The following is a 128272-nucleotide window of genomic DNA, read 5'->3' as shown; positions in this document are numbered from 1 at the left end:
GATCGAAAACTGCATTTACCTCAACTTTAAAGCAGACATAAAATAAAATTATAAATCAAAAGTACAAATTTTAGTAAAAACTTGTGCAAAAATAAGGCCTTTAAAGAACCCTGTTCTTTTTTAGAAATAAAGTATGTATTGAATATATAGGGCAAATAATATGGGTGGACTGTGTAACAATTTTGATAAACACATTGGCTGAAGGAGAGAGAATGAATTAGTACAGATAGCTCATGTAAGAGAAATTATCTCAAGAATAAATATGCCACAACTAAAAATGTAAGTGCATATTTACTGCTGTAACTCGTTTTCAACATATTGAGGAAAAGGGGATTTTCTTCTTCATTAAAAAGCACTGTTTTGGCAAATCTATTGATATAACATCAATATTCAATGCAAGTAGGACTATTAACACTACCACAAACGCTAGGAGATCTGTTGAATGATTGCCATTGACCGAAAGAGATATTTCTCCACTTGAGACAGTTAAATTTCAATATTTAAAGCGCGAGACTTGCTGATCTTTTTATATGATTAAAATTTAACTGTCGAGAGTGAAGAAATATCGTACTACACAAGTTATAGTGCTGGAATCTGTTTCTCTAATGATTTTTATCCTTCCTTTTCAAAGATTTGCAGAAATTGTGTTTTTAATATGTGATGTCATCGGGCACGGTCTCCTTTTTTTCATGACGTCACAATAGGAAGTTCAGAAGAAACCAAGAAAATTTGACATCATAATTAATTTTCGACCAATCATATGCAGAGAAGTGTTATTTCACTAGTGAGGAGAACATTTTTTTCACAATCAGTTGGAAAATGTGAAAAAAGTGAAATAATTAAGAGAAATCAAATATTTTCACAGCTGAAACAATGTATGCCTTATTTCACACAACATTATTTGCTTTTTTGAAAAGGTTTTTCCATAGTTGTGTAGAAAATCAAAAAGCTGTAAATCATTAAAATGTAACTTGTCCAATGTCATTTTTATCAAAAGGCAATACCTATAAAAGGCAGAGAAAATGACGTATGGATAAATCTTTCTTGAAACATGTTTGTCAGAGGCAGTTCCTTTGCCGTTTTGAACATACTGCAAAAAATTACCCATTGTCTGAGCAGAAAGTTGATGAACCAGGGTTATGTCAAAGAATATCTCATCCTTTTTCTAAAAAAGTTCAATGGAAGATACCAAGAGCTTGTTGATAAATATTCCGTATCAACTTCACAAATAATACACAATGGTATTTTTTTTTATATAGATTAGACCATTGGTTTACCTGTTAGAATGGTTTTACACTAGTCATTTTTGGGGCCCTTTACAGCTTGCTGTTCAGTGTGAGCCAAGGCTCCGTGTTGAAGGCCGTACTGTGACCTATAATGGTTTACTTTTACAAATTGTGACTTGGATGGAGAATGTCTCAATGGCACTCATACCACATCTTCTTATATCTATTAAAGTATAGATTCTAGATACTGATGTTGTTTATCATCTTAATTACGTGTTATAGTGTTCTTCTATTTGTCATTGTAAATTATTTTACTGTTTAGTCCATTTTTGGTAATATCTCTTGACCTGGCTCTGTATTTATACATGTACATCCTGCCATTGTGTTATTGTGCTATCGTCATTTTTTTTTTATTCTTGTCTTTCATTTTTGCTTATGTGCTTTGTCTATATGCCATTTTGTTTTTCTTTGTTGACATATGTATATATTTGTTTGTTTTTATAGTTATTAAGATTATAACACAATGTTGACTGCTATACCCCTATTTTTGACATTTTTACATACATTGTATTATGTGTGTGTTTTGTTCACACAGTGTTTTCAAATTAAGGAATTTTAAGTGACTGTCATACAAGTGAGAGTTTTAGCTAGCTATAAACCAGGTTTAATATAGTTTACATTGGCACTAATATTGATTTTGTCATCAGCAAATTAAAACATAACTAAATTTGTATTTTTTTCAAGTGGGATGTATAAAGACACACCCACGTACGTTTAGATCTATAAAGAGGTTAAACTCCTAACTATCCTACTGTCTGTCAATACATTTATTTTTGGCATTGCACTAGTCATGTCTTCTTTGACTGTCCATGACGTTAAAATACTAAATCCCTGGGATGTGTTTTAGTTGAATTTAGTCTCTGATGCATGATTTTTCATTATTAATTGTTTTGGCTTTTAACTAGCTGTCAGTAACTGTGAGTACTCTCAAATCGTACTTTCTTGTTTATTTGACCTGTTGATACTAATTGTAATGCTTTTTTGTTATTTAATGTTTACTTATTCAGGGTTAATTATATCTGGTCTATATGTCAGCTTTGATAAGTGTTTGGTATTACTATAAATTTTCACCTCTTCGTACTATGAACATCAAAATTATTTATTTTGTAATAATATTTCCTTTCTCTATTGGTACTGTACACCTATACCTGACAACAAAATTATTTTCATTTACCTGTGTTTAAAGTTATTGCAAATGGATGGTATTTTTGTTCGAGCATATTGTTTTTCTTCAATTGTTTAACATTTCTTACCTATATTACATGTTACTTTTATTAGTCTTCCCTTAGTTTATTTATTTTGTATTTACATTGTGTCATAGGTCAAATTTATTTGTTCAGTGTATGTTCAATGGTGTTAATATGTCCTTTGATTGAGTTAAGCTATTTCAGTTGATATTTTATAGTGTGTCTTTCTATGTTGTGATGTTACACTATTGTTTCAGAAAAAGGGTGAAGGTTTGGTACCATTAAAACGTTTAAACCCGCTGCATTTGTTTGCACCTGTCCTAAGTCAGGAATCTGATGTTCAGTAGTTGTCGTTTGTTGATGTGGTTCATAAGTGTTTCTCGTTTCTCGTTTTTTATATAGATTAGACCGTTGGTTTTCCCGTTTGAATGGTTTCACACTAGTAATTTTTTGGGGCCCTTTATAGCTTACTGTTCGGTGTGAGCCAAGGCTCCGTGTTGAAGACCGTACTGTGACCTATGATGGTTTACTTTTATAAATTTTTACTTGGATGGAGAGTTGTCTCATTGGCACTCATACCACATCTTCTTATATCTAATTAATCCACCATTTTCTACATAAGGAAATGCCTGTACCAAGTAAGGAATATAAGGCCAAAGAAAAATATTTGTCTGTTTAAGGTTACATACTTTAAAAAAAATAGGGTAGGTAGGTTGGTATTTCCATTTTATTTTATTTATTCATTTTATTTTTTGTGACATGATTTTGAGTCATGCAGTTTCGTCTTGTCGTGGTCAGAGTTGATAATGGGCCGATTTTACCAGTTATTTTAATGATTGGATTATTTCCCTTGGTTATTGGTTGGAAAAATGGCAGCAAAATGTTTATTTCATCACACGAGTCGCGAATTTCCTTAAAACAGCTGTCATATTCACAATTGTGAACATTGGGATGTATCAGGCAATTGATTTATATTATTGGCAACACTAACTTTGCTTTTGACAAGAGTTCAGTTTATTTTTCACTTTACGACGGAAATAAAATGATTTAGGGTCGGCGCTCAAAAGTAGGGTCGGTCAGGTAACCGTAAACAGACATATATTTTTTTTTGGCCTAACAGTTGTTTTCCATTCGTTTGATGTGTTTGAGCTTTTAATTTTGCCATTTGAAAAGGACATTATGTTTTGAATTTTCCTTGGAGTTCGGTATTTTTGTTATGTTACTTTTCATATGTATGTTTTCAATTTAAGGCAAATATGAGGTGTGTAGCCTTTAATGTTTAATGCAAACTTTGTCTACCACTCCTTTTCAACAACATTCCTTCATAGTAATTTTAACAACACCAAAATATATTTACTCAGAGTGATGTATTAACTAACATCACCCTGCTTAAATTATGCTTAATCATCTCTATATGTATGTTAGTTTTTATGGTGCTCACTAAAAATATATAAATCAAAACATACTTCTCTCATTGCTTCACTCTGCTTTCACTTCAAGTTGTTCCGAAATCACTGTTGTACATCTTTTCTGTTAGTGTGACAGCTAATGAGAATTATTGTATTGTACAAAGGACACTGTTTTGGGGGGTTTCACTTTTCTCTCACCTAAAATATCGACAATTAAATCACAATGGTCACAATAACAATAAACAAAATAACCTCAATCCTTATCAAAACCGGAAGTGAGGAAAGGAAAGCACGTAAGTTTAATTTTCCTGAAATTTAAAATATTATCAACATCTACAGTAATTTTGTCAAAAATACATAAATAACAAACAGTCTATGATATAAGAAGACTTTTCTGAAAGTTTAACACATTCAATCATTTGATTTATATGATTTACCAACTGACATACTTTTTTAATGGCACGGATCTATTTCAGTCAAGTTACCAACCAATCAGACAAAGAACACGCTTGCAATGATGATTCACTACGAATACTTCCGGTTGGGGGGTTTTAACTTAGTTCTGATACTTGTGCACCTCTTTTACATAAGTACATTATCCGATGCTTAATAAAGAAACAGAATATATCAAAAACGAAGCACAAGGTAAATACTAACGAGAAGATATTCTTCAAACTTCATGAAATGACAACTTCCGGTTTACGATTTTCGGAACCTTTTAAAATGTCCATTGCGTATTGAGAAAAATCAAAAGAAGTTGCAAAACTACGAACGATATGGTAGTGGCTACTGGTTCGAATAAATTGTATCATATCATTCATATTACTATTGCCAGAGACATATAATACAAGAGATTCGCAACTCGGCGAAATCCCGTAATAACACGCGGCCACTAGTTAAACCTCGCGAGATCTCCTTAGGTAATAAAGTCATCAATAAAAGTATTAAAAGTACTCGAAGTAAGGACGAATGTTTAAGCATAACATAAACTGTTTCAGTGTTAAATTTATCATAATTAATTAAATAATTTGAGTACATATATAATTATTTATTTGAATGTAATTTTGATTTTAGATTTGTATTATTGAAAAAGAGACATAATTTGATATTGTATTAAAAAAACTGATATCAAATAATTAACACTTGATAAATTGTGTCAGAGTTCATTTTATTTGATAGTTACATAATGGGTTTCTATTAAATATACACCTGTCTCGGAGACATAATTTCACAGTGTGACATGTATATTAGGTTTGAATTATTCGATGACCAGGTAAATCACGAACATGTAATAGATAATGAGTTTTAATTGACACCTTGTAAACAAGAAGTTGTTACACACAGGTGTCCACACACTTTCCAAAAATACAATTCACAAAATGTAAAATTAATTAATGTGGAAAAAAACTTAATTTATTTGTTAATTAATTGTTAATTATGATAGGCTTTGTTTTTTATTCTTGATATTTATAAATTATTAAAATTTTATTTATTTTCATATTCATCATTTATTGGGCTTGTATAGAGTTTTTTCTGTAGGATTGTCGGTAAATGTTTGATTTCTAAGTGTTGTTTGACAGTTTCATCATAGGCTTGCATTGAGTTGTTTTTTAAATGATTGTCGGTAAATTTATGGTTTCTTCATGTTCGAAGTGTGTATTAAGAATTAATATTTAAGAAAATTACAATTAATTTCTCATTTGAAAAAAGCTTCATTCATGTGCACGCAATATGGAAAATTCCGATTTTATTTCGTGTGATGACCATCTTAATCGTTACGACTTAGATATACTCCTATTCGAATAAACTGATAACGAACTCTTTGTTGATAGTGAAAAGGACGAAAACACAAGCGAGAGACCCACCAACAAAAACAATTGACAATACTGCATACATAGATGGATATGTGTGTCCTCGAAGCAACAAAAAATCTATAAAAACACAACATTGAAGTGGGAGCCGAGGTCATACATCAAAGCAACATGGAAGACACTATTTGAAAAGTATTTTATAACCTTATTTCCACGAGACAATCATTTGTAGTGGTTTTTGTCTTTTGGTCATTTGTAGTGGTTTTTGTCTTTTTATTCTGGGGTAAAGAGATGGCAGTTTAAAAGTAAGATTGTTTATGTGTATACATATACAAATCCTTGGTGTAAATAAAATCTTTTATTATCAAATATATATATATATATATATCTTTTGCAGTCACCATTGAAATGTCCTCAATACGATTTTAATTTTAAAATGAATTAGGTTCATGTTTTGAATGAGAAGCGTAGTCTGAAACGACAACAGATGCATGAAGCTCATTCACAATATTACGACCAGCAGAAGGTTTCCTTTACTAGGAAAATTTTACTCCTTTTGTAAATTTACTCCATTCGTTCATCTTTGGCACCCTAAAAAGAAGAAAAAAATAATGACTTCAGAATAGGAGAAAATAAACAACTTTGCCATAAACAGAATGAAAAATGAATAAATTGTCTAACAAAATGCAGGCTATAAATTTTATAGTGCACAAAAATGAAGGACTGATTTAAGGAAATTTGTCCATGAACAATTTCAATATTTAGCCAGTTTAATAAAAAAAAAAAGAAAAGAAAAGAAAAAAAAATTGGGAGTAATATATATCCCCATAATATGACATATTTGTTTGTAAATTTCTAGTTTTGACGAAACAGATTGATAAAATTGGCATAGCTGGCTTTGTGTATAAATAACAAAATAATAGTCACCTTTGTTGATATTTTTAGAAATAACTGTTGGAACAAATTTTACGAAACTGGTCTTATTTTCACGACATAACATCTGAGAGTAATATAGCCCCATACAATTGAATATTTATTCGCAAATTTCCAAGTTTTACGATATAAAATGCTAGTACCAGCACAGCTGGCTTCGGGTATCAATCAGAAAAAATCGCCACATTTGTTGATAATTTTGAAAAAAAAAAACACAATTGGATCAAATTTGACGAAAATAGTCTTATTTTCACGAAACAACATTTGGGAGTATTATTGCCCCATAAAATTATATATTTTTATTAGCATATTTCCAAGTTTTAAGAAAAAAATTGGGAGATCAAATGGTTTCTACGGCAATAGGTGAAGTAAAATGGGCCGAGTTTTAACTTTGTTTGTATTTGATTAATCTCATCATTAGAACACATTTTATCAATAACAAATTATTAGAATTAGTTTTTTGTAACTTTTAAATATACTTGCATGCTTTAGCTGTGAAAGGTATCGGCATTATCCATTAGAAATATCGTGAGGCGGAGAAACTTTTTCACAACAATAGCTGGTTTTTACCCATAAATCCATCGGATTAATCGGCTTTCCGGTGGCCACGTCATTTCATTGGCTGTTATATAGACTCTACTAGAGTTGCGAATCTCTTGTATTATATGTCTCTGCTATTGCCAAGGTTTCAAACAAATTTATATCAATTTATGTAATCAGCAGTGGACTGGTTGAAAATTGCCTATATTCTTAATTTCTCTGATTTCATCGAGTTCCCATCCCGGCTTTTTGTAATTGCATATAGATCTAAATAACTTGACAAACTTGAATACACCTTATCGCTAATCCCGCTTGACCCGAGAATCAGTCCCGCTCGAACTTTTGACGTCATACAACAATCACTTTTCCATTGTGGCGTCAGATATTTTCTATTATGACGTCAAAATTTTACGGGAACTTGTGTGATGTCCAGTAATGGCGCACAAATAGCGATAAGGTGTATACATATCACGACATGCATATATTTATTTCAAGTTACATAAAAAATACCTACGGCTATGCTGTTCACGCTATTTCACGGAGACATAATAGATTTGAAAAATATCTGATGCATGTTCTACGTACCAGTGGCGGATCCAGAACTTTTCATAAGGGGGGCCCGCTGACTGACCTAAGGGGGGTCCGCTCCAGTCATGCTTCAATGATTCCCTATATAATCAACCAAATTTTTCCCACAAAAGGGGCCCCCCCTGGATCCGCCTATGCGTACTACTAGTTTAAATCGCATAAGTGAGGGAAAAAAACGACATCTGATTAGTTTCATTTACTTATGATTCAACCAGGATTGAATCAGCAACCATAGGCGGATCCAGGGGGGCCCTGGGGGCCGGAAAAATTTGGTTGATTATATAGGGAATCACTGAAGCATGACTGGAGCGGCCCGCCTTACAAAAATTTCTGGATCCGCCACTGGCAACATTGTTATATATTTCATTTCATCTTAAATGCACGACTTTATCACATATCATGAAGCTGGGAAAAAACTACCTATACCCTTGAGCGGCTAATACCTTAGTACCACACATTACATAGTGAGCCCACCTGGAGGGGGGACAGGAAATTTTTTTTTTGCCGTCCCCTTTTTCCAAAATCCGTTATTTTTTTGTTTTACATTAATTTCAATTATTTTCGCGTTTTTCTGTACTACATGAACATTAATATAATAGAAGTAACTTGTATTTGCTATTTACTATCAATTCCAAGTTTACTATCAACAGCAGTCACTGATATATTACCGGGTCAATCTCTGCTGTGGATATTAAACTTGGAATTGAAAGTAAATAGCAAATACAAATTATTTCTAGTATATTTATGTTCAAATGATACAGAAAAACGCGAAATTAATTGAAATTACTAGAAAACAAAAAAATAACGGGTTTTGAAAAAAAGGGGGAGGAATAAAAAAAAATTGTCCTTTCCCCGAATACCTATGGATCCGAGGCTAAGACATTTTGATTTCTTACTATTATAAAACTAAGGCATGAGAGTGCTTAATCCTCATATTATATTTATTTTCAAAATTTTGTCTAGCCCAATAAGCCTTGAATGTCACTCAGTATTCCATTTTAACATTTTAATCTCATGCTGATAATTTTCTTCGGTTGAAAAAATTACAAAATTAGTAGTCGCAAAAAAGATATTTAGTAAAAAGAAAATAATAGGAATTACCCCTCGAAGTCGTATCATATAGGACGACTACAGCATGGAGTTTCTGGTTTTTGTTGATTGTTGCTTGTCGGTTTTTAGCATGTCTATCTGACCATGATGATTGTCTTTCGACTTATGATGTGATCTTTGTATGTACTTAACTAAAAACTGACTTTTATCATGTTTATTGTCCCTTGGTATTTGATGTTTTCGGCATCACTGTATGGACAACTCCCTGATGGTAAGGGGGAAAGCCTGACTGGACTGAAGGTTGCCAAGTTGCTGTTGTCTAATTACGGAGTGCAGTCACCGACAGTTATCATAAAACATGTAAACTGATTACATTTTAGCATCCGTTTACTCTTTGTAGTTAACAAATACTCCAGTCAGGTTAACCGTATCTGAACTCCGAAGTTTACATCTTTGGCTTTTTTCATATCAAATTGTGTTTTTTGCCTTATAAAAATAAAAAAAGTTTTAAATCATTACTAAAATACGTTGCACAATATTTTCGTCGGGTAAGAGAGAAGGGATGCTTCGCCCAACATTATTCTCTCCTCGAGATAGTCTAGCTACAGCCGTGTTTTGGGGGCTATTTTTTTATATTTCATTTAAGGTTAATGTCTGTTTTTTCCCGTATGTTTTGTCAAGTAAAATATTTCAAATCTATACCAGTCAGCCAATAGGAAATGCAAACTGAGTGAGTGACAAAAACGAAAACATACCTAATATCTATATACTTTATTTGTCAAAAGTAATGCATTGTTGATAAATCTAAACCATTTTTGTTTAATAAGTTTATCTAGCAAGCTATATCACTGTGTATCATCGCCACCGGAAATTGGGTACTAACGAAGCGGAGAGAAATGGAAAAAAAAAGTAAACAAGGTAAGAATTCATTCAATTTAAAGCATTTCTACTGATTTGACGAGGGTACCGCTTAAGAAATGATTTTATGATATATAATTCTTTAAATTATTAGGCCGATAAGTACAAAATTAAGACAAGATTTTGTGTTATACTCAAGAACTTGTCACTTAGTACCTGGAAATTTCGAGGTCGATCGTCCTCTGTCGCCCCATTTTCAAGATATTCAATTGTTTTTCATTATTTTTCCAGACACTTTTTTAGATTATTATAGTGTGGCATCATATTTACTGAAATTTGTTGTCAAAATGAACGTTTTTAAAGAATATAGACCATAAAAAATAAAGTCTAGGGTAGGGCAACTTGCTCATGTTGACAAATTTACTGTATGGCAACTTGTTTTCAACTGTATGGCAACTTGCTAATTTCAAAATATTTATTTGCCGTCTTTTTAAAGAAAATAAAGTATTAGGTTCAAATATCTAATTATGCATTTGATAAAAAATACAATTCGCTTGACACCATTTAAGATGTATACACAATATAAGGCTTGAACACAGTCCTATTACATCTTTTACATACCTGATGTATACAATATGAATACGGCATATACAAAAGCTGGCAAATGTTGTAACTTTCGGAAAGGCATGTCACTGTTTTACTGACCTGTTGTTCTGCCCTGACGTAGCGTTAAATGTTACCCATGTCCGTCCGACCCGTCTTTCCCGTCCGTCCAGAAAGTCCCAATATTTGGTTTCCGTTCTCTAACTTTAGTATGCCTTAACCAAATGTTTTAAAACTTACACGAAATGCTTATCACCACAAAACACAGATCAAGTTATAAATTGGGTAGCGTCACTGTTACCGTTCTTGAGTTATGCCCTTTTATAAATGAAAAAAAGCTAAAGCTGTCGTTTCTGTTCTCAAACTTTAGATTGCCTCAACCAAATGTTTAACCATACAACATTAGTCAGCATTTGCATATAAGTGATGAACATTTCGGGGATGGGTTGTGGGTGGAGGGAAGGAAGGAAGTAATGGCAGTAGAATTTTTCGCATTGAATATTTAGAACCATTAAGTGAATGAATTCTCTTTCAGATAAAATGAAATATAAATGAATTATCATTCTCTGCAAAAAAAAATGTTGTATTGCTACACCACGGCACCATGTTAAGGGAGGTTTGAGTGCTCACAAACATGTTTAAGCCCGCCTCAATATATATGTGTCTGTCCCTGGTCAGGAAATGTAATATAGTGGCTGTCGTAAGTTGCTGCCTGACATATTTGTTTATGATTTTGTCATAAATCAGGCAATTTTGATACGGTATGGGTTTTGTTCATTGTGAAGTGTATAGTAACCAATAGTTGGTCAAATCTATTTCATTTGGACTTTGTTTGAAAGTCCTCTCAGTGAAAACCATTCCACGTCTCCTTTTTAAATTAATGTTATTGTCTTATTTGTAAAAGGCAGATACAGCCAATATATTAGAATAAAGAACATTAATTTTCTAAAAAAAAACTTCATCTCTATAAAGTAAGAAATGAACAAGCTCGGTGGATAACACTGTTTAAATTAAAAAAAAATATTAACCTTAGATTAATCATTTTTGGAAAGAATGAAAGAAGAATCCGATACAAGGGATACAAATCCGGCTGTGGCTACGGCATAAACTATTTATATAAACTTTCTACTTGAGAATAAAGATGACCTTGTATGAAGTTTTTTTTGGTTGTCATCTTAATATTATATACTTATTAAAATACAACTCACAAAAGCTAGCATCTTCGACTTGTAAGTTTAAAGAATTATAATGAAATAGCATCTAATAAGGACAGGTTGAAATATTTTTGAATCCTGATGGTGCATACTCGTAAATTCTTTTGGAAAAATCCACGTAAATTTAAATGTTGATTTGATAGCGTTCATTTATTTATTTGCCCTCGTAAACAGTTTTGTTAAAATACCGAAATCGGTAAATTCTTATCGTGAAAGAATAAGTCGGGTACACCTTTTTACATTCAGGCGTGCTTAAGTTGTACTTTTTTCTTCTTATTAAGAAAAATGATTTTAATTTTAGCATCTATCTAAAGATTAGATTATTTACACACACACAAAAATAGGGCTTACTGTTGATTTTGAAACTCTGTGAATTCACATTTATATTTAACCAAACAGATAGGCCGAGATCCATACCTTTATAAGTTTCAAAACAGAGAAGGTGTGTTTGAATACAAATAATCACGTCAAATCAGTAGAAATGCTTTAAATTGAATGAATTCTTACCTTGTTTACTTTTTTTACATCGCGATGACCTTGAGGTCATCCCGATGTATTGCTATCGCCTAGATTTCCATTATGTAAATTAGTTTTGGGTTTGTAACCGATCTATAAACATGATAAATACGCGCACATAAACGAGTGCAAAATAACATTCATTATCGTTTGATATAAATACATCTCTTCAATGAATACTGATAAAAATATTTTTGTTTACAACATAAATTAATAATATGAAAATGTTTTGTAGTTAGATATATATATATAAGTAAAAAATCATTGATAATATCAATGCACACGTACCGAAAAATTGTGTTAAAGCATGCGGAAGAATATCTCAAAGAACGTTTTGTGAAAATACCGTCAAGGACCGGTAACTGTGTAATTGATTTTGCGGGAAAATATGAATGCCTACTCGTATCCAATCTTAGAAAAATCGAATTTTTACAGAAAAGTGTCCACCATGCACTTGCATTGCACTATTTTTAGAATAGTAGAATAGAATGATATACAAATGGATTCGAATCATATATATATGTAACTGTTATTTTAATATAATATAAACAACAACTCAGTGTATACTGATTTGTATCACTACAATATAATAGTTATTACGGTGAAGTTGAATTTCCTGTCATTTATTCATCATCCACGCACGAACTTGTCTCAGAAAAAAATATATCTCTGTACATTAACCTCAGTTTTAGGTAAAGAGATATGTTGTTTTTTTCTGAGACAAGTGCTTTTGACCATCCTCAAGAACTTGTGGTCATCCGATGTTCAGTACTTCAGTACTTTGATTTCATTTCTCTCCGCTTCGTTAGTACCCAATTTCCGGTGGCGATGATACACAGTGTTGGCAGTTGTCGTTAATGCATGATATCTAAATATACGTTTTCAGATAGAGGGTTAGATTTATGGCAGAATTTTGATAGTCTTGTTATTTATACTGCCTTTCTATACCCGGTATTGATTTAGTTCTTGACATATTATAAAGTACTAGTATATCAGTTGATTGTTATTTACTGAACGCCCATGAGAAAACATTTCATGCATTTTGAGGACAATTAAGCAGTACCAATCATACTCATTTTCGTATCGATTTAAAATAATTCATTTGAATGCTACTCAAATATTAGGCATACTTCACTGAGGGGGTCTTCACTTACTTAATGTCATCAAGTATCGATACTTTTTACAAATTCCATTTACCCTGATTCAAATATGTCACCAAATCCTTCGAAGTTAATATAAATTATTCATTATTTTATTATGGGGCCGGATCGGTTTGGGGCCGCAACGACCTGATACTAAAGAAAACAATCTATCAAATAGGTAGGTTACGTAAAGTGGTCGTTTGGGATTGATTGATTGGTTGTTGTTGCTTAACGTACATTGGAAAATATTTAATGCATGTTCAGGACGAAAAAAAACAATAAATATATACAAAAGGTAGGTACTGTACTAGAGGCCGTCCCGAATAAAGGAAATTTGGACTGCCAGTCGAAAATGAGGGTATATTGGATAAGGACAGCAATTTTGCTTTGACGTGGCTGCGTACTTGAACATCCCGCACAGCAAAGGGTTTTACTGCGGGTCGGAAAAGACCTATGTGACAATATTTCTATTCCCCAGTCCCCCTTTGGGAGATTGGTCGCTGGGATGAATGAATGCAAATTTTGACTGCTACTGGTTAAAGGGGACAATTTTGGATTAGGGAATTAATATGTCCTTACAACGGAATACTTTGAGACCTTACAAACAGTTAATTGTTGCTTGGGGTCTTATTGTACCGAAAAATCATGACACTATCGCGTGCAATATACGTTTTGCACAGTCGAATAGATGTGTCCCTTAAGCCCTCAGCACGGGTTGGACGGAGGGAGTATAGGTAAATTTGCATACACTAGTCAAACAGGCACATGTCCCAGAGAAAAATTACCTATATATACTTAAAGTATTTTTTTCAGAGACAAGTGCCAGTGCCTAGTTACCATTGGGGTCGACGTCGTATAAAAATCTATTGGTGAATATAATATGTTGACCTCTAGATGCTCTATTTTTTGTTTTTTTTTGTTTTTGTCTTTGGGTTGCTTTCATTTTTATCTCCTCTGAACGTTTACTTTTGTACTTATCAAAAAGTATCCGGCTCTGCGTCTTACTTCACTGAGCATCATTGTTCGTATGCTGACAAGACGAAACAGTTGCAGGGATTACAATATCAATGTACCACAAAGAAAAAGCCATTCATCAAAAGTATGAGTAAGTTGAGGCAATTGTATTTAATTGAAAATTAGGTGCATATCTATTTTATTCCTTTAGCAACAATGCGTGTACTATATAGATGCATGGGAAATTAATTCGGTTAATGTAGTAGACAGCAGCAACAACAATAGCAACATATGTTCAGTGATATACCAGTAGGGGTTTTCTAAGGTATATATAGAAATAAGATTAGTTCAGGGTGTGTTATAATAAAGTGAATATGATTAGAAAAATAAAGAAAAAGTACTGCAAACTATTGTGCGAACATTTTTGAAATAACTTAAAACAATTTGTGGTAGTATTGATGTTTTTTAAAGTATTTATGTGTCCTCCCGATTATTACAAACATACACGAATTTCTTTATGAATTTGTTGTTGAACTATGAAATAATCAGCAGAAAATGAATCAGTATGGTGTCGTCAGTTAAAAATACAGAGAAAGAAGGGATTAAAAATATCATACAATTGGAGATGCTTATAATCTGTTTAATCGGCTTTATATTGATTGGCTTTTTGTTTGTTTGTTGTTTGTTGGATTTTAATTTTTATTCTTTAAAGAGTTTGTGATAATGTCAAAATGTTGGTTGTTCGATTTAGAGCTCTACATCTGTTGCATGGGCACTTGCCTATTATATTGTATGTAAGATAAGATGTCTTTTTTTTTGGATTTGTTGTGTCTTGGAGTCGATATACCCGCATCTGTTTTTATTCATAGTATTAAAGCCAATAGGTGAATAATTTTTAACCATCATTCAGCTGTATACCTCCTTATACTCATGAAAACATATAGGTCTGTATTTTTAGCACAGCTTTTCTCATCACTTGGCATCCGTCGTCCGTCGTCCGTCGTCGTCGTTAGCTTTTTACATTTTGAACTTCTTTTAGAGAACCACTGAATGGAATGAAACCAAACATCGCATGAATGTTCCTTATGAGGTGCTGACCAAGTGTTGTTAATTTGAAGCCGATCCATCATCCAATATGGCCGCCAGCGGGGGGACTTCGATTAACATAGGACCCTATGGACAATACATAAAAATGTCTTCTTTTAGAGAAACACTAAATGAAATGAAACCAAACATGGCATGACTGTTCCTTATGAGGTGCTGACAAATTGTTGTTACTTTGTAGCCGATCCATAATCGAAGATGGCCGCCATCGGGGGACTTCTTTTAACATGGGACCCTATGTACAATACATATAAATGTCTTCTTTTAGAGAACCACTGAATGGAATGAAACCAAACATGGCATGAATGTTCCTAATGAGGTGCTGACCAAGTGTTATTACTTTGTAGCCAATCAATCATCCAAGATGCATGTTGCCAGCGGGGATCTTAGTTTAACAAAGGACCCTATGTGAAATACATACAAAAGTCTTCTTTTGAAGAACCACTGAATGGAATGAAACCAAACATGACATGAATGTTCCTTATTAGGTGCTAACCAAGTGTTGTTACTTTGTAGCACATCCATCAACCAAGATGGCTGCCAACGGGGGACTTAGTTTTAACAAAGGACCCTATGGGAAATATATACAAATGTCTTCTTCTAGAAAACCGCTTAATGGACTGAAACCAAACATGGTATTAATGTTTCTGTTGACCTAGTGTTGTTACTTTGTAGCTGATTTGTCATTGTCCTTATAAAGTCATTTTCTACAATTTCAATGATTTTATTGGTAATTTCTGTAAACATTACGAAAGAGGGACGAAAGATACCAGAGGGACAGTCAAACGAAAGTCTTCTGCTTTTGATTAAATTACGGGGCCAATATATTAAACCAAATTTGGCCTCAATCATTATTAGGGTATCTGTTATGATTTTAATTTATTTTTACATGATTTCCAAAAACCAAAGTAGAATCAGGTGAGCGACACAGGATCTTTTATTCACAATAAAGCTGAAATTGTTATGTTACAAACATGTTTAACCCCGCCACATTCTTTATGTGTCTGTCCCAAGTCAGGAACCTGTAGTTAAGTGGTTTTCGTTGGTTCATGTCTGTCATATTTGTTTTTCGTAAATTGTTTTGTTATTAATTAGGCTGTTACATTTCTCAACTGAATTGTTTCATATTTTTCATGTCGGGGCCTTTTATAGACGACCATACAGTGTGGGTTGTTCTCATTGGTGAAGGCCTTACGGTTGCCTATAATTGCTTACATCCACTTCATTTGAACTTTGGTGAATAGTCTCATTGGTCAGTCTAATTAAGATATAGAACTCTGATTTCGTTATACTCATATGGAGTATACACTTACTGGAAATGTGAAGATATGATTGAAGCTTTAAATTTTCTCCTGGACAACATATATGTACGTTTCGGCGATAAAGTGTATCGACAAGTAGTAGGTATTCCTATGGACACTAACTGCGCCCCTTTAATAGCAGATTTATTCCTGTATTGCTATGAATCTCAGTTTATGACCAAACTCTGTAAACACGTCATTGTTACATTTGGTTGATATATTCAACAATACCTTCCGTTATCTGGATGATATTTTTTCGTTAAATAATCCAGAGTTTTCTAAATATACTACAGAAATTTACCCAAAAGAACTTACTTTAACTAAATCTAACATTAACAGCAGTAGTTGTCCTTTTCTAGATTTGGACATTTCAATCTCTAAAGGAAAACTCCATACTAAAATTTACGACAAAAGAGACGACTTTTCATTCCCTATTGTTAATTTTCCTTTTTTAGACGGCGATGTTCCTTTGGCTCCATCATACGGTGTTTATATATCCCAACTCATTTGTTACGCCCGTGTGTGTAGTGATGTCATAGATTTTAACGAACGTAATCAATGCATCACTGGTAAATTATTAAGTCAGGGATTTCGTTACCATAAATTTCATAGATACAAAGATTTGATTAGTAAATTTGGCTGAACCTGTAGAAAACTGATTAAAAACGGTATTTCACATCCTAAATTTTACGGTAATATTGTACTTAAAGCGCGGAAATCACTATGTCATCCGTGTAAACTCATCGAACCTTTAAACAAACTTTTTAGTAAGGCTTATCTTACCAATGTTGTAATAAGATCTTTGAATATAGTTTACATTGGCACTAATATCGATTTTGTCATCAGCAAATTAAAACATAACTTGTATTCTTTTCAAACGGGATGTATAAAGACACACCCACGTTCATTTTGATCTATAAAGAGGTTAACTCCTAACTATCCTACTGCCTGTCGATACATTTATTTTTGGCATTGCACAAGTCATGTCTTCTTTGACTGTCCATGACGTTAAAATACTAAATCCCTGGGATGTGTTTTAGTTGATTTTAGTCTCTGATGCATGATTTTTTATTATTAATTGTTTTTATACGACCGCAAAAATTGAAAATTTTTTGGTCGTATATTGGTATGACGTTGGCGTCGTCGTCGTCGTCGTCGTCGTCGTCGTCGTCTGGCGTCGTCCGGCGTCGTCCGAAGACACATTGGTTTTCGCACTCTAACTTTAGTTTAAGTGAATGGATCTCCATGAAATTTTACCATAAGGTTCAATACCACGAAAGGAAGGTGGGGATTGATTTTGGGGGTTATGGTACCAACAGTTAAGGAATTAGGGGCCAAAAAGGGGCCAAAAATAAGCATTTTTGTAACTTCCAGACAATAACTTGTGTGTAAGTGTATGGATCTCTCTGACATTGTACCACAAGGTTCCATATCACAAAGGGAAGGCTGTAATTGATTTTGGGGGTAATTGCCTCAAAATTTTAGGAATTAGGGGCCAAAAAAGGGGCAAAAAACAAGCATTTTTCTAGTTTCATGACAATAACTTGTGTGTAAGTGTTTGGATATTTCTGAAATTGTACTACAAGGTTCCATATCACAAAGGGAAAGCTGGAATTGAGTTTGGGGGTAATTGCCCGAAACGTTTAGGAATTGGGGGCCAAAAAGGGGCCAAAAATAAGCATTTTTCTAGTTTCCAGACAATAACTTGTGTTCAAGTGTATGGATCTCTCTGAAATTGTACTGCAAGGTACCATACCACAAAGGGAAGGCTGGGATTGAGTTTGGGGGTGATGAATCATAAGGGGGTTCAAAAAATTTGGGGGGGGGATTTTTTTTTTTCTTTTTTTTTCTTTTTTTCCTTTTTTTTTTCTTTTAAAATTTTCCATTTTAAGTTGGTTATTTCTGATTAATATTTAAAAGCAAATAATAATGATATGGTAGGAGATACACACCAAACAGGATGTGTAAATTATTATATAATAAGTATTGTGCAATAGCAAGAAATTTTCAATTGCACAGTATTGCACAATTGCAAGAAATCTTCAATTGCACAGTATTGCGCAATAGCAAGAAATCTTCAATTGCACAGTATTGCGCAATAGCAAGAAATATCCAATAGCACAATATTGCGCAATAGCAAGAAATTGTCAATTGTACAGTATTGCACAATAGCAAGAAATATTCAATTGCACAGTATTGTGCAAAAGAAGATACTTCGTATAAATTGCTTATTTCTTGATCAATTTCAATGGGGTTTTATTCTTGAATTCTTGGGGTTCTTTAATATGCTGAATCTAACCGTGTATTAAGTTTTTGGATTTTGGGCCCCGTTTTTAAATTGGTCCACATTGAGGTCCAAAGGGTCCAAAATTTAACTTTGTTTGATTTCATCAAAAATTGAATTATTGGGGTTCTTTGATATGCCGAATCTAACCGTGTATTTAGATTCTTAATTTTTGGTTCCGTTTTCAAATTGGTCTACATTAAGGTCAAAAGGGTCCAAAATTAAACTTAGTTTGATTTTAACAAAAATTGAATTCTTGGGGTACTTTGATATGCTGAATCTAAACATGTATTTAGATTTTTGATTATGGGCCCAGTTTTCAAGTTGGTCCAAATCGGGGTCCAAAATTAAACTTTGTTTGATTTCAACAAAAATTGAATATATGGGGTTCTTTGATATGCTGAATCTAACCATGTATTTAGATTTTTGATTTTTGGGCCCCGTTATCAACTTTGTCCACATTGAGGTCAAAAGGGTCCAAAATTAAACTTTGTTTGATTTCATCAAAAATTGAATTGTTGGGGTTCTTTGATATGCCAAATCTAACCGTGTATTTAGATTTTTAATTTTGGGTCCTGTTTTTAAATTGGTCTACATTAAGGTCCAAAGGGTCCAAAATTAAACTTAGTTTGATTTTAACAAAAATTGAATTCTTGGGGTTCTTTGATATGCTGAATCTAAACATGTGTTTAGATTTTTGATTATGGGCCCAGTTTTCAAGTTGGTCCAAGTTGGGGTCCAAAATTAAACTTTGTTTGATTTCAACAAAAATTGAATATATGGGGTTCTTTGATATGCTGAATCTAAACATGTATTTAGATTTTAGATTTTTGGCCCAGTTTTCAAGTTGGTCCAAATTGGGGTCCAAAATTAAACTTTGTTTGATTTCAACAAAAATTGAATATATGGGGTTCTTTGATATGCTGAATCTAACCATGTATTTAGATTTTTTATTTGTGGACCCCCTATCAAATTGGTTCATATTGAGGTCAAAAGGGTCCAAAATTAAACTTTGTTTGATTTCATCAAAAATTGAATTATTGGGGTTCTTTGATATGCCAAATCTAACCGTGTATTTAGATTTTTAATTTTGGGTCCTGTTTTTAAATTGGTCTACATTAAGGTCCAAAGGGTCCAAAATTAAACTTAGTTTGATTTTAACAAAAATTGAATTCTTGGGGTTCTTTGATATGCTGAATCTAAACATGTGTTTAGATTTTTGATTATGGGCCCAGTTTTCAAGTTGGTCCAAGTTGGGGTCCAAAATTAAACTTTGTTTGATTTCAACAAAAATTGAATATATGGAGTTCTTTGATATGCTGAATCTAAACATGTATTTAGATTTTAGATTTTTGGCCCAGTTTTCAAGTTGGTCCAAATTGGGGTCCAAAATTAAACTTTGTTTGATTTCAACAAAAATTGAATATATGGGGTTCTTTGATATGCTGAATCTTACCATGTATTTAGATTTTTTATTTGTGGGCCCGCTATCAAATTGGTTCATATTGAGGTCAAAAGGGTCCAAAATTAAACTTTGTTTGATTTCATCAAAAATTGAATTATTGGGGTTCTTTGATATGCCAAATCTAACCGTGTATTAAGATTTTTAATTTTGGGTCCCGTTTTTTAAATTGGTCTACATGAAGGTCCAAAGGGTCCAAAATTAAACTTAGTTTGATTTTAACAAAAATTGAATTTTTGGGGTTCTTTGATATGCTGAATCTAAACATGTGTTTAGATTTTTGATTATGGGACCAGTTTTCAAGTTGGTCCAAGTTGGGGTCCAAATTAAACTTTGTTTGATTTCAACAAAAATTGAATATATGGGGTTCTTTGATATGCTGAATCTAAACATGTATTTAGATTTTAGATTTTTGGCCCAGTTTTCAAGTTGGTCCAAATTGGGGTCCAAAATTTAACTTTGTTTGATTTCAACAAAAATTGAATATATGGGGTTCTTTGATATGCTGAATCTTACCATGTATTTAGGTTTTTTATTTTGTGGGCCCGCTATCAAATTGGTTCATATTGAGGTCAAAAGGGTCCAAAATTAAACTTTGTTTGATTTCATCAAAAATTGAATTATTGGGGTTCTTTGATATGCCAAATCTAACCGTGTATTTAGATTTTTAATTTTGGGTCCTGTTTTTAAATTGGTCTACATTAAGGTCCAAAGGGTCCAAAATTAAACTTAGTTTGATTTTAACAAAAATTGAATTCTTGGGGTTCTTTGATATGCTGAATCTAAACATGTGTTTAGATTTTTGATTATGGGCCCAGTTTTCAAGTTGGTCCAAGTTGGGGTCCAAAATTAAATTTTGTTTGATTTCAACAAAAATTGAATATATGGAGTTCTTTGATATGCTGAATCTAAACATGTATTTAGATTTTAGATTTTTGGCCCAGTTTTCAAGTTGGTCCAAATTGGGGTCCAAAATTAAACTTTGTTTGATTTCAACAAAAATTGAATATATGGGGTTCTTTGATATGCTGAATCTTACCATGTATTTAGATTTTTTATTTGTGGGCCCGCTATCAAATTGGTTCATATTGAGGTCAAAAGGGTCCAAAATTAAACTTTGTTTGATTTCAACAAAAATTGAATATATGGGGTTCTTTGATATGCTGAATCTTACCATGTATTTAGGTTTTTTATTTTGTGGGCCCGCTATCAAATTGGTTCATATTGAGGTCAAAAGGGTCCAAAATTAAACTTTGTTTGATTTCATCAAAAATTGAATTATTGGGGTTCTTTGATATGCCAAATCTAACCGTGTATTTAGATTTTTAATTTTGGGTCCTGTTTTTAAATTGGTCTACATTAAGGTCCAAAGGGTCCAAAATTAAACTTAGTTTGATTTTAACAAAAATTGAATTCTTGGGGTTCTTTGATATGCTGAATCTAAACATGTGTTTAGATTTTTGATTATGGGCCCAGTTTTCAAGTTGGTCCAAGTTGGGGTCCAAAATTAAATTTTGTTTGATTTCAACAAAAATTGAATATATGGAGTTCTTTGATATGCTGAATCTAAACATGTATTTAGATTTTAGATTTTTGGCCCAGTTTTCAAGTTGGTCCAAATTGGGGTCCAAAATTAAACTTTGTTTGATTTCAACAAAAATTGAATATATGGGGTTCTTTGATATGCTGAATCTTACCATGTATTTAGATTTTTTATTTGTGGGCCCGCTATCAAATTGGTTCATATTGAGGTCAAAAGGGTCCAAAATTAAACTTTGTTTGATTTCATCAAAAATTGAATTATTGGGGTTCTTTGATATGCCAAATCTAACCGTGTATTAAGATTTTTAATTTTGGGTCCCGTTTTTTAAATTGGTCTACATTAAGGTCCAAAGGGTCCAAAATTAAACTTAGTTTGATTTTAAAAAAAATTGAATTTTTGGGGTTCTTTGATATGCTGAATCTAAACATGTGTTTAGATTTTTGATTATGGGACCAGTTTTCAAGTTGGTCCAAGTTGGGGTCCAAATTAAACTTTGTTTGATTTCAACAAAAATTGAATATATGGGGTTCTTTGATATGCTGAATCTAAACATGTATTTAGATTTTAGATTTTTGGCCCAGTTTTCAAGTTGGTCCAAATTGGGGTCCAAAATTTAACTTTGTTTGATTTCAACAAAAATTGAATATATGGGGTTCTTTGATATGCTGAATCTTACCATGTATTTAGGTTTTTTATTTTGTGGGCCCGCTATCAAATTGGTTCATATTGAGGTCAAAAGGGTCCAAAATTAAACTTTGTTTGATTTCATCAAAAATTGAATTATTGGGGTTCTTTGATATGCCAAATCTAACCGTGTATTTAGATTTTTAATTTTGGGTCCCGTTTTTATACGACCGCAAAAAAATTTTTGTGGTCGTATATTGGTATGACGTTGGCGTCGTCGTCGTCGTCCGGCGTCGTCGTCGTCGTCGTCGTCGTCGTCGTCGTCCGGCGTCGTCCGGCGTCGTCCGAAGACACATTGGTTTTCGCACTCTAACTTTAGTTTAAGTGAATGGATCTTTATGAAATTTTACCACAAGGTTCAATATCACAAAAGGAAGGTTGGGATTGATTTTGGGGGTTATGGTAATAACAGTAAAGGAATTAGGGGCCAAAAAGGGGCCAAAAATAAGCATTTTTGTAACTTCCAGACATAACTTGTGTGTTAGTGTATGGATCTCTCTGACATTGTACCACAAGGTTCCATATCACTAAAGGAATGCTGGGATTGATTTTGGGGGTAATTGCCTCCAAATTTTAGGAATTAGGGGCCAAAAAAGGGGCAAAAAACAAGCATTTTTCTAGTTTCATGACAATAACTTGTGTGTAAGTGTATGGATCTTTCTGAAATTGAACTACAAGGTTCCATATCACAAAGGGAAAGCTTGGTTTGAGTTTGGGGGTAATTGCCCTAAACGTTTAGGAATTTGGGGCCAAAAAGGGGCCAAAAAACACATTTTTTTCTAGTTTCCAGACAATAACTTGTGTTCAAGTGTATGGATCTCTCTGAAATTGTACTGCAAGGTACCATACCACAAAGGGAAGGCTGGGATTGAGTTTGGGGGTGATGAATCATAATGGGGGTTCATAAAATTTTTGGGGGGGATTTTTTTTTTTCCTTTTTTTTCTTTTTTTCCTTTTTTGTTTCTTTTAAAATTTTCCATTTTAAGTTGGTAATTTCTGATTTATATTTAAAATCAAATAATAATGATATGGTAGGAGATACACACCAAACAGGATGTGTAAATTATTATATAATAAGTATTGTGCAATAGCAAGAAATTTTCAATTGCACAGTATTGCACAATAGCAAGAAATCTTCAATTGCACAGTATTGCGCAATAGCAAGAAATCTTCAATTGCACAGTATTGCGCAATAGCAAGAAATATCCAATAGCACAATATTGCGCAATAGCAAGAAATTGTCAATTGTACAGTATTGCGCAATAGCAAGAAATATTTAATAGCACAGGATTGTGCAAAAGAAGATACTTCCTATAAATTGCTTATTTCTTGACCAATTTCAATGGGGTTTTATTCTTGATTTCATGGGGTTCTTTAATATGCTGAATCTAACCGTGTATTAAGTTTTTGGATTTTGGGCCCCGTTTTTAAATTGGTCCACATTGAGGTCCAAAGGGTCCAAAATTAAACTTTGTTTGATTTCATCAAAAATTGAATTATTGGGGTTCTTTGATAAGCCGAATCTAACTGTGTATTTAGATTCTTAAATTTTGGTTCCGTTTTCAAATTGGTCTACATTAAGGTCCAAAGGGTCCAAAATTAAACTTAGTTTGATTTTAACAAAAATTGAATTCTTAGGGTTCTTTGATATGCTGAATCTAAACATGTATTTAGATTTTTGATTATGGGCCCAGTTTTCAAGTTGGTCCAAATCGGGGTCCAAAATTAAACTTTGTTTGATTTCAACAAAAATTTAATATATGGGGTTCTTTGATATGCTGAATCTAACCATGTATTTAGATTTTTGATTTTTGGGCCCCGTTATCAACTTTGTCCACATTGAGGTCAAAAGGGTCCAAAATTAAACTTTGTTTGATTTCATCAAAAATTGAATTATTGGGGTTCTTTGATATGCCGAATCTAACCGTGTATTTAGATTCTTAATTTTTGGTTCCGTTTTCAAATTGGTCTACATTAAGGTCCAAAGGGTCCAAAATTAAACTTAGTTTGATTTTAACAAAAATTGAATTCTTAGGGTTCTTTGATATGCTGAATCTAAACATGTATTTAGATTTTTGATTATGGGCCCAGTTTTCAAGTTGGTCCAAATCGGGGTCCAAAATTAAACTTTGTTTGATTTCAACAAAAATTGAATATATGGGGTTCTTTGATATGCTGAATCTAACCATGTATTTTGATTTTTGATTTTTGGGCCCCGTTATCAACTTTGTCCACATTGAGGTCAAAAGGGTCCAAAATTAAACTTTGTTTGATTTCATCAAAAATTGAATTCTTGGGGTTCTTTGATATGCTGAATCTAACCATGTATTTAGATTTTGGATATTGGACCATAATAGGTGAATGTCCAATTTAAAATTTTTAAGTTCTTAGACCACATTCAATCTGTGTTAGAAACCTATGCTGTGTCAAATATTTAATCACAATCCAAATCCAAAGCTGTATCAAGCTTGAATGTTGTGTCCATACTTCCCCCAACTGTTCAGGGTTCGACCTCTGCGGTCGTATCAAGCTGCGCCCTGCGGAGCATTTTATTGGCTTTTAACTAGCTGTCAGTAATTGCGAGTACTCTCAAATCGTACTTTCTTGTTTATTTGACCTGTTGATACTAATTGTAATGCTTTTTTGTTATTTAATGTTTACTTATTCAGGGTTATATCTGGTCTATATGCCAGCTTTGATAAGTGTTTGGTATTACTATAAATTTTCACCTCTCCGTACTATGAACATCAAAATTATTTATTTTGTAAATATATTTCCTTTCTCCATTTGAACTGTACACGTATACCTAACAACAAAATTATTTTCATTTACCTGTGTTTAAAGTAATTGCAAATGGCTGATATTTTTATTCAAGCATATTGGTTTTCTTAAATTGTTTAACATTTCACAGCGGTATAACATGTCACTTTAATTATTCTTCCCTTAGTTTATTTATTTTGTACATACATTGTATCAGAGATCTTTATTTGTTCAGTGTATGTTCTCTGGTGTTAATATGTCTTTTGGTTGAGTTAAGCCATTCCAATTGATATTTTGTAGTGTGTCGTTCTATGTTGTGATGTTACACTATTGTTTCAGATAAGGGTGAATGTTTGGTACCATTAAAACGTTTAAACCCGCTGCAATTGTTTGCACCTGTCCTAGTCAGAATTCTGATGTTCAGTAGTTGTCGTTTGTTGATGTGGTTCATAATTGTTTCTCGTTTCTCGTTTTTTATATAGATTAGACCGCTGGTTTTCCCGTTTGAATGGTTTTACACTAGTAATTTTTGGAGCCCTTTATAGCTTGCTGTTCGGTGTGAGCCAAGGCTCCGTGTTGAAGACCGTACTTTGACCTTTAGTGGTTTACTTTTATAAGTTTTGACTTGGATGGAGTTGTCTCATTGGCACTTATACCACAATTTCTTATATCTATATAACGAAATCAGAGTTCTATATTTTAATTAGACTGCTCATTGGCATTCATACCTCATCTTCTATTTTTATATGTTACGATTTTAATGAGGGGATATGGTACACTAGTCATGACAACTTTCGTTTAGGAAGAACATAACGTGAAATCTGTAAATGCTCTGGGTGGAAACAAAATAACAACGGTGTTTGCTTTATTTCGATCATAAAAACAGCAAAAAAAATAATTTCTCTATTGAACATTACATTTTTTCCTCATATGAACAAACATGTAACAACAAGTGAACAATACAGATATAAAGCATTCATGAAATAGATAGCATCATATATGTATAAATTGTGAAAATACCTTAATTTGATTTCGTAACGTTCCTGGAGACGCTAAACCCATAAACGCGCATCAAATAAAAGAACGTTCAATATACATAAGAGATTTCACTTTGAAATAGTACTCTAGATTGAATATATAGCATAACACTAATAAAAAAACTGTTAGAATAAACCAGTAATTAAGTAACTAAAAGAGAGGCGAAAGATACCAAAGGGACATGCAAACATATTCAAACCTATTCAGACATTCAAAGATAACATGCGTATACCGTGAAATGTAGAGACTGCTTTGTATTATTAGTTACAGAGTGTGCTAGTGACCTAATACGATATATATTGGGTCAGTAAATTCCACATAGGGTCAGAGCGTAGAAAAAACTAATCCCCATATACAATTTACTGACCCATATATATCGTATTAGGTCACTAGCACACTCTATAACGAGCTTATCTTACCGACTTTACTAACATGACTGTGTTATTTAGACTAGTGACCTATCAAAGTGACCAAGTCATTTCAATAACGTTAGTATTAAGAACCTACTTCTATTGGTCTTTACAAAAACAAATGCCAACAACATCTTGTTAGCTTTGAATAAATGTGTTTTATGAATTTATTTCAATCGTTCATCATCAATTTCTTCGTCTGTTGAAACCTCTCAGATTTTCCTCAACACTGTGTTGTTTTTATAAAGGGATGCAACACCACTACTAACCGGGTATTGAAAAAAGCCCCGCCTACTAACCCAATATCAAATATACACGGTCTCCATGTGGTTGCTTTTAACCAATCATATTCCTAGAAATGTATAAGAGGTAAGATAATAATAGATACATGTATACACATATGTATGTATGCACATATAAGTAAAAAAACATTGACAAACTGGCAACTAAAACGCTTGTCAGGGGCGGATTCAGGCGGGGGCGTGGCGGGCGTGCGCCCCCCTCCACCCCTAAAATTTGAAAAGCATGGGTTGTACTCAGCTGAATAAAGAATATTTCAAGATAATTTTACCTAAAAAAAAATTTAAGTTTGCGCCCCCTAACCTAAAATCCTGGATCCGCCCCTGCTTGTTATGAAATCAAGAGTCAATGAAAGAAAATGTAAAAGAGTCATTTATAGTGCATATTAAGATACCAAAGTTGCATTCATAACATTTTCTGCGGGAGACAGATATAATAATATTTATCAATAAACACTGAAATAAAACACATTCACAACTTTGGAACCATAATTAAATAGACAAACAGCAGCATTATTTTAAATTATATGCATTTATAGCTACAGCAAAAAGTCGAATGAATAAGAATAAGAATTCTGTATATTTGATATTCCAATTAAGGGCACTTGATGGGCAACATGCCATTCACATTAATAACAAATATAACACTATAAGATTTGATAACAGTTATACAAAAATATGAACTTCTCATATTATACTTTACTTATTTCTATATCACCTATAAATTACAAAAGATATATTCAAGACATGACCAGAACAATACAAACGGTTAAAATAACTTTTAGAGCTGATTAACATTTCGTCTTGCATCTCGATATTTATTAATATAATGACCTAAATATTTCAGTACGGACAAATTTTCATTAGTGAATTACCATATACATTTTGCCTCAATTGAGAGGCATATATTGTTAATAAATATTCTTTAAAAGAAATATAACAAGATATTTCTAAGTCCAAGAGAAAAGAAAGTATATTGGTTATCAAAAAAATACAATAGTGAAGGAACAACGCCATTATTACTGTTCTTCGTCTCAAAGTCACAATGATACATTCTAAACTAAACTTCTTTTGATAATTATATTAATAGATTAATAGATGTTGCTCTCTCTCTCTCTCTCTCTCTCTCTCTCTCTCTCTCTCTCTCTCTCTCTCTCTCTCTCTCTCTCTCTCTCTCTCTCTCTCTATATATATATATATATATGCAATACGGATAATCCTTCATTTTCCTTTTGGTTTATCATTCCATTCCCATTTCATTAACTCAAAATATCTGAAAAGAACAAGATATGGTTACTAAATTTCAAAAAATGTCATATAACTAAGGAAAGTTGTCTTGAATCAAAGATACTAGAGGTCTAAAGTGTTTCAGAGTAATTTTGTTTAATTATTTTTATTATTGTACAATTCAATCAATGACCGAATTTTTTGTTGTATCTTTGAATTATGTTTACTGGATTTACATTTAGCTCCAAAATTTTCAAGTACTGTCTTGTGGCGATATCAACGATTTAACGGTTTTACGTTTTTGATTTAAATTGTATGTATCTAAATATAACTGACATCTCAGAAAAAAGACCGACAAGTCCAAACAGTGTCTGATCAAATGTCTTCGACAAATTAATGATGCTGGCAATCAATTTTCCTTTTTCAACCGACAACAATGAATAATAATCTAAAGAAGTTAAATTTTAAGAATTGTCTCAAATAAATATTTTATGATTTGTTGTGTTTTAACTAATCAAAATAATGATGAACAAGCAATTATTAACATTATTATTCCAATAAGATTGCTGCGTATACACGACAAAGATCAAGCCTTTTCAATTTGGTCAGTTATTTAAGTATACATAATTGTTGTTCAGTAGACATTCAAAATTCTTTTTGAACCAACCTTTTAAATTCATTATCTAACCATTCCTTGTGTAAAAGTTTTGTCACCCATGGCTCTGGTAAAGCAGACATTCCAAGTTTACATCCCAGTAAACCCCCTCCAACACAAGCATTGGTATCTGCATCTCCACCCTATGCAACAATTCAAGGTATCGGTATATGAAATAACTATAAGTGAATATAATCATCCATTACTGTAAATATCTATCAAAGATACCAGCTTTACAATGCAGAGACGCGCTTTTCGTCTACACAAGACTTCAGTGGCCCTTGAATAAAAATAATGACCAGGCCAAATCAACTATCAACTAACACAAGATTTCGGCGGACCCACACCCCCGCTGTGCGATTTGTTTAGTGCACTTTTTTAAACTGAAATATACATTTTTGCTTCTTTTTTTTATACCTGAAGATTTTCTTATTGTATGCAAATTCTGTTGAGAAAAATGAATGCTTAATATACGTCTTCCGTCGGCTATAAACTATATATCAAAAATTTTAACACTACTGTGTCTACGACCATATCCAGGCGCGTAGCTGCCTTTACGCAAAAAATCATTTGCTTGCACATTTTTTTCACAAAAAAAAATAATTCTGAAATTAAATTACGAATGAGTAGGAAGACAGGTCAACCGGGCTAACTATCCAGCTGACACTCCAAGTCAATATTGGAAGCGAGCCTTGTATTTCTCCTTTCTTGACTATTTCATTGAAGAACTCACAGGACGTTTACTGGATAATTCTGATCGTTTTCAAGGCCAGAACCTTAATTTCAATTAAATACCTGCACGTTTGGAATCTTTGACAGCAGAGTGTATAGACAAAATATACGAAACATTTAGACACGACTTGACGGACAATCAAGAAACCTTCAATTCTGAGGTAAAGAGATGGCAGAGACGCTGGTCGGGTCCAGATGTTATAGAGTAGCCCAAATCTCTGATGTCGTCTCTAGCAGTGACTAAAAAGAAAGTATATCCTTCAATAGTTTGCAATCGTGTCAATCTTAGTTACAATGCCAGTAACTACATCAACTACTGAACGGTCATTTAGTGCATTACGGCGACTTAAAACTTATCCCCGTTCAACCATGGTATAGGACAGACTATCTTCGTTGGCGCTCATACATGTTCACAGAGAAATGAATATCGACACCGAGAGAGTTCTGCGATCTTTTGCCTTGGCAAAAAATAGATATATAGACTTTGGATATTAACTTTACTTTAAGTCTTACATGAGTATTAACATTTAATAATACAGGCTCAATACAATAACCTTGAAAACATCTAAGATTTATATCCCTCACTTATAAGTCAAGACTTAAAAGTTGCCGTTTGATTTCGTATTCCCATTGTCCGTTCGTCCAAAAGACTATTAATTCACCTTGGGTATCTGTGTCCCAAGTGACCTTCTACCGTTGTCGTAGAAACCTCAGGCTCCTTTGATTCGAAAATGACCTTAGTGAGAAACGGTCGGGTGTCTTGCAAGAAGCAGGACCTGCTTACCCTTCCGGAGCACTGGAGGTCGCCACATTTTTTGTCGGGGTTCGTTTTTTTTTATCTGTATTTAGTTTTCAATATTGAATGTTTTTGTTTGTTCTTTTGTGTCTTATCTGTTCCCGGGCTGGTCATGTGTCCATTGATTGCCCTTCTATTGATAAACGCTTCGGTTGACTTGTCGACTGATCTTCCCGTTTTATAAAATTTATTTTATATTTGAAAACAACCATGTTAATAAGGAGTAATGTGAATTTCATAAGCATGGCATACCTGGAAAATGACCGAAAAATTATCATTTTCTGCATAAAAAGGTCCCAAAATATTTTTCGCCTCGCTCCGCTCGGCGATACAAGATTTATGCTTGCACTTTATTTTAGGCCAGCTACGCCCCTGATATCACGTTGAAAACACCGGTTCTCGTCCGAAAGACTTTTTACTGGCCCTTGAGTAAAGATAATCACCAGGCTAAATCAACTAAGATATTATACAACATTGAAAAAGACAATTTCAAAACGTTGGGCCAAACATGGTTCAAAGCCCTCTATGCCTCAGTGTAGAACACCTAGGTGTTTTAAGTGTATTATAATTCTATGATCAGCATAATAGTGCTGACTCCTTGGCAGGTGATCTACTAGGTAAAGACGTCGACCAACATTTGCATCAAATCAATTGTTGTAAAAACTTTTCAATGATACTACAGGCTTGTTTGGTACGCATGACGGGCGTTTCCTATAAATAAGACTCATTAGTGGTAGAAGGCCAGATCAAATAACGAACTTTAACAGTATTGAAAATCAAAGATTCAAAAAGGTTATGCCAAATCTCTTAATCTAGCATGACAAACTTGCCAGTGGACGTTAAGTAATCAATCAATCAATCTTTAACATTAAACTTTAAAAAGAAGAAAAAAACCAAGAAAAAAAAAACAATCATTTATACAATATGTGTTTAATGTGTATACGGTCGTGCATGACAATGGAATTTTCTAAATTCTTAATTGTGGTTAGTACCAATGTACGAGAGGATACGCCAATTTGGTTCCATAAGTTGGTTCAACATTTTTGAAATTGTACTTCGCTGTCATTCAAAATAGAACACAAATTATTTTATTCATAAATTCATCTCGTAAGCATCTCCACTCGCACCTTTAATCCACTGAATTTTCGTGTCTCCACAAAGGTTTTACAGCAGAGAGATACATTGATCAATCACGAAGTTTTGATTAACAAAAACAACTTCATTGCATAGCCACTATTTACACTGTGCTTTGACATTTTTACAACAAGCCAAAATGGCGTTCATCCTGGCATACGACTGTACACCAAGAATCCCACTTAGATTTCATGACGCTCCTAAAATGCTTTCCGATTAACCCTCTATATTTTTTTTTAAAGATACGGTGCCTTAAAAATGAAAACAACACTTTATAAATTTCATGCGTCCGAAGCGCTTTTCTGGATTGACCTTTATTAAAACGCTTATAGCCGAATTTTGGAAAGCCAAGGATGTATAAGAACAGAAACAGTTGAAGAGCTATATTACCAAAAAGGGACATAAAATAATAGCCAAATCCGTCTAAGGTCAACTTTGCCTAAGGGAGTTGTACATTTAGTTTCTTAATAATTTCTAAATTCATAAATGGACAATTTTAGAAAGGTGTGTTATAAATCATGTCAGTATCGAAGTACTGACTACTGAGCTGATGATAGCCTGTGGAACTAATAGTACAACAGCAGCGGTATCAAGACAGTGATTTTACTAATGAAAATAACACGTTATGAATGTCATGCATCCGAAGCGCTTTTCTGGATTTACCTCCATCAGGAACGATCAAAGCCGAATATTTGTAAAGCCAAGGATGGATAAGAACCGAAACAATCGAAGAGCTATATGACCAAAAAAAGATATAAAAATAATATCCAAATCCATATGAGGTCAACTTTTGCCAGAGGGAGTTGACACCTTAGTCTCTTAATAATTTCTAAATTCATAAACAGACAATTTTAGAAAGGTTTATTAATTTAGTTCTTTTTCAAAGAGCTTATGTATTTTACACGTGTTTGGAATATGAATTTAGAAATGAAGTTTTATAATGTAATCCAAATCGTTCCTGTATTATTAACATGTTTTACCCACTCTTTTCGACATAGTTTCTTAAAATGATGGACAATACGTTTACCTGCATCATGATTTTAGTAATTGCCTTCCGGAAATCGCTCTGCTTTAATGCCCAAAATCCTGCTCCCATAGTTTTGTACGTGTAACCAATTTTCTTGGATTCATCTAAATTCAATTCCTTAATCTTTTCACATTCCAAATAAAACACTAAGTCTTTCTTTTCTTCATCAGTTTCTAAGCACTTCGATGCATGCTCATAAGCTTCGTGTATTACGTCTTTGACTTTGAAATGACCTTTCTTATCTCTGTGATTTCCTTGCAGCATTGTTGCTATAGCTACAGATACAGCCACTGATGATGCTTGACATCTAGAAAGAACACATTATAAAGTAATGAATTTCCAAACATCGGGTTTTTTAAACAGGAATAATCCGAAGCAAAGTATTGATATTTTACAACCATTTTGGCGAAAACTTTAATGAAACGAAACGACGGGTGTCAGACGTGGAGCAGGATCTGCTTACCTTTCCGGAGCACCTGAGATCACCCCCAGGTTTTGATGGGGTTCGTGTTGCCCAGTCTTTAGTTTTCTATGTTGTGTTTTTTCTGCTAATCTTTGTCTGTTTGTCTTTTTCTTTTTTTGGCCATAGCGTTGTCAGTTTATTTTCGACTTATAAGTTTGAAAGTCCCACTGGTATCTTTTCGCCTCTCCTTTTCAAGTAATGTTATATAAGGATCAGATATTTTATATCATTGGCAAGTTGAATGAACACATTGATTTCAAAGGAGAAAGATATTGAAAGTTGTCTTTGGGATTGTAATACACATCTGTAAACATGAAACTCAATATATATTCTGCCTATGTGTAGTGCTTTTAGTTTTCTTTTTCAGCTCAATTAAAGTAATCCTACCTTGGATCATAATGCGTGGTTTTTGTAAGTTCTATTGCATTCTTGACAACCTCATCCATATTCCAGTACATATGAACACCAACAATTGAGGTCCTCATCACAGCACCATTCGATGCAGTATGTTTACCCTGATGTTCCCAGACTGCACGAGCAGCCTAAAATGTATTTGTTTCAGTAAAGAAATTGGGATTGGGAACGGAATAATGTGGAAAGTTATTAATTTATTTCACCAGCACGTGACTTTTAGGTGTCCCTATCTTAATTTCTTTTTCCTATACTTTTACTCTATATAAAAATAATGAGATGTGGTATGATTGCCAATGAGACAACAATCCACCAAAGTTCAAATGAAGAGGAGGTAAGCAATTATGGGCAACCGTACGGCCTTCAACAATGAGAAAAACCCATACCGTATGATCGGCTATATATAAAAGGCCCCGACATGAAAAATATGAAACTATTCAATTGAGAAAACTAACGGCCAAATTTATAACAAAACAATTTACGAAAAAAAAATATGACAGACATATATACACGTTTTTTTTTAAGTTTCAAAACACCAAGTTTTATTAACCAAACTACAGTATGCAAGGAAAACTTAGCTGATTCAGAGACGATGAGATAAGGAAAATCTGGAATAAAGAAAGAAGAACAACAAGAGTGGAAAAGCAGGAAAGGGAAGAAGTTCGAAATACAGGTAGAAATGTACTAAACAGGTTAAATGGAAATTCGCTTCTTAAAATGGAATTTAGTTATTTATTTATTTTCAAACATCTAAAAGGTGATATTTTCCTATACATTCAAGAAATCTGACCTAATTTGTCTACGTTACCTCTTCTGGATCTTTCAGATAATCAGGATATGCTGTTACTTTTGCTGTTAAAGTACCTATACCCAATCCACACCAGTCATTCAGTTCTTTATATCCATGCTTAACCCAATTTGTTAATTTGACTGTAAAGTCACTTAGGTCCACCTAGAAACAAATATAGGCATGTATCAATTATATTCATGACTGTTTTATCAGTATATTTTGTTTATTATGTATTTTGTTATATATATCTATACAGCCTGACCAACCTTTATAAGCTACAATTTCAAACGAAGAGAACCTGCTTACAATGGAAAACTAAAGTATACATGTGTTTATGTATTAAGTTTATGTGTTACATATAGGCTGTTAACTTTCTCGTTTGAATTGTTTTACATTTGTCATTTCGGGGCCTTTTATAGATGACTATGCGGTATGAGCTTTGCTCATTGTTGAAGGCCGTACGATGACCTATACTTAATTGTTAATTTCTGTGTCATTTGGTCTCTTGTGAAGAGTTCTCTTATTGGCAATCATACCACATCTTCTTTTTTATATTGTGTGTCATCTTTCTTAATAATAGTATGTTAAATAATCGTTTGGTATCTCCCGCTTGTTTTTGTGAAACGGTATCAATTTTAATGCACCAGATACACATTTCGATCGACAATTAATGACTTAGGGCCTAAATATTGGAAAAGCCGAAACCAATACCAATGCTGCAGAGCTGATAAAAAAAAAAGACTTAAAGTATAGCAAATGCAGATACGGAATCAGAGTTTTGAACGATAGAGATGCATTCCTTTAACAGTATTTCGGATAACAGATTTATCTTGCTTTCTTACCTTTCCTCCACAGTCAACCAATGATCTCATTATGAGTACCATTTGGTCACTGTCATCTGTCCAGTCTCCTTCTTCCCATCTTATTCTGTGGTCATCGTCTACCAGACTCTTATGACTGTATTCAAGTTTTTTAGCCACTGGTCCATAATGCTTGATTTGAAAAATGAAAACATAGTTGAATATTTTGTATATGATGAATTAGAATATTGAAATGCTTTCTGCTAGCTGGCGGAACAACAAGGACAATACTAGTAATATCAAACGATACTCATTTAACAAAACAAGATTCATTTAATCTCTTCAGTGATGCTCGAAGTCAACAGTTGGAAAATGCATTTCTCTAAAATGTCAAACGATTTGCTAGCTCTAGAGAGCAAATATCTGCATTTTGATAACACCAAAATACTAAGCTTCTCGACTGGTGATGTCATCAAGGATGAACAGTCCAGCAGCTCAAGGTTATATATGTATGTTTCCTATTGGCAGTTGAATATTTCACGAAGACACAAACAATATTGAACTATTCTAAATGAAGGCATCACCCGTAATTCAAAGCCGATAACCTTTCAAGAAGCAAGTGTCAAAGCACAAAGAAATCTTTACATCTGAAGAATATATATAATGAAGAAACAGCTGGTAAAGCACAAAGCATTAAGGAATGAGTATACTAGTTGAAAGATTTGCAAATGAAGGAGCGTCAAAGAACCAAGAGATCTGTAAACAAATAGAAAATGTCTATATGATGTAGCACGTGTCAAACCACGTAGACGTAGAAATGTTAAAACAGTGGAAGAAATTTAACTTTATTAAAAGAAGTAAACTCAAAACACGTAGCAATTTTATACTTTTTTAATCCCGAACAAAGTTGTTTAAACAACGGAAGATATTCATGAGATGTAGCAGTGTCAAATTTGGAAAAAATGTCCACTTCAGCCGCAGATATTCTCTCATCATTTGTTTTGTATTAGTATTTTTACCTCAGATATTCAATCTTTCGTTTTGTTTTAGCTCAGTGGCAGATATCCTATTTTGTTCACAAGTATAATATCTCGTTCAATCGTTATTCAATTTATCAGTGAGTAGACAAGTCATACTGTATGAATGTTCGTTTGGAAATTCCAGGTTGTGGTTCAATTTGGATAAAGAGTTTCGACTTGGCAAAGATAGACCTAAACAGGTGAATCAATAAACTGTAATTCTCAAGTCTTGATAAAAATAAATGGGGAATGTGTCAATGGGACAGAGATGATGCCCCCGCTTGCAAATAACGTTATAAAGGGACATAACTCAAGAACTGTTAAAGTGACGATACCAAAATGTGTACTTGATCTGAGTTTTGTGGTAATATGCAATGTTCATAAGTTTCATAACATCTAGTTGAGGCAAACTAAAGTAAGAGAACATAAACGAATATTTCATCAATATTTCCATTTGTAAAGGGACATAACTCTAGAATGGCAAAAGTAACGCCACCAAAATTCATACTTGATCTGTTTTTTGTGGTAATAAGCATTGTGTATAAGTTTCGTAACATTTGGTTGAGGCAAACTAATTTAAAGTTAGAGAACGTAAACGAAGAATTCAGCATTATTTTCATTTGTAAAGGGGCATAACTCTAGAACGGTAAAAGTGACGCCACCAAAATTCAAACTTAATCTGTGTTTTGTGGTAATAAGCATTGTGTATAAGTTTCATAACATTAAGTTGAAGCAAACTTAAGTTAGAGAACGGAAACCAATTTTGGGACGTACGTACAGACGGACAAGGGTAAAACTTAATGCCCCTTCCCCTACGGCGGGGGCGTAAAAAATGCAATAGTTTGATACGCTTTCTGCACGCTAATGAAACATTGCAACAACTATTTTAGGGATCCGCAAAATTCTGTTCTTACAGTGTATCCAACATGCCCTCATTCTCTAGTGGTAGTCCTAAACCGCCCTTCATCTCGAGTGATCTATTTTTCTTTCCTGTCAGATTTACTGTTAATTTTGTTCTCGTCCTGAATATGGATAAAATATTTTCAACTGGACGTTTAGAAAACAATAATAGATTAACATATCTTTAACGTCACGCAACGAAAGAAAAAAAAATGAAGAGAGGAACAGACAAAAATAATCTACAAATTACACATAAAACTTTGGTTTGAACCACAAGAACTCAGCTGCCTCTTAAGCGTAACCGTGCAGTTCCTTTTCTATTGGTGGAAACCGGTGTTCTGCATTTCGAAGGTAACAAATTCAAAGTAAAGCTGTATTTAGTGCGAGATTATGGTTACGACAAATGGGATATAGCCGTGTGACAGATATTACATAACTCTCAACCAAATCATGATGGCACCCGTACAACTTTGGAAAAAAAGTAAAATAACAAAAATACCGAACTCCAAGGAAAATTCAAAACGGAAGGTCCTTTATCAAATTGCCAAATCCAAAGTCTAAAAACATCAAACGAATGGAAAACAACTGTCATATTTCTGACTTTGTACAGTGGAAGTTACGCCCTAATCTTTACCAGTACAACCACGGTTCATTACTATAGAGGTAGTATATTTCAATAATATATACCTACATGAATATTGCAGTTAGTCAACTATAAACCTAACTGTTACATACCTCTTTTGCTTCCTCCTTTGTTAAAAATTCTGACAGTATACCTATAGCATCTCCAATACATCCACCATATAAAGTACCCAATATTCTATCCATAACTTCGGGTGGCGGGTGTTCATGCTAAAAACAAAAGTCCGAGAATAAATTAATTAAACTATCAATAAACTATAAATAAGAATCGTTATTTTCTATTGTGTGTCTGATTTCTATTGCAAGATTGAATAGAACTGAATTCATTCAGAAACATTAAAAACATTGTTATTGTGGCGAGTTTTTATCAGAAAAGATATTTGCGAATTTGCGTGATTTTACGTCCCATGCAGAAAAAGATTTGGGTAATGATATAACGTATTTTTGAAGTTGGAATTCAGATATTAACGAGAATTAAGTGAAACCACCATTTTTCATGACTGATAAATAATAATTGTACTCGATGAGAGCCTGATTATGGGATGACTGATGAACGAGAAACACAGACATAACTGAGATCGTGGATCCTAGTTCGAGAAATCAGATAATGGTGTATACATTGTACAAAATGGAAATGTACGCATACACCTCAAGACATACATAAATTCATTTTATAACCTAAACTTACATGTTTATTATCGTCGGTAGCCATTCTGAATTAATGTGTGGAAGATGAACAATATCTACAAATACACTGATGACTTTAGTGTGCTGACTGACAGATCAATACGTTTAACGGCTTCAATTTGAATCTGATTTACACTTGAGCATAAATTATAGATTTATGCAAGTTGCAGTTGATTATCATTTTTTTCATTATCGTCACCAACTTTTTATCATTGCAGAAAGTGTGAAAAACAAATGGTATCATTTTATTTTCATTTTGCGTGATTCATGAAAACAAAATCATTTGGGTATTTCATTTCGAGTGAGTAGCCAGCCTACCAGATAGGAACCACCAGAAGTCGATAATGCTTTCATTCAAGAAAATCCACACACGAAAATAAGTGTCATTTGATTTGGTTATACCTATCTATTTTAATTTATATCCCTTATACAAAGCTCTGATTCCTTGCCCGGCTTTTACTAAACTTTGTGTCCTTTTTAGTTTATAAGCTGATCATTTCTTTTGATAAGTTTAGAATTTTCAAATATTTTGGCCTCAATCATCCTTGAGAAGACATTTATCGACGAAATGCGCATCTGATGTAGAAAAAACTGATACCGTTAATTTTATCACCAACATTTATGATTATGAAAGAGATGAACAAATATAAAAATGTTGCTGTCTATTGGGAATACTTTTTCAAATTAAAAAGGTGTTATAATTATCAATAACACATGCAAGATTTGCACTAAACTCTCCGTCATCTTAGAAGAGTTATGTACACATTTTTTTAAAAGTGTACACAAATTCAGAAAGCACTTATCCAATATAAGTAAGAATATCGTAAATAAGAAAGCAACAATTTGATGAATAGTTAATTTAAAATATTAAAGAATAGAATAAGCATGCAATTATTTCATTGGCAATCATATCACATCTTATAATTTTTTTTTACTATTATGGCAGTTACCCCTTTTCAATATATTTGAGGATCACCTCATCATCCTTCCTTCAAAGTTTTGTGTAAGTTTCAGATGTTAAAAATAAGGATGTTCGCTCCTCTTGTTTTTTTAATTTTTGCCAGATATTCTGAATTTTCTGGTTTTATCGATGTAGTATCATTAAATATTTTTGCCCGCTTACCCCTACTTTTCTGTTTACAATTTTATTACATACAGTTTAAAAAGCCATATTTAAAAATCCTATAAAATCCTTGTTATTTTATTATAGGTTTTCAAAGAAAAGGATGACAATGTTAAATGTATTAAAAGTTTAGAGAGAATCATTTCCCGCCAAATTTTCAATGGCATGTATCTCGAAAACGAGCACACAGACCCTACATTTTTTTTTGCTTTTTTAGTTTATTTATATACTATCAATTTATAACAGTCTTTTAAAAAGGTTGTTATTTTGAAACAGAGCTGCGAACATCCTTAAAAATGTGATTTCCCATTGTATTCTTTTAGAACCTAACTGGCATCATTGCCGCTATATTTGATCATATTTGCCTGGCACGCTCAAAGTCAGGCGTTGTAAAACACACATATAAATAAAACATTTTTAAAGCACCAGAAATGTTGATACGCTAGAAATTAAAATATTATAAAGCAAAAAAGAAAATATAAAACATGACAGAAGTTGCGGAGATGAAGTTGGTAAAAAGTCAGGTTTTGGATTAGTGTTATTAGATCGTTACTCTTACAAGGCTAGTACCTTGAAATTAAAATAAAATGAAAGAACACTTATTATTAATAAAGCTAAATGATTTTTGAATTCTTTTTACGGACGCATTTGTTATATATTACCAAGATAAATTTGGCTATTCTTTTTAATTCCCTTATATCTATATAGCTCATCGCGAATTTTGTACTTATACTTCCTTGACTTGATACTGTTTGGGTTTGAGTGTTTCTGAAGAATGTAATTCCTGAAACTTGCTTCAGGTGCACACAATTTATAAAGTGTGTTTATTTATTGCGTCTGTTAAACCACACCTTTGGTATAGTAAAATTATCCCCCATACCCATTCAAAATGTATGATAGTTAGAAGTAAAATAACAAAAATACCGAACTCCCAGGAAAATTTAAAACGGAAAGTCCGTATTCAAATGGCAAAATCAAAAGCTCAAAACACATCAAACGAAATGGATAACAACTGTGATATTCCTGACTTGGTACAGGCATTTTCTTATGTAGAAAATGGTGGATTAAACCTGGTTTTATAGCTAGCTAAGCCTCTCACTTGAAAATTAATATGAGCCCTTGATTTTAGGGAAACAATACCTTTCTTCCTTTTTTAGATACAGAAATCAATCTACATTTTGACGATTACTTTCCGGTGCATACCTGTATGAGGTTGCTTTAAAGTTAATAACTCTGTTATAACAACTATTTTCGATTTTTCTTTAGATATAATTTTTAATTAAAACTTTTTCATTTTTACATTTTTAAAATTTTGAGATAAAAACTAATCACATTTAGTTTAGGTACGATGAAGCTTTAAAGAGGACTTCGCGAGTAGGTGCACAGTCAGGATTATACTTCGCCAAAATTATCTCCCCATTACGCCAGTTCATTTGTACAATGGTATAAATGGAAGCCATTGTAGGGATGACGCGCTGCCAATTTAGCTCTTGAAAACCGATAAATGTATCCACATAGCACCATTACGATCCTTATATGCCAGTTGTATTTTAAAAGACAAATGTATCTTCTAGCTAATGAGCATCAGTTAATGTACTTGTCTGCCTTCATTCAACTTAAAACTGTTGTCTGATCGGTTGTCAGGTGGAATTTTCGAAAATTCATAAACATTTAAAAAAAATCTTATTAAATATTTCGTGGAAGGGCAGACTAAAAATATTCAGTGGTTGAAGACTATAAACCCTAATTATCACACACAAATATAAAGTTTTTTAGAAGATATGCATTTTTGAGATCCAACTTAAAAGTCTGTCGTTACGTACTTTTAGTAAAAATTCGGCTATTCGAACACACCTACTCTGTTTTTGTGATTCATTAGAAAGGTATTTCACTTGGCCCATATATTTCATTTTTTAATTCTGTGAATTTTCGATGTTATAAAGTCAACCTGTAGCTTTGATTTATAAAAATAACAGAATCTGAACCGAGATGATGTATCAAATACTCCTGCTTAATACGTTTTCAAGACAAAATATTCAACTCAAACACGCCCTAACATAAAAAGGTGCACTCGATTTTCTCTTTTCGATGCAATTGTTACCCATTTTTGGGAATTTTTTCTTGTCACATAATGGAAGGGCAGAAACGAAAATTAAGTAACAAATAGATTGATATGTTCTCCGTCCGTGGTAAATTTTTTTAAAAAATCGGAGGATATGCATTTTTAAGATCCAACTGAATAGACACCCATGTCGTCGACGCGATATCTAATTGTTCTGCTTAATAATGTATTAGATGAATTGAAAACTTATGCAAATGGTGTTTTTATGATAAAATACTTCGTAATTTAGCCGAAAACTGTCATTTTATTTGTTTCTATTAACTTTTAAAATTTTTGTTACTATAGTAAACATTACAGTAAGCATTTATCGCCTTCTCTAACAAAGAGCTTCGATTCTTTTGTTCTATTTCAACTGGGTTTCCGCCTGTGCATACCTTTTAAAAGTTGTCAGTGGAATTTTGGTTTGATATTTCAGATGGAAGTTTATTCCAATCTATGATTTCTTGGCAAATAACGAGAATTTGAAACTGATTTTATTGCATTGACGTTGTCTGTATCATTTTGCTTGTTTAAAACTGGTATTTGGTGAGTATATCTAGCGATGGTATGGAACTGTCTTGTGGTATGACTTTATTGAACATCTAAAGTTTGGTTTATAATCTGCGTTCTTGTAAGAATGGTCTGTTGAGATCATGTAACATTTCAGAATTACTGCTGGGGTTTTGATATATGTTGCAGGCATATCGTGTAGATCTTCTGGCACTTGTTTCAATACTTGTTAAAATTTTCTGGTGTGTGGATTCCAAACTCTTCTATACACAAATATAAGGTATATCATATTCACGACACAAAATCTGTTAAAGAATACATAATAAGGATATCGGGATCATAATAAATATAAGACCGAACAACAGGCCACATCAACCACTAAAACCAGATTCCTAAAACCAATTAGATGAACACACATGGACAAACTACAACGAACAACTAATGGTCCAGCTAGCCTGGCTTGGTAGAGACACAAAATGTGGTGCGACAAAAAACACAAACCGTCCCAATTACCTATCTAGACCATATGTCGTAAAAAGACCATATGTCGTAAAAGTAAAACACACATTAAAAACCAGCATTTCAACTTCTATGAGGGGCGTTAAGGGGAGGGGGGGGGGGGGGGTTTCTGCACGGAAGAACGCGAAATAAAATTGCTATTTCACGATGAACGAACAATTAGAAATTTCTAGTACGTTGATCTTTTTACCGATTTCACGAAACAAGGTGAATAACGAACCTTTTTCACGGCTGCACGTGAAATAAAAATGGCAAAACACGTTGCACGAAAATAACCCTTTACCACCCTCTTCTATTAAACAGGATTGCCACTAACTTGAATTAGGAAATAAAAGAAGACACATAAGATGAAAAGAAGGACCACAGAATCTGGGTAATGTTAACAAATAACATATAGTACTTTTATTCCTTGACAATCTTTCTGCCAAATGTAGACAGTGTAAAACTATAAGGTACACCTAGATAGATATTAGATAGCTTGGCAGGAATTGGCTGGAATAGGTTAACTAATGAGAATGGACTGTATAGCAATTTCGACAAGCATACACAAAGAGAGGGTAGCAAATATTGGAGAAGTTATTTCTAGAATAAATCCGATGTATTGGTAAAATATGAGAATACATGCAAGCACGGAAACGTCTATGTTTTGGATTTTTTTGGTCCACAACTTCGTACTTGATCTGACTTTTTAGCTTTTTTAAGAGCGTCATCAATGAGTCTTTTGTAGACGAAACGAGTGTCTTTTCTCTCTCTCACCACTTCCACATATCACGCGCACCCCCTCCACATAGCATGAAAAAAAGCTTCATCTGTTGTTCTATTAATTGGAAACATTAGATTTTCTTCCATGAAAGATTACGTTCTATCTCATGTTAATTTTAAATTTTTTTTACCTGCATTCAGGGGCGGATCCAGGATTTTGGAAAGGGTGGCGTAGTATGGAAATTTTTTTAAAACTTTTTTTGGGCTAAAAAACATAAAATAAGTGTAAATGCACATTTTTAACGATTCCTGACGTGGGGCATGTATATTTTATAGTTAAAGTGTAAGCTAGGGTTGGACATGTTTGATGCCGCATTCTCCCCATTAATTGTCTATTATAAAATGATTGAATGGATCCAAAGCTATGTACTAATACATTTGATGTGGGATTTGTCAGTAAAAAATGGACATGGACAATTCTCGTTTGTTGTATGGTTAATAAGCATAACATCACAGATTTCTTGTAAACATGATATACGGCTATTCAATGAAGTTTATAATACGACCGACACGAACAAAGACAAGCAAGCAATTTTTATCCAAATGTTTGGTTGAAATGTTTCACCCAACAAGGGAAGTGAGGGGTTAAAAAATTTTTCTCTAAAATATCTCAGACTGCCCTATCAAATCAAATGGTCCGTACCTTAGACTTTAAATCTATCTAGAGCTTACTGACTGGGGATCATTATTCAGCAATGTTATTAATTGGCTGGGGCGTGTGGGGTTACACATATTTTCGTAGGTGAATAATATTGCTTTGGAACTTTTTTTTTCATGAGAGTGTAATAGAGTATTACTTTCTGTTGAGTGGAATTGTGAAATAGAAGTCAATACGTTCTTGCTCAATCCTTTGTCGCTTTGAAGGCGTCATGCTTGTCATCTTCCGCCTAAGCAACGTGTTACTGTAATTTGAATTTCAAAGTGCATGACTGAGTGTCGTTTTTTCGACGTACTGATCAACTCCACCTTAGCGAATCACATGACTACAACATAATCAATAATATATTACAGTAAATACGAGCGAAAAATATCTTTATAAGTAAAGAATTGTCGCATAAAAATTAAATACACTGCCGGGAAATGGCAAAGTTCACTAAGTCTAGTCTGATTAATAATTTTACAAAAAAAAAAAAAAAAAGTTCAAGCAAAGGGGGGGGCGTACGCCCTCTACGCCCCCCTCTGGATCCGCCACTGGCATTAGTGGAATATCAGAACAGAACTAAAAATGCCATTACTCCAATGAATGGAGTTTAAATAGAAACATGACAGGCTTAAACCGATTTAATCATAGAACTACACAATGAAATTATAAACTGTTCATATATATATCTATACAAAATTAAGATAATTATCTGACATGCACAGAGAACACACACGTAGTATGCAAGACAGGATCAGAATAACAAAATACAATAACAACACATCTCCTTGTTACCTAGTTCCTAAATAATAAATTGCAATTCATTTTCAATCAGATTTGGAGAATATGTTGACATACATGTAGTCTATGAAGTCTTTCTTTATATTCCATGGGTACTATTTGGCATTTTTACACATGGCACTTCTCTCTATATGCTGATTGGTTTAGGAGCATTACTGGCTTATTTTAGTCAAATTATGTCTATGATTTAATATTATATATTTTAACGTTAAGTTTTCTTTTTCTTGTTCTGTCAATTTTTGTCATGTTAATTATATTCATTTGTCTTTAGGTTGGTAGTTCCATTCCCATTTCATCATTTCAAAATATCTAAAATTAAAAGGGAATAAAAAAAAACCAAATTTATAATATCTGGAATGAAAACATAATTAATTAAGAAAGAAATTTATATGAACATAATAAATATTACAGTTTACTTGCAATATATTGTCAAAGCCTTGTGACATCATACACCGTTCGAAGTTTTTAACATTGCTTATTAAAACCATGATTTGTTTGTAACATATACGTATACTTATGATTTTTTTTTAAGTCAAGAAATACATTCATTCCAAAACAAGACTAAACACCCTATCAAAACTGCAGATAAAGCATAATTGCAAATGTCCCAACACAAAAATTTCCAACAAACGGTTTAACCAAATAAATGAGGAATAATGGTTCGCTTCCGGTATGTGCAGTCATACAGTGTAAGACATATGAATATTTAAACATACTTTTTTATTTCATTATCTAACCAGTCTTTATGTAAAAGTTTCGTCAGCCACGGCTCTGGTAAGGCAGATAAGCCAAGTTTACATCCCAGTAAAGCACCTCCAACACATGCATTTGTATCTGCATCACCACCCTATATAATAATATTAATATATTAATAATTAATAATTAATATTATAATAATAAGTAAAAACGTTATAACACAGAGTTTTGCACAATAACATAGAATTGTATTATCAGTGAATTTATAACTAAATTTGTTTGAGGCAATACCCAGGTACAGGTTATACAGTTACTCGGTAAATGACATTTAACGACGATTTTAGACAGTATAACTGTTTTATCATTCAACAGTTTGTCTTATTTCAGTTTAGAGAAATTGATTGATATTTTGGGTGACTTTTTCCTGAGGTAAATTTGAGTGATCTCTACATCAAAGTATTTCTGAATCGTTAAACATTTTGTTTATTGAAACACCCTGCCCTATTGTTTGTGCTGTTTTTCACCACATATTGCATAGATTAAACGCTGACAGAACGTTTGGAATCAAAGTATATAGTCTTGAATCTGTTCAAATGTACCTTCTAAATTTTATATTTCACGCTAATGTCTTACCAGGTCTCAACCTCAAATGAACACTTTACAGTTTACATTCACAAAAGATATAGTCTTTGACTGAATTTGATACAATACGTGTTTACCTGCAGCATAACTTTAGTGATAGCTTTCCTGAAATTGTCTTGTTTCAAAGCCCAGAATCCAGTGCCCATTGACTTGTATGTGTAGCCAATTTTTAAATGTTCGTCTAATTTCAAATTTTTAATTTTTTTACATTTCAAATAAAACGTTAGTTCAATCTTTTCTTCCTCCGTTTCTAAGCATGCCGATGCATATTCATAAGCTTCAAGTATTATGTCGTTCACTCTAAAATGGCCCCTCCGGTCCTTATGCTTTCCCTGTAGCATAGATGCTATGGCAACAGATACAGCCACTGTTGAAGCCTGACACCTGAAACATAATTTGAAGAATGGTTTGTTCATTTGAAGGACTTTTTTCTATATGTTTGTTTGTTTCAAGCTAAATACAGTCTTTCTTACCTTGGATCATAATGTGTTGTTTTGGCGATCTCTCTTGCGTTCTTGGCAACGTCATCTAAACTCCAGTACATGTGAACACCAATTATAGAAGTTCTCATTACAGCACCATTAGGAGCAACTTTTTTCCCATTGCGCTCCCAAACTAAACGAGCTCTCTAAAATGTACATAGTCATATTTTTCATTCCTTATTCACACAATCATAACATTACAGTCAAATGTCTCTTTAAAAGTTTATGCAAATCATTAACATTTTGTTAAAAACATATCCAGCAAGTACCAAAAACATGTCAAATCATATTGTAAAATTCACACTATTCCACCCGAATAAACTTATCATACTGTAGAAAGTAAAATAACAAAAATACCGAACTCCAAGAAAATTCAAAACTCAAATTCCCTTGACAAAAATCAAAAGCTCAAACACATCAGACATTTCCATTCGAAGAAAATGATGGATTAAACCTGTTTTTATAGCTAGCTAAACCTCTCATATGTTTGACAGTCGCATGATATTCCATTATATTGACAACAATGTGTAACAAAACACAGATATTATAGATAAAAATGTCAAATAAAGGGTACAGCATTCAACAATCTTAATCACAACAAAAACGAACAAATGTGTCAACAAAGAAAAAAACAAAATGCTTGCATACAAAGCACATAAGGAAAAATGTAAGACAAGAATACAAAAAATTATCATAGCACAATAACACAACTGCGGGATGTATAAGTACCGAGCCACGCCATAAGGATATTACAAAACTAGACTAAACAGTAAAAGTTAATAATTTACAAAGACAAATTAAAGAACACTATAACACGCGTACGTAATATAGATGATAAACAACGTCAATACCTAGAATCGAATCTATACTTCAAGATTAATATGTATTAATTGTGAAGTTGATACGGAAAATTTATTTACAAGGTCTTGGTATCTTCCGATGAACCTTTTTAAAAAAAGGACGAGACGTTCTTTGACATAACCCTGGTTCATCAACCTCTGCTCAAACAGTGGTTACGTTTTATAAAAAGTCTGAGTAGCAGCTGCAAGCTCTTGAATACCAAATGAATTGGGTAATGTATATCCCATATGCAGGTGAAGTTGGTATATTGCTACTAAGATGAGGGAAATAGATATTTTCAAAATGAAAATCGTCTGGTTTGTCATACGTTCTTGTACTGGTATGACTGCTTATGTCAAATTCGAAGTATAAGTCTATAAATGAGGCAGAGGAAGCCGTCTCTGTTGTTTCGTTGATTTCTAGTTATGGAGGATATTTTGTAAAATTCACACCTTTTACCCGTATAACTCATCATATTGAATGAAATCATTAAAAGTCAATTTGATTTAGTGAAAATAAATGGCCTCGTCAATATCTTGAATACTAAATTTTCTTCAATTTATATGTGTCTTACTCAATTCAAAAAATGTCTTATTTGTTTAGAAAAGCAAATATGAAATACACGGATACATTCAATAAAATTGAGAATGGAAATGTGGTATGTGTCAAAGAGACAACAACCCGACTAAAGAGCAGAAAACAGCCCAAGGCCACTAATTGGTCTTCAACACAGCGAGAAAATCCCGCACCTGGAGGCGGGATTCAGCTGGCACCTAAACAAAAATGTGTACTAGTTCAGTGAAAATGGACGTCACACTAAACGTCAATACATATAAATGAACTAAAATTAAAAAAATCATACAATACTAACAAAGGCCAGATGGTCCTGACTTGGGACAGGCGCAAAAATGCGGCGGGGTTAAACATGTTTTGTGAGATCTCAACCCTACCCTATACCTCTAGCCAATAGAGAATAAACAAACACATAGCAATACGCACAGTAAAACTCAGTTTAAAAGAAGTCCGAGTCCGATGTCAGAATAGGTAACAAAAGTCTACAAAGTACATCAAAAAGATACTTCTTGTTGTTGTCATTTGTTTCGTGAAACACAAAAACAGAAAGGTTCACAACCATGAATAAAAAAATATGTTTGTAGATGCTAAGACAGATCTATGATTTTAAAAGGGATAACTATTTACAACTCTATGAACAGATTTTGGAGATTCGAACAATCGTTTTAGAATGAAAAATTAAAAAAGGAACGCTCCTTTCACATGAATCGATACACTTTTGGAAGTATTCATGGTGCCTTTATCATAAAATGAGAATTATTCATTTTATGAAGAACGCCTTTGAAGTTTAGATTATCAATTAATTGAACATTTCCCCTTAAGAATAAGTTGTATGTTACCTCATGTGGATCTTTAAGGTATTCATAATTTGACGTCACTTTTGCTGTAGTAGAACCTAAGCCTAATCCAGCATAGTCTCCTAATTCCTTGTACCCATGTTTTATCCATTCTGTAAGTTTTGCAGCGAAGTCAACATGATTCACCTGAAATTGCTGATATAGTTCAACTCTGTAATAAAATAACTCAATATTATTTTAATAAAATTCAGTACTTGTACCATATGGTTAATAAGAATGAGTTTGAAATGTTCACACATTAGGGTTCATTAATACTTGAATAGAAGGCTATATAAGAAATTGAATGAAAGGTTTCTAAATGTAATTAAAAACCAATTGTTCAGAGAACAATTGAAGGTCTTTCCACCAGTAAGGATCTATTTTGATATGAAAATATTAAAATTTTGTTTTAAATGTCAATTTCCGCGTCAAATGACAGCTTATTGTACGCTGATTCCAAAAATATATGGTTTCTATACAAAAAGATATAAATAAGGGAGATAATTTTTTATTTCCGGTTTAAATGATGTTACTTCCGGTATTGTTTGATAGTTTACTTGACCCTGATTCCAAAAATATATGGTTCTATATACTTTTACATTAATTTAGTACAAAAAATAGCTACTTCCGGTTTACAAAAGGTCACTTCCGGTTGACTTTTTCAATGTCACATTGCTTGCAACCTAATGCAAAAAGTCCCTTGGCTTTATCATGTATACATATGAGGTAAAAGCAAAGGTTAAAATCTAGAACGTTAAATTTACCTATGACCTTGAGCTCAATTTCAAGGTCATAAACCAAGGACCTCAAATCAAAAGACTCTAGGCCTCTACTTTATATTGTTAATGAGTTATATTACCATACGACTAATATTAGATATAAAAGGGGGGAAAACTCGCATCAAATGTCTACGTACCCTTTCAACTAAAATTTATGTGTTACGACATGTCGCAACTAACAATTGTGTGAAAATATTTTGTCGATATCTTATATGATTTCTGAAAATAAGCGATAACAAGCCAAAATCAAAATTTTCAACATGACATTGACCTTTGATCTTGACCTCATTTTCATTTTTTTGGACCAAGGACCTCAAATCAAAAGACCCAAGGCCTCTATCACTTATGGTTTTCCAGTTAAAAATACATTTCACTTATATCAAATACAAAAGGGGAAATAACTCTCATATGGAATCTCTATACGGCTTCGGTCAAATAAAACAGAACATCCTGAGGATATAACGAGCAATTTGGAAAAATAAATTTGTCGGTTTCTTATACGGTTGCAAAGCCTTAGAGATAACAAGAAAAACAGTGTTCGGGGAGATAACTCTTATTAGGGAAAGTATTCGGTTAAGCAGAGTTGGTTTCAAAAGCGTATAAACTGTTCGATATCATAATCCAAATATCTAAGCGACATCTTGCGAAACAAAAAAACAGCGAAGGAAAAAAATTAGGCGTAAGAAAAAAAAAAAAAATAATAATAATCAGAAGAAAACCAATAGGTCTTTCCACGGAAAAGTGGAAAGACCTAATAACAAATATGGCGAAGTACAAGGTAAATTCAAAAACGGGAAATCAATGAAACGTGACAAGATCAAATGCTCGACTTAATTAACCAACGGAACACATGTTGCGTTGGTTGACAACTTTGATGTTTTCGAGGTAAATAATAAGGTAGTATCCAGATATTTCTGAGATACACTAATATTCACCATAGACGACAGGCGAATAAGTTTGGTACGCCAGACATCTACATAAAACTCATCAATGGTGCTCGAATCAAAACAGTTGCTTCGCCAAATCGAGTAAAATGAAAAATTTGAATTGATGTGAAGGTTTCTCGAACAGTCTTGAAATCAACTAAATATATATTTTTAACCAAAAGAAAATGTCGAACATTGTTGTTTTTCGTAACGGTTGAAATATATAAATAATAAAAAAAAAACAGAAAAAAAAAAAAAAACATCGTATACCAAAAAAATGCAACATAAAGGTTTTAAGTCTAATTGTTTGCCAATGCCAATACCAATGGCAATGCCAATTGAACCATTATGCTTCTTGTATAATCTTACTTTCCCATCACAGTCAACTAAAGATCTCATAATAAGTATCATCTGGTCACTGTCGTCCGTCCAATCGCCTTCTTTCCAACTCAATCTATGTGCATCTTTGCAGCGGTCTTTATGTTTGTATTCAAGAATTTTAGCAACAGACCCATAATGCTGAAAATGATTGTAACTAATAAGAATTGTAAATCTTTTTTAAGTCACATTATCATACATTTTGACAAATCAAAAGAAAGGTTGTCACTTGTGGAGCAGGAAGTACAGATTCATAGGAAGGTTTTTGCAAAGAGTTTTGTGACTGATGTTTGCTTGTTCTGACTAGGGTGTTTTCTGTCTTTCTTTGATTGCCCTCTTTGTATCTTCATTATCCCATTCAATACAATAAATGTCAAAACCCGAACAGAGCGCATTTCTATACATAAGATCTTTCAGTAACTTTCTAGGCCACAATATTTGAGAATCAAATGTTCAAAAAAGTTAAACCTTTTCGCGTACACATGACACGTGTAAACGTATTCGGGTAGGATCTAAAACAAAATTTTGGAAGCCAGAAAAATATCTGAGAGGATAAAATAATGTGTCAAATATATACTAAGCCTGAGCAAGTTGCAACCTTTCGTTTCAGTACAATTTAAAAATTATTTCAAGCATGCCAGTAATTATTGTGAGGTACAGAAACTAGAATAATGTCACACTTAACTAATTTAATATTTAATTTTTGACTCTATTAAAATGAACAAGAGCTAACGAGATAAAGATTATGAATTACAATTAAGCAGAGAAAGACAGTAATCAACAGAATATTGGACAGCGTAATCGTGAAGTATCAGGCCACTCAAAGTAAGGTATAGCATTCATCTTATATGGTAATATCCGAAAAGAGGAATGCTCTAACCCTAATATGCCATGATAACCGGTGCATATACAGTACCAGGCAATAATCATAGTGGTTACTTTAAAATTTTGTGATATTTCAGTTTTCCAGTTGAAATTATTTGTTCAGTAGACCTTATCTTATATCATCAGCATGATTTGAAACATTTCTGTAAGAATTCCCTGTTGATGATTTTAGAAATAACTAACAAACTAGGGTTCCAAATTCCATAGGGAAAAATTCCCTAAAATAAATTTGGCCGTTATTTTAGGTCCCTTTTTGGCGTTTTTATTCATCCCTGACTTTCTTTGATTTTGGTTTGTGTGTTCTTGGTGAAGGTCCAAGTTTTCTGGAGCCATGCATGTGTGTGTTCTTGATAATATTACCAGTTCGTCCCAAGATTATTTTAGGTCTCTTTTTGTCGTTTTTATTCATCCCTGACTTTCTTTGATTTTGGTGTGTGTGTTCTTGGTGAAGATCAATCATGAAAAGCGCCTGGGATGCACGAAATGTACAAATTGTTTTTTTCGTGTAATGATCTTGTTTATATGTTTTCATATTCCGTATTCTATTCAAGTATTATCAGTAATGTAACCTTTTGGAATAATATTTTAACCAATACCTCTTTTGCCTCTTGCTTTGATAAGAATTCCGAGAGAAGTCCTATTGCATCACCAATACACTGTCCATATATAGTAGCCAATATTCTGTTTATTGTGTCTGTTGATGGTTGTTCATGCTGAAAGTATAACCACAAGATATTAATACATTATGTCAAAACTAATTGTCTGTATCATAATATGGCATTTTAATTAAGATCTTGAAATGATTTTGATCCAGGGTATAAGAGTTTAATTTGATTGTCTAAAACATTAGTGAATTTTGAAGAAAAGCATTTACGATTTCTATGTGAGTATCATGACAAATTGTGTTTCTGAAGTAAACATTACCGACGCTTAAAAGTTTAGAAAGCAAAGATTATAAATTTTGAGACAAAGTTTTCTGGAGCCATGTATGTGTGTGTTCTTGATAATATTACCAGTTCGTCCCAAGTTTAAACTGGAAATATTTTAATTTTTCTAGAACAAGAGTTAAATTTGTTATACAAAATTTTATGTAATCCATTAATACATCAATAATACAAAATAAAGTTATGTTGTAGTTGGTTTAATTGGTTTAGTAGTTCTAAACGTTTTGAAATTATAACCAATCAGAACATCTTATTTATGGCCATACTGACTAGACCGTGTTTCTTATACAATTTGAAACAATATTAATGCAACAATTTCGTCCGAACTATGCAAAACAGGTTGACCAACTTCTTATTTATTTACGACGGATATCGGGCTAACGACTGAATCCATGATCAAAATATTATAAAGACATACATATAATTGAGAATGGAAATAGGGAATATGTCAAAGAGACAACAACCCGACCAAAGAGCAGAAAACAGCCCAAGGCCATCAATGGGTCTTCAACACAGCGAGAAAATCCCGCACCCGGAGGCGGGCTTCAGCTGGCCCCTAAATAAGAATGTGTACTAGTTCAGTGAAAATGGACGTCATACTAAACTCCAAAACATATAAATGAACTAAAATTAAAAAAAACATACAAAACTAACAAAGGCCAGATACTCCTGACTTCGGACAGGCGCAAAAATGAGGCGGGATCAAACATGTTTTGTGAGATCCCAACCCTCCCCTATACCTCTAGCCAATGTAGAATAAACAAACACACAGTCTTACGCACAGTAAAACTCAGTTTAAAAGAAGTCCGAGTCCGATGTCAGAATAGGTAACAAAAGAAACTAAGCAAAATGACAATTAACAAAGGACTACTAGCAGTTACTGACATGCCAGCTCCAGACTTCAATTAAATTGATTGAAAGATTATGTCTTCATCATATGAAAATCAAGCACAAATGGCTATTCATATAAGATGCAAATGTAAAAATAGATTATCGCTGGTCAAATCTCGAATTACATTTAGAATATACAGAAAAAAATTACCCACTCGGACTGATGATCGTTTCCTTCTAAGCATGAATCACCTGCTTTGTGCATACACACTTAAGAAAATACCGAAATATTAGTGCCCTTTGTTATCTTATCATGTGTTCTTATGTTGGAACTCACTGTGCTGTATCTTTTATTCAAGTTTTATTTTTTTTATAAGAAGTAATAACATTTCCCCTTATCACGCCATTCCCTTAAAATTACAATAGTCTGTAGATAAACTTACATGCGCAGTTACAGGCCTGTCGTCACAGGAAGCCATTCATTATCATCTCATTCAATAGAATAAACTGTTAATTACAAATTTATTGTTTTTCTCACAAATCAATATACACTGTATTACACATAGCCTGGCATCCCGGCCCGATCCAGCTGCGCGTCGCAAGGTACTGACAAGATTAGCCAGGACCCCAGGCTATATTACACATACTATTGCAAATAAGAATAAGAATAAAAATAAGAATATTTATTATTCCAATCAAGGGCCCTTGATGGGTAGCATAACATGTACACATAAAACAATACATCATAATTTGTAACAGAAAAACATTTTTATATATTAAAATGAAACATTGAAAAGTTCAGACAGATGTTATTATCTTCATTCTATAAAAATCACATACATTTAATTCCAAATATATGCTCAAGGGAAATAATCCAAGGGAAATATTGACCTTGCCACAGAATATCATATATACTTGTGTAAAAATAGTTACTAAATATAGATCATCTGTTGAGGTCCATGCTTGAATACAGATATCAATTTATTTGAAAATCAATGCTAAATAATAAATGTCTGGCATACAATAAGGTTAATATAAAATTCCGTAAAAGTTAAAAAAAAAAAAAAGAAAAGATTTTTAGATTAACTATACTTAACTGACTTAAATCCATGTTCATTCATTAAAATTCAAATATCAGTTACCAATGTTATTATCAAATGCCCAAATCCTTTTCTACTTCCCATATAAAGGGAAAATACCAGCTAGAGCTGTTAAAAATGTGCTGTAAAATAATTAGGATTTGGAAGAAGTAAGAATAGATCCAGGACGACTGGTTTTTTTTCTTTTCGATATTAACAGTTTTGAACGCAAGTATTTTTTTTCTTTCTTATCATTTTTTTATTTCATCCATTTGTTTTGAAAAAAAAGGCAAACTTGCGAGACCGATAATGGCTTTATGTATTCTAAATAAGTATGCCATAAAACATACATTGTCTCAAATTTGACAAGCCTTATATCTGAAGGTGACGGCAATATACAAGTATAACTTATTTTTCCATCACATCAAACAAGAATACGCCTCAATTATATGAATATAAGTCTTTGCTCATATATGTATTTTCATTCATGTACTAAGAATCCAACTTTATTTTTGTTCTTCGATCATCCAACAAAGAGAAGTGAAAGACATTATTATAGTTTCTTGACTAATTTGGTTTTTTTTTTAAATTGGAATACGAAAAGATTTATATCTTGATTAGAATATTCCCGACCCCATAATATTTCACAAGTAGATATATATTTTGACATTAACACCACCTTCCACAGTTTTGGTATTTCATGGCGACCAATTGCAAGTGGAAGGGAACCCGAAGTGGCCAGAGAAAACCATCGACTTTCAACAAAAATACCTGGCAATCATGGTAAACATGGTAAATTAAGATCGGAACCGAATACAGCTTGCACCGAGCGGAGTTCGAACTCACAACGTTGGTGTTTACAGGCTAGTGTTAACTGTAGATGAACTACTTAGACCACCCGACCTCCTTAGCCCCTCAAAAAGTGGAAAAAGAACGAAAAATCCACAGGTATGTTATATTGACTGATTTTTTTTTGTATCGATGTCTCATTAATGGATGTTGTAGATACAAACTTGTTAAATCTTACGTAAAATATAACTTTGTGAAGAATCACACTGATCTGCCCACAAATACACTAAAATAGACAATATCATAAAAACGATGGACATTTTTTTTAACGACAACACAATTGTCGGATTTTGTTATAAATATTTCAACAAAACTTCCAATGGATTCTCATTGCGCATATCTACTGGTCGACTAGTTTTTGCATTCGTATGAATCCATGGAATCAGAATTCATTTAAAAAAAACCCGAGAAGACGAAAGAAAAAAAACCTCATCTATTCAACGTTCATATACATTGATGGTGTCATGTCACTCAATAACACAAATTTCTGCGGTGCTTGCAATATCTCGCACTTTATTGCATACTATAGGCCAGATCTTTCTTACAAAATTTACCAGGTGGTATGCCATAAAGCATATTTTGAATGATGGGTGGAGCTAAGTTATAAATATCACACACATCGTTTGTTGACAATAGCAACACATGTCATAATAGTGATATGTATAAATCCGCAGCAGGATTAGGAGCGTTATGATCAAAATGGATCCAAAAAGATAGACAAATTCATCTAAGGTCAACTTTGCCAAAGGGAGATGAAACCCAATGCATTTCTGAATTTATCAATGGAAAAATATGTTACACATCATGTCAGTATCGAAGCACTGACTACTGAGTTGATGATACCTTTGGGGACTAATAATACATCAGTAGTAGTATCGATAGTTCTAGAAATTGAAAATAAAACTTTAAACATTCCCAGCATTCGAAGCGCTCTTCATGATTTACCTTCACCAGGAACGCTTAAATCGAAGTTTGAATTATCTATGTATGCATGTCATGTATCAAAGAGATCAATCAAGAAGTAGCAATTAAAATAAGTTAATTATAGCTTTGATTTAACAAAAGCGAGAAAGAATTCACATTCATCAACTTAAGTTTTATGCAAATGATACATAGCCAAATTGTCCAGCTGTAAGGCAAATTTTTCGATTCTGATTCGTTAGATTTACATTTTTTTTTATCTTCATCGTGTCGGGCAAAAGTTTTCCTTGCAAAAACCTTTATTGCAGAACACTTTTTTTTATATTTAAACATTACCAATGTGTTTGTCATGGTCGAACTAAGGATGTTTGCTCCTCTTGTTTTTGAATTTTTGCCAGATTTTCGGAATCCTCTGATTTTATCCATGTATTACCATTAAAACAATTTGCCACCAAAGCCTACTTTTCTTTTTATAATTTTATTAGATTTAGTTTTAAAAACCATATTTGAAAATCTTATAAAATCCTTGCTATTTTTTCATAGTTTTTGATACAAAAAAAGCGGCCAATGTATAAAGTATGAAAAATCTAGAGATAATCATTTCCAGCCAAATTTTAATGGCTTATAGCTCGAACACAAGCACACGGACCCTTCTCTTTTTTCTGCTTTTTTAGTTCCTTTATTTATATACTATCATTGTAGAACAGTCGTTAAAAAGCTTGTTATTTTGAAACAGAGTAGCGAACATCCTTAAAGTATGGCCATCATTCATTTTTCAAATCTTATAAATGAACATTAATCAAGACGAGATATATAAACGGAAGCATACAGGTGCTCTCAATATATCAAACCATTACCAATGTACACTTTTCAGGCCCACACTAATGTATGGTCATTATTCATTGTTTATTTATTAGAAATCAACATTATTCAAGACGTGATATATAAACGGAAGCAGACAGGTGCTCTATATGGTATAATAGTTCGTAATTAAACACTTAGATAATTGACAGCTGGTGAATCAAATCAACACGATTGGCTATATTTCTCTTAATAAGGAAACGTTGCGCAAATGCCGTTATACATTTTTTAACACTTCAACATGAAATGGGTTTTTATTGTGGCATTGTGTATTACATTATTTGTAGTTCATGTTTTTGCAGCAGTTGCGTTAGCTAAAACCAGAGGACTAACGAAAAACAGATTTTTTCGGTTGGGTTTTTTTCTGATCATAAGTGACGCCTGTGTGATGGTTGAGTATGCATGGCATTCAATTGCAATGAACACGAACAATTATAACACTGATGGTGCACACCAAGGTCAGTGTCTAGTCCTGAAACATTTTATTCCTGCAGCGATACAATCTTCTCTCTCGATGACAATCCTTATGTGCCTGCAAAGGTTAAATGCGACACTCAGAACACCAAAAAAAATTTTGAAGGTTTTGACGAGTGATATTGCTATAGGACTTGGATTTCTGTTTCCACACATTTACTTCCTATGTCGCTGTATTTTGGAGTTTGTCGAGAAAATCCAACGTGTTCAATTTCCACCATGTGCACCAAAATATAATACACAGAAACGTTTTCTCCTCTTTGCAGATGTTCCGAATTCCTTATTTGTTGCAGTGATTGCAATCTGTTATGTCGTTGTAATTTTGAGAATAATTCGAAATCGGCGGCAGGTAAATGTAATCGGAAACTTGTCTGACTTACAACTTCAGCAGAAAAAGAAAGCAGCATTGCGAATGCGCTATAATATGATTACCCTCAGTTGCATTATCATGGTAACAGCTTGTTCAATGTTACCTCGAACTCTCTATGGTCTTTATACTAACTTGACTGGTACAACCAACGAGGAAATCGTTAGAGTGACTAACAATTTGCTGTTGCTCAATCCTTTGGTAGATCCCTTCATATATATTTTCAGTATCAAAGAAGTGCGTCGTCAATTGAAATGCAGATGTTTCCATTGATCCGAACGGTTCCTGAGACAACATCAATTCGACTAGCACATGCTTCTACATCTGTTGGTATGTCCAATGAACAACATAAAACAGCACGAACATTTTAAAGAACTACATGTATATACATAAAACTGGCGGGAGTTTATTTTATTTATATTTACATTGTAATTATGGATTTTTGAAATAAATTGACGAAATTCAGAGGACAAACATGAAGTACGATTAAAACGGATTTATTATCTTTGACAAAGTAAATTTAATTATTGATACTAGTAGCTGTGCGGTATAAATGAAAATAAAAATTGGAAATAAAAAAAATTAAGTTATCATTTTATTTACAATATAAGTAAAATATAATTGATTTCTTTTTTACCATTTACCATCACGTTTTATAGTAGAACAACCAGTAGCGTCCTAACGAGAAACATACAAAACACTGAAATGGTTCAACATGTTCTATTTCTTAAAGTTTGCAGGGGAGGTAATTTTGTGATTCTTTATTTTCCACATAAAAAGATAAGTTACAATAAGAAGACAAAACGCAGAAAACTAAATGTGAAGTAACACGCAGGGTATACGTCATTGAGACAACAGCTTAACAACACAAACAGACATTTATAATAGACGAGTGTAACGCTCTACATCGTTAACGATATTGAAGTTTTATAACTTTATAACAGAAACTTTTGAAGTTGGGCTTTTAAAACCAAATTTCCACATTAAAACATAAAGATACCACAAACAACAACATATGTCAAGATTCCTGACATAGAACAACCACCTATATCAGGTTTGTATGAGACAAAAAACAAAAAAAAATAGCCTTAATAAAACAATTTTTACTGCAATTGTACTATTTGCGCTGTCAATTTGCATTGGCCATATAATTATTTGTGATATAAAGTCATTGATCGTATATCGCCTTTTTTTGTGACGTTGATAATGTGTTTTTCGTAAAGTTTTATTCAGGACGTCAATAAAGAAAACAGGTGAGCGGAACTTTATGTCGTCCCTTCATATTGATGGTTAATATCATGATAATGCAGTATATATTTGTTCTTCGATTGAATGGTTTCTTCCTGTAATTCCTACATTTTATAAAATATATATTCCTCGAATGCCAAAAAAAAAACTAAATTGCAAAGATGTCGTGGTCAGTGAATCAATGTTACGGAAAAGTGAACGGTCAGAAATGTATTATAAGCTATATGCTTTGCTACTGACCCCCTACGGATCCATAGAGAGCAAGTGGAATCCATAGGAGGTGAGGTCGAAAGGACCTTAAATGAAACGAACAATTTTTCTATGGTTAACGTAGCCTGAGGGAGCTGGAACCCTAGTTCTTTAATCTAAATACGTACAAGGGAAGAATTAGAATAGTTTAAAATCATGTCAGTATCGAAGCAATGACTGTTAAGCTGGTGATACCATCGAGAACTAACAGTCCCCAAGCCGTGGTATCGACCCAGTCCTAGTTAATAAACGTAAAAGTTTATGAATTCCGTACGTCCGAAGAGCTTTTCTGTATCTTCCTTCATCAAGAACGCTCGAACCAAAACATTTTAAAGACAATCATGTGTAAAAACGTAGAACCGTTAGTAGCGATAATATGATCAAAACTTACCTGAAATATTGCAAAATCATCAGAGGTCAACAATTACAAATCGATGAGCAGCATTGTCTGAAGGAGTTTAAACTTTTGACACTAAAACAAAACTCATCAAATATACTAGGCTTATAATTTTGATGTTATATCAACATGAGTTAAACAATATAAACAAGATGTTTGATTTTAATTATTCAAATACAGATGCACTGACTATTGGGCAGGAGTTTACCTTCGAAGATTGATAGTGCGCGAGCAGCGGTACCGATTGAAAAATATAGTGATATGAATTTACCTTGCAAAAAATGTTTATTGAACAATAATATTTTTACATTGTTTTAAAAAACGTTATCAATGCATTTGTCATGGTCACACTAAAGAATGGCCCATCATTCATATTTGATCTCTTAGAAATCAACAATACTCAAGGTTGGATACATAATCTTGAAGAAGACCGGTGCTCTTTTTATATTTAAACATTATCATATACTTGTCGGGCCCACACGAAAGTTTGGTCATTATTCAGTTTTTATTTCTTGGAAATCAACATAGTTCAAGACGTGATGTATTAACGGAAGAAGAGAGGTGCTCTTTACTACAATAGTTCGTACATTTAGGAAAATGACAGGAAGTGAAACAGCACGATTGGCTATGTTTGTCTTAATAAAGAAACTTGGTCTTTTTAAGGGGAACAACTGTGCAAATGCAAAATACTAATTTAACTTTTAAACATGAAATGGGGTTGTGTCTGTTGTTCAGTGATTGTCGTTTGTTGGTGTGGTTCATGGGTGTTTCTCGTTTCTTATATACATTAGACCGTTGGTTTTCCTGTTTGAATTGATTTACACTAGTTATTTTGGGGCCCTTTATAGCTAGCTGTTCGGTGTGAGCCAAGGCTCCGTGTTGAAAGCCGTACTTTGACCTATAATTGGCAACTTTTTATACATTGTGTCTTGGATGGAGAGCTGTCTCATTGGCACTCATACCACATCTTCTTATCTATATTGTATTCTGGTATTATGCTTTATATTACTGTGGATTCATTTATTTTCGTGGGTACCAATTTTCGTGGTTCGAGGAAAACGTGCCTTTTCGTGGATATTTTATTTCGTTGTTTGGGCAAAGTTTGCATGCATTCCTTTAGAAAATTTGTAATTCTTTGAACATATAAATTCTTGGTTCCTCTGTACCCTGGGAATCCATGAAAATTGGTATCCAACGAATATTAATGAATCCACAGTATTTGGAGTTCATATTTATGCAGTAGTTGCTCTAGCTAAAACAAAAAACAATTTCCACCATGTGCACCAAAATATAATACACAGAAACGTTTTCTCCTCTTTGCAGATGTTCCGAATTCCTTATTTGTTGCAGTGATTGCATTCTGTTACGTCGTTGTAATTTTGATAATAATAAATAATAAATCGGCGACAAGTAAATGTAATCGGAAACTTATCTGCCTTACATCTTCAGCAGGAAAGAACAGCAGCATTGCGAATGCGCTATAACATGAGGACCCATAGTTGTATCATTATCGTAAAAGCAGTCTCAATTTTACCCAGACCTCTCTATTTATTTTCAGTAATATGAGGCAGGTGTTTCATGTGAAAGGGGACAAAATCAGAAAACTTGTAGAATACTTTACGATATCCCGTTAACTGCAGATTTATATATAGAAACATTTATTCGCAATTCCCAGCATAATTTTGAATGACAAAGTAACTGAATATAATAAAAAAAAAACATGAGTTATACATTAAAAGCAGAAACATATATTACATATTATTAGAAGTATTATACGTCTCAGTAAAGATTTAGTTCGTTAGATACAGCACCCTGGCATCACTGTTGCTGAAGCTTTCATTAGATACGCTAATCACTCTATAACCGAGGTTAACTTATAATTATAGAAGCTGGCAATACACATTTCATGGTGTGAAAAAGACAAAAAATAATAATTATATAAACATAATAAAACATCTATTTAAACTATTTTTTAAAATACATACGTAAATTGATATCTTTATCGATAGTTAAGATAATCTGATGATTTTGGTGGGAATGAACTTTCTATTAAAATGTTAAAATTAAAATATATGCCTTTTATTTATGCAGAAGTATATATCATACATTTATTAATACCTTTCAAATTCTTTTGAAGTCTCGGTAAAAACTAGCCATTTACAAAATTACGAGGTATATGATGCAATACAGTGAACCTTAAAAAGATATAATACATTTTCAATTATATTTATTATATTTTGATCGATAGATTGATTTGATACAGAAACAAAACAAAAAACAACAAAAATAGGGTTACACAGATAGGTCTTATTACGTCAGAATTACTGACTAAACTATCTACCTGCGAACTACTGGAAAAGAACAGCTTGTTACACATGACAAAAGAATGATATCTGTTTTACGACATGCATCTAGATCATCGGCAGAATACCGTGCATCAGTTCCCTTATGTACAACAACTATGAGTTTTGATATGTGCACACACACTTTGAAAGTCAAAAATGTAGGGAATATTCTCCAACTGATTGTTTACATCTGAGATTCCTATTATCACTGATATAGTAATCTCAGGTTACATGGATCATGTGGATGGTTATATGCGGTACTATTGAATCTGGATGCCTGACATGTCAGACACTCAACCACCAATACAAAAGACAACAACATTATTGAAGCTTAAGGGCTGCAACTAATTAAAACTTGAACAGTTCTGTGCTTTTTATATAGTCCGACAGTCAATCTTTTTGGTCGTCAATGAAAAGAATATACAAATAAGAAGATGTGTATGCCAATGAGACAACTCTCTAGGAGAGACCAAATGACTTAATGACATAACAGCCAACGGCTATAAGTCACAATACGCCTTCGACAATGAGCAAACCCAATACTGCATAGTAAGCTATAAAGTGCCCAGAAATGACAAATGTCAAACAATTCAAACTAAAAAAATTAACAGCCTGATGTATGTACAAAACAATAAACGAAAAACAAACATTATATACAACAACAAACAACCACTGAATTACGGGCTCCTATTTGGGACAGACACATACAAATCGTGGCTGGAAAAGAAAAACTATAAAAGTCAGTTTAAAAGAGCTTTCCGATACATACCACAAAGTAATATTAAAGTATAGTTTTCTTGACCTTGAAAACACCTGACAAGCAGGTACATTTAGTAGGTTCGATACCAGGCAAGCGAATGAAAGAGTTAAGATATGTACTAATTCAGACTGTTAATCTTCAGAAAATGTCACGAAGAGTTCAATCAAGAATTCCACCTTATTGATCTCTGCCAAGTACTCGAAAGGCAACAAGAAGTCTATACAATGTCACGAATAGCTGATAACAGTTAATATCTTCTAAAAAGGTACCGAAACAAATTAAATTACCTGACGATGTACTGCCAAAAGAAAAAAAAACAAAACAAACATGTCAGGGCCTTTTACAGCAGACTATACGGTATGGATTATTCTCATTGTTAAAGACCGTACGACAGCATATAATTGTTTACATCCACTTCATTTGAACTTTGGTGGATAATTGTCTCATTTGCAATTATACCACATCTCCTTATTTTTATAGCATCTGAGAAACGCCACACTCTAAAACAGTATAGAAATTGGCATAAGTTTTTCTGCTTCTCTCTATATATATGTATATATATACAAGTCTAAATTGAAAACAACGTCCAAACTTATGATTGCGTTGGATAAAAACCGCAATTCGTATACGTGTGTTTGCAAAACAAATTTCTTGGTAGAGGGGTCTAAATACAGCACAAACAACATTTTCAAAAACACCTAAAAAGTGAAAAAGCATATTTTAACAAAACGCATTTGACTAGCAGGTCGAACAACGGATGCTCTTAAACCCTGCTGACTGCCATTGGCGATTGCCAAATAAACGAATCACCAGATATAACAAAATCGGATCTTAACTATCAATTTAATAACAAACAGAAAACAATAAACATGCGGAAAAGATGGTATACCGCAAACAAAAGGTGCAAAAATTAGTACACCATATCCGACATTTATTTACATAAGAGTTATTGAAAAACTGATCATTATCGTGATATATGGACTGCCAACAGGATAGTGGTATTGACTGAGACGCCGATAATGACTGAGCCGTAGGAGAGGTCATTATCGCTGTCACAGTCAATACCACTGTCCTACGGGCAGTCAATATATCACGATAATGACCAGTTTTTCAATAACTATTATGTTTATTTCATTTACAAACCATGTTTTTAAAAAGATTCATAAATTCAAATTGTTCAAAGTAACCTCGAGGTAATTTACGATTTATATAGGAAAGAGTGAAGATCGGTCATAGTTTTAAATAACTATAAGTCACTGCCATTCATTTGAGTGCAATTTTTCAGTATATGAATACAAAATAAAGTTTTCTATAATTTTACAATTAACAAAAACATACAGTAAACAATTCAACAACAACTGCAATATAAAATGAAAACAGCAAAATGTTTAACTGGAAAACAATCCACATGGTTATACATGTATCAATTTAGTCTTTAGAAACATAGAAATTGAACACTCCACCCGATACATTTTGAATATTAATGCTATGGTCATTTCTGTTACACATGGACTTTTTTTTTGTGTAATTGTTTTGAACATTGTTTTGTGATGCACTAATTTCTTTCAGTACTTTATCAAAGTCTGCGGACTCACTGATAAAACTGTCATCGAGAAAATCAATGTCATCAAGTTGCATACATGTACTAGACGCATTAGTGTTTTGAACAGTTTGTGGTACTGCAACGGTTGTTGGTGCTCTAATGGCAACAGCATTTCCTGTCAAAGTAAAATGTTATTGACAGTGCTTATTGCATTGTTCTCGGTAGACGGTACATGTATCTCTGCCTTAGTATTATATAATGACGACGCAAGAGCTTTTTCTTTTGTGGGAGTGAAGAGTCCCTTGAGTAGCTTTCAATACTTTGTAGTGACTTGTGCTTAGATACAGTTTTGATTTTTCTGTCCTCGAAACCACTTTCACTCAGAGTTGTGATAGATGTAGATCGGATTGAGTGATTAGTGTATACTTTTGATATTCCCGCACAATTAGAGATTTTCACCATTAATGCACTTAAAGTATTTTTTCCAAGTGGTTTTTTCTCAAACCATGTCTCATCTTCTATATGGTAATTCGGTCGCGGATGCTGAAAAAGTACATCACAGTTAGGGTTCAATTTCCCTAAATAAAAAATATAAGATGCAACTGGACACAAGTCGTTATCCTTTTCTTCGTAAATGATCCCATCGGACGAATCCTCTACATATACATCAGTGCGATGGTTTTTTGTCCATTCTGAATATTTTTTTTTATGAATTTCTGACCCGATCCGTCACAATCAACAACATATGAAGTTTTCGAAAGTTCTCTCAGTCCTTCCCTTCCTCTACGGCAGCAAAAAATCATAAGATCAAACCAAACCTTTCGGATTAGGACTACTGGATCTGTTTTCTAAGTTTTGAAATAGTCACAGATATTTGCCATATCTTCATCGTTTATCACAGGTTTGTGGGTTACATCACCAAGACCACTTTTTTTCAAGTCTACACAAACAGCCTCAAACATATAGCCTTAATACGGGTAAAATTTTCGCCGCTGATAACGTTGATCTCTCGTCTACGTGGCGGTTCACTGTAGTACCTGAAAAATTAATGGCACATACAAATACATATTCAACTTACTATGTTTTGTACATTTATCGTGTTCATATTATATGTAAAATGTACATGAATTAAAGCTAGTTATTCAAATTGAGGTGCAGTGTACTCCCACAAATAAAAACAGGTCTACCCAGAAAATCAAATTGAACGTGCCTTAGGAACATGTAAACAAATTGATTCTGCTTCAAAATGCATTGATATTCAAAATTATAAACATACATATAATCTTTAATACACATTTTACACTTGCACAAATAAAGTTCCAGAAATATCAACCCCCATTATTATTTTGGCAAACTGTAAACATTCACAAACGATGGACGAATATGCAACTCGAGTGTACCTACCTTTGAATGCCGGCCCGTATTGACCTCAAGCTTTGAACAGCATATTTTTCTCCATTCTTGTTCCTCAGTGATGGATAAAATTTTTCGAGAAGTTGATCAAGAGCCATGTCGGGTAGCAGGTCAATGGCCACTGTCGTCTGGTAGCTCGCCGCTGTCATGCAATAATCATGAAAAGTCTTGATTGCAAATTTGGTGGATGCTTTGGTGCTTTCAGCATTCTTGTTGCTGAGAAGTATATCTCTGTCAGCTTCCGAAAGTACAGCAAAACGGTCTGTAGAGTCTGAACTAGCAGACGTGCCTTCCAATTCAGCCATACTGTACAACTGTAAAGTTCTGTTAACACGTACGTCTGAATCGCGATTGCGTTTTATTACGGGACATCACTCAAACAGAGAAACCACGCCCCACCGGTCAGTAACATGTAAAAGTCTGTTTACGACCGGTTATCCGGTCCGTTTTTTTAAGTTAAAGACCGATAGAAAATATTACCGAAGAATAAAGAATGTCAAGTTGGCCCTTGTTATCCAATAAGAGAAGCTAATTCTTAACCGATATGAAATAAATATAGATAAAAGACAAGTTTTTCTTGTTTCCGAATACCAGTATTTCTATTGTATAAATAAACTTATCATAGATACCAGGATTGAAATTTTGTATTTGCTCCAGACGCGCGTTTCGTCTACAACAGACTCATCAGTGACGCTCAAATTAAACAAAGTTGAAAAGGCCAAATAATTGCAATTTGTGCCTTTTGTATGAAATGAAATATTGTTTAAACTAACAAAATTTGACTTAAATGACTGTTAAATAGTTGTTCCAATGGAAATTAAAATCTGCCTATTTTTTTAATGAATTTGAACAAAAGAGGAATCATATTTTTCTCAGATCAATTTATTTTCGTCTTTATTACATATGTTAGGAAATTTGTTTGAATTTAACGAGAATAACCCAACAAACTCCGCAAAAATATTCTAATGAATTACTACGAACAGTACCGTCAGGCAATTTATTTGATATCGACTGACAGCAATAACTAGTTATTATAGATTTACATCAAGTGAAAATTAACATGTCCATATTTAGCAGGAGATAAAATTTCGGGGAATACCACCTGTGTATGAGGTGCGGCCAAAACTTAATCTGGCTTAATACATCTATAATTGAGGTAATGGGTTTGTAAAAAAAATTATTCTGTAACAAACTTTTGTCTTCTTTCAAACATAAAATGTTCACTGTAGCAACCATTTCATTCTATTGAATGTGTTGGAATAGCGACACATCTCTTCGTGTTCGGTAAACATCAAGATACTAAGGAAACGAATATATATTTATCGCATCTGGTGCAGAAAAATTTGTACCATTTATGTTATTTAACCGGTTAGTCATACTTTAAATATAACTAATGCTAACAATGAACAGTGCCCTTTCCTGGGTCTTGATATCTATATCTCTCACGGGAAGTTTAAATACTAAATTTACGATAAATGATATGAATTTTCCATTCCGATTGTAATAGATATTGTTTACCCTTAGCACTATCAGATGGTGTTTACATATCTCAACTTGTTTGAATCGCTCGTGTATAGAACAACGTATACGTATTTGATTTTAACGAAAGAAATCTCTGTATCATTGAAAAATTATTACACCAGGGTATTCGATATCATAAACTTGTCTAAACATTGATTAATTTTATCAAGGACATCATTCGTGAATAAATATCAACGTGCATACATCTTATATTCTAATGAATCAATACAAAGAGTTCAACCGGGCAATTGATTTTCTTGGAGTTCGGTATTTTTGCTAATTTACGGTATTCCACATCCCGTCTGTCATGGTAATGTTCTATACAAAGCACAAAAGTGTCGCCATTCACCTCAATCAAGCTAACCAAACCTTTAAACAGATTTTTTAAGAGATATAGTTACGATACTGTTTTCAAGTCATTTTTTTTTTATAAATGGCTATTTTTGGGGAAATAATATAGATTCACTCATAGTGTCATTTCATCGGAAATAAACACGTTTATTCTTATTGTTGGCATTATATGGGTTAGGTTCTTCTCGTATATATTGTGATGCATGATCAGTTAAAAAGAGGTCTGGAGCTGCATATCGGTCACTGCTAGTAGTCCTTTAATTTATGTTCATCCATGTCATTTTGATTTGTTTCTTTTGTTATTTCTTCTAACACCGAATCCGGACATCTTTTTAACCGACTTTTACAGTGATTATAGTTATGTGATTGTTTTTTCCACATTGACTAGAGGTATATGGGAGGGTTGAGATCTCACAAAACATGTTTAACCCCGCTGCATGTTTGCGCCTGTCCAGGAAGAGGTCAGAAACCTCTAGCCTATGTAAGTCTTGTTTTTTTTTAAATTTTGATTCATTTGTATGTTTCAGGGTTTAGTGTGGTGTCCATTTTGCAGAACTAGTGTACATTATTGTTTAGGGACAAGATGAAGCCCACCTCCGTGTGTTGGATTTTCTCGCTGTGTTGAAGACCCATTGGTGGCTTCGTGCTGTTTTTTTCATTGATCTTTGTTTGGGTTGTTGTCTCTTTGACACATTGCCCGTTTCCATTTTCTATTCGATGCATTATACAGTATGTCAATTGTAGGATGTATATTTGCATTTTTAATAAATACCGTGCCACCTAGAATGTGACACATATTTGGGAATAGAAGAATCTGCGTTCTACAGCGGTCCAGTGTAGGCCAAGGTATAGAGTCAACGTCGGGTCGAGGTTCTCAGAATCATCTGACACTCACGTATTCATATGCTCTTAACATTTATTCTCTCTGTCTCTCATTTAACGAACAACCAATGCTTTTGCAGTATTAGGGGGAGAACGCCTTCTTATGTCTATTCGCCAAACCACGCCTATATCGACACCCATAATATCGATACCTTCCTTCGAGTGGAAGATATATAATCGTTTATTCAGTATTAAGAGTACAGAAAACTAGATTAAATACAATTCTATTTTATCTTACATTTCAACAAATAACAAGCTTTTTGATTAATTAATCTTATAAGTGTTAATTTGTATGCAAACATCGAATCCGATGGCTTGATTAAATATAAGCTTGGGTCCTTCGTCACGACATGACTTGTATAATATCATTTATCATTATAAAAGCAGCTGCCTATAATTATTCTTTTTTGATTAGCTAATATTAAATTAAATCTATTTTAAAAGTGCTTGTGGTACTCATTGGCTGAAAACTGGTTATTTAACCAAATATTTAAAGGGCTGAAATAAATGAGTTCGGACAAACTCTGTTCATATATACAGAGTAATTAAGCCTATTGAAGTTTTTGTTGTGCCTACTTGAACACATCACAGGTCATTTATACCTTTTATACAGCTAGCAAGTTAGTAATATATATCATCTTGAAATGTTTAAGAAATTCTTTTCTTCGCGAAATGGCACTTTAAGGATAAAACATTCCTCGTTTCCATTCTCAATTTTATTTTTTAGTTATACATGGGCGTTTTATGTTATTTACGTACCATAACAATTTCGCAAAGTCAAGTTTCAATAGATGTTATGTGCATTCATTTAACAAATTATATTTAATTGTACAGTTTAGAACTTTAATAATACTAATTGAAATTCCATTACGTATAATTCTGAAATGTTAATTCCATACATACATCCGAAAATTAACTATTGGCATAATGTCAATATTGGGTTTAAATGAAACCATGAAACATTGTGGTATTCCAAATGCCAAGTGTATTAATACAACTAAATACTTTGCTACCGTGAAAATGAAGCTTTTATAACAGTGCTGGTGTTAATTTAATGGTGCTGTCTTTAGTTACAAGTATATACCAATTTGGTACAAAAAGTCATGTATGTAGTTTGTTTATTTGGTTATAAAAAACATACATATATTTCATATTTATAGGATAACAGACGTTACGGGCAAATAGCCTTTCCGTGCAGATTCAATTTCTATATGCAGATGAAAAAGATTTGTTTTCAATAGCACGTCAAGCCAGTGGAAACATTATTTAAACTCCATACTCAAATATACGACAAAAGAGATGATTTTTCATTCCATATTGTTAATTTTCATTTTTTAGACGGGGAATTTCCTTTGGCTCCATCACACGGTGTTAATTTGTCCACACTTGTTCTTAATGCCCGTGTGTGTAGTGATGTCATTGATTTTAACGAACGTAATAAATGCATCACTTGTAAATCATTAAGTCAGGTATTTCGTTACCATAAATTTCTTAAAACATTTACAAAATTATTTCATAGATACAAATATTTCATTAATAAATTTGGCTGTACCTGTAAATTTTTTTTTATCAAAAACGATATTTCACATCGTAAATTTTCTTATGTGATCCGTGTAAACTCATCGAACCTTAAAACAAAATTAGTAAAGGTTATCTTATTTATTATGTAATGCGATCTTTGAATATTGTTTACAATGGCACAAATATATCGATTTTGTCATCAACAATTTAAAACATAACTAACTTTGTATTCTTTTCGAATGGTTTGATGGGATGTATGAATACACATCCACTTTTTTAATTGTTTTTGGCTTTTAACTAGCTTTCAGTAACTGCGAGTACTCTCAAATCGTAATTTCGTGTTCATTTGACTTGTTGACACAATGTTTAACGCATTTTTGTTAGTCAATGTTTGCTTATTTTGTGTTAGATCTCGTCTCACTATTTTTAATATGTACCACCTTTGATAAGTTTTTAGTATGACCATAAATTTTTACTTCTGTTTCTCGTTTCTCGTTTTTTATATATATTAGACTGTTGGTTTTCCTGATTGAATTGTTTCATTTTGGGACCCTTTATAGCTTGCTGTTAGGTGTGAGCCACGGCTCCGTGTTGAAGGCCGTACTTTGACTTATAATTGTATACTTTTTACACGTTGTGACTTGAATCGAGATTTGTCTCATTTGCACTCATACCACATCTTCTTATTTTTATTTCACAAAGAATCTTCTTACTTATACTTCGTACTTTGAACAACAAATTTATTTGTTTTGTAAACAATATTCTGTGCTTCTAACAACAAAATTATCATATTCAAATTCACCTGTGTACGTTATTTTATTCAACGCCATTTCGTCCCATGTTATAGCTGTCTTTTTTCCAATGTTTAACATCCCCTCTTTTTTTTTTAATAAATATTGTATTTATATTGTGTCAAAGATCCAATTTATTCGCTCAGTGTATGTTTACTTGTTTTTGTTAATGTGTCTGTTTGATCGAGTTGAGCCATTTCAATTGATATTTTATAGTATGTCTTTCTATATATGTTGTAATGTTACATTACTGTTTCAGGTTAGGGAGAAGGTTTGTGCCTGTTAAAACGTTTAACACTTCCACATTCTAAACATGAGCCTGTAATTGGTTGATTTTCTTTGTTGTTGTTTCTCATATTTTTTTTTTCGTTTATTGTTTTGCAGAGTTTGTTCTTATGTTTAACCATTACAACACTGTCCCAGGACAGGGGGGGGGGGGGTTGTTACAAAAAACAAACTAGTTCAAACCCGCTGCATTTGTTTGCCTAAGTCCTAAGTCAGAGGAACCTGTTGTTCAGTGGTTGTTGTTGTGGTTTATAAGTGTGTTTGGTTCACGTTTTTTATATAGGTTAGACCGTTGATTTTCCTGTTTGAATTGTTTAATACTTGTAATTTTTGAGCCCTTAAAAGCTTGCTGTTCGATATTAGCCAAGGATCCATGTTGAAGGCCATACTTTGATCTATAATTATTTACTTTTTACACATTGTGACTTGGAAGGCGAGTTGTCTCAATCGCACTCATACTACATCTCCTTATTTCGATTAAACTTATATTATAGTAGATTATTAGTATGCCATCGACGTACAGGTGCAATCAAATGGTAACTGCCACGAATTCTCTGACTATGTGTCGGTGTCTCAACTCACTAGTGATATTTTTGCGTGGTCTTAGATCTTTAGATACCAAAATTGTCGTCTGATCTGTAATTATACCGATTGTGTTCTATTCCCAAATGTGACATTTAGACTGAGTGCTCAATCGAATTGCAAAGCAGGGAACGGTTAACCTGTCGACATATCCGTTTTTTTGGAGGTCATATGACTCCTTCAGTTTTTGTTCGTTTCCGTTATTTGTCTCTTGTCTCTTCCACTTTCCTGTGGAAAGACCTGTTGTATTTGTCCTGATTATTTTTTTTCTTCTGCCAAATTTTGTTCTTGTGTTAAATTTTTGTTTCGCAACATGTCGCTTAGATATTTCTTATATTGTATCTTACAGTTTATGCGCTTTTAAAATTCACCCAGCTAAGCCGATCAATTTTCTTTGTAAGAGTTATCTACCCATTCACTGGTTATCTTGTGTGTGTCTCTTTCGTAACAAAAAGATAGGAGTTATCTACCTTTACCAAGTACATTTGTCGTTCTTTTTTTGTAACTCATAAACCGTTAGTCGTATAAACAGAGTCTTTTTATTTGAGGTCCTTGGGTCCGAACTTACAAAAAAAGGTCGATGTCAAATGTCAAGTTCATATTCTTAATTTTGACTTTGGCTTGCTTTTGCATTTTCTTTGAAACTTTTAAAAATATATATAGAAGAGCTAGTGCGAAATGTTCGCTTTATTGTGATGAAGATATGATACATTTGGTCTGGAACAATTTAATGACATCTCATAGTAGTTATTACCCCTGAAATGAATTAAGTTCGGGTTAATTGATTATTACTTCAACTTGGTTCATTATGAAGCCATAGGATCTTTTGAAAAATGTTGGATGACATATTATCTTGAAAAATGTCAACCGGAAGTGACCTTGAGTAAACCAAAAGTAGCCATTTTTGCTCTGTTTTCATGGAATAGTACATAGAAACCATTTATGTTTTAAATAGGCATATAGTTACCTATTGTTTGAGATCAGATGCGACCTTCAATAAACATGAAGTAGCTAGTTATCTCCCTTATGATAGGCAAAAGTATGTAGAAACCATATATCTATGGAATCAGTGTAAAAACGGCTATCATAAGAGACCGGGAGTGACATTTTCTAAACCGGAAAGTGCAAATTATCTCTTTTTGTCGTGCAAAAGTATATAAAACAATATTTTTTCGGAATCTGTGTGAATAAAGCTATCATATAAGATCGGAAGTGACACTTTCTAAACTGGAAGTAGCAAGTTATTTACATTATTCCATACAAAAGTATATAGAAAACATACATTTTTTTTATCAGTATGCAGAAATCTATTATTGGACGTCAATAGTAACTTTGAGTAAAACGGAAGTAGCGTCCTATCAATGAATTAGAAAATTGATGTGGAAAACCTTCAAGTGTTCTCTGAATCATTGGTTTTTAATTCATAATAATATTGTTTACATTATAGCGCTGACCAGTCATGTGTTGTTCCCGGCATGAGGAGAATGGTCAGTGCCTTGTCATTAAAACAGTATTGTTCCCTTCCATTTTAAGAGTTTTTTGGCTTGATTAATGTGCACGTGGGTTCAGGAACGTTAGTTTCTAGATTATAATTCAACGCATTTTTTTTTTTATTGAAATGTAATTTTCTTTTAAACTACGTTCATTGAAAATATTCATGAAACTGGTTATTTAAGGCAATAATTAACCGATGTTCAAATCTCTTTAAACGATTAAGAAGAAAAATCAAGGTAACACCCAAAAACTGAGGCTATCACATGAAAAAAGAGCGACATCTGTTGCTTCGACAGAGTAAGTGTCTCACGCTAAAATTTATTTCTCGCCATGTGAATCCACACGCAGTCAAAATGGCGCAAACAGTAGATTACCAATAAGACTACTAGTCTGGTATCGAAAGACCTAAGACAGCAAAAACATGTCGCTAGTAAGTCGAAATACAGACATTTCCTATCGATCAACAAATTCGTGGTGGTGACCTTAAAACTTATGTTGTATCAATTACATTCGTTTTTGCTCATGATACTGTTTAAATAGTTCTTGTGTCAGGTGCACACCATGAAGTTCGTATAGTTGAAACCTGCACGAACGAAACTTATCAATTGAGATATGTTTATGATGGGGCAGAGGGTACAAGAATGTTACTGCTGAAATGTAGATTATGGAAAGACAGGAAATCATCAGTATATTGAAAGAAAGGCGATAGATACGAAAAGGCACTCAATATATGTTCCTCCTTTCTGCCATTGGAAAGGTTCTGTATGAAGTTTGCTTCATCAAAGAACAAAAATAAACTGGCAGCAGTGGTGCACAATTTGTACCAATTGGAATACTGACTGTATTTGTTGTAAGATTATTCATTACCAAAAACAGGGAAATTGTATCTTAATTTTTCTTTTTTGCAAAAAAAAGGCTCTTCGGTGTTCGTGTTGTTCCTTTGTTTTACTCTTATAGTTGATGTATCTCCCTCGGTTTTGTAAACCAGATTTGTTTTCTCTCAATCGATTTATGACTTTTGAACACCGTTATACTACTGTTGTCTTTATTCATTGTTCATATATTAGAAATGAACATTATTCAATATGCGGTATATAAACGTAAATAAGCAGATGTTTTACGATATAAAAGTTCGTAATTAAACACTTACATAAATGACAGATAGCGAATCAAATCTACACGATTGGCTATGTTGGTCTTTATAAAGAAACGTTGCGCTAATGCCGCTATATTTTTGTAACTTTTCAACATGAAATGGCCTTTTATTTGAGGATTATGCTTTATATTATTTGGGTTTCATATAATGGCAGCAGTTGCTTTAGCTAAAAGCAAAAAACTGAAGAAAACCGAATTTTTTCGGTTGGCCTTTTTTCTTATCGTAAGTGATGCAATTTTGATGGTTGAATATGCTTGGTATGTAATTATATTTAACACGAACGATTTTTATTCTGATGGTGTACATCAAGATCAATGTTTAGTCCTGATACATTTTATTCCTGCAGCAATACAATCTTCTCTCTTGATGACAATCCTTATGTGCCTGCAAAGGTTAAATGCAACATTCAGAACACCAAAACTAATGTTGAAAGTTTTGACGAATAATTTTGCTATAGGATTAGGATTTCTATTTCCACACATTTACTACTTGATCCGTGGTGTTTTAGAGTTTAGCGATAAAATCCAACGTGTAGAATTTCCATGTGGAGCAAAATATAGCACTCAGAAACGTTTTCTCCTATAAACAGATATTCCGAATGCCTTATATGTTGCAATGATTGCATTATGTTATCTCGGTGTAATTTTGAGAATAGTTCGAGATCGGCGGCAGGTTAATGTAAACGGAAACTTGAGTGACTTCCAACGTCAGCAGAGAAAGAAGGCAGCATTGCGAATGCGCTATAACATGATTACGCTAGGATGTATCATTATCGTAACAGCAGTTTCAATTTTACCCAGGACTCTCTATGGTCTTTATGCCAACTTTACTAACACTCTCAATGAGGAAATCGTTAAAGCCATGAATAATTTCCTTTTGCTCAATCCATTGGTAGACCCCTTCATATATATTTTAAGTATCGAAGAAGTGCGCGGTCAATTAAAATGCAGATGTCGACAAAAGAACCGAACAGCACTAACAATAATAAAGAATCAACAAACAAGTGCTACTGTATCTGGTAGCATGTCTTAGGTACCTAACAAACCTACTACATCAGTGACATATCATTGAAGTACATATTTGATCTCAAAACTGAAGGATCATTATATTAAGATTTATTGGAATGATATCACGGAATCAAAGGAAGACAACATACATTAATAAATATTTTAAATGATTTTATTTTCTTTTAATGACGAAATTAGTGAAATTATTGATAACTGTGCGGTAGGTATTACAATAAACATTTAACATCGATAACATTTAAGTTATAATTGTATTAACAATATAATTAAAAGATATATTTGTTATTAAAACGCCACCAACAAGAACTCTACAAAAACAGGCTACCAGATGCCTTATTTATGCTTAAATAAAACAAAAAAAAAAAGAAAAAGAAATATGGCAGACAGCAACTAACGATAACAAATGTATTGTGTGCTTTATTTCTTGTCTGTCTAGACTCTAAAATTTACATCTGTTAATGTATTGTCAATTGTGTTATAACCATTATTACTTATCGATTCCATCACTGCAATAAGTGTGTTATGATATTTCTCCACTCGAGACAGTTAAATTTTAATAATAAAAGATTGAGACTTGCCGAGCTTTTTAAATAATCAAAATTTAACTTTTGAGAATGCAGAAATATCGTAAAACCGGACACTTGCTGAACTGTCTTCCATCAATCGGTAGTAGAAAGATTTCCGTTTATAATTTTTTTATCAAGTTGTTATTAAATTTTTCTCTAGATTTTCTTATTATGCTAGTAAGTTCATTGCGATTTTTTTTAATTCATCCAATCTGATTGGTTATTAAATTTTTTGCCCTTTTTGTGAATTCTATTTTTTTTCCTTATATAGTTGTGAGCCATTGGGGTTCAGTTTTTCTAACTGTTATAGTCTCATTTTGAATACATTTTCCAGCGGCTTCTATGATTGTTTTGGCTATTTCATTTATGATTTCATCAACGTTATCCGAATTTGTTATTGAATCCCAATCTTTTTCACATAAATTATTTCGACACCTATCATGATCTCCTCGGTCATACAACCCAATTTTACACTTAAAGGTCTTTGGTCAACTTTTAGACTTATTACAGGACAATGACTCCCCAATAGTGTATTGTGCGAACATCATTAGTCATTAAAAGATCTAATAATGATGACGATGATTCGGTAAAGTGGTGGATTCATCTCTTAATTGCACGAGCAAACTAGTTTTTGTTAAAATTGTCCATGGCAAATATTAAGTTTATTGTACTATCATTGGACGCCATATCTAGAGAATTTTTCTAATTTCCCCCAGATTTCAGAATTACTTTTTGGGGGTAAATAAAAGGTTTCAAGTAACGCTTTCTTTCCATTAAATTTGAGCTCTAGTCAGACTGCTTCAAAATGGTCAATTTCGAGGTCAGTTCGGCGGTTTACATGTATATTATTTCCAACATAGACTATTACTCCCCTGCAAACCTTATGTGGACCTCTGTCGCGACGAAATGGGTCATGATAATTAAGAAGCTTGAATGACTCGTCTTCGTGATTGATGTTTAACAAGGTTTCAATAAAAGCTAAAATATCAATTTCAGAGTATTCGGCTTGTATAAGGTCATTTTTCGGATATATACTTTGTATATTCAAGTGAAGAACTGAAAAGTTCACCAAAATCCGATATATCAGACGAGTTTATGGAAATGAAATTTATTTCGTCAATCGGACAGGTTTTTAATTCTTTATTTGTGCAACAATTAGCAATAGAGAAATACACAAAAAGTAAATTGAATTCATATTTACAGTTATATCTCTATGCACATTTGTATTTTTATGCTTTATCTCGCTAAGGTTGTGATTTTTGCAATGTCGGATCAATGTAAAAACTAACAATGATAATGCCATTGCCTGTGAAGCATTTTAACAATTTACAAATAGGTTGATACAGATTATACCAGTATAGTTTATGGACACCATCACGAATTGGTTGATCTAGACGATGTGTCTGTGTCTAAACTAACTAATGACCGTTTTACCACGGTAAAGATTGTGTTTAATATCTATGTCGTCTGTCTGCTAAGTACTGAATGTGACCTATTCCCGAATATGACAGTTATACCGAGAGTAAATTTACATTGCTGTACAATGTGTCTTGGTATGTTGTTCATCCAACAGTCATGTATTTATTTTTAATTTTTTTGTTATGGTTTCGGTTGAACAATGTGTTATGTCGTATCAATTGATGCGCAAATAATTATAAAATTGCCCTTTCAATACCATCAGTGTCATATTCCCGAATATAACTGTTATACTGAATCTGACTTTGCTTTGCTGTGCGGCGTGTTTTGTCGTTTCGTCTTATCGTTTGTAGTCCAAAATTATATTATTGCCTTTCCATACCATCATTGTCATGAAAATTGTTTGGACGAATATTGTAAAATAATTGTATAAAGTTCGAGATTGCATGTTAGTTACGTAAGAGCTTCACTGTTTGATATCCTGTGGTGTCTGTCGTTGATAGACTATGTTTGTTGTTGTTCTGCGGTTTGCATGTTGTCGACTATTATATTATTTGTTTGTGCGAATGTTCTTGCCAATTAGTGTTTTAGCGATTTTTTTTAACATTGTCATAAAGCGGGAGGTTTGGTTAGCCATTAAACCAGGTTCAACCCACCATGTTTTCTTAAAATGTCCTGTACCAAGTCAGGAATATGGCAATTGTTATCAAATAATTCGTTTGTTTTTGTTGCACTTCGGTGTTCCAGTTGTTTCTTTGTTTTCCTCTTATAGTTGATGTGTTTCCCTCCGTTTTGATTTGTAACCCGGATTTGTTTTATTCTCAATCGATTTATGACTTTTGAACACCAGTATACTACTGCTGCCTTTCTTTAGACTGTACTTGATGTTTGTTCGTGGTAAGTGTAGGCCAATTCTCATACGGTTTAATTCAATTCATACACTCTTGCGTTATGTTACATCTGACTGATGATGGTAAGACAGAGAATGGCCATAACAAAAATGGTGAAAAAAACATAGCACTTCATTCGTCAAGTGAGAAGAGTAACAATACAACACATTAAAAAGAAATTTGAACAAACGGTGCAAAGTACAAAAATGAAATATGTATTTAGCAAAATAAAAAAAATGCACATTTATTGAAAAGAAGGGAGATTTAGATTTCTAATATCAACTAAAATTTAACTTGATAAAGATTTATATTCACACCTAGATTGCCTACTCCGTAAAAAATATTTAAAGATGACGGTTTTTACAATATTTTTATTTTATATAAAATTGATTTCTTTGATCTATCCATCTTCAGGTTAACAAATGTCGACCCTTAGAGTTAAAGTAAAGGTTGAATAAAGGTATGCTTGAAGCATACCTTTATTCAGCTGAGGACCACCTCCGGGTGCGGGATTTTCTCGCTGCGTTGAAGACCCATTGGTGGCCTTCGGCTGTTATCTGCTCTTTTGTCGGGTTGTTGTCTCTTTGACATATTCCCCATTTCCATTCTCAATTTTATTGAATTCGATTTACATTTAAGCGTAAAGATAAAATCAAAATAACATGAATACTGAACTCCAAGGAAAATTCAAAACGGAACGAATGGATAACAACTGTCATATTCGTGACTTAGTAGAGGCATTTTCTTATGTAGAAAATGGTGGATTAAACCTGGTTTTATAGCTAACTGAACCGATCACTTTTATGACAGTCGCATCTTAGCACTGCCAAAAATACTGACAAAAACTTAACAACAATGAAATAAGGACAAGAATAATAGAAAGTAAAATCACAAAAATACTGAACTCCAAGGAAAATTCAAAAAGGAAAGTCCCTAATCAAATGGCAAAATCAAAAGCTCAAACATCTCAAACAAATGGATAACAACTGTCATATTCCTGACTTGGTACAGGCATTTACTTATGTAGAAAATGGTGGATTGAACTTATTTTTATAGCTAGCTAAACCACTCACTTGTATGACAGTCGCATCAAATTCCATTATATTGACAACGATGCGAGAACAAAACAAACAGACACAATAGGTAAAATATGTCAAAAATAGGGGTACAGCAGTCAACATTGTGTATCATCTAAATCACTGTAAAAAAAATGTAACGAAGAAGCACAAAAAGGCATACATCAAATTTAACATCCTCATTTTGCTTTTTTATTATACGATTTTATGTATCTATGTAAAATCCACCCATAAAGGATGGAAGGTTTTAAGTACTGGCGTCACACAGGTAGATATAAAATAATTTTGTCGGGTATGACGGGATACATAAGTACAGAGTCACGTCAAATGGATATCACAAAAAAACAGACTTAACAGTAAAAGTAATATTAATAAAATAAAATAATTTTGTCGTTCAATGTATGACGGGATACATAAGTACAGAGTCATGTCAAATGGATATCACAAAAAAAGACTTAACAGTAAAAGTAATATTAATAAAGACAAATAAAAGAATACTATAACACGTTATTAAGATGATAAACAACGTCAGTACGCAGAAGCTATACTTCAAGACCATCGTGTATTATTTGTGAAGTTGATACGGAATATTTATCAACAAGGTATTGGTACCTTCCGATGAACATTTTTAGAAAAAGGACGAGACGTTCTTTGACATACCCCTGGTTCATCAACTTTCTGCCAGGACACTGATGACGTTTCACAAAGTCTGAGTAGGAGCTGCAAGCTCTTGAATACCGAATAAGTTGGGAAAAGTATATCCCATATGCAGGTGAAGTTGGTATATTAGGTTTATTAATATACTGTTCAAAGTAATTAATTATGATTTTTTATTTTGCAATTCATGTTTACAAATCCAATTCACATAATAAACAGTTTAGTGTATTTACCTTTTTTTGGTACGTTATTAACAAATGTATCAATATTTATTTTTACAAAAAATACAAAAATTACATTTGTATTTCAATACAGGTTTTTGGTAAACAAAATTATTTCCTTTATCATATATCAGAATCATATCTCAAATGAGAAAATTCATTTGTGCAAGAATTAAATGAAGGAATTACTTCTGTAATTATGAGCTACATGCAGTTAAAAAAATTCTTGTTTAAAATGATAAGGAGTTAAATTAATGTACGTATTTCAGAAGGTTTTTGATTGTTTGCATGATTACGAGTTCGTGTTAAAAACGCAATATAAATAGCTCATGTTACAGCATATGACAGAATATAAGACTAGAAGATGTCATGCAATGTCTCATAAAATACTACAAGATCCAGATTTTTTCTTGTCATGATTTAGTTGACTTCTCCTATAGTCTTCTAAAAGTTTCATCATATCCAAGTTATCATTATCTTCAGCAATATCATTTGGCATTTTTCCTTCCTGCAAAAATGAAAAATATATTTTGCACACATAAAGCTAATAAATTGAATCATTTAAACATAAAGAATGTTTGAAGGAAAAACAACTAATTTCTGACTTAAAAAAAATAAACAAAAAGAAATGAAATATATATATTCTCAAAGTTTTTGTCTTCACTGTAGATGTTGAGATCAGAAACATGTAGTTGAAATGAAAAACATTTTAAGTCATGTCCAACTGACAAAAGAGAATTCCAATCACAATAGGCAGAAATGAAATAGGTTTAAACTTAGATAAAAAGAACAAAGTATGCAGTTCACATTTGAATAATTAAATAAAGTTATAAATATGCATTTTTTCCACACAAAGCAACACTTACACATATTTATCATACAGACTAATGTAATGCAAACAAAACTGTTAACATTTATGGTTAGTAACTGTAAAATATGACACTACACGACATGTATATGAAGGGTTAAGACACTTAGGGACAAATAACAGGTCGAAGTGTATAGAACGCTTAGGCCAAAATGAATTGAAAAAGCTTTTCGAAAGGTCAAACCCCTTTGGATTAAATGTCCATTATTCTTCTGTATGACTTGACTAGTAAAAGGAGCAGGTCAAGGAAGCTCATTTTTTGGCATTGAAATTTAAATATGCTATCAAATGCCAAATCTACAATCTCAACTGCTAAAAATGAATGGCCTTACTTCCTGACAAAAAATAAATGCGAACATAAAATATAAAAAGATAAATATAATCAATGATTATTAAAAAAGTTCAATTAGGCAATTCGTGCAGCCATTGTTTACAAAATCAAAACTATATAGAATTATCACAAAAACTTAAACTGTAATAATAAACTATTTTTTGCGTCGATTCAATTTTTCTCCGATAGCAATGGCCATTACGAACGCTTATTGAAATTACTGTCAATTTCCAACTTAATATATTGCATAAATGCAACATGTCTAACAGAAAACCTCTTTACGAAACGAATTAACTTGATAGACCAGTTTTCAAAATAGTAGTTAGTAAAACAAAATAGTAGCAGGATAAAAACAGTAAATTAAAAAAAAAACAATTAAAAACTGTCATACAAGTGGGAGGTTTAGCTAACTGTAATACCAGATTTAACCAAAAAAAATTTTCGGAAAATTCCTGTACCAAGTCATTAATATGGCAGTTGTTTTTCACTTGTTTCGTTCTGTTCACGTTAAATTTCATCGGTTATTGTGGACTTCCTCTTTTTAAATTTGCTTTGGAGTTCGGTTTTTTTGCTATACTTTTTTTCTGTTGTAGATTTTCTTATATTCGGCTTTGAGCGTTCCAGATGAAGTAAATCCCAAAAAGCGCTTCGGACACATTAAATTTATAACGTGTTGTTTTCATTTTTGAATATATTTGGAAATTGAAATATGCTACAAAATATCAACGACATCATAACCATTAGACATATTTCTTTTTTTTGTAAGGTTTAATATATGCAGTTCACAAAATATGAAAAACACATTAAGCGAAATACAGTTCACACACCAATTCACATGAAAATGAATAAACATTTTTAAACATAAAACAGCGCAAAAAAAATATTTTAAAAACTAGAATTAAAACCTCAAATCATTAGTTAACACCATTCGTTTCAAGCGATTTACTATGATATGTCACAAGATTTATCTTCTTTTTTGTCTTTTGGTTTGAGAGTAGTTTTAGTTTTGTCTGGCGGCAACGTCTTTGCGTAGTCTCTAAGAGCTTCAATCATTTCACTGTTTTCACGCTTTTCTGCAATTTGTATTTCAGTTTGACCCTCCTACATATAATTACATTTTGTCTTATAAAAAATGAAACAACAGAATAAAATAGAAAATATACAGCAACTTAAAACAGATTATTTTTATTTACATTTATCTTATATCGGTTAATGTCTATATTGTCATAAAAGATGCTGGTTCATATTCAATTTTTTATTAAAAATTAAACTAGGAGCAAATGTAAAATATTAATTCACGATGCATGATTTCCATTACCTCTTACACAGCAAAAGCTCAAGTGGTTGTTACGTTTCGTTCCGATACTGAATACAAATTTTCAGCAAACATTTAATAAATATGTTATTAATAATCATTGACTAGAAAAACCAAAACCAGGAATCTACTGTCACGTATGTTCTTCTGTGTATATACTTGTTAACCTAAAGCTGAAATGTTCCCCTATTAGACAGCCATTCGACTGTCATTTATTTATATGGAATAACTCTTATTGAAAGGAAGGCGATTTATAATTGTCAAGTCCATATTGGTAGTTGAAGGGGTGACTGCGTTCCTCAAAGTTGGGTTGGAATGAAGGAATCGCACTGAACTGCTATTAATATTGCATGATAGCCGTATCGATGGTTAGTCATTCACTCATATACTTTTGTCTACAAAAGTAACGTTAAAATTCAACAGAAGGAATGCCTGGTAACAAAATTGGGGCATCATGGACAGTGACGGTGTAAACAGAAGATTGATGTTAAAGATCATGCAACGTATCATATTAACATGCATATGCTAACTAAGTTGAAAAAAACATATATCTTGAATATGATTTAGTATTTCATCTATTATTCAACTATAAAAACATGCTTGAATTAGAAAAAAGACAGAAGAAATTTACTATGAAATGAGACAATTTTTGTCTTTTCCCTTTTCTTTTCCTTTTAAATCAGTTTTAGTTTTCTCTGGAGGTGATATTGTCTTTTCGTAATCCTTTAAAACTTCTATCATTTCTTCGTTTTCATTATGTTCTGCGATTTGTAAAAGAGTTTGATCTTCCTGTTCGCAAAATAAATTCAGATAAATCGTTCTCTTGCACAATTGATCAAAACAATCTAAGATGTATAAACACTATATGTATGTTTAGACCTATAAATGTCCAATTTAAATTTGTGAATTGTATGCTGGTTATAACCTAGTGTGTTGAATTGAGACACAGATAAAAATGTAGCATAGTTGATATTTGCAATGAAAAGTGAACGTCTACAACACTTTATAAAATGTGACTTCAATGTTTATTAATGACTATCTACAGTGTGTTGGTGCACTTTTCACTGTTATTTCCCTTTTTTTGCTGTCTCTGACTAATTGACAGGTCACTACTGGTATTGTTGGAAGTCGTATTGCCAAAATCTATTGTTCGATGTTCATATGAGTCTGTCTTATTGGAACGTACTTCTGTCTCGTTACTTTGTGTATTGTTGTCTGGGTTTTGATTTTTTATTCCCCACTGAACAAAGTAAGGAATCTTCTTCCTATTATGTTCTTTCGAGCACAATTTAACTTGACATGAAAGAATACCAGTCAATAAATATATTACTGACACAGAGACCCGTTCAATTTTGCAGAGAGCGTAAATTATCAATGGTTCAATCTAGCTTTATGTATCTTTTCTCAATGAAAAATCAAATTATTATAAATTATAAAACATGTTGTATAATTATTAATAAATTGAGAAAAGAAATATTTAAATTTCGCCATGATACTTTTAAACCTGACAGAAACTTTTGTGAAAAGTTGAATAACTTTTTTTCCACAATTTACAAGAAAGATATTAAATGGGTCCCTACTACTAGTAGTTCAATTAAAACAATATGTCACTATACTCACATTATTAGGAACTGCATATAATGGTTTGTAGCCTAAAATTATTTTTACTGTTCCTAACTGGTCTCTTGCTACTGCCATGTGAAGTGCTGTATTGCCACCCTGAAATACAATCAATGGTAAAACTTCCTATTTTTACTTTAATATAAACTTAATTTCTTGATGAACGGGGAAAATCTTTTCAAATTCAGAGATATTTAAAGACGCAAATTTTCGACAGCATTGATAAAATGTATTTCGTTTTTGAACAAAAAAGGCACAAATTCTTTGCAAACCAACATAAAATACAAAAGGGGAAAACAATTTTCATTCCAAAACAAATGTCTCATTTTGCAACAAGACTTAATTTTGCGGGCAATTACAGCTCAAATGACGTCTTGGTAAAGGTAATATAAATCAAAAAGGAATAATTAGAATTGTCATATACTTTTACCATGTGTTCAGTCTAGTAAATCGATAAATTAAATTGAAATTCAGCAATTATGTTCAATTGATTTTGACATTCGTGTTATATTTTATGTTTTAGCGAATATAAGCTGGTCTATTTAAGCTTACTACTACTCTCAACATTCACTTCTAAAAACTCAGTGATATAAGTGTATTAGTATTTATAATAATGTATATAACATACTGAATAACTGTTACTGACTTTCACAAAAAATTAACAATAACATATCATTAAAATAAGAAAAAGTACTAGTTAATGATTCTTATAGCGACTATGTCACTCGACTATGTTACCGAACACAGATCAGTTTCATCATTGTACAGACAAAGTACAGTCAAAGTACAGTCAAAGTATAGTAAAAGCATTGTAAACATTTGGCATTATTTCATCAATCTCAAAAATACATCTGTTAGGAAGAGAGCATGCACTATAAGTCAAGATATAATTTTAAAAAGAAATACTGGTCAATTCCGAAAAATGAAACTCTTGAATGATTATTAGTGGAGTAATTAATGACTTGTGGTCATGTTCATGGCCTGAAATTGGCATTTGCAAATGAAGACAGGGAGCTACCACGCAACACTCTTCTCTTATTGTATAATAAAAAATAACACTGTATGAATTTCGTGCGTTCGAAGCGGTTTTCCCCAATTCGCCTTTTCAGAATCTAAAGCTTTCTAGGTAAACGTTTTAAAATCGTTCAACAGAACGTTGGGATTGGTTATAATGTCGTTAACAGTTGATATTCAGCCAATGACAAGACTTTATTTAAATTTTAGGAACGAACAATAGTATCCATAGTCTGTTAACGTCACAGTACCCAAATTGCACCGAGTACACAAATTGCATCTATTGAGCAAAAATAGCAGCGGAAATTTTCCAAGTTTTCTCTGAGACTAAACAATTTTTATTTTTATGATTTGACAATATACCTGTCTTTCAGCTTAGGTAAATATATTTAAATATACACAAAACGTTCAGTATATATCAAAAGATGAGGTATTTACTGGAAAAAGTAAAATCTACGAAACATCGCCATGCGACGTCCACAAAAAGTCATCTTTTAAAAATGGGCAACTAAAATATTTTCAAGCATTCATTTCTTAAAAAAAGAATAGTAAGAATGGACTATTGTCAAATTGTTCTTAAAATTTGAAAAAATAAAGCAAAACATCTGTTATTCGATTTTTAGGGATGTTAATTTAAGCATGGACGCAATTTGGGTACTCCTCATTACAGAATCATTGATCATTTGGAGGTCGGTCAAACCCATTTTTCTATGATTCAATATGGATTCAAAATAAAATTGGTGTAAATATATAGTAAATAAGGATATATCTACAAAATAAACACAGAATGATCAAAAATAAACGTAGGTGAAAAAATTGTTAAAATAGATGCAATTTGGGTACCCTCACGTTAGATTCCGAAAAAGAGAAAAAGACCGAAAACGACTGTGTACTTATATATCTTGCACGGTTGACTCAAGTTTATGAAGCTGAAATGACGATGACGATATAGCATTGGAAAAACACTGCGTCTTAGTTGTTAAAGATAGCTAATGTAAATAAGAACATTCTTTATGATAAATATATACACAATATACAACAAGTATTAGCATAGATACAGCAGTTCGATCTAAGAATTTTTCAGCTAGACATTACAAGCATTCAAGAGATGACCAAAACCAAGGTCATATATGTATTCTCACCTCATCATGTTCCTCGCTCTATATAATGAATATAGTCACAAATACAAATTAGAAAAATATACGTATGTGTTATAATTAAGTAGTTTCAGCAATATACAATACTACAAAACTGACAATCTGGTGGATTATTTACAAAATGAGGAATGATTTCGTCCTATAGATCCGTACATTAAAAAATGAAATCATCAGACAGGATGTTGTATTGAATGAAGTAGATTGTATTTCTTATTCTGTTTTTTAAAGTTCATTAAATGACATATGATTATCAAATTTGAGATGGAAATAGGAAATGAATATTAGTTAGCAGTTTTTTTTTCTGTCCGAATTGGAACTTGTCGAATCAAATCTGATTGTTTATAACTTTTTCAACAAGTGATGTTAATTCTAATCATATCTCTTTTTTGATATCTTTTCGTTTTACCGGTAAAGTATATAAGTCTACATACTGCAGTATTGACATGTCAATACTAAGACATGGAATGCAAAAAAGTGTACACACTACATTTCCAGTTTAATCGTTGATAAATCTTTATGGATAAAAGAACATGAGTACATTATGTCTACAGAAACGCTGTGACACAAAAACCAAAAGATGTCTGGAGGTTAATATACCGACTCTTTACTATGTCAAGCTATAAATGGTTGCAAGTTCTGAATAGTTGTGATAAAAAAAATTAACTGAAAGAACGAATATACTTTTTTTTTCGAAAATAAACATCTTTCTTTGTATACTAAATACACTAATGATTATGGTATGCATGCTTACATCTAGAGCTCTTGCGCTGACATCAGCTCCGCGGTTCAAAATATTTGAAACGAGTCTATTTCTTGTTGTTGGATCTGTGCGTAGTATGGCTTGGTGTAACGGGTATAGTCCAAGCTAAACGAGAAAGAACGAAATAACACAAATATATCATTTTTATTATTACTAGAACAATTCATGAAAAAACAACACAATGCATGAAGTGAAAAAAAGTTTGACAACCTTATGGTTTCACATGCAATAGTGAATAATACTTTTTTGTCTAGATTGACCTTCAACAGTAATACTCATAGTCAAATATTTAAAGCGAAGGATGTTAAAAATGATAAAGGCTCTGTATAACCAAAGGGACCACAAAATAGCCCAAACATCTCAGGTCAACGGTGGCTGTGGTAGATGGAATCTTAGTTTATTGACCAACTGTACACTTGAGACAATTATCTTTTAACCAACGCCTGTGGGAAAGCACGGACTACTTGAATAATGATAACAGTGACCAACAGTCCAATAGCACCGGCATCGACCCAGTATTGATAAATACAAATAACAATTGCAATTCCTAATGGCAATGTTGCAAATCTGTCCTCCGTTCTAGAAACCATTTAGTTGTTAAATCTTAACTCCAATAGAATTATCTGGAAACAAATATATCTTTACCTCGTTTGGCTTATTTACATCCAAATCAGGATCATCCAATATATCATCCTCTTCATCATCTTCGTCGTCTTCATCTTCTTTCAAAGTAGTAACGGTAGGCTGTCTTTTAGTTGGCTTTAATTTCAGAAAGAACAAAACGTTAAGTAAACTTTTCGAACAATCTTTCAAGAAGTTGTAACACGCTCTGTCTTGTTCTCTTGTGTGTAGTTGTTTCATTTGTAATTATACCTTATCTGTTTAGTTATTGTAATTCATACAATGTTTACAACAATTGCTTTAATATTTAGTCTAAACAAGGCATCTAAAATGAAAGGATTTAACACGAACATATTACGATCGAACTTTTTGACACTTTTTTACGTTGATTGAACAAGATTTGATTGTTTGTAATTGATTGACTTTTAACAGAGTTCATGTCAATCAGTTCTCCCACATTAAACTAATTAAATCGTACCATTGGAACCTTTGGAGCAAATCCATTTTCACTGGTCAGAAAATTATTTCTAAATTGTATTTTTAAAAGTGGTGTACACAGTAGTTCCTGTCACTTTTTCAAGAGAACAAAGCCATTTCGTTTGTGGTATTTATCATTTACCAAATATTTATATATAAAAGATAGGTCAAAGATACTAAAGGGACATTCAAACTCATATGTCAAAAACAAACTGAAAAATTTAACGCCATGGCAAAAAACGAAAAAAGATTAAAGATTAAAAGACAAACAACGGTATTCTAAACACAACATCGAAAAGCAAAGACTGAACAACACGAACCCTGCCTAAAACCGGGAACACCACAACAAAAACTATTTATATAGTAACTCAACAACAATCTATTACTACCAGCCAAAAGGCAATGTACAGAAAGGCTCATGACCAGAAAAAACAAAAACCGAACAATGGTTAAACAAAACAGATTATTGAACACTGAAGATTAAGCAATACAAACATAGTCGAAACTCTGCGATTAAAGTAGATTAAGTAGAGTAAACAGTGTTTTATAATACATGTTGTTGTGGATTAAAATTAATCCCAATCCTAGTTTACCAATATGACAGATTTCGTAGATCACCCACAATTTTGGCAATATCAGATGACTGTGATATTTCATGTATGGATACAGACTGTTTTTATGGCATCGCGAAATCAAAGCATCCTATAAAGTTGTTTAACAATTTCAAAGCAGTCTACAGCTATCAAATATTTTTATTGACTGTCCAGTTGCTTTCAAAATCTAGACAGTTTAAACAAAATCATTTGACATTGAAAAAATGAGGCCGAGGACTACCAAAACAGAAACATCATACCATCAGGACTCTATTCATAAGGTGAAAATTATTAGCTATTCTATTTTCTAACATAAACTTTACAAAAATAGTAGCAATGATGGACGATGAACACATAGTCGATTATGTACAAAACTAAAGATTAAGCAACACCACAATAAAATCAAAAGGGTGAAATTAACTCGATGCTCCGTTAGTGTAACAACACAACAACAGCGATAAGAAGAAATTGGTATGATAATGCTTGTGCGAAAGGGGTTTTCTTTTAATTTACAATGCAGATATAAATCAATTTCTATTTTTTCTGTTTTTCTGTAAAATAGGTAAAATAAATTTTCAAAAAGCCTAAATACACAAGACTGCACATATAAGCACAAATAGAAAAAAAATATTAAAAAAATGGAAATCTTATTATTTTAAATGAAATCATCTACAAAAAAAAATAATAACTCTATTGAATATCGTTACATTTTTCTTCTATGCCAATGCACACACTAATCTTTGAAATATAATCATAAAAAATCGGTCTTAGGAAACCAACTGTTATCAAACTATGATTATATCAATTTTGTGGTGAATAGTTAATGTGTCTTTTTTTCTTTTGCTATTTTTTTCATCGTGACAGTTAGGTTTTATATCATGATATGAAAGACATATGTTGTTTAGATTAGTCTGTGTACCGATTACTGCAAACTCAAGTACAGGTGGTATGTCACATATGCAGTTTGCCTAGGTTGCTTTTTATAAGAAAAAGAAAATATGTCAACATTTTCTTTAGGGAAACACAAAAGATTTAGCAAACTTTTAACCATTTTGACACAGTTAGTCCACTCGAAAGCTGAACAAACACAAATAAGGACAACATATCTGTATAATAGGTATTTCAATTTGATATAAAATATACTAAATTGTGAACAACATTAAGCAACATATATCAAATAAACTGACAAGCCCTCACCTGCTGCATCAGCTGAGTTTTCTGAGATATACAAGAGGAAAAATATGAGTTGAATTAAATATATTGTGAATTTTTAACTATGCATATGAAAGAATGTAGGCAAAAGCACTAAACAGTATCATGCAAATAATATTATACATATTAACCTATTGGGTATTGTTAAGTCGATGCTACAATGGTATAACCTACTCTTTCCAGCATAAACATGACTTTACTTCAAATAAATCGTGATATTGAACATTTATTAAATGAATTTTAAAAAATACTTTAGAGACCTAGAAAGAAAAGCTGTTTTATAACTTTTTAAACACGCATGTCATTATTTCAGTAAGAATAAAATATGTTTCTAAAATAACATTCATCAGGTACGCTCAAGTTCAAAAGTTTGGAAAGAACAAAATATAAAATGTTGAAGAGCATAAAAAGCTTAAAAACACAACCACATTTAGTTTACGAAAGTTATAAAATGTTATAAACCGAAAATTTGTAGACAAAATGTATCATTTGAATTCGGCCTATACCAAAGCAATGAACGGATAATACTGTTATAACTATTGTCCACCAGTAGCGGTACCAACTCAATGGTAGTAAATACGTTTTTGATTTTTTAGCGCACTTGTTCCTGAAATTTATATATTGCTATGCTATCACAGGGTTTTAATTATATTTCATATTATTTATTGCAAATGTGCTAATATAAAGTTTGGTCAAATTAGAAAATATTGTGCATAGATAACTTTACAAACACCGTAGTAAAATAAAATAAATGCTACCTAGAAACACCATGTGCAAAACTGAAATAAAATTGTTGTTGATATAAAGTGGAAAAAAATAAGATTTGATATAAATGTGCTAAAAGCAAGATATGTTAGATTATAGTAGACCGTTACAAGAAGGCTGTGTATTTTTCATTTTACCTCTTTTACAGGGTTTACAACTAGAGCAGGTGGTTCGTCCTAAATAAAAATGAAATGTTGTAGATTGTTCGGATTTTTTTCTTTTTTCGTAATTTATTAAAATTTACTTCAAATATTGTTGATTAATACAAGTAAAGCATTAGAACATTTTAGTAGGTAACATGTGAACACATTGGTACGCAAAGACAATATTGATAACTTTGAAAACAATATCATTAAATCACAAAAAAACAATAAATATACTTCAATTCCCACTTTCAAAATGAATAATGAAATACACTAAAGATGAAATTCAATGAAAAAAAATGATAAAAGTAAAACCAACTCATGAATTACATGATGAGCACAAGAACACAATCAGAATATAAATGAAATGATTTTATTTTAAATCATCTTGTCATATTTTGTCATCTTGTTTTATTCCGGTAACGACTAATATGATTCACAACAATGGCTATTCTTTTTTGTTTATTATATTTTATTTCATTTCTTTTCTTTATTTTTTTTCTGCTGAAACATTTCTTACAACAACGGTTATCAATGCTTTTCTTGTTGTTTTTTTTCTAAAAATGCAGAACACAAAGAATATCCAAACTGTTATAGCAATATTGTTCAACAGTTACAAAGTATCAAGATATAAGAATGCTAATGTAGTTGTCAGTAATGCATAAATACAGCAAACATCAGTAATGTAACCAATACAATAACATGCAAAACAAACACAACTTACGCGAACTGCACGCTTTAGTGCTTCCTAAAATGTACCATTCATTAAAACTTACTATACTTATGTGAAAAAAACCAACTGGAAAACAAAAACACTGACTTAATTTACCACTGAAGAAATCGTAAGATTTTTTTATGTTAAAATTATCAAATAGACACCCAATGCAAATTGAATTAACAAAAATATGTAATTCTTTCTATATAATTATATATATAATTATACAAAACGTGGTCTTTTAAAAACAAGGTAAAATTATAATTTTAATAATTTTAAGCTATTAGTATATATATATTATTTATTTGAAGTTCAAATTCTCAAGACAAGAGTATAGCGCTTAATTCCACTATGTCAATATCAACTTTTGACAAAAAAAAATCATATTGGAATAAATTCATCTCAGACATATATACTTCTGAAATTCGATGAATTAAGCAATATTTATGTTCAAAATAGAACTTGCAATTGTATCAAATTACGCTACATAAATCACAACAGACAAATGTAATGAAGTGAATCATAAAACAAACAAAAAAGAGTGAATGTTGAAGAATATAACCAACATCCTCACCAAGTCTCTACGTGGGGTAGTTTTATCTGGATTATTCTAAAACATTAAAAATCATGTTCACTTTCTTCTTACTATATGATTGCTGATGAAAAGTACACTTACTTAAAACATAGAAAAGTAAACGTATACAATTCATCTCGGGGAAAAGCTATACTTTTCATCAAATTAGAAATTCCTAAGACATTGTTATATATATCACTGTTTCAGAATATCAAGGATTATGTGCAATTTCATTGTTCCTACTCCAAAATTTGAATAACGCTGTTGACAATCATTTTATGCGACTATCATACAAGTGAGAGGTTTAGCTAGCTATAAAACCAGGTTTAATCCACAATTTTCTACATAAGAAAGTGCCTGTACCAAGTCAGGAATATGACAGTTGTTATCCATTCGTTTGATGTGTTTGAGGTTTTGATTTTGCCATTCGCTTAGGGACTTTCCGTTTAGAATTTCCTCGGAGTTCGGTTTTTTGTTATTCTACTTTTCACAAAGTTTTGGTGTACGCTTAACTTTGCACCAAAAAATAAGTTAGTCTATTAGTATTTTTTAACAACTAAGAAATCATATTCTTAAAATCGCAACTGTATTGGACATGTTGGATGTATTCAACAATTCTGAAATGAACCACTAGAAGAAAATTTTCCCATTTGTTTTTTTTCCCTCGCTGCATTCTATAGACAAAAAAAATATATCAATGGCCATGTTTTTTTTTTCATTGTAAGTGCTGTCATGCAGAACTGTCGGTAGATCGGTGGAGGATCATAATATGTCTAAATATGTATATGGTAGTAAAAACTTCAGATTAGATGTTATTCAATCTTACTGGTCCAATGGTAAAAGAGAAGATCTTCATGCGAAACGTGAATTCCCCCCAAAACTATACGTTGAAAATAAGTAAACACAATATTTGGTTAAATGCAAGAGATCATGAGATCAAGAGGAATTATTTAATCAAAGTTGTAAAAATAAGGCGATGTGGTATGATTGTAAATGAGACAACCATCCACCAAAGTTCAAATGAAGTTAATGTAAACAATTATATGCTACGACCTTAAAAAAAACATACCGTGTAGTCGGCTATAAAAGGCCAAGATATGACATTGTGATTCATATCGATATCAATAAAAGTCTTAAATTGGTGTTTTACTATTATTCAAGACATCCTGTGAATTATTTTACATTTATTTCAGCAAAAATTATTCTCGTAGATTAAAGTTTTAAAACTAAATTACAACGAAGGAAGACAAAATATATGACGGTTATATCTCACGATGTACAAAAGGTTCAGGTGTGATAAAAATGCTACCAAACGTGGATTATGGTGATTTCTCAAAACGAGGAGTGAATGTGAACTGTCAAAACTCTTACCAATGTCCTGTGTGGGGTATTTATCTCTGGGTTATTCTAAAAGTTTATATAAATGTATGTTTTACATTTTTTCTAAACAGGGGTTAAATGCTTGATTATTGTTTTTTTTCAAATATTCTGATAAATGTTTGCTTTTTTTCTGAAAAATATAGCTTCATATATCTGCAAAAAAGCACCGCAATCTAATTCAGAAAACGATTGTAAACATATTTTGGATTATCAAGTGAAAAAATATAATTACATTAAATAAAGAATTTATTCATTGCAGAATTTCAAATGATGCAAATCATGACACATGTAGATAAGAAAAAAAGACAAAAACTAAAATCAAAGATTATTTAGTGTATACTTCAAAAAGACACTCTGTTTACATGTTTTAAGTTACACCGTAATACATACAGATATATAGCAATGAAAATATCAAAACTCACACACTGCTAACAACTGTTAAGAAGTGATCGTCTGTGATTTAGTTTTTTGACATTTGACAAAAGATACAGTATCATAAACCATGATTCAAAGCACTGCTTTTACAAAACCCAAAAAGTTAACGCATGTTGTTCATTAGGGCAAGCGGTAGCTGCCCGATGCGTAGAACACAAAAGACAGAGTTACACCCTAACAGTACATTTTCGATACAAAAGTTCTTCTTGTATTTTATTGTGTTATGGTATTTTCAAATCAGTGTAATTGATCTAAAAGATTTTTTAAAATTTTCCTTGCTCCTTCTGTTATTATGTTTTCATTGTGTATTCGTAATCTAAATAAATAGGTTATGGTTGAGGTCTCATGAATTAATTAACATTCGCCTCTTGATTAATGTGACTGTCCAAATTCAGCTATTTTCACTGTGAGTGTCTAATTCTTGGCCTTATGTTGGAATTACTCAAAACAGGTTTAAAATCGACTGGAATTATAACTTGGTTTTCAATATATATGGCCATTTGCGAGATCATATATGGTGAACGTGTGTTGTTGGGTTACTTTCTCGTTAGCCTTTACTATAATTTCTCTTTTCACCAATACATTATTCTTACGGGTTTTGATTCGCACTAAGAATTAAAAAAAATAAGTACATTTAAAGGTGAAATTAGAAAAATAAAACATAAATTTGAACTGTTATTAAGCACTGTGATTTATTTCCTATTGTGAATGAGGTGGGTGTGATGGGTGTATTATTTGTCTTACCACTGGAGCTTTTCGTGGTGTATCGAGATTCTTTGCTTTCTACAACACATTTTGTTTTTATTTTCGACAACACAAGTATATTTGGTACATTTTAGAAAATACTTTAATTTGTATATAAAATAACTGTTTGGTAAACAAAGCTTTGAAATTACCTATGAGTTATATCATAGATAATGCAAAATGCCAATAAGTTAAACAAGGAATTTATAATATTACAAATCCAAGACGTTAAAGTAAGCAGTATTAAATAAGCCAATTAGTGTCGCCAATTATTCAATGCAATACGTGAACGATACCTAAGGCTGCAATTTCAATGCATTTGCTTGCCGTTCATAAACTATGATAAACATAATATCACATAACAAATGTACAAATGCTCTTTTTTTAGTTAATATTTTACATGCATGTTAGAGGAAAAAAATCAAGACTATATTTGCCTTACCGCTGGCACGAAATGTTCCTTTTTCTCCTACAAAATTATATAATAACTTAACTTCTATAATATTTTCTTTTTGTTAAACAAATATCATCGTCGCAGAAATTACTAAGTACATGACCTCAATTATGGTTAAATAAGCATCAAACTGTTGAATAAATCTAATATTAGTTAACCCCAGTGAGCAAAGAAATAGGGGATTGATGACAGATAACAAAAATCGAATTAGGACACAAATCATGGTAACAAACTAAACCAAGGGAATAGCATGAGCTCTAATAGAACCTAGACCGGGTGTGTCGGCATGGTAAGCGCCTCCTTCAACGCATGCATCACCTGCCATTGCGAACCCACGCACAAAACAGTTGGTTTGAAGGTATAAGGTCAATACAATTAGGGTATTCGTATTGTCATCTTGCACTTCAATAAAACTATTTTTCATGAAATTCTATTGTCTAATACAGCAGAAAAATTGGGGTCAAAACTCTAATTTGGCAATAAAATTAGAAAGATCATATCATAGGGAACATGTATACTCAAGTTTCGAGTTGATTGGACTTCCTTCAACATTATCAAAAACTACCTTGACCAGAAACTTTAACCTAAAGCCGGACATACGGACGGACGAACGAACAGACGCACAGACCGAAAAAAACATAATGCCCCTAGGTGGAGCATAAAAAATCTAAAGTGTCCACCTAAAAAAAAAGCCAAAGAACTAACAAAAAAAAAAACAAAAAAAACAAATGAAAAACGAATCAAATCGGTTTATTTCATGTTAAAGTGAACTTTTAAAACAAAGAAATAAACAAAGTGAATTTTAGTGAACATCTATTCTTACCGGTGTAGTGTGAGAGTTCTTTTTCGTCTACAATATTGCAAGATTATAAATAAACAAGGGAAAGCAATATTTTGATCTGCTTGATAGGGCTAAGCCTAGGTGAATCAACAGTAATCAATTAAACTACTGATTATAATTGTATAATAATATGAAGTCAAATTAATACGATAACACGTATAATTTGGAATCATTTTCTGCAATTTATAATAATCCAATTAATTTGTAATTGCAACTGATTTTACTTTTTTCTGTGCTGAAATTTCTTCTATTCTGATATCGTTGTACAATTTTATAAGCAAAAATGAAGAGTAAGGTATATTTTAGCAATTCGACCAGACGATTTTGGGTTATTGGTTCTTAGTCCAATATTTACTGGAAGTTGTGATGATATTAAAAAACCGATGCAGATAAAAAAAAAAAAAACAATGTACATATGTTCAGGCTTTAATGAAATCTTTATTTTGTTACAATCATACGATATGTTTTGTTTCTTTGTTTGCCAAATCTACCAATTTTATTGGATATTATTAATGTTGATGACAATAGATAGAAATGCTAAATATTTATTGTAGTATATAAAGTTTACTTGAAAGTCCTCTTTTTTTAAATTTCTGTTAAACATGCTTAAAAAATTGTGTAAAGCTATGCGAAAAAGTTATAAGCTGGTATATAATATCAGATTTAGAGAAGATACTCCAAAACGGAACACATTTATTGGTACTGCAGAATATATGTATAAGTTCGAGTACGGTTGTAGGAAATAAGGTATAAACCTTTTTTTTTGGTCTTTAATACCATTTTTCAGATAAAATATTCAACAATGAAATTCGAATCTGAGAACATAAAAAACACAACCTACAAATATATAATTTGTCAAATGCATTTGAAGTTATTTACGCAAGCCTGCTTTGGTGTCATATAATTCAAATTAAAGCAATGCTTTATAACTTTGATACGATGATGATACCCTCGGGGTATACTAGTCTACCAGCAAGGGTTTTGTCTCAGTGTTAGAATATTACTGTGATGCTTCTTGGGAGCTTTTTTGTATTAACCTTGATCGGTAACGTTTTACCCAAACATTTGAAAACCTAGGTAGTGCAAGTACTTAAGACGTGAGGGGCTATATATGACGAAAGGAGACTTACACAGAATATCCCAAAAAATATAAGGTGATTCGATTTTACAACAACATGAATACAATTTCATTAAAAACGATACTTAAAATAACTTCATAATGTCCGTCAGGTAGACTACAAATAGAAAGACAAATACTAGTAATATCAAGGATCTTCTACTCCAGGAATAGATTACCATAGCTGTATTTGGAAAAACCTTTATAGGTTTTAGGAATGCTCTTCAACTTCGAACTTTATTTGGCTTTTTTAACTCTTCGAGCGTCACTGATGAATCTTTTATCGACGAAATGCGCGTCTGGCGTACAAAATTTTTATCCTAGTATCTATGATGAGTTTATGACAACGTCATAAATACAAACAAAAGGACAAAACAAAACAATTAAAACCACATACGGTGGTTGTAGTATAATTAAAGGTAACAGTAGTTAACTAATGTTTCTTGTATATCTATTTCGGATGTATACAATCAAGAGAAGTTACCTCAGTGAATCTGAAAAAAGACAAACGTCTCAAATTTTCCCGATATGAACCGGATAAAAGTATGTGAAAACAAACTTGATAAAACAATCATTTAAAACATGCCAAAATCTATGCTGCAAATAAAGGTATCAAGCAAATATTTGACAAGAAATAAAAAACAATATTGCCGTTTAAAAAGTAAAATAAGCAATTTATATAGAAGATTTGTGCACAGATTTGGAATGATCTGAATATTTAGATAGCAAAAGACGACGGTGCTGATAGAAGGCAAAATATATATTGCTGTTGCATGCGGAAGAGCAGCTTGCAAATCGAGGAAATATGCAACTAGAAGATTTAAGTACAGAATGATTTATTCATGAAATGAATGCTATAAAAACATCTTTGATAGTATAACCCAAATAAACCAATATGTGCTGAAATCAAAATATAAAATATCTTTCGTAAAGGAAATTGAAACAACTGTGTGTTTCTTTATCATGCAAGTGCGACGTCTTACCTTGGGAGTTACCATAGTAGGTTCTTCATCGTCCTATAAGTATTCTAGTTCATTAGAATTGTTTTCACTAATCATACTTAAAAATTTATACATGGAAAGTTGTACATGTTTAAAAAAGTTTATTGCATATCATGTGGGATTTTTTCTTCTCTTTCACACGTCATATTTTGCATATTGAAATTTGTATATCATACAATAACATAGTTATTTCCTCCATATTAGCTGAAATGATTAGCTAAAAGACAGAAATTCATTTCAAGTACCTCAGGGTAAAATTGTATTGAAAAGTCATACATGTATACTGAAGAAAGGGCTAAACTATCAAACAAGTAACAGATAAGAAACTGAAAAAGAAAACCAAAGAATCAGTCAGAAAATATACGTCAAATACATTAAGGTCAATCACTCACAAGATGATTTTTTACATGAAAGTCTACATATAAAGCAATTGAAATAGAGCAAACCATCTTACCGTTTCATCCTATTTCAAAATTAAAAATGAACAAAATGGAATACTTATATGATTACATAAATTATATTCTTAACGACGACGAGGTTTTTTTTAACGAACTTGATTATTACCCATGAGGGTATTGCACGGTCTGCTAATATTCTTAACCATCAGTTTTCGAACATTGAAAAAATAGAGAATTGGTTGTCAGTTGACATCCTTATAGTAAGTCGGCCTTTCGTGATATATACTTATAAATAAAGCAATAACAGTTGAACAATTTTTTGGGGTCCCCAAACAAAAAGGGGGGGGGGGGATATTTTGTACAAGCAAAAAAGAATACAAATAAAAAAACCTTTCATATTTAGACCTGAACGAAAATTATAGCGCAAATTGCATTTAAACAAATAAGCTTGCTAATGTTAAAACGAGTTAAAATGGAGAAACGAGGAGCTGACAGATGGAGAAGGGAGTCAAATGCATAGCTCATGTTGCAATGGTATACTATAGGATACAAAAACTGAACTAGGAACTGGCATCAAACACTAGCTGTAGATCAAAATTATAATATCTGTCTTTATTTAAAAATCTGCATGTTCTTTCAAAAAACATATTTGACTTTAATCTTCACCGAACTTACCGATAGATGACCAGCTCTGAACTTTCGAATCAGTTTAACTATGTCTTTGTAATCTCTTAATGTAGCTATAGCAAAAGCATCATGTCCGTCCTATAATTGGAAAAAAAGAGATGTCTGTGAAAATAGATGTCTGTTTGGTTTCATAATATTTTTTTAATGTTATCTCACAGACGTATATAAGACATCTTCTTTCAAACAGATGTACGAAGATCAATTTTGTTTACACCAATGTTTGGTAATATCATTATCGGGGAAAGGTGAAAAAAGATAAGTTGTATTTTTTTGTTCATGGCTTGCTTATATTCTCCGTTGATAAAACTAGATATTATTGAGAACTAAGATTACTCTTGCCTTTTGCAGGCAAGAATGACTTGGGGTTGATTTTGATATTCGTTTTAGTCCATTTTGGTTATATAGTTCCTGAAGTATTAAAGCTTGGCATATTGGTTTGAGTTAGCATGATGAAGATGAATCTAGAAAAACGCTTCGGACATACACAATCTATAAAGTGTTATTTTCATTTTACTTTTAGTATTTAGTTTTTCCCATTAGCATCAATAGACTATTTTCGTATTACCGACTTTTGACTCCGGATTATATAATTTGTCGACTGGTTACCTTGGACATCATGGTACCAAGTCAGGTAAGAGCAAGCTAAAGAAGTAAAACCAAGCTTTCAATCGGTACAATTTTGGGGGAAAATTACCTGGTTAATATTTTTTTTAATACAAAATCATCAGAAAACAGTAAACTTTTCCCTCAAATTACACCGATTATATGTTTGATTTTACTTATTTTGGTTGCTCTTACCTGACCGAGTACCATGATGTCCAAGGTAACCAGTCGACAAATTATAAAATCCGGAGTCAAAAGTCGGTAATACGAAGATAGTCTATTGCATTTCAAATCACTTTTTTGGAAAATCCAAAAGTTTGGCCACAAAGTATCTAACCTTTGCCACATGATTCTAAACAAGGATTTTAGCAAATATTCTCCGTTGGTTACTAAGTTACACTACAAAATCTTTGAGTTCCAAATGAATTTTGTCTATTACTCTAGTAATAATTCATTATGTAATTATTATACATTTTTATGGAAAAGGTATTGTGTGGGTTTTTCTTTCAAATATCAGATTCTATATTTCTACTTTTCATTATTATACTACTTTGAAGAGTGTACGTACCAAATCCTTGACTGTAGAAAGTGCACCTTTCTCTAAAAGTTGGTTTACAATTTTGTACATGTTTCCACTTTCTCTAAGACGTTGACTTTTGATAGCTAAATTTAAACAGTTATCACCTTCCTGTAGTAAAACATAATAAAATATTTCATGTTTTCAGTTGTTGAGTATTTTGTTTCTTTATATAAATTCTATCATGACATAATTACTCAATGGCATTTTCCTTGTTTGCAATATTATCAACTAAAGACGTCCATAACAAGCCTTATATACCTATATGGAGTTATTTCCTTTCAGAACGATAGGTCTTTCTTTGAAGAAACAACCCGGACGATACCATTTCAATGAAATATGCTTCTGTCAACGTGTATGTATGTTTGTTCCGCCAAACAGAAGTTCATAATATATGTTCCTGTTGGATACTCTATATACTCTATACCCTTTATTCCGTTAGGAACAAATACTGTAATATTTTTTCCTATTGGAATTAATATTCCAGAGTATTTCTTCAACTTGGAACTTATATCATGAAGATACTTCTATTTCAAAACACTTCAAGTGATATACAAGTACATTATTTATTTAAGTGACAAGAACAGATGGCAATGTTAATAAACATAAACAATAAGTGTGTTATTAACCCTTATAAGGAGTTATTTCCCTTGAAAAATTATACACAATTTTTGAAAAATTCTTTTTCAAGAACCGGAAGTCGAAGAGACTTGGGACCTTTTCCACTAATCTTTAATTTATGTGACCTTTCATTTGCACCCAAGGTCAATGGTCACTGAGTGCAAAAAAAAATTATGCTGCAATTTCAAGCTTACATATTAAGAAAACGATAAAAGTTTGCTGCATCGACGGGCTCTACATTTTATACATTAAGCTCAAAACTGTCCGACCGTCTGTTCAAAAGTTACAAAGAGATAATTCTTAAAAGTAAAGTATCGTGTGTAGATCTTTTTAAAGGTAACAGATATCAATCTACTATAAATTGGAAAAATCATCAGTATTTTAAGACCTTCAATTTGAGGTCAATGTCAGGTCATGATGAAATTTTACCTTGACCTTCAAAGTGTGCTATGACCTTGACCTTGTGATATTTGAAAGGTCATGTTGTCTTGTTTTATTTGTTACTTTTCAAGGCAGATTACATTCAAAGCGCATATTGAACAGTTAAGAAGGGTATAAGGCGTTTGGAACTATTTAAATTTAAATTCTATCTAAACTTACATAATCTCTGAGATTTGGATCAGCTTTTGATGTGAACAATAATGGAAGAATATTTTCTGGTGGAAGCTTATAATGCGTAAATAGGTAATGTATTGCACCAGCCCCATGCTGAAAAATATAGATAAGAAAAATGTTAAATACACGTTATATCAAACTTATTCCACAAACGAAAAATGTAAATAAATTCAATTTAATAAAGATGGGGAAAGTAATTGTGTTTAATGCGCAAAATTGAGCCATGAATTAAAAATTTTATGAAAAAAATGCACTTATTTTGCGCCACAGCTACTTACCTCATTTACATAATTAACATTAGCACCGTTCTTTATGCAATCTTTTGCAACATCTTCCTTACTATTCATGACAGCCTCCACTAGTTTTGCCTTAAAATAAAATATTTAAAAGTATATAACATCGTATAAGTTATGTAAGGTTATAGCCACGATAGCTAATTATACCAGGTTTAATCATTCATTTTCTTTAGAAAATGCCTGTACCAAGTCAGGAATATGACAGTTGGTGTTCCATTCGATCCGTTGGTTTATATAATCTATCGTTTGATTTTGTCAGGGCTTATAGACTTCCCCCTTTTTGGATTTACCTTGTGGTTCTGCACTTTTTTTATATTCATTTTTCTGATTAAATGATTGATACTAATTCTAATACGATATGTACCTTATTTCATTGGCAAGTGCCATGGCAACCACAATGTTTATACATACATAAACCCGTCCCATGACGTATTACAAAAACTTAGCAAAGATACCAGGCTGAATAATTGATACTCGTTGTTATCTTATTTTCATGATTTGATTTTATAAATAACATGGCTTCATGAAGAATTTAATACTTTCAGTAACTTCACTTACACCATACATTGCGCCAATGCCTTGCTCGTAATATTTTCTTGCATCTTGCGCACTTCTACTACCATCTAAAACATTGGCTAGTTCATAGTATCCTAGAGCTATTGCCTCGTCATAGGGTGAACGTAAATGCTGAAATATGGAGTTTAGCAGTTTCAACTGGTCTGAGGTTATTGTGCATTGGAGCATGAAGTACAATCTTAGGAAAATTTGCAAATCAAAGGAGACGTAGCAAATCGTTATTATTTTTATCATTATCATTACCATTATCATACTTCAAAACTTAAGTCGGCTTTAAATTTAAGTTAATACTCTTCTAGTTAAAATTAGTGGTAAATAAATTTAGAAAGACAGAATAAAAAATATAGCTAAAAGCTAATTGATATAAAAATAAATTAAATACATGTATTTCATAAATTTCAAAACTGCTGACATGAATAATTTTCCTTACCCGATTTCTAATGAACACATCCGGTTTATATTCCAGTATTTTAAGTATTGTCGGAAAAGCTATCCGAATAATATTATGTCTTGGAATCAGGTGAAGAATCGTGTCTTCGTCTGATTTAGTTTGTGCATCAACGTCACTTCCGCTCTGTAACAAGAAGCCTATAATTTCTTCTACATCCTCCCTTCCGCTGCATGCAACAATATGCATCGGCATCATACCGTCCTGAAACAAAAGTAGGTTGAAAACAGAATATATTTAAAGAAAAAAATAATGATAAACTTCATCAACGAATTTGGTAAAATTTCCATAGCAGATGCCAAAGACGGAAGGTAAAACTGGGACAAAAATAGAAGTCAGTAAAAGCCTGTATCAAATATCAAACTGTCGATGCCTCTGATAAGAAACGACCATTACAGGAATTCTGAAAAGGTGGGGCTTTTTTCACGGAAAATAATAAATGATAGAATGTGCATGCATCAAACATTTTTAATACAGGGGAGAGGATGACTCCCCTAAATTTGCAACTTCTATTAAGGTGTACAGGCAGACACCCGATATTTTTAAAACACAAATACAGGTATTCTATATTTTTTTTAAAAATATATCCACATTCTACTTTTCTCTCACATTAAAATCACTTCAAATAAAAAAAAAAGTTAAATATGCTCTTTCTATGTTGTGATGTTACTATCAGGTTAGGGTAAAGGTTGGCGCCTGTTAAAACGTTTAAACCCGCTGCATTTGTTTGCACCTGTCCTAAGTCAGGAACCTGTTGTTCAGTGGTTGTCGTTTGTTGATGTGGTTTATAAGTGTTTCTCGTTTCTCGTTTTAATATAGATTAGACCGTTGGTTTTCCTGTTTGAATGGTTTTACACTAGTTATTTTTGGGGGCCCTTTATAGCTTGCTGTTTCGTGTGAGCCAAGACTCCGTATTGAAGGCCGTACTTTGACCTAAAATGCTTTACTTTTTACGGGTTGTGACTTGGATAGATAGTTGTCTCATTGGCACTCATACCACATCTTCTTACATCTATTTATATGCATAAATGGCTAAGTTTTTCTATTAAACATGTATTATAACATAATACTTTTTTAAATCCTAAATTGTATCGAAATCTACAGAAATATGATACTATTGGGTTATTGTCTTCTGTACACTTATCTACCAACAGCTTTTCCGTATATGTTGTGACCTTAAACATATGACCTGTCACTAGAACTTCGGCAGCCACACAGAACAAGTGCGAGGGCAAAACCGTGAGAAAAACGTAGAAAGAAGATAATGTCAATGGATTTGAAAGAAAATTTTTAATGCACCAAATCTTATAACAACGTTAAAAAAAAGTGAAATTAACAAATCGGAATGGACAAAAAATTAATAAAAAAAACCAAATAAAATCGCTCTATCATTTCACTCATTTTTCACTTGCACTATAATCCTGTGTTGCTTGTTTATCAGTGTCATGATCGGTTAAATTGTGCCCAAAACCCGGAAGTTAATTAGCAGCATAGATTTCTACCAACGACCACTGAATGAGTGTACATCCAGGTTATACGAGGAATTCTTTTTCAGTAAATCATAATTTCATTTCAAATACCTTATCTCAAGTTTATCGTTCAACTCATTGTGTTTATTAATACTAAAACTTTTGATTCATCATTAATTGTTGGATACCAAATTTCGTGGGTTTCGCGGGTACAGGTGAACCACGAATTAAAACGTTCAACGAAATACAAATTTCTATCAGGTTGCATGCAAACTTTGGCAAAACCACGAAATCACATATCCACGAAAAGGCAAATTTTTCGCAATCCACGAAAATTGGTACCCACGAAAATAAATAAATCCACAGTATCTCATAAAATCTTTTAGTGTTTGACAAATCGATGACATACCTTTACATATTGCGAAGCACCGTCCTGTCCAAGACAATCTTTAATATCTTTCAAGTTTCCTTCCAGACAAGCATCGTGAAGTTTTCTCTGCAAAGCAAATGTCAGAATTATCAATCGAGTAATATTGATATTTTGTATTTTGTAAATAGAATAGGGGGAAACTGTCAATACCTTTTATATGAGACTCGTATCATATCTTTCCTTCTGCTTTTTATTCTTAATTTTAACCAAAATTCACAGTTTTAGTGTCTTGAGCATTCTGGTAATATTTAAAAATCATTAAGCAAAGCATTGTTGTCGATTAAGAACAATCTCAACCATAATTATTTAGCCAGTGACATAACGTCATCGCTTTTTTATGTACAAACAATATAATTCCCCTTAGTTTAGATTGTGGAAAGCCAAATTGCCATCTTGTTCGTTACTGCACGTTAGATAGAAAGATGTTGGGTCTATGACAATGTGACAGTAACCCGAGGACAAACACCATCTAAATACATCATAAATAAACAGGCTTCAAAAATAGAAAGGTGCCTTTACAATGATGTCAAGCTCTTAGACTAATATGCCCGAGTCTATAAAAGTCCTGAATAAATTTAACAAAAAAAATCCAAGATCTGCCATCAACAACTAATTCTCCATACCAATAAAAATTAGAACAAATGGTACCTACTCACGAGTTTCCCGACTTGGGACAGACGTGTTTTAACAACTCACAAACAACATGAGATAATTCGAGCATCACTGACAAATCTTACGATGGATTGATGGTTGGTTGCTTAACATCCAGTTGCAAATATTTCATGCATGTTCAGGACAAACAATTCTCATGAAGACAAAACGCGTGTCTGATATGTTAGAAGATAATCCTGATATCTTTTATCATCTTATAGGTTAAAAATATACTAATATTATAAATATCAACATACGGAACAGACGTTTGTACACAATACAAATATCGATTGAATAGGGTCTTGAACTCTTGAAAAAAAAACACAACATTTTTAAGCATAGTGTTGAACCAGAGACAGCTAGCTTTTATTTTTAAGTCATTCTACTCATGAAGAAAGTTAGTGAAATTTGGTTGGAATACATTATCTTTAAAAAAAAAACTCTTTTATACCCTAAGAGAAATCTAAGTTCATGAATATGACAGTTTGAACAAAGGTCTCGTGGAAAGACTCATTTAGGTGTCAGTTTGACTGTTATAAATTACCCAGTAATATCGAGATTGATTTGGGTATAAATAATTTATTTACTGGTGGACGGATGGATGCTAAACGGCCAAAGCAAAATATTACATCCATATTAAGAACGATCGGTTTTTTTTCATGTGAATTACATATGAATATAGTTGGTTTTCTCGTTTGAATTGTTTTACACTGTCATTTCGGGGCATTTTTAATATCTTGATATACGTAATGGGTTTTGCTCATTGTTGAAGGCCGTACGGTGACATATAGTTGATAACTTCTACGTCGTGTGGTCTCTGGTATAGAGTTGTCTAATTGGCAATCATACCATATCTTGTTATTTTTATACACCCTGATTTCTACTAGACCGACACACAGGATAAGATAGTTATCATACTAGCTTACAAAGATGACGTCTTCTAACGGAAGGCGTGTTACCCTATCCAGACACATCCTGACTCAGAGCTGACCAGTCTTTGCTCTTACTTTTGAATATACCCGAATTTGGCAATTGATAACTAAAGAAAAAAAATTAACCCATTGGGTACGGTGGACTGTATGGGTAGTTGGATAAAGAGGTAACAGATAATATTTAACTTTGGCCTTTTCACTCACGGTACCGATATCATACAAATGTACAATATATATAGATTTTGAATGCAAAAGAATATCAACACGAACAAATTCTTACCATATAACAATTTAAATATTGATATTTTCATTATCACATTACACTACATGCAATAAATGCTGGGTTTTAATTACTTAGAGTACACAACAAAAGGGACATTCCTTAGAGATAAAGTGGATATTGATTTTTGTCAAACAGTTTCTTGTGATAATTAAAGTGGCAATTTTCTGGGTAAAATCTTCGTAGTGATTATATACTTATGACCAGGTAAATCTAGGGATTGACAACTTTATTATGTTCGTTTTTAATTCTTTAAACATGATCTCATAATTATTTTAAAGTGTCATCATTCAATATTCCTGAAAGATCGGGTTCATGTTTAATTTTACTACAGAATAAACAACCGTAAAACTACTCCTTTTCTCGATTGCACCATACAATCAATCGCATTATGTCCTATTGTATTCACGTTGACCATGATAACTTGCTTCATTTACTTATAACTATATAATATTTCACATCTTCCAAAGACCAACACATTTGAAATTATTCATATACATCAACCGAACACGTGAAATTGGAAGCAATCATCAAAACTGAAGACAGACTGAGTAGCTTAATTTTCATGTTTTTATTTTTGTTTACATTTCTCTATATTAAAATAAAGATTCGTGTTTGTGTTGCATTGATATTAATAATGTGTCTCAAACAACGATCAACGTGACTGTGTTTAAATACCAATAATTATATTTAATTTGATTTCTATTGGGTGGTCAGTATAGCATGAGTTTATTTTTCATATTTGTATTAATTTTGTACAAAATGTGTCTAAAACAAGCAAAATTCGTTCTAAACGTCGTTCAAGGGAAAATATACCACTACACACGTGTTTATAGATAAACAACCCATGTGGAGTATACGTCAAATTGACAGCTACTAAGCAATACAATAAAAATAGAAAAACAGGTTACTCTCCCCCTGGTTCACTTGATTTCCGGCTCGTCTCTTACTTACTCACGATAAGATAATAACTTTCTACTTGAAATTGGGATTTCAGTTCTGATTCTGACTGATCTCTCATACACTTTCAACCCAGTTACTAGAAGTATATCTGGTATATTTTACCATATTGAGAGGGGTACGTTATAGATTTTTTTTGTTGCATTCGTGATAAATGTTTGGGATGTTAATACTCCATCAACAGGCGAGGACGCAAAAGGGGGGGGGGGGGGGGACCTGCACGCCTCCTAACATGGTAAAAAAATTGTGCTTTTAAGTACTTTTTTTTATGATATTAGCTTTTTGAAAGTTCTCGGTCCGCCACTGGTTTTTCATGGTCTACTGTTAACCAGTATGTTTCTTTTTTACATCTACCAGTACCAACATAGCTTTAACTTTTAAACAGTACAGTAAACCAACCACTTAGGTTCACTAGACTCTCGTGTTAATACCGGACCATACTTTAAGAGTATTCAACAAATTAAATGTGTTGTATTATTCCTCCACCCAAGAATTCAAATCAATATTTTAACGTTAAAATGTAACATGTTTTAAAAAGGTAATTTTTTTCTTACCTGTTCAGGTGAGATGCCATCATCTCCCATATAAGCAGGCATAGTTTTGTAATCCAACTGTCAATAAAACGTCCATCTATAAAATTCACTTTCCATTTTTAAAATTCCTTAATCTATGAGTATTTTCCACTTTAGTCGAAGATATTCTTAAAATAGTGAGGTGTTTTAATATGTACATATGTATATATTAAAGTTTACATTTTCTTACGCTGGTAAAGTTTTAAAGTCTCATTAACGAGGAGCCGAGAGGGGTTTTCGATGGTATCGACATGATTTAAATTGGATGATTGGTTTATTTTTAGATTTAAATACATAAATTATTAAAACAGATCAATAAAGTAAAATAAATGTTTATTGTTTATGTGAATGTACATTTTAATGATAAACAATGAAGTTTTAAAGTTTGTTAATTTGGGTTATTTTGAATCGAACGTCCTTCCAAATTAGTACCGGTGTCCGATAGCACGACTGGTTAAAATCATTAAAAGAAAAAAAGTTATATTTTTTTCATTTTCCTTAAGTCGTCAATGGTTAAATGGTTTGCGTATATTATAGTATACTGTATATATAAATTGACTGAAAGGTCCATATTTTTACAATAAATTATGTTAAAGTCGTGAATTAACTTAATTAATAATATTATTACATGTCATCAACGTGACTCTACATTTGATAACAGGTAATTATAGGGTTTCAATCGGAAGACATACTCAGCCAACGAATAAATATTTGTATGGTAACTGTTGCCATTTAAATGAAATTGAACAGAGGAATGTGTATTGAAGGCATTTAAAGATTTAAACATTTAGATTTGATCAAATGTCAAAAGGTATTATTAAACTTAGATAAGAATATAATGTGCATGGTATAATATCGGATGCAATACTGATAACAAAATATAAAATAAAGGTCTAAAGTCATTCATTGATTGTCAATGGTAAATACGGGTGGAAATCAAACTTGTAGAGTACGAAATGCTTTTTTTATATATTTTAACAAATACTCTTTAAAATTTGTCGCCGAACATGTTTTTAGAACATATGATCTTATTCGATTTGATCGTGCGATTGTCCGAATGTACATACGTCCGCTAGGCCGAAGGTCTAACGACCATCGGTCTGACACCCGATGTTCTGCTGGTCAAAAAGTTCTGTTGTGAGGATACTTATATCAAATTATTCCAATGTTAACGACTTAAAATCAACATTTGAACCATCGAAATCAAAATCAGTTATCGTCACTAAGTTTATCGTTACTACGTCGTACAAGTGAGAGGTTTGACTGGCCGTGGGACCAGGTTTAGTCCACCGTTTTCTGCATGGGAAAATGCCTGTGCCAGGTCGGGAGTGGGACAGTTGTTGTCCATTCGTTTGATGTGTTTGAGCTTTTGATTTTGACATTTGATTACGACTTTCCGTTTTGAATTTTTCCTCGGAGTTCGGTATTTTTGTTATTGTACTTTTTGGACGAGTATTGTAAAAATAATTGTATAAAGTTCGAGATTGCATGTTGGTTACGTAAGCGCGTCAGTGTTTGTGATATCATGTGGTGTCTGTCGTTGATGGAATATGTTCGTTGTTGTTCTACGGTTTGCTTGTTGTGTCGACTATTATATTATTTGTTTGTGCGTTTCTCTGTGATGAATGTTCTTGCATGTGTTTGTGCTGTATTCTGTCACGTAGTGTTGTCATTTTAGCGATATTTTTTTAACATTGTCATAAAGCGGGAGGTTTGGCTTGCCATTAAACCAGGTCCAACCCACCATTTTTTCTTAAAATGTCCTGTACCAAGTCAGGAATATGGCAGTTGTTATCAAATAGTTCGTTTCTATGTATGTTGGCATTTTTTTTTTTTTTTGCACTTCAGTGTTCCTGTTGTTCCTTTGTATTCCTCTTATAGTTGATGTGTTTTCCACGGTTTTCGTTTGTAACCTGGATTTGTTTTTTTTCAATCGATTTATGACTTTTGAACACCGGTATACTACTGTTGCCTTTATTTATATGCACGGGTGTCCAAAATGTGTTTTTACTATATTTACATAAACTAAAGTATAACATAAACTAGAGCCTCCGAAGGGATTGTAGTTTTCATATTCTATTCATGCATACATAAAGTCATCAGTGGCATTAATCTAGATTTACTACTGAGAAAGTCGGGCAGTTTTTGACAGAATTTGTAAGATTCTTTACCAGAAATAATTTATAATTTGATGATATTACCACACAGCCGTGTTCTTCAATGAACCGACGTAGCTTACTCGACACATAGCAAAGGATTCAGCTCAAAACGGTACCAGGTCTAGCACTTATATGTTGAAGGCCTCACTCTGACTTTGAGAAACAGCAATTCTAGCAGTTATAAACATTATGGCCAATGGACGTTTGAACCAAAGCCATTTAAAATTATCCCCAACATGTTAAAGTTTGCAAAAGAAACTTTTTTTACTTTTCTGCATAGCAATAAACTGCCGTCTCATGTGTTTGTCTATTCATTATTTATTTCGTTTATATTCTAACACGGAGTTCGGTATTTTTGTTACTTTACTTTTTATATTGTACAGTTATTTCCTTTTGATATTCTTTTAATTTTTGTGTCGTCTAAATTCTAAGTAAGTACGTGTTTTTTTTCCTCGCGTGTTCCATTTATACACGAAATTTGACTCGTTGAGAATCGGAAACGAGGAATTGGCGTTTTCGACTGTAGTGCAATACTCGAATTGGAACGAGTCACAGCAAGTGTAAGATCATACCCCTCCCATACGCATACAGATATTTCTCTTAGATCTAAATTAAAAACATTATAAATATGACTATATCTTTATTTTAATGAATACTTTATAACAATACAGTATCAAACATAATAAAAAAATTTAAGTTTAACATTTAACATTGAATAAACATCATATATATCACTAACATTGTTATTATGCAGGTACGGAAACAGAGAGTCACTATAAGTTTATATTTATTAGACCTCTATAACAATGCAGTGTATACCATATGTTTGATATATTAAAACTTTTTAACATTTGAGCTTAACTTTCGATAAAAGAAGCGCCAATAAAATAAATATTATGCAACTTAAATAATAATGAATGTATCTTTCTCTGTATAGGTTGGATGTTCAAATACACATTTCCTATAGAGACCTAATGGGCTGCTTTTGAATAAAAAAAACCCCACTTCTGACAAAAATTGTTCAAGTTCATAAAACAATAAGAAAAATATTATATAAAAATTCAGATAAATACCACAATATGACTATTAAATAGATCACTTTTAACATTTACAGAACTCGAATTGACTATAAAAGAGTAAATATTTATACACTTATAATAGATGGGAAGAAAGTTAGAAGACGTTTAATGAAAAGTTTTTAACAATTATAGCATGTATATAAAATATTGCACATATATGGTTATTCAAATTCCACACCATTATATGTTTTCAGATATTGCACAAATATATCTATACCAATACAGATATTCCATGTTATACAATTAAAAAAAGCTGAATCAAACATACTTTATTCTCATACAAAACGTTTATAACCTTTAAAATGTGTTATTAGCACCAAGTCATTGACCTCTTGTATTTATTTCCGTTTGACACATGTATTTTCCTTGCAATACAGTTAATAATGGTACAAAAAAAAAATTTCAAATCATATATCACCCATATTGACAAACTCCTTTCGGGTCATACTTCCCTTTCTCTTCGAGAACTGTAGCATTTTGTCACGACTGCTTCAGAGTTTATCATATTGATATAGAATAGAAATGACTGCGCTCGGCAATCTTTGATTAAGTAAAAATATTCTAATGCTCTTGGTGCTGACAATTCCATAAAACGCATTTGTAGCACAAACAAACATCAAGAAAACGAATTTACTTTCCTTCAAATCTGAAAGAGGACATTGCTGTGCTAGATACGCTTATTTTTTTCAAGAATTGACTAAATTAAATGTAAATAATTTGTAATCTTTTTAAGAATCAATAAAGTTTGTTTCACGCTTAAAACACCATTGTGCTAATTTTTAAAATCTTCATGATAAAAAGAGAACTATGAAAAAAAAAGAAGCAAAGGACATGAAAAACATGTACCATTATTCACAGAATTTTGATAAAAATTGAAAAAGCTTAAACTTTGAAAAAAAAAACTCAGTAAAGGAAAATCCTGATAATTTAAAACTGTAAGAGGAGTGATGCAAACATACAGACAGACATACAGACGTGTCTCTCTCAAACTCACCTTCGAAGGACCAGACAATTTATACATGTCATTGAATATTGAGTTTTAAATCAAGATGAAGGGTGGCAACAATGAATCATGGTCCAATTAGTATACTTGAGTTAAATTATTTAAAAATAAGTTCTCCTTAATCTGAAAAAAAATCAGTAGTTAAGACATCTACCATTTCTATACTAAAGGTTAATGCCAGAAAAATGTTGGTAAATCTCATTTTTCCTCTCAGATTAACTTGCTGTAATTCTTTTCATTTTAAATCATCTCGAACTACAAAGTAAAGCCGACTCTATATATAAAAAGAACGACAACCTCACGTTTATTGTCAGATATCCCAAACTGTCTTTCCATGCTAATTTTTTATATTTCACTCGTGTTCATAAGGTATTAAATCAACAGTCAGTATAGTCATTAGATGGCGAGACAGTGCAGAAGTAATAGGGAAACAACTGTGTTAGGCAAAGCAAATAGTGAAATAATATCGCGATTATCTGACATTTTCCAACTTGTAAATGGTTAGTAAGCGTTTCTCACTGTCCTTTTCCACATCTACACATTTGTTTTCTTCGGTCATGTTGAGTTTTTTCATTTTACTTCTGATTTATTACTCCTTTCCCATTTCATCATTTCAAAATATCTGGAATACATAAATCCATTTTTATGAAAGTTCATGAAGAACCAGTTTGACGTATACATATATCTTAGAGGTGCACAGGGGTAAGGGAACATGGGAATGAAGGTGTGAAGCGTGAGTCAGTGGATGGGAACCCAGGGGAGAGGGGGAGTAAAAATAGGGAGATGCTGGAAACAAACAAAAATGACATATTTTTGTCTGAGTAAAGGGATAGGGAAGTGGGAATAATGGGAGTCAAACGGAAGGTAGAGATGTAAGAATCAGGGACCCCCTTTCAACCCTCCTATATGAAATACAAAGTTAAATATGTAATAAATGAAGTAATTTGCTAAAGCATAGATACATAGAATACCACAAAATTATATGTAATGTATATTATAACCGGGGAAAATTCAGGAACACACTGTATCCGGGTAAAGTGTTTGTACTTATATAGAAACAAATAATAAGAGTACACGGGTAAAGTAAAGTCAAATAAAACATAGAACCATTAATTACCTGGCTTTAGTATGGGTGTATAAAATGCCAGTTACAGTATAAATACGTGTACAGAAAGAACAAAACTACAGTCTTAGTACATGAAGTACCAGGCTTGACAATGAATAGATAATGGGATTTCAAAGCTACAGTAATGGTAAATGAAGTGAAGTACCGAATCAAAATATAATTAAGTATAGGTATACCAGACATACATAAAGTAGCAAGCTAAAATAAGAAGTACACGATATACATAAAGTGGCAAGTTAAAATAAGATGCATGGACATGATGTATCAGATTGCATATACGATATGCATAAATAAAAAGTTGAAATATAGGTAATGTCTACATGAAAAACTAGGATGCATCAAAAGGTACAATAAATGCCAGTCTGCATTGTAGATAAAGGAAAAATAAGACTATAAATAAGTACATAAAGTCCTTACAAGGGAATACGAATCTCAAGTATATTTTGTGTACCTGTACACTATAAAGTATTAGAACATGAGTAAGGTTAATGAATATAGGTACAGAATGAATCTGAGTTCAATAAAGATACAAGAACATCAGATTAAAGAATAGATATTTGACTGCACGTGAAGTATCAAGCTTAATATTTGCTTCACAAAATGCCAGGTTTACAAGGTTATACAGTACAAAACCGAAAATTGAAAGTATAGACCAAATACAAACTTGTAAACACGCACCGAAGCTCGCAAACTAGTCAACGTCGTAATCGGTTTGGCCTTTTTACTTTTTTATTCGAGCGAAAATAATGGGTCCTTTGTAGAAAATGGCGTAAAATAATTTAAACCTGATATTTTTTTATGAGATTTTACAACCACAATATTTTGCTTTCTTATAGGTTTTTTTCTATGGCCACTGGCGAATCATGCGTTTAGCATGCAAAATGTAAAGCTTTGTATTTTTTCACGTGGTATTTTTGAGTAGTTTAAAAAAAAACACTTAGTTGATCCAATCGCTGAGGGACATGGTGTCCCAGAGGGTCCCACCAACTCATTAACCATTGTTCATATTCAACCAAAAATGACCTGTAATACGATCGTTTTTGTACTGTTCATGAATTATTAAAATCATTCCATATACTAAGGACTTTCTATCCCAAGACAATAGATGGTCGTAGACAGATTTGATAAAACTTTTTGGAAGTTTTCGTTTTCAATGCTCATCAATTCCTTCGTTTTGGCTTTAGTTTAGCTATTCAAACACAACTGAATAGTCTTATGTCGACCAATGGCACGAATGGCGTTCTTAATTAAAAACTTGGCCATTTTTTTGTAAGTTAACTGTTCATAAAATGTTACATGCATTCGAAATATATAGTAAACTTACTTTTTAATTTCATTATCCAACCAGTCCTTGTGTAAAAGTTTCGTCAACCATGATTCTGGTAAAGCAGACATACCAAGTTTGCATCCAAGTAAAGCACCTCCAACACACGCATTCGAATCGGCATCTCCTCCCTACGTAGAACATAAATTAGGTAAACAATTGATAAAAATATTCACATATCATTCAATTGGAAAATGCAGGATATATAGACAACCAGCAAGACAGAAGGAGCACATAAAAAAAAAACTAAACAATATGGGACACTTGCCTTTACTCCATTAAAATCCAAGAGGAGTCACAAGAGCCTTCCAAACGTCGTCTTTGGTGAAAAGAAAACTGTCTACCTACAAGCTCAAATCAACAACCAAGGAATTTTTTAAGTGCTGTACCACATCATGCAATTTGACTTGTGATAGTTGTAACGATCCATACAGCATTCAGCAATCATTTAATACAACAATACAAATAATAAGAAAAGACATCGTGTATACATTAATATAAAAATAAGGAGATGTGATTAATAGATATAAGAAGATGTGGTATGAGTGCCAATGAGACAAATCTCCATCCAAATCAAAATTTATAGAGGTAAACCATTATAGGTCAAAGTAAGGCCTTCAACACGGAGCCTTGGCTCACACCAAACAGCAAGCTATAAAGGGCCCCAAAAATTATCTATAAGAGTATTTACTAATTCTTGAATTTGGTGTAAAGGTTCAATTTTACCATTTTATCTATATTTAGCGCAATATTATATCCCATTTCCTCTAAATCCTTGATGGTGAAATAATGATAATGATATTAATTATGATTATTATCATTACCATTTGAAGTTGTAACGTAGTGTTATATTTTTTGTTTTAAGTAGAAAGACTTTTTGTGGTGGAAACAATTCACTAGAGCCAAATACATCTGTCGACTGTTGGCAATAATAAACTGCGTCACAATAAAAAGAAAGCCAATGTGGGGTTCCAAAAGCAATAACTGAATATTTACCTGCATCATAATTGTAGTGATTGTCTTCCGGAAATCATCTTGCTTCAATGCCCAGAATCCTGTTCCCATAGATTTGTATGTGTAGCCAATTTTGTTAGCTTCATCTAATTTCAAATCATTAATATCATCACATGTCAAATAAAACATAAGGTCTTTCTTTTCTGTATCCGTTTCTAAACACGTTGATGCATATGTGTAAGCATCTTGTATTATGTCTTTGACTTTGAATTTGCCTTTTTCGTCCTTGTGCTTTCCTTGTAACATTGTCGCTATGGCAACAGACACAGCTACTGTAGAAGCCTGGCATCTAGGAGACAAAAAAAAATCGGAATGTGTAAAAAGTCAATTTTGCACACAATACTCCTCTATAGTCAGCTGCATTTTAAGTGTCATCCGTATCAGTAATGGTTAAAACGCGCTTTAAGTTAACTTTTTTCTATTCCACGTCCTATTCATTACTGTTTGAAATTTCGTCTAGTATTCAATTGCTTGAGACTGGATGATTCCAAACATCTTTATGTTACATTTCTGAAATCATTGGTAAACACCAATCCATCAATCAATTAATTTCGTAGAATTGAAATTAGATGATTTTTTTAACAGCCAGTGGAGGCCATTACTTTTTATAGGTTGGAGCCCTGAACACATTCTTCAAATACGATTGAGAATAGAAATGGGGAACAACCCAACCAAAGCAGAAAACAGCCGAAGTTCACAAATGGATCTTCAACACAGCGAGAAAATCCCGCACCCGGAGGCGTGCTTCAGCTGGCCCCTACACATAAGCCTATTGGAGTCACCTTCACACAAAATAAAAAGTTCTAAAGTATCATATGAAAGATCTAGATCTGTTTAGACGCAAGAGATATATTGTTTTTTAAGGGAATACATTACTCAGCATGATTTAATACTAATAAATGACGTATGTGGTTTTGCCAATGTTGAGTGTACATTAAAATATTCTAAACAAATTTACCTTGGATCGTGGTGTGTTGTTTTTGCAAAGTCCCTTGCATTTTTTGTTACATCATCTAAAGTCCAGTACATGTGAATACCAACAATGGAGGTCCTCATTACAGCACCATTAGGAGCAATATTTCTGTCACGTTTATCCCAAACAAACCGAGCTACCTAAAATGTAAGTAAAGTGTTCTACTTGTGATTTGAAAGATTCAGAATATGTCATACTTTACAGTGCTGTTTATCATGTAGTTAACCTTTAAGAATACGATTAAATCACATCCGGTTCTTACTTTGTTTTCTTATAGAATTATGCATAATCTCTTTCTATCATAGGTTATTCAAAGATATTTTATTTTAATTAGTTTAAAAGTGTATTTTATTCATTGTGCAATATATCTTAAAAGGCCAAGAAATACGAGTACGAAGTTAAAGAACATTGTAATCAAGTACGAAGTTAAGGAGCATTGTTATCAAGAACGAAGTTAAAGAGCATCGTAATCAAGTACGAAGTTAAAAAGCATTGTAATCAAGTACGAAGTTGAAGAGCATTGTAATCAAGTACGAAGTTTAAGAGCATTGGAATCAAGTACGAAGTTTAAGAGCATTGAATTCAAGTAGGAAGTTAAAGAGCATTGATGTGAAACAATAGATATTTGCAGTATAAAGAGTCTTTGAGATAGAATGACTACTATTTGTCGTGATTCTAAGATGGGTTTATATATGTAAAAATATCTGATAGACGATAAAGAGTAGAATTTACTTTATCTTGGATTTTTTTTTATCTGTCAAACCAATTAAAGAAGAACAAATATTTCTGAAGTATTTATTTATGGTAGTTTATTATGTTGGCTATTTATATGACAGTATAAACAAAACTTTGCATATTTTCTGTTGTTTTGCATAATTTTTTGGTAGATTATGCTGTTTCAATAGTCTCTTAGTATTTGCTATTTATATTAAATGTGCTAAAATATAAGGAGTTGTCCGTTTTATAATGAAGAGTTTTGGAAATATGACAACACAGAGACTTCATTTGCTCTCACTTTAAATGTGTTCAGTATAGCCAGTTTATGGTAAGTACCATGTGAAATTAGTCTTGGCAATGTCATTGTCAGTTTATTTTCGACTTATGAGTTTGAATGTCCCTTTTGTATCTTTCGCCTCTCTTTTACCTCATGTGGGTCTTTCAGGAATTCTGGACGTGACGTTACGTTCATTGTTGTAAGACCTAAACCCAATCCAACTAAATCACCCAACTCACTAAAACCACTCTGTATCCAGGTTTTCAATTTTTTAGCAAAGTCAACAGGATCTACCTAAAAAAAAAAACTTTTTAAAAATATAGGGATAGATATTAAGACGTCTTTTAAATGGGAATCAAGAGTTGTGTATTACCTCTAGACTTCGTTTTGGCTAGGTAGGATTTAATTTTGATGTACATAGGAATTAAAAACTAACAAATAAAGCAATTTTACTACATCAGATGCGCATTTCGACAATAAATGTCTCTTCATTGAGGCCAACTATTTGAAAATAAATTACTTATTCAAAAATGTAAATGAAACGTAGGAGTAGGTATTTTAATAAATAAAAATAAGGTAATTGTGGAAAACCCTAAACATAAGTACTTTTTTTTCATCCGCGACGTTTATCAGAGTGTTAAGTGAAAATAGAAATGAAAAATATTTTAACAAACATAATAATATTTGAAGAAATGTACATTTCCGTTTTTTATAGTCATAGAAAGTAAATAATTTTTAAATTTACAGGCTAGACAATCGATAATTGTAGCCTCCTTTTTATAAAGTGAATGTGGTTAATTTGTCTAGAGCGCTGGATGTCGACTTGGAAATAGACATTCTGAAACATACCTTACCACCACAGTCGACTAAAGACCTCATGATTAGTATCATTTGGTCACTGTCATCTGTCCAGTCGCCTTCTTGCCATCTTGATCTGTGAAAATCACAAAGGATCTGTTTATGGCGATATTCCAATTTTTTGGCTACTTTCTCATAATGCTGGAGAGAAATTAAATATGAATAAACTAAATGGGAAAGTAAGTACACAAAATAATTTACCACTTTCAATGATCTATAGTCCTGGCAATAAATATGCGTTCTTGTCAAATCAAATGTGTTGAAAATTTATATTAACCTATAGTTGTTTTTTTGTATTAGCTTGTGCTGCTTTGTTAAGGTTTAATTGACATTTTTATATCATCTCCTTTCGTTCAGACTTTTATTTTTTCGGACTTCTCAAATAAGTTGTGATTTAAAAAAAAACAGATATTTAACGCTGACTTCTTGGTTAATCATTCAATAAATGTCCTACTGAAGAATAAACACAAAAAAACACTGATCTTTATACCATCATCCATAATCATAAAACCCCTATTTCAGCACCAATTTGATTGTGCAATTCACTTCCTTGAACTGATTCTCAAACTCAATACATTTCTGTCTGTGGAGGGATATTTTTCTATAAGAGTTTTTATATGATATATCATTTTTGCTTGTTGTTTTCCCTAGAGGAAAACAAGTTTTCTGAGTTTCAGTTTTATAGCCTTTACATACGATACATTTATTGTAGAATGGAGCATCAGCATGTACCCATTTATATATAGTGAGGAAGAACTTATATCCTTCATAGGCTTTGCTTATGTATGATCAGCTTGCCATAAACTCTCTTTAGTACAGTTTTCTGGCTATTAACTCTGTAATATCCTTACTTGAATTAACCTTCAAACTCATAAAAACAATCGAATAGAGATACCAGTTTTTCTAGTATTTTTGATTATTGTTTACAACTACTGGGTCGATGCCAATGCTGGTGGACATTTCTTTCCCGATGGTATCACCAGTCCAGTAGTCAGCACTCTTGTTCTGATATGAAATATATATAATATAGTGCTGTATTTTTTATTTTGTGTTCATATATTATATAATATCGAAACACTAGGGTTCTGATTCCAGGCATAGATTGCATTTATCAGGTTTAGTACAACGTTTTGTTTTCAATTGTCATTGACATCGTTGTTGATTTGGCTACTAATTTATTTCGAGCGCCACTGTTGAATACTGTGCAGAGGAAATATGCCTATGGCGTTATAAATTATGACTATGTTTTATCTTTTAATTAAAAACTTCCTTGATGCTCACTTTTATCAATCTTACAAGTCATGTCATAAACCATCCAGCTAAATGGCATATCAAAATCTTCATTCCTTAAACACTCTTTTTCCAGTGAAAAGTTAAAACTCAAAACTGGTCGAGACCGGCTATAAGACGGGATAAGACTTAGGGTCTCCTGTGCTGACCTATTAATGCGTTCATTTTCTTTTTTTATACTCCTAATAACTGTTGATGACCTTTTAAACGTCGACTGCTTTTATTATCCTTAGAATAACTAGAAAGCTAAAACAATATTCACCATCTTTGCCTCATCCTTTGATAAGAATTCAGTGAGAAGTCCGATTGCATCCCCAATACATTGTCCATATATAGTTGCTAGCATCCTGTCCATCGTTTCTAATGATGGTTGGTAAGCCTTAAAAAGAACAGCAACAATATTTTAATACATCATCATGCGTCTGTTTGTATATTTCTGCATGTGTGCTTGTTGGTCCTGAATATGCAGGACTTGGAAGCCTCATAAAATCCAAAGTTTGTTGTGGGGTATGAATTGCTTATTAGTTGTCTATGTAGTGTTTTGTGAATTCGTTAATCATTTCTTGGCCTTTTTTTCTCGTTTTTACCATTGTGTTGTAAGTATTTCTCGACTTGTCAGTTTTGAGTGTATCCTTGGTATCGCCCGACTCTTTTTTCTCTTGACGGGTTGTCTCAAATATAAGAATTTTGGAAAAAGGAGGCGAAAATAAAACGTATATTTACGATCGGTTCAGGGCATTCATTACTAAATGGCAATTAAATAATTTCGTTACAGGTAACATTCAGTGTTGTTATATTTTTGACACCATTTGTGTATAATTTTATCATTTTTGTAACGACTTTTCCTTTTTATACCAGGTATGCACCTTCTTTCTTAGTCAGACCTCGAGTACAGGAGGTATTGGTATCGATTCTTAGCTTGATGAAAATAAAGACTTTAAAACAGGTGGTGGCTGCTTTTGAACTATTTAGACTTTTAGAAATATGAGCGTAGATTGGTCGACTGTGTCGGACTAGATTGATATGTCTTTCTGAGGACATTTATTTTGACATGTAACAAGTCAAAACCAGATTGACCTTATGTCGATCTAGTATGAGGCAGAGTATATTCATATGTATTTATTAAAGTTTAACGTACACAAGTTTCTATTTATGTAAACAAACACACGTGAGTGTGTGTCTTTATAGTTGTCATCAATTGGTGTTTGTATGAAATAAACAGGTTTGTGTATAATTATATGATATTTCGGATATGTCAATATTTGTCGCAATGCGTAAATAAATTTTGATAATTGATATGTAAATAGCACGGGATTTTTTAAGCGCGAATAGTTTTCTTGTTAATAGTAACTTAAGGAATATTGTCATTTAAAGCTCGTATACTGTGCAGTTAAGTTTGGATGAAGACCCCCACCCCACCCAATGAATGTTTGTATTTTTGTTATGCTTTTATACTTGGATAGATAATATGATTTTTCACTTTGATTTTCTATTTTGTAGGCTGTCGAGTACCACGCAGTGGTGTTACTGTAGTATCGGGACCCAAATTATTTCATTTTGTTGATAATAAAATAATCAAGTAAGCTGCACATGCTGGCAAGCTTTTCATATGAAACAAGTATTTATTTTTTATTTTATAAATACTTTATGTTCTTTTGAGGTAACGAGTGAGAAAATAAATGTTAATATCATATTAACGTCCTGAATATGCATATAGCATTTGCATGGACGTTAAGCAGGAATCAAGCGCTTAATTTCTTTTAAAAATATTTTAACAAAATAATTCATGATTTTGAAACTAAGCAATCAAGATTACAGGACACCACTATATGCAACACGGCAGCTTTATAACCAGAACATATCATCATGACGGATGACTGTTAAAACTATGAGGCAAAACTAGAAATTTTATTAACAAAATTGTTCTTAAATTGTCACAAATTACTATTTTATTTGCAAGTTGATAACTTGTATTTGTTGAGTATTTATACGTCTTTTAAAGGACTGATTTTGTATCTAGTATTCCAAATTCTTTCCTATATTTTTTTCTAAATGTATTGTATAAATTTTGATAACCATCCGACGCCTTCGTAAAATTATGTATAGAGTTGAGTATTATCTAGGCGTTCTATCATATACATTTCTTTACCCGATTGACTAGTTGTTATGTTTTTAATATTAAGTACTTAATAAATGCAGTTTACTTTATTCATATGAATAAATTTATGCATTATTAGATTACAAATTTAATCATTAATTGAGGAAAATCATTTAGAACCTCATACATTTTGTTATCATTATGACGCATGTTCAGTAACGATATCAAGACATATTAGATAATAGTGTTGCATTCTTCTTTTGTCATTGGTTATTACGATCACATGATTCAAAGAGTATTTTGTAGGTATATGGAGCGGAGACAAGTTTACTTCCCCAATTACTTTAATGCAATTGTATCAAAATTGGGTGAGGGGGGCAGTTTTTTTATTCCTAGACATCAACATTTCAATTACTTTCTCATACTAGTATCTCCTTTCGTGGTTTCTGGGAGAATTCTATACGGTTCCTGATCGGCAATTAAGAAAGCAATACAGTTTTGAGTGTTAATAGTTTCATTTTATTAAGTTCCTGGTTAAAAACGGAAGTAAAATTTGGACAATTTACTCAGACAATCATCTATCCAGTACATTTCTGAACCATTTGAAATTAAACAGAAATAAAACATCTTTGTAATTCTCTGAACTTTGTCAATGTCTATCAAATAAACCACCATTTCAAGATGTTTGTTTTGCTTAATTTCTTCAGGTGTACGATGACAGGAACATGGACCCAATTATTCCCCCCCCCCCCCCATTACTTAAGGCAATTTGTATTATAATTGAGGGGGAGATTTTTTTATTCCCTATACTAGACTGCAAAATTTCAATTTTCAAGTTTCAAATACCGTTTAGATATACTACAAATTTAAGCATTTTTATATAATTTTCATCTCAGTACAAATTAAATAGAAAAGAAAGAAGGTTGATATAGGAACTTCATTCTATATATTTTAATATTTCAAATGAATGAGAACATCAAAATATTCGCCCGCAAATGTGTCCGTATACAAATGTATCCACAAAACAGGCTTAATTGTAATGATAAAAACATTTGATTTGGTCACACGTTTCATGAAGTGATCGTGTTCAGTAATTTATTGGTCAATTCGAGTATTCAAAAACGCATTTTACCATGCTGTTTATTAGTAATACTTACAGAAGCCGTTTTGCCATCTCCGCTGTCCGCCATTGTCAGATCATACGATGAATTTTGATGAATAATGTCGTGTTTAAATCCTTTCATTAATATAGGAAATAAACAATATCTATAAATAGAATCTAACACGTTAATATATTTATATTCTATTCATATTCGAAATCAGAAATGGGGATTCTTCGTGATTGCTCTTTTTCTTATTCTTTTTAAATTTGTTCGATCGATTTCATTTTTCTTTATTGAAAAAAAACCCTCAATTATTCAAGTTTTATTACATGAAACATTCTTGTTCTTTTTTTTTATAGAACTCATGATCATTTATTGTCTTTCATTTTTGCTAATGTGTTTTGTCTATATATAAAAAAAGAAGATGTGGTATGATTGCCAATGAGACAGCTCTTCACAAGAGACCAAATGACACAGAAATTAACAGCTATAGGTCACCGTACGGCCTTTAACAGTGACCAAAGCCCATACCGCATAGTCAGCTATAAATGGCCCCGAAATAACAAATGTAAAACAATTCAACGAGAAAACTAACGGCCTAATTAATGTACAAAAAATGAACGAAAAACAAATATGTATATGCCTTTTTGCGTTTTTTTTTGTTACATAATTGTTTGTTTTTAAAGTGATTAAAATTATAAAACAATGTTGACTGCTGTACCCCTATTTTTGACATTTTTACCTATTATGTCTGTTTGTTTTGTTCACACATCGTTGTCAATATAATGGACTGTCATACAAGTGAGAGGTTTAGCTAGCTATCAAACCAGGTCTAATCCACCATTTTCTACATAAGAAAATTCCTGTACCAAGTCAGGAATATGACATTTGTTATCCATTCGTTTGATGTGTTTTATATTTTAATTGTGCCATTTGATTACGGACTTCCCGTTTTGGATATTCGTAGGAGTTCGGTATTTTTGTTATTTTACTTTTTATTAATGAAAAAAAATCCATAAAAGTTGTTTGAACGACAATTATAAAGTAATATATGTACACATGTTTCGTTTCTAGCACTGAGTCGATACCGCTGCTTGTCACAGGCACCTTTGGCATGGAACCCCTTTCTCTTTTCATTTTTGTTGATGGTGTTTTAGATTTAAGTTATATTGTCTAAAAAAAAATCGAACTTCTTTTCCCTTATTTTATATGTTTTGTTCTTATATGTATCAACTCAATATAATGATAGAGTAGAGGAACAGCATTTAGGAACTATTGCAAGATTGTATGGATAAGACCAAACATAGGAAAAACAAAATAAGTTGAAATATTGAAAAAAAATATAAAGTTTAAAAAAAATTAGAAAAATAGAAAGGGGTTCATCCTCAAGCTCCTGTGTTGCTGGTTGGCTGCAAGTGTTTCTGTATCGGCATTATTTATAAAATTTCTTTCTTAAATCTTCCGTTGATTTATTCTGAAATTATCAAGAAAGTTTTAGTGGATTTTGTTATTCTTGTTATGACCCTTTTTGGGCATATAGCATCTAGGATTAAACGTATAAACTGAACTTATATCAAGAAAAGCGTCCGTAATTCACTAAAATTTTAAACTGTTATTTTTTTTAAGCCAATTAGGATCAATGACTTTGAACAAACACGTTAAAAAATTATCATACAATAAAACATTACTACGTGTCATGTTATCATAGTTACATGATATTTAAATATTTTCCAGACTTCATTGTTCTCTGTCTGGGTGACTTGTTTTTTTATAAAATTTAATTAAGCCATATTTGTAAGGGATCTTGTATTGTAGTCATTTTCACTTCTGTTAGGAGTGACAAATATACGTTGCCAAATTTATAAGTGAGTTGCTGTTTGTTATTTTATAGAATACAAACATTTATGGATTGTTAGCTAATTCCTGTGCAGAATGAGAAAAGTCTCGATTTTGATTTAAATCATTGCAAAGTAGCTTGTGACTTTTCACTATTATATTCAAACATGTAATTTGCCATTGTTGCTTCCTATCATTTCAATTTGGTCTTTCTGTTATGGAAAATATGCAATGATAACTTTGATTATGTCTATAAAAAAATCTAATGTTACTTTATTTTTGTATAAAATCCATAAATACAGGCGGTGCACCGAACTATTTATTATATTCTCACTATAAGTGTGTATGTGTTGGGTGGGGAGGGCATATTGCAATCATCTGTCAGTTCGCTCGTCCGTCCTTCTTTAAGTCTCTTACTTGTACTTTCGTTACAATTTTTCAGGTACTACTAAACAGTTGATTTCACAAATAGGTCAGCAGCTTGTCATGATCAGTGATGGGTTGTTACGTTTGAGCATTTTTCTGATATGTCAGACACTTAAAACTTTGAAAATGTCAATATGTTGAATGAACTTAAAATGGCTGTCACACATTTCTTCTGTATTACCACTGTGGTAAAGTTTATACGAACAGAATCTTTATGACACCTACCTCCTGTTCTCCGATGCTTTAAATTACGACCGGGGGCATGTTCTCCTTTACGAAATTCTGCCCCATACCTAATAAACAATGATATTTTTCCAGTGGCAATCCAATTCTTTAACCCTTCATCCCGGTCGACACCGCTCGCAGAACTAACTTTTTTGATATTTTAATTTCTTCACGTCCAGATTTCATGCAATATCTGTCACTGAACGGTTATAAATTTATCAATCAATCACTCCGAATGCTGAGATGTTTGACGAATACAATGTCGAATTTCTGCGACAACAAAATAATGCGTTGCTTGGAAATAACGGGTCAGAATATTGCGGCATCGGGTGATACCATAAACCTGTTCTTTGCTACTATTGTCACTTTTATGTATGTATACCAATCGTTTTATAATACTTATTTAGAATCCAGTTTAGCATTAGTAACATTTGTTTTGTCGCTTTTGTAAAATCCTATATTTGTTATAACTAAGATGACTGTGGTGAAGAAATATCTTTTGCCGGACCTCTCCCGTACAACAGCATTCTGTGAGTATTGCATGGCAATACATAGTCCCTTACCGGTTAAAAATATTCATTGTATTGGAACAAAATTCTAACTTGATCTATTACTTGTCATGGTGTAAACTATATAACAAATATCAAGTCAATATCTTCAAGCATGACGAAAAAAAGTGTTGAAAACTGATTATTTTCGTCCAAGGACCATAACTCTGCACAAAATCATCAGACCGGAACAAAATTCGAACTTGATCTGTAACTTGTCATGATAAAACTATATACCAATTTTCAAATCAATATCTTCAAGCATGACGAAAAAAAGTGCGGAAAACTGATTATTTGAGTGAATTTTCTAAGTCCAAGGACCATAAATCATCAGACCGGAACAAAATTCGAACTTGATCTGTAACTTGTCATGATAAAACAATATACCAAATATTAAATCAATATCGTCAAACATGAGGAAAAAAGTGTGGAAAACTGATTTGCCGGACTGACGGATGGACAGACAGACAGACAGACAGACAGACAGACAAGACAGTCGGACGGACGGAGTGCAAACCTAAAGTCCCCTTCGGACTTCGTCAGTAGGGGACTAATAAATAAATGGAGCATGTGTCCATGGGACGCAGAAGATGCCCTTGATTGCATATAAAGTTATAAAGGGATATAACTGAAGAGCAGAAAAAGTTACTCTACCCATAATACTTCATCTGAGTTTTGTGGTAATGAGCATTGTGCATAAGTGTCATTCATTGCTTTTGGTTGATGAAAACTTAAGTTAGAGAACGGAAACGAAAAATTCAGCAATTTTGTCATTGGAAAAGGGGCATAACTCTAGAACAGTATAAGTGGCGACGTCCAAATTCAAACTTGATCTGTGTCTTGTGGTAATAAGCATTGGGTAGAAGATTTGTAACATTTGGTTGAGGCAAACGAAATATTCAGTATTTTTGCATTTGTAAAAGGGCATAACTCTTGAAAGGTCAAAGTGACGCCTCTCAAATTCAAACTCGATCTGTGTTGTATGGTAATAAGCATTTTTTATCAGATTCATAACATTTGGTTGAGGAAAACTTAAGTTCGAGAACGGAAGCCAATTTGTGATATTTTAAGTATCTTCAAGACAAAAAGAGAAGTATAAAAAGAGAAGCAAAACGCTGAAAAAATATGTACATTATATGCAGAATTTTAGAAAAATTGCACAATCTTAAACTTAAGAAAAATAAAGTAAATGAAAATCCTGATAATAAGCACATATTTTCTAACTAACAGATTTGATACTATAAGAGCAGTAATGCTAGCATACATGCAGATTAAAAGACTTGTCTCTCTCAAACTCATGGTCTCAGGACAATATAATGTATACATGTACTTGAATGTTGAGTTTCATTGGCATAAATTAATCATGGTTCAATTAGTACTCTAGTTAAATTATTAAAGGTTGTAAATCTAATTTTTCCGCTCAGATTCAGTTGCCGTGATTCTTTTATAATCTCCTCGAAGTAGAAAGGAAATTCATATTGATAAAAAAAAACAAAA

The 128272-nt window shown here is 32.4% G+C and overlaps 3 protein-coding genes across 41 annotated transcripts; all 3 read right to left on the bottom strand.

The window, feature by feature from the left end:
- Positions 1 to 28146: 28146 nt before the first annotated feature.
- LOC127720340 (ADP-ribosylarginine hydrolase Tri1-like) lies at positions 28147 to 38372 on the bottom strand. The gene is made up of 8 exons (XM_052226920.1): positions 38261 to 38372; positions 37666 to 37782; positions 35054 to 35203; positions 34230 to 34373; positions 33398 to 33552; positions 32548 to 32854; positions 28871 to 29001; positions 28147 to 28249 (listed from the first exon to the last, which is right to left on the bottom strand). The coding sequence occupies exons 1-8, from the start codon at positions 38282 to 38284 to the stop codon at positions 28198 to 28200; spliced, it is 1080 nt and encodes a 359-aa protein (XP_052082880.1). The 5' UTR covers positions 38285 to 38372; the 3' UTR covers positions 28147 to 28197.
- A 6421-nt stretch (positions 38373 to 44793) lies between these two features.
- On the bottom strand, positions 44794 to 124740 carry LOC127720300 (ADP-ribosylarginine hydrolase Tri1-like). 3 transcript variants are annotated; one of them, XM_052226868.1, is made up of 8 exons: positions 123795 to 124740; positions 120802 to 120918; positions 119241 to 119390; positions 118542 to 118685; positions 117383 to 117537; positions 116407 to 116713; positions 115411 to 115541; positions 44794 to 45024 (listed from the first exon to the last, which is right to left on the bottom strand). In XM_052226868.1, exons 1-8 carry the CDS (start codon positions 123879 to 123881, stop codon positions 44973 to 44975), a joined length of 1143 nt encoding a protein of 380 aa, XP_052082828.1. In that variant the 5' UTR covers positions 123882 to 124740; the 3' UTR covers positions 44794 to 44972. The 3 variants fall into 3 exon arrangements, with proteins under 3 accessions (XP_052082828.1, XP_052082818.1, XP_052082836.1); XM_052226858.1 differs by lacking the exon at positions 44794 to 45024 and adding an exon at positions 111506 to 113582 and having other exon boundaries at positions 123795 to 124733; XM_052226876.1 differs by lacking the exons at positions 44794 to 45024; positions 118542 to 118685 and adding an exon at positions 111506 to 113582 and having other exon boundaries at positions 123795 to 124732.
- On the bottom strand, positions 80406 to 108960 carry LOC127720098 (serine/threonine-protein phosphatase 6 regulatory ankyrin repeat subunit B-like). Of its 37 annotated transcripts, none has more exons than XM_052226514.1 (20): positions 108702 to 108959; positions 105304 to 105390; positions 103408 to 103629; positions 102960 to 103088; positions 102384 to 102473; positions 102091 to 102198; positions 100861 to 100980; positions 99678 to 99767; positions 98587 to 98619; positions 96469 to 96495; positions 95634 to 95660; positions 95192 to 95230; positions 91338 to 91376; positions 90421 to 90441; positions 88178 to 88291; positions 87524 to 87637; positions 86758 to 86775; positions 84602 to 84700; positions 82613 to 82767; positions 80757 to 80975 (listed from the first exon to the last, which is right to left on the bottom strand). In XM_052226514.1, coding segments are annotated over exons 1-20 (1575 nt in total). In that variant the 5' UTR covers positions 108744 to 108959; the 3' UTR covers positions 80757 to 80974. The 37 variants fall into 37 exon arrangements, with proteins under 37 accessions (XP_052082517.1, XP_052082474.1, XP_052082466.1 ...); XM_052226506.1 differs by lacking the exon at positions 82613 to 82767 and adding an exon at positions 83613 to 83770 and having other exon boundaries at positions 108702 to 108958; XM_052226522.1 differs by lacking the exons at positions 82613 to 82767; positions 95192 to 95230 and adding exons at positions 83613 to 83770; positions 92068 to 92091 and having other exon boundaries at positions 108702 to 108958.
- Positions 124741 to 128272: the final 3532 nt, after the last annotated feature.

Source organism: Mytilus californianus, unplaced genomic scaffold, assembly GCF_021869535.1.
Source record: "Mytilus californianus isolate M0D057914Y unplaced genomic scaffold, xbMytCali1.0.p SCAF_1, whole genome shotgun sequence".
NCBI lineage: Eukaryota > Metazoa > Mollusca > Bivalvia > Mytilida > Mytilidae > Mytilus > Mytilus californianus.
The sequence above is the reverse complement of the archived record's forward strand: the minus strand, read 5'-3'. Positions and strand labels throughout refer to the sequence as shown.

What these genes read in the sequence shown, in the direction of transcription:
- LOC127720340 (XM_052226920.1), bottom strand. Translation starts at nt 38,284, where the DNA reads ATGGCTACCGACGATAATAAACAT. An exon ending in TGGTTGACTGTGGAGGAAAG is followed by an intron (nt 34,374 to 35,053) that starts GTAAGAAAGCAA and finishes ATTTGTTTCTAG; the next exon opens with GTGGACCTAAGTGACTTTAC. An exon ending in TTACTAAAATCATGATGCAG is followed by an intron (nt 29,002 to 32,547) that starts GTAAACGTATTG and finishes ATTGTTGCATAG; the next exon opens with GGTGGAGATGCAGATACCAA.
- LOC127720098 (XM_052226506.1), bottom strand. Translation starts at nt 108,743, where the DNA reads ATGCCTGCTTATATGGGAGATGATGGCATCTCACCTGAACAG. An exon ending in GTGCTTCGCAATATGTAAAG is followed by an intron (nt 103,630 to 105,303) that starts GTATGTCATCGA and finishes CTTTTGTTTCAG; the next exon opens with GACGGTATGATGCCGATGCA. An exon ending in AAACTCAGCTGATGCAGCAG is followed by an intron (nt 88,292 to 90,420) that starts GTGAGGGCTTGT and finishes CTGAAATTAAAG; the next exon opens with CCAACTAAAAGACAGCCTAC.
- LOC127720300 (XM_052226868.1), bottom strand. Translation starts at nt 123,881, where the DNA reads ATGAAAGGATTTAAACACGACATTATTCATCAAAATTCATCGTATGAT. An exon ending in TCCTGAAAGACCCACATGAG is followed by an intron (nt 117,538 to 118,541) that starts GTAAAAGAGAGG and finishes CTTACATTTTAG; the next exon opens with GTAGCTCGGTTTGTTTGGGA. An exon ending in TTGGATAATGAAATTAAAAA is followed by an intron (nt 45,025 to 115,410) that starts GTAAGTTTACTA and finishes TTTTAATTTTAG; the next exon opens with ATATTTTGAAATGATGAAAT.